This window comes from Cherax quadricarinatus, unplaced genomic scaffold (genome assembly GCF_038502225.1).
Source record: "Cherax quadricarinatus isolate ZL_2023a unplaced genomic scaffold, ASM3850222v1 Contig292, whole genome shotgun sequence".
Lineage (NCBI taxonomy): Eukaryota > Metazoa > Arthropoda > Malacostraca > Decapoda > Parastacidae > Cherax > Cherax quadricarinatus.
The window spans coordinates 1-110,000 of record NW_027195318.1 but is presented as its reverse complement, the minus strand read 5'-3'; the positions used below and the strand labels follow the sequence as shown (position 1 = coordinate 110,000).

The following is a 110,000-nucleotide window of genomic DNA, read 5'->3' as shown; positions in this document are numbered from 1 at the left end:
GACATTACTGTGACTCAACAGTTATTATATTTTTTGTTTCTAATTGTGGCTTCGTGTTTGTTTCCCGCTTCTCGAACAGCCTGTTCCTGCCCATCCTGTCATTTCTTCTCAGTATTTTGTACGTCATTATCATGTCTCCATCTGGTCTGTCTTTTAATGCCATCAGATCCTAGTACTGATCCTTTTGGAACCCTACTTCTTACATTTGCCCCTTCTCATGCCTCTTTTTGGATAATCATCCATTGTCTCCGTGTGTGTATTCACCTCACCTATTTATGGTTGCAGGGGTCGAGTCTAGGCTCCTGGCTCTGCTTTTTAACCTGTCACTTTTTTTTTGAGTCTCGTGAGCCTTACTACCATACTTTTTTTATGCATCAATTTTCCAGTCTAAGAGCTGTTATCCTACCTCAGTTAATTTCGAAGCCCAGCCCTATCTATGGTATACCCCCCCCCTCAGGATGCCACCCACACCAGAGACAACAGGTGTAAGGAAACATGCCCAACGTTTCCATCTGTGTCAGGGATCGAACCATGGACACTTAGTATATGAGCTGAATGCGCTACCTACTGAGCCACGGGCCCTTCTTAATACTATGTATGGAGCCTGCCTCCACTATTTTATCGAGGTCATTCCACTTCTTGACCATGCTGGGACTAAAGAAATACTTCCTGACATCCCTGTTACTCATCTGTGTTGTTCACCTTCCACTGTGCACTCGTGTACTTGTTTCTCGCCTCTAGGTCTACCTTAGCCCACACTATCGCGGCCTCCGAGCATTTTATCTCCCCTAGTTCTTCTGTACGTTAATGCCGTTAGGCTGAGTTTCTTTAGCCTCGCCTCACAACTCATTCCTCTGATCTCTGGCGCAAGTCTCCTTGCATACCTCTATACTTCCACTAGTTTATTAACATGTTTTACTGTGTGTGTGTGTGTGTGTGTGTGTGTGTGTGGGAGGGGGGGGGAAGTTAGGTGTATCCAAAGGAGGACCTTTAAATGGTCGCCTCATTCAATCGGCTTCAAATTTTCAACGCTTGTGCATACAAGGCTAAGATTCTTTTAATATGAAGTAGGTGAGGAAGTTAGACTTAGTAAGGATTAAATGTGTAAGGATGAGCTGACAGGGCGAGCTGAGGGTCCAAGGCAGAGCTATAATGGAACACAAAATTTTGGGGGGATTTTGATAAATATCTTTCCCGTACTCACCTTTAATCTCGAGCTCATCAAAGGATGTTGCAATAACAGCGCTCGAACTATCCTTTGCCACGACAAAAACGAAGTTTACATCTGTTATATCCGTCTCAAACTCTATCTCTGTTTGAGTGTAGGAGTTGGCCTGGCTCTTGTATATTTCCTGTTTCCCTCCACTGTCTTTCAAGACAAGATCCCAGGAACTGAGGGAAGGAAGAGATTCATGTTGATCGAGGATGACCTTAACGTTGTAGTCTTTAGCCAGGGGTTGACCCTCCTTCATGACCTTCCTGAGCTCCAGCAACGTCAGAGACACGGTGCTGGAACTCTCATCTGTAATGTACCACAAACACTACAATAGACGTTACATCCTGTGTTTTGAATGCTGGTGAAGGGTAAATAAGGGATAATCTCCCATTTCTCTGATCAAACCTGATTATCTCCCATTCTACAGGCTCTGTATAATCCAGAGGTCGGCGAACTTTTTTGAATATTACCCCAAAACAAATTTGTGTGCAGCGAAATTACCCACTAGTCTTGAAAATTAATAGAAAACTGCCAAATATTTATATTATATGGGCACTTACAAATATCTATAAATGGAATCATAAATTCTAATAAAAATATGAATATATATTATTAAATAATCAATTTTTGTGCAGTTTTATTTGTTTATTGAGCCGTTATTACCTCCGAGATTTTCATTTTTACCCCATTTAGAGTAATTTACCCCGGTTCCCCGACCACTGAATCCTTACGGGTTTAGCGCTTCCCCATGAATATAAGAATAACAGTGTTGCATTTGGAAAGCTTTGTGGACCATATCTACCTAATGTGTCATCTGAGTCTTATTCAGACTCTAGATATGAGTAGTGTAAGTACTGGTTTAGCAATAGTTGAGGAACGAACTGATGGCAGCCTCAGTGAGGCAAGAACTTCAGCTTATTTTAAATATAGGTTAGATAATTATGTGAATGACTGACTGTGGATTGGTACGAGTTAGACCTGCCTAGCAAGGGCCCGTAGGCCTGCTGTAGTGCACCTTCGTTCTTGTAATCTGTATAGTAACAGTTGATGAACATTAGATAGAGCAATAGTTGTAGTGTTTATATATTATCTATGTATCTATTCATTTGAAAGAGGCGCTAAACCAGTAAGGATTATATAATTCATGCGTTTTGTAAATTTTCAAATCTATTTTTGTTTAAATATAAATATCTTCTGTTCGTTGTAATTACATGTGTATAGCCTAGTAAATGAGTCGCATGAAGAACTAAAGTGTACTCACACAACCGTCGAAGATCAGTTTGACCCCAGACACAGACGAGGCTCAGCGCCCACACCACAACAACCACACCTCTCAACATCTCCACCTGTAAATATACCTAGTGTTAATCTAATGATTAATAATAAAGATGTGGCTGTTGCACTTATTGCGGTTGTTTAATGGTTGTAAATGCCAATGGTAACACTATTCAAATCATGTGTGCTCTCTGCTCTCTGCTCTCTGGTCTCTGCTCTCTGCTCTCTGCTCTCTGGTCTCTGGTCTCTGCTCTCTGCTCTCTGGTCTCTGGGAACGTTCAAGGTAGAAGATAACAGAGCTGGAAAAAAAAATAATGTGTACTGGAACTACTGGGACCATCACCAACTGTGTTCTTTGGAGAGGAAGAGAAATGATAATATATACATGGTAGAAGAGCCTAGTTTTAAGCCTGCATACAAGCATACTCGAGTGAGAAAAGTAGGAGGAAATGTAAAATAGACCTAATGAAAATCAGAGGATGCGTGGATACAATAAGGGAACGCAATATCAACATCCATGGGCATAAATTATTCAACCTGGTAACATCAGACACCAGAAATATTGCCAGGACAAGTGTGGAAGTACTAGACAGTAAATTAAATCACTACCTCCGCGGAGTGCCAGATCAACGAAACTGTTTTAGATACGCTGGGTGGTAGACCGCCAGCAGCAACAAGGACTGGTCCCAGGCCAGGTCGCGACAGCAGGAAAACTCTCGAAATAGGTCATAGGTAAGCCGACAATAGTAGGAAAAACGCATAGCAAAATATCTTTAATTTCTACGTTTGAGTCACTTGGGGTTTACAAGGAACGCAAAATCAGCAGCATAGATGGTCAAAGCCTGATTTGGGGGTCAGGTATCGCCGGGTGAGATCTGAATCTGCAGGTCAGGTCGCTACAATTTGTTTGTTTTCTGCTGCCCCAAGATTTGTGTGCAGTGCACATATGTACATTTGTGTGTAATTGCACATGACCTCAGCGAAGGTAATGTGGAGGTTTGGCTTCACCTGATCTCCAGATTCAGACCTACCCTTAGCTGGGTGTCTTGACCTGGTCCTGGCCCTCCATGCTTCATATACTACCGTGTACCTTGTATCTCGCAAGGTCACAGGTGACTAAATTTTAGTGGAAATTCAAGGCGCTTTGATATCTGTTTTTCTACCACCAATAATAATTATTTCCTAAGATAAACAAGTGTTACTTCTAGAAAAACTAAGATGCACAGTATTTCGGACATAATAGTCACTATTAACATTGCACTTTACTGTCGTAAGAATTTCAAAACAAATTTTGTGAAATTCACTTGACTCACTCTTAATATTGTTTATCTGAAGGTGTACTCGCCTATGTGTGGTTGTCGAGGTCGATTCACAGCTCCTCTGTGTATGTGCGTGTGTATTCACCTATTTGTGGTTGCAGGGGTCGAGACTCAACTCCTGGCCCCGCCTCTTCACTGACCGCTACTGGGTCCTCCCTCTCCCTGCTCCATGAGCTTTATCATATCTCGTCTTAAAACTATGTATAGTAGTACCTGTCTCCACTACATCACTTTCCAGACTATTCCACTTCCTAACAACTCTTGTGGCTGAAGAAATACTTCCTAACATCCCTTTGACTCATCTGAGTCTTCAATTTCCAATTGTGTCCTCTTGTTTCTGTGCCCCCTCTCTGGAGCATCCTGTGTGTGTGTGTGTACGTACTCGCCTATTTGTACTCGCCTATTTGTGGTTGCAGGGGTCGAGTCTTAGCTCCTGGCCCCGCCTTTTCACCGGTTGCTACTGGGCCCTCTCTCTCTCCCTGCTCCATGAGCTTTATCAAACCTCGTCTTAAAACTGTGTATGGTTCCTGCCTCCACTACGTCATTTTCTAGGCTATTCCACTGCCTGACAACTCTATGACTGAAGAAATACTTCCTAATATCTCTCTGATTCATTTGTGTCTTCAACTTCCAATTGTGGCCTCTTGTTTCTGTGTCCCCTCCCTGGAACATCCTGTCTTTGTCCACCTTGTCTATTCCACGCAGTATTTTATATGTCGTTATCATGTCTCCCCTGACCCTCCTGTCCTCCAGTGTCGTCAGGCCGATTTCCCTTAACCTTTCTTCATAGGACATTCCCCTTAGCTCTGGAACTAACCTTGTCCCAAACCTTTGTACTTTCTCTAGTTTCTTGACGTGCTTTATCAAGTGCGGGTTCCAAACAGGTGCTGCATACTCCAGTATGGGCCTGACATACACGGTGTACAGTGTCTTGAACGACTCCTTACTAAGGTATCGGAATGCTGTTCTCAGGTTTGCCAGGCGCCCATATGCTGCAGCACTTATCTGGTTGATGTGTGCTTCCGGAGACATGCTCGGTGTTATACTCACCCCAAGATCTTTCTCCTTGAGTGAGGTTTGCAGTCTTTGGCCACCTAGCCTATACTCTGTCTGTGGTCTTCTGTGCCCTTCCCCTATCTTCATGACTTTGCATTTGGCAGGATTAAATTCGAGAAGCCATTTGCTGGACCAGGTGTCCAGTCTGTCCAGGTCTCTTTGAAGTCCTGCCTGGTCATCATCTGAGTGTGTGTGTGTGTGTGTGTGTGTGTGTGTGTGTGTGTGTGTGTGTGTGTGTGTGTGTGTTTGTTCAGATTCTCGGTAACTTTCTGAAGTCTTCTCGCACTTCTATATGTAAAATGAGCGAACATTTTTCCGAATTTAGGGGATTAAATTAGTGTTAATTCTTGGCCTTAGCGATACAAGCTCAGTCTATACGCATTAAACCTAGCAAACCAAAAACCTGAAGTACGAGTGACGTTCAGTGCTGTCAAACCTTATTCCAGATAACTGATATTCAGACCCTCGTTATTTTCACACAAAATCTTGCCACACTTCGTAATATACAAGCCTTCAGTAATGTCGTACCTTGTTAACGTGTGAGAAAGGTTCAGTTGACTTGTGCAGTTCACACAGTGTCTGACTGATGTTCAGTCCGTAACGTTTAACTGTTCAGTAGGTGGAGTTGCCTTGTGTACCTCGTTCACTGACTGACTGACGTTCACCTCTCGGTATTTTCACGTAAACTTGGCGGCTCCTTCGTGTGAGTAATGTATATTTATAAATCCAACGATCTCACAGCGCGCTGATAACACTCTTTTCTCTGATTAGTTATGAAACACCTGATGAGTACACACTAGGCGTTACTGTAGTGACCGATACTTTATTAACGCTCATCATTACTGTAGTGGAACATGGGAGCTGTAGTACAATAATTTGGCGGTGGTCAAAAAAAAAAAAAAATAGGCACACGATGACTATTTGTCATCAACAAAAACTTCTCTTAAAGATGCAACTCTTGACGGGGATTACCTTCAGTCTAGCGAAGGGGTTCTTAATCCAAGGCACTGGGGCTACACTTCCCCTTCCTCGAATTCAACCTCTTTACCTCCTATGCTGTATGACCCCTAGGGTTTTAGCGCTTCTCCGTGGGTATAATCATTAAAAAGTTCAATTATCAAATTGGCAACCATCGTAGTTTGTTTCCGGAAGTGGAGGATATTTTGGGGGAAGGGGGATGGGGGGGATGGGGGGGGAGGTTGTGTGTTATCACCCGAGTTTTGAGTTGCCAGTTCGTAACTCCATGTTTGTTGTTAGGACAGTGGAGTGGTGCTCGTCGTATGACGTGTTTACAAGTCTTTAATGAACTCGTTAAGGTTTAGAGTCATTGTTGGGTATTCTTCTTGAAGCTCATCTGAGTTATTGGTCTGGATATTTGAATACGGGTGGACCGGGGTTAGTAAGCCAGCTCTGGGGTGGACCGGGGTTAATAAGCCAGCTCTGGGGTAGACCGGGATAAACCGGCTCAGGGTGGACCGGTGGTAAGCTATCTAAGGGGTGGACCCACTCCTGTAGAGGTTGACTGGTGTGTGGACATGGGGTTGGCAAGGATGAAGAGGTAAAGAACATGAGGAGGACTTCAACAGGCCTACTGACTCATCCTAGACAGGTCCAAGTCACCTTCTTGCTTAAGTCAAGTCCGGGTCGCAGCCACTTCGCAGCAATGCCAGCCAGGTCCAATTCACCCGCCCACACCCACCCATGTATCTAACCTATTTTTAAAACCACACATTTTAACTTCAGTGACGCTACTCGGTAGTTTGCTCCACTCATTCGCAACTCTATTACCAAACCGGTGCTTTCCTATATCCTTTCTAAATCTAATTTTTTCGAACTTTAAATCATTGCGGCTAGTCCTGTCTTGGTTAGATTCTTTTAGTGCGGTATTTACATCTTCTTTATTTATTCCTGTTTGCCATTGATACACCTCGATCATATTCCTAATTCTGCTCCTTTTTAAGAGTGCAAATCCAGGGCCTCAGTCTGTCCTCGTAGGAAAGATTTCTGATATATGGGATCAACCCTGTCATTCTTCTTTGTACGCTCTCCAGTGCATTTATATCCCTTCTGTAATCAAAATGAGGTCTAGAGCTGAAAATAACCTGAAGCCAAGAATTCTATTCGCTTTATTACCAACACTTACGCATTGTTGTCTTGGTTTTAGATTACTCCTAACCAGAACTCCTAAATCTTTTTCGCAATCAGTGGTATGAAGATTCACATTATTTAATTTATAAATGTCATGGTTATTTTTCCTTTCTAACGCCTAGAAATTTGCATTTGTCTCTATTAAACTGTATCTGCCACTTCTCTGACCATTGCTTCAGTGTTCAGATCTTCCTGCAGCGCTCTAGTGTCATCGGAGTTAATTCGACGGACTGTTTTGGTGTAGTCGGCAAACTTCCTTATGTCGCTATTCATTCCTTTATCTATGTCGTTTATGTAAATTGTCAACAACAAAGGACCCAACACTGACCAATGCGGAAACCCACTTCGTGACGCGTCCTCACTGATTTCTCCCCGTTTATGCAAACACTCTGTTGTGTATGTCAACCAGGTTTAGGTAGGCTAGAGCAGTGAACAAGGTTGTGGATGAACACTCTCAGGGTGACCTAACCACTGAGTTTAAGTGGATATTTTCTTGACTTTCTAGACAGTTGCTTGTTTCTACCTAAATTCTCTCTCCCTTTCAATGCCTCTAATATTTTGGTCCTAGAAATACTGTATTGTTTTTTGGCTGTTCGAAAAAGACTCGTATATAAATATTGAATGGTTTAACAAGATCTAATATTCATTAATATACGAACGCATACGTAAACAGCATGAATACGAGAATAATTGTCAAGGATCGTGTTAAGAAAAATAAATAGAGTTAAGACAGGAAACAGATGATGTAAAATGCGGTAAATTTTAGTGCAAAAAGTTACTTTGATAAAAGGGTGACGTCGCTGTTGTGAAGCCGTTGTTGGAGGTGCCGGTTAATTTCCTATAAAACTCTTTATCAGTATTCATCACCCTGATAACTGGTACATTGTTTATGGGTGAGTCACTGACAACTTTGCCAGAGCCACCGCCTCAAGAGAGCTTCCTTGACGCTGATGTTTCGCCATGAATGGTTTCTTCATGACTGAACAAACCATTTGTGGCGGAACCTTTCCATCCTGACTCAGGTACCATGAACCTGTCCTCGCACATGAACAAGGCAACAGTTAACTGGGTTACATGTGTCTTAGTTCACAGGTGTCCTTAATTTATACTCTTACTCCACCTTATTACCTCGCATTCCCTAGGCTCTGTATAACCCCTACAAGTTTAGCGCTTCCTCAAAAGTGTGTGTGTCGGCTGGAGGGTCACCACTTTCCTTATTAACATCGCAGCAGGTGTGAGTTTTCTTGCGCATAGGTATTTTTCTTTGAGTAATATTTCCAGCAGGACTGGAGTCTCTGCCGTGACTTCCGGCAGGACTGAAGTCTCTGCCGTGACTTCCGGCAGGACTGAAGTCTCTGCCGTGACTTCCGGCAGGACTGGAGTCTCTGCCGTGACTTCCGGCAGGACTGAGTCTCTGCCGTGACTTCCGGCAGGACTGGGGTCTCTGCCGTGACTTCCGGCAGGACTGGAGTCTCTGCCGTGACTTCCGGCAGGACTGGAGTCTCTGCCGTGACTTCCGGCAGGACTGGAGTCTCTGCCGTGACTTCCGGCAGGACTGGAGTCTCTGCCGTGACTTCCGGCAGGACTGGAGTCTCTGCCGTGACTTCCGGCAGGACTGGAGTCTCTGCCGTGACTTCCGGCAGGACTGGAGTCTCTGCCGTGACTTCCGGCAGGACTGGAGTCTCTGCCGTGACTTCCGGCAGGACTGGAGTCTCTGCCGTGACTTCCGGCAGGACTGGAGTCTCTGCCGTGACTTCCGGCAGGACTGGAGTCTCTGCCGTGACTTCCGGCAGGACTGGAGTCTCTGCCGTGACTTCCGGCAGGACTGGAGTCTCTGCCGTGACTTCCGGCAGGACTGGAGTCTCTGCCGTGACTTCCGGCAGGACTGGAGTCTCTGCCGTGACTTCCGGCAGGACTGGAGTCTCTGCCGTGACTTCCGGCAGGACTGGAGTCTCTGCCGTGACTTCCGGCAGGACTGGAGTCTCTGCCGTGACTTCCGGCAGGACTGGAGTCTCTGCCGTGACTTCCGGCAGGACTGAGTCTCTGCCGTGACTTCCGGCAGGACTGGAGTCTCTGCCGTGACTTCCGGCAGGACTGGAGTCTCTGCCGTGACTTCCGGCAGGACTGGAGTCTCTGCCGTGACTTCCGGCAGGACTGGAGTCTCTGCCGTGACTTCCGGCAGGACTGAGTCTCTGCCGTGACTTCCGGCAGGACTGGAGTCTCTGCCGTGACTTCCGGCAGGACTGGAGTCTCTGCCGTGACTTCCGGCAGGACTGGAGTCTCTGCCGTGACTTCCGGCAGGACTGGAGTCTCTGCCGTGACTTCCGGCAGGACTGGAGTCTCTGCCGTGACTTCCGGCAGGAGTGGAGTCTCTGCCGTGACTTCCGGCAGGAGTGGAGTCTCTGCCGTGACTTCCGGCAGGAGTGGAGTCTCTGCCGTGACTTCCGGCAGGAGTGGAGTCTCTGCCGTGACTTCCGGCAGGAGTGGAGTCTCTGCCGTGACTTCCGGCAGGAGTGGAGTCTCTGCCGTGACTTCCGGCAGGAGTGGAGTCTCTGCCGTGACTTCCGGCAGGAGTGGAGTCTCTGCCGTGACTTCCGGCAGGAGTGGAGTCTCTGCCGTGACTTCCGGCAGGAGTGGAGTCTCTGCCGTGACTTCCGGCAGGAGTGGAGTCTCTGCCGTGACTTCCGGAGGAGTGGAGTCTCTGCCGTGACTTCCGGCAGGAGTGGAGTCTCTGCCGTGACTTCCGGCAGGAGTGGAGTCTCTGCCGTGACTTCCGGCAGGAGTGGAGTCTCTGCCGTGCCTTCCGGCAGGAGTGGAGTCTCTGCCGTGACTTCCGGCAGGAGTGGAGTCTCTGCCGTGACTTCCGGCAGGAGTGGAGTCTCTGCCGTGACTTCCGGCAGGAGTGGAGTCTCTGCCGTGACTTCCGGCAGGAGTGGAGTCTCTGCCGTGACTTCCGGCAGGAGTGGAGTCTCTGCCGAGACTTCCGGCAGGAGTGGAGTCTCTGGCGTGACTTCCGGCAGGAGTGGCGTCTCTGCCGCGACTTCCGGCAGGAGTGGAGTCTCTGCCGTGACTTCCGGCAGGAGTGGAGTCTCTGCCGTGACTTCCGGCAGGAGTGGAGTCTCTGCCGTGACTTCCGGCAGGAGTGGAGTCTCTGCCGTGACTTCCGGCAGGAGTGGAGTCTCTGCCGTGACTTCCGGCAGGAGTGGAGTCTCTGCCGTGACTTCCGGCAGGAGTGGAGTCTCTGCCGTGACTTCCGGCAGGAGTGGAGTCTCTGCCGTGACTTCCGGCAGGAGTGGAGTCTCTGCCGTGACTTCCGGCAGGAGTGGAGTCTCTGCCGTGACTTCCGGCAGGAGTGGAGTCTCTGCCGTGACTTCCGGCAGGAGTGGAGTCTCTGCCGTGACTTCCGGCAGGAGTGGAGTCTCTGCCGTGACTTCCGGCAGGAGTGGAGTCTCTGCCGTGACTTCCGGCAGGAGTGGAGTCTCTGCCGTGACTTCCGGCAGGAGTGGAGTCTCTGCCGTGACTTCCGGCAGGAGTGGAGTCTCTGCCGTGACTTCCGGCAGGAGTGGAGTCTCTGCCGTGACTTCCGGCAGGAGTGGAGTCTCTGCCGTGACTTCCGGCAGGAGTGGAGTCTCTGCCGTGACTTCCGGCAGGAGTGGAGTCTCTGCCGTGACTTCCGGCAGGAGTGGAGTCTCTGCCGTGACTTCCGGCAGGAGTGGAGTCTCTGCCGTGACTTCCGGCAGGAGTGGAGTCTCTGCCGGGACTTCCGGCAGGAGTGGAGTCTCTGCCGGGACTTCCGGCAGGAGTGGAGTCTCTGCCGGGACTTCCGGCAGGAGTGGAGTCTCTGCCGGGACTTCCGGCAGGAGTGGAGTCTCTGCCGTGACTTCCGGCAGGGCTGGAGTCTCTGCCGTGACTTCCGGCAGGGCTGGAGTCTCTGCCGTGACTTCCGGCAGGGCTGGAGTCTCTGCCGTGACTTCCGGCAGGGCTGGAGTCTCTGCCGTGACTTCCGGCAGGGCTGGAGTCTCTGCCGTGACTTCCGGCAGGGCTGGAGTCTCTGCCGTGACTTCCGGCAGGGCTGGAGTCTCTGCCGTGACTTCCGGCAGGGCTGGAGTCTCTGCCGTGACTTCCGGCAGGGCTGGAGTCTCTGCCGTGACTTCCGGCAGGGCTGGAGTCTCTGCCGTGACTTCCGGCAGGGCTGGAGTCTCTGCCGTGACTTCCGGCAGGGCTGGAGTCTCTGCCGTGACTTCCGGCAGGGCTGGAGTCTCTGCCGTGACTTCCGGCAGGGCTGGAGTCTCTGCCGTGACTTCCGGCAGGGCTGGAGTCTCTGCCGTGACTTCCGGCAGGGCTGGAGTCTCTGCCGTGACTTCCGGCAGGGCTGGAGTCTCTGCCGTGACTTCCGGCAGGGCTGGAGTCTCTGCCGTGACTTCCGGCAGGGCTGGAGTCTCTGCCGTGACTTCCGGCAGGGCTGGAGTCTCTGCCGTGACTTCCGGCAGGGCTGGAGTCTCTGCCGTGACTTCCGGCAAGACTGGAATCTCTGCCGTGACATCCGGCAGGTCTGAGTCTCTGCCGTGACTTCCAGCGGGACTGGAGTCTCTGCCGTGACTTCCGGCTGAACTGGAGTCTCTGCCGTGACTTCCGGCAGGAGTGGAGTCTCTGCCGTGACTTCCGGCAGGAGTGGAGTCTCTGCCGTGACTTCCGGCAGGAGTGGAGTCTCTGCCGTGACTTCCGGCAGGAGTGGAGTCTCTGCCGTGACTTCCGGCAGGAGTGGAGTCTCTGCCGTGACTTCCGGCAGGAGTGGAGTCTCTGCCGTGACTTCCGGCAGGAGTGGAGTCTCTGCCGTGACTTCCGGAGGAGTGGAGTCTCTGCCGTGACTTCCGGAGGAGTGGAGTCTCTGCCGTGACTTCCGGCAGGAGTGGAGTCTCTGCCGTGACTTCCGGCAGGAGTGGAGTCTCTGCCGTGACTTCCGGCAGGAGTGGAGTCTCTGCCGTGACTTCCGGCAGGAGTGGAGTCTCTGCCGTGACTTCCGGCAGGAGTGGAGTCTCTGCCGTGACTTCCGGCAGGAGTGGAGTCTCTGCCGTGACTTCCGGCAGGAGTGGAGTCTCTGCCGTGACTTCCGGCAGGAGTGGAGTCTCTGCCGTGACTTCCGGCAGGAGTGGAGTCTCTGCCGTGACTTCCGGCAGGAGTGGAGTCTCTGCCGTGACTTCCGGCAGGAGTGGAGTCTCTGCCGTGACTTCCGGCAGGAGTGGAGTCTCTGCCGTGACTTCCGGCAGGAGTGGAGTCTCTGCCGTGACTTCCGGCAGGAGTGGAGTCTCTGCCGTGACTTCCGGCAGGAGTGGAGTCTCTGCCGTGACTTCCGGCAGGAGTGGAGTCTCTGCCGTGACTTCCGGCAGGAGTGGAGTCTCTGCCGTGACTTCCGGCAGGAGTGGAGTCTCTGCCGTGACTTCCGGCAGGAGTGGAGTCTCTGCCGTGACTTCCGGCAGGGCTGGAGTCTCTGCCGTGACTTCCGGCAGGGCTGGAGTCTCTGCCGTGACTTCCGGCAGGGCTGGAGTCTCTGCCGTGACTTCCGGCAGGGCTGGAGTCTCTGCCGTGACTTCCGGCAGGGCTGGAGTCTCTGCCGTGACTTCCGGCAGGGCTGGAGTCTCTGCCGTGACTTCCGGCAGGGCTGGAGTCTCTGCCGTGACTTCCGGCAGGGCTGGAGTCTCTGCCGTGACTTCCGGCAGGGCTGGAGTCTCTGCCGTGACTTCCGGCAGGGCTGGAGTCTCTGCCGTGACTTCCGGCAGGGCTGGAGTCTCTGCCGTGACTTCCGGCAGGGCTGGAGTCTCTGCCGTGACTTCCGGCAGGGCTGGAGTCTCTGCCGTGACTTCCGGCAAGACTGGAATCTCTGCCGTGACATCCGGCAGGTCTGAGTCTCTGCCGTGACTTCCAGCGGGACTGGAGTCTCTGCCGTGACTTCCGGCTGAACTGGAGTCTCTGCCGTGACTTCCGGCAGGACTGGAGTCTCTGCCGTGACTTCCGGCAAAACTGGAGTCTCTGCCGTGACTTCCGGCAAGACTGGAGTCTCTGCCGTGAGTTCCAGCAGTACTGGAGTCTCTGCCGTGACTTCCGGCAAGACTGGGGTCTCTGCCGTGAGTTCCGGCAGCACTGGGGTCTCTGCCGTGACTTCCAGCGGGACTGGAGTCTCTGCCGTGAGTTCCGGCAGGACTGGAGTCTCTGCCGTGACTTCCGGCAAGACTGGAATCTCTGCCGTGACTTCCAGCGGGACTGGGGTCTCTGCCGTGAGTTCCGGCAGGACTGGAGTCTCTGCCGTGACTTCCAGCGGGACTGGAGTCTCTGCCGTGACTTCCGGCAAGAAACAGCGCAGTGATTAAATGTGACGAACTGAAATTCTCGAGGTTTCCGCACTGAGGAATGTATTAGGTAAGATCCGTCAGGAAAGAGGATAAGTATTTCCTGATGCGGGTCTTAGTTATATGATGACCCACAACTGGAGCTTTTGATTATCTGACGGAGGTCTTTCACTGGCTTACCGGTTCACTCATTTAAAAATTAAGGTTATGATTACAACCATTTTTTTTTTTTTGAGGATTGTGTATGGATTTGAGAATAGTGTATTGGGGTCGGAAATGATGGAGGGGTGAGGCGGGTGGGGAGGGGACTTATAGAGATAGTGATATCATGGTGGTGTTATCAGCCAGGGTGGCAGGAACTGTGTTATCTGAGCGTTGTATTGTTCATAGTGGCTGTTTTGGAGCCATATGGATTCACTTGTTTCATAAATGTCAAATACACATGTTGTAACAAATTAATTAATGTTGATTCTTGAGAAATTAAAACGTATGTCTTAAAATAAGCTGTTGGATTTAACTAGGGTGCAAGCACGCTTTAAAAGTTCTGGATTACACCAGCTATTCCAAGTTCAAAAGATTTTAGTAGTATCACCACGAACCTCTTGAAGGGAGGCTCCTTGTCGTGGTAAAGAGGCTCTTGGTCTGAACAACTGGACCTTTTGATCTTCTTCCTCAGACCTAACCTAATTACCCCCAATCCTCCTTCCCTATCACATCCCCCCTTTTTTCCCTTTCCTCCGCCTTTCCATCCCTCCCTTTTCCCTGCCCCGTTTGCAGCCTCTGGGGTCCTCCCCTCTGACATTACGGTTTCTAGGTAATTGAAGTGTGCCAGGGTTCATCCAGCTCCGTGGGGTTCCTCGGGAGTGGTATAATTTGCCATGGAATCTGGATCATCTGGAGGTGACCTGCTCCCTTTTCGGATTTTCCAGGTGGAGCGAGGTGTCCTGCAGGTGACGGGTGTATCTCCAGAGGCTACCTGTCGGTTCTGGGAGGTGGCAACAGGAGTAGTTATGCTTTGTGGTGGGTAAGGCAACTTTTATTTCCAAACTAGACCTCCTTGAAGGTTACTATCAGGTACCTTTGACAAATAAGGCAGGAAATTTCTGCCTTCGTAATTCTGGATCACTATCAATATACAATGACCCCATTCGGAATGCAGAACTCGCTGGCAACGTTCCAGAAGCTGATCCATCAGGCTATTAAAGAACTTGAAGGCATGACAGCTTATCTAGACAATATAGTAGTAGTTTCCGATACATGCCAGTGTCAGGGGTCACTATATGACAGTCTCAGGACGTCACTATATGCCAGTGTCAGGAGTAACTATATGACAGTGTCGGGAGGTCACTGTATGCCAGTGTCAAGGGTCACTATGTGCCAGTGTCAGGGGTCACAATATGCCAGTGTCAGGGGTCACTACATGACAGTGTCAAAGGGCCACTGTATGTCAGTGTCAGGGGTCACTATATCCCGGATGTCAAGTCACTATATGCCAGCTTCAGGGGTCACTATATGACAATGTCAGGGGGTCACTATGAGTGTCAGGGGTCGCTATATGTCAGTGTCAGGACTCGCTATATGCCAGTGTCAGGGGTCACTATATGCCAGCGTCAGAGGGGTGACTATATGCCAGTGTCAGGAGTCTTTATATATGATATTGTCAGGGGTCATTATATGCCAGTGTCAGGCGTCACTCTTTGACAGTGTCAGGGGATCACTATATGACAGTGTCAGGGGGTCACTATATGCCAGCGTCAGGGAGAACTATATTCCAGTAAATGCCACTGCCAAGGGTCACTATATGCAGATGTCACGGATAACAATATGCCGGTGTCAGGAGGCACTATATGCCCTTGTCAAGGGTCACTATATGCTAGTGTCAGGGGTCACTACGCGAGTGTCAGGGGTCACTGTATGACAGTGTTAAGGGGTCACAATATGCCGGTGTCAAGGGTCACTATATGCCAGTGTCAGGGGTCATTATATGCCAGTGTCAAGGGCCACTATATGACAGTGTCGGGGTCACTATATGCCAATATCAAGGGCCACTATACGCCAGTGTCAGGGGACACTATATTCCAGAAGTCAAGAGTCACTATATGTCAGTATCGGGGGTCATTATATGAGTTTCAGAGGTCACTATATGACAGCCTCAGGACGTCACTATATGACAGTGTCGGGGTCACTGTATTCCAGTGTCATGGGTCACTATATGACAGTGTCAGGGGGTCCACTATGTGCCAGTGTCAGGGATCACTATATTCCATTGTCAGTGGGCACTATATGCCAGTGTCAAGGGTCACTATATGCCAGTGTCAGGAGTCACTATATACCAGTGTCAGGGGCCACTATATACCAGTGTCAGGGATCACTATATTCCATTGTCAGTGGGCACTATATGCCAGTGTCAAGGGTCACTATATGCCAGTGTCAGGAGTCACTATATACCAGTGTCAGGGGCCACTATATACCAGTGTCAGGGGTCACTGTATGACAGTGCCAAGGGGTCACTATATTCCGGATGTCAAGAGTCACTATATGCCAGTGCCAGGGGTCACTATGCAAGTGCCAGGGGTCACTATATTCCAAAAGTCAAGGGTCCCTATATACCAGTATCAGGGGTCACAATATGAGTGTCAGGGTTCACTATATGACAGTGTAAAAGGGGTCACAATATGCCAGTGTCACGGCTCACAGTCTGCCAGTGTCAGGGGTCTCTATATATCAGTGTCAGGGGAGGTCACTGTACGACAATGTCAGGAGTCATTATATGCCAGTGTCAGAGGGACACTATATGCCAGTGTCAAGGGTCACTATATGCCAATGTCAGGGGTCACTGAGTGCCGGGTCACTATATGCACAGTGTCAGGGATCACTATGACAGTGTCAGAGGGTCACTATATGAGTGTCAGGGGTCACTATATGCCAGTGTCAGGGGTCACTATATGCCAGTGTCAGGGGTAACTATATGACAGTGTCAGAGGGTCAGTATACGAGTGTCAAGGGTCACTATATGCCAGTGTCAGGGGTCACTATATGCCAGTGTCAGGGGTCACTATATGAGTGCCGGGTCACTATATGCAGAGTGTCAGGGATCACTATGACAGTGTCAGAGGGTCACTATATGAGTGTCAGGGGTCACTATATGCCAGTGTCAGGGGTCACTATATGCCAGTGTCAGGGGTAACTATACGACAGTGTCAGAGGGTCACTATATGAGTGTCAAGGGCCACTATATGCCAGTGTCAGGGGTCACTATATGCTAGTGTCAGGGGTCACTACATGCTAGTGTCAGGGGTCACTATATGCTAGTGTCAGGGGTCACTATATGAGTGTCAGGGGTCACTACATGCCAGTGTCAGGGGTAACTATATGCCAGTGTCAGGGGTAAACTATATGACAGTGTCAGAGGGTCACTATATGAGTGTCAAGGGTCACTATATGCCAGTGTCTGGGGTCACTATATGCCAGTGTCAGGGGTCACTATATGCCAGTGTCAGAGGTAACTGTATGACAGTGTCAGGGGGTCACTATATGCCAGTATCAGTTTTCACTATATTACAGAAGTCAAGGGTCACTGTATGCCAGTGTCAGGGGTCACTATATTCCAGAAGTCAAGGGTCACTATATGGCATTGTCATGGGTCACTATATGACAGTATCAAGGGGTAACTATATACCAGTATCAGGGGTCACTATATGAGTATCAGGGATCACTATATGACAGTGTCAAAGGTCACTGTATGTCAGTGTCAGGGGTCACTGCATGACAGTGTCAGGGGTCACTATATGCCAGTATCAGGGTTCACTATATTCCAGAAGTCAAGGGTCACTATATGCCATTAGGGGTCATAATATACGAGTGTCAGGGGTCACTATATGATAGTGTTAAGGGGTCAAGATATGCCAGTGTCAAAAGTCATTATATGCCAGTGTCAGGGAGCCACTATATGTCAGTGTCAGGGGTCACTATATGCCACTGTCAGAAGGTCACTATGTGCCAGTGTCAGTGGTCACTATATGCCAGTGTCAGGGGTTGCTATATTCCAGAAGTCAAGGGTCACTGTTTGCCAGTATCAGGGGTCACTATACTCCAGACGTAAAGGGTCACTATATGCCAGTTTCAGGGGTCACTATGCCAGTGTCAGGGGGTCACTATATGCCAGTGTCAGGAGTCACTATATGACAGTGTCAGGGGAGTCACTATATGCCAGTGTCAGGGGTCACTATGTGCCAGTGTCAGTGGACATTATATGCCAGTGTTAGGGGTCACTATATACCAGTGTCAGGGGTCACTATATGCCAGTGTCAGTGGACATTATATGCCAGTGTCCGGGGTCACTCTATGCCAGTGTCCGGGGTCACTCTATGCCAGTGTCCGGGGTCACTCTATGCCAGTGTCCGGGGTCACTCTATGCCAGTGTCCGGGGTCACTCTATGCCAGTGTCCGGGGTCACTCTATGCCAGTGTCCGGGGTCACTCCGGGGTCACTATATGCCAGTGTCCGGGGTCACTATATGCCAGTGTCCGGGGTCACTATATGCCAGTGTCCGGGGTCACTATATGCCAGTGTCCGGGGTCACTATATGCCAGTGTCCGGGGTCACTATATGCCAGTGTCAGGGGTCACTATATGCCAGTGTCAGGGGTCACTATATGCCAGTGTCAGGGGTCACTATATGCCAGTGTCAGGGGTCACTATATGCCAGTGTCAGGGGTCACTATATGCCAGTGTCAGGGGTCACTATATGCCAGTGTCAGGGGTCACTATATACCAGTGTCAGGGGTCACTATATACCAGTGTCAGGGGTCACTATATACCAGTGTCAGGGGTCACTATATACCAGTGTCAGGGGTCACTATATACCAGTGTCAGGGGTCACTATATACCAGTGTCAGGGGTCACTATATACCAGTGTCAGGGGTCACTATATACCAGTGTCAGGGGTCACTATATACCAGTGTCAGGGGTCACTATATACCAGTGTCAGGGGTCACTATATACCAGTGTCAGGGGTCACTATATACCAGTGTCAGGGGTCACTATATACCAGTGTCAGTTTTCAGTCATCTCTTAACAGTGTTGTTTTCTCTTATATGTAAATTCATGTATAAGTCCCCACAAGGACGCTCCTTCATGCTGAAGTGCTCCTCATTCTCTGAATCGCGGCGAACCTCCACTTCCTTGGATCACACCTGATCGCCTCGACTTCCTCATTCCCTTTGATTCCTAAGTGTTTAGTGCATCCCCATAAAAGTAACAATAATAAAAATTAATAATAATTACATTTATCAAATACGTGATTATTTTTGCTAGGTCTTATTTCACTATTTTATTATGTTTTATAATTCAAGTAAAATGCCAGATGCCTTCGCTGTATCTGTTTTTTAACCTGACCTCTGTATTGTAGGTATATATATATATATATATATATATATATATATATATATATATATATATATATATGTATATATATGTATATAATGTATATATATACAGTGGACCCCCGGTTAACGATATTTTTTCACTCCAGAAGTATGTTCAGGTGCCAGTACTGACCGTATTTGTTCCCATAAGAAATATTGTGAAGTAGATTAGTCCATTTCAGACCCCCAAACATACACGTACAAACGCACTTACATAAATACACTTACATAATTGGTCGCATTCGGAGGTGATCGTTAACCGGGGGTCCACTGTATATGTATGTAATCATATTTACAAACAATTAATGATAGTGGGTACAAAAAGAAAAATGCAAAGTTGGCAAAAGTATTTTATTTTATTTATAAATTCTATAGGCATAAAATAAATATATCAATGTACGTTGAAAGTTCGTAAGAGCTGAGTGCACATTATGAGTGCACATTATGAGTGCACATTATGAGTGCACATTATGAGTGCACATTATGAGTGCACATGAGTGCACATTATGAGTGCACATTATGAGTGCACATTATGAGTGCACGACAATAAACAGATGTGTTTACTTCTTGAGGCTATCTCGCTATAGTCTCCCAGTATAAACACTCAGCTATCTCGCTATAGTCTCCCAGTATAAACACTCAGCTATCTCGCTATAGTCTCCCAGTATAAACACTCAGCTATCTCGCTATAGTCTCCCAGTATAAACACTCAGCTATCTCGCTACAGTCTCCCAGTCTAAACTCTCAGCTATCTCGCTACAGTCTCCCAGTATAAACACTCAGCTATCTCGCTACAGTCTCCCAGTCTAAACTCTCAGCTATCTCGCTACAGTCTCCCAGTATAAACACTCAGCTATCTCGCTACAGTCTCCCAGTATAAACACTCAGCTATCTCGCTACAGTCTCCCAGTATAAACTCTCAGCTATCTCGCTACAGTCTCCCAGTATAAACACTCAGCTATCTCGCTACAGTCTCCCAGTATAAACTCTCAGCTATCTCGCTACAGTCTCCCAGTATAAACACTCAGCTATCTCGCTACAGTCTCCCAGTATAAATACTCAGCTATCTCGCTACAGTCTCCCAGTATAAACACTCAGCTATCTCGCTACAGTCTCCAGGTCTAAACTCTCAGCTATCTCGCTACAGTCTCCCAGTATAAACTCTCAGCTATCTCGCTACAGTCTCCCAGTATAAACTCTCAGCTATCTCGCTACAGTCTCCCAGTATAAACACTCGGCTATCTCGCTACAGTCTCCAGGTCTAAACACTCAGCTATCTCGCTACAGTCTCCCAGTATAAACACTCAGCTATCTCGCTACAGTCTCCCAGTCTAAACTCTCATGTATCTCGCTACAGTCTCCCAGTATAAACACTCAGCTATCTCGCTACAGTCTCCCAGTATAAACTCTCAGCTATCTCGCTATAGTCTCCCAGTATAAACACTCAGCTATCTCGCTACAGTCTCCCAGTCTAAACTCTCAGCTATCTCGCTACAGTCTCCCAGTATAAACTCTCAGCTATCTCGCTACAGTCTCCCAGTATAAACACTCAGCTATCTCGCTACAGTCTCCCAGTATAAACACTCAGCTATCTCGCTACAGTCTCCCAGTATAAACTCTCAGCTATCTCGCTACAGTCTCCCAGTATTAACTCTCAGCTATCTCGCTACAGTCTCCCAGTATAAACTCTCAGCTATCTCGCTACAGTCTCCCAGTCTAAACTCTCAGCTATCTCGCTACAGTCTCCCAGTATAAACACTCGGCTATCTCGCTACAGTCTCCCAGTATAAACTCTCAGCTATCTCGCTACAGTCTCCCAGTCTAAACTCTCAGCTATCTCGCTACAGTCTCCCAGTATAAACACTCAGCTATCTCGCTACAGTCTCCCAGTATAAACACTCAGCTATCTCGCTACAGTCTCCCAGTATAAACACTCAGCTATCTCGCTACAGTCTCCCAGTCTAAACTCTCAGCTATCTCGCTACAGTCTCCCAGTCTAAACTCTCAGCTATCTCGCTACAGTCTCCCAGTCTAAACTCTCAGCCATCTCGCTACAGTCTCCCAGTCTAGACTCTCAGCCATCTCGCTACAGTCTCCCAGTCTAAACTCTCAGCTATCTCGCTACAGTCTCCCAGTCTAAACTCAGCTATCTCGCTACAGTCTCCCAGTATAAACAATCAGCTATCTCGCTACAGTCTCCCAGTATAAACACTCAGCTATCTCGCTACAGTCTCCCAGTATAAACTCAGCTATCTCGCTACAGTCTCCCAGTCTAAACTCTCAGCTATCTCGCTACAGTCTCCCAGTCTAAACTCTCAGCTATCTCGCTACAGTCTCCCAGTATAAACTCTCAGCTATCTCGCTACAGTCTCCCAGTCTAAACTCTCAGCTATCTCGCTACAGTCTCCCAGTCTAAACTCTCAGCTATCTCGCTACAGTCTCCCAGTCTAAACTCTCAGCTATCTCGCTACAGTCTCCCAGTCTAAACTCTCAGCTATCTCGCTACAGTCTCCCAGTCTAAACTCTCAGCTATCTCGCTACAGTCTCCCAGTATAAACTCTCAGCTATCTCGCTACAGTCTCCCAGTCTAAACTCTCAGCTATCTCGCTACAGTCTCCCAGTCTAAACTCTCAGCTATCTCGCTACAGTCTCCCAGTCTAAACTCTCAGCTATCTCGCTACAGTCTCCCAGTATAAACACTCAGCTATCTCGCTACAGTCTCCCAGTCTAAACTCTCAGCTATCTCGCTACAGTCTCCCAGTCTAAACTCTCAGCTATCTCGCTATAGTCTCCCAGTATAAACTCTCAGCTATCTCGCTACAGTCTCCCAGTCTAAACTCTCAGCTATCTCGCTACAGTCTCCCAGTCTAAACTCTCAGCTATCTCGCTATAGTCTCCCAGTATAAACTCTCAGCTATCTCGCTACAGTCTCCCAGTATAAACTCTCAGCTATCTCGCTACAGTCTCCCAGTATAAACACTCAGCTATCTCGCTACAGTCTCCCAGTCTAAACTCTCAGCTATCTCGCTACAGTCTCCCAGTATAAACACTCAGCTATCTCGCTATAAGCTCCCAGTATAAACACTCAGCTATCTCGCTATAAGCTCCCAGTATAAACACTCAGCTATCTCGCTATAGTCTCCCAGTATAAACACTCGGCTATCTCGCTACAGTCTCCCAGTATAAACACTCGGCTATCTCGCTACAGGCTCCCAGTATAAACACTCAGCTATCTCGCTACAGTCTCCCAGTATAAACACTCAACTATCTCGCTACAGTCTCCCAGTATAAACACTCAGCTATCTCGCTACAGTCTCCCAGTATAAACACTCGGCTATCTCGCTACAGTCTCCCAGTATAAACACTCAGCTATCTCGCTACAGTCTCCCAGTATAAACACTCAGCTATCTCGCTACAGTCTCCCAGTATAAACACTCAGCTATCTCGCTACAGTCTCCCAGTATAAACACTCAGCTATCTCGCTACAGTCTCCCAGTATAAACACTCGGCTATCTCGCTACAGTCTCCCAGTATAAACACTCAGCTATCTCGCTACAGTCTCCCAGTATAAACACTCTGCCAGCACCATATATACGGAGTGTGTGACGTTTGTTATCTCTGTCTATGAAGAATGAGACACAAACAACATTTGGGAATCAGTCAGATACACAGAATGTATCATAGACAGCAGAAGTGGCGAGGTGAAGATGTAATCAATCCATCCTTGGAAAAAGTTTGAGGTGGTCAGTCCGTCAGCCTGGAGAAAAGGTCTGATGACTGATTACACCATTACCTGGCTACCTACTCCTGCTATCTACAATATGTTCTCCACTGTATCAGACTGATTCCCAAATTTTGCAGAAGTGTCTTCATTCTGTCTGTATACACAGTGGAGCCTTTTTCGGCACGTGGAAACTAGTCTCCAGTAAGTGTTTAGACCGAGTAACTTAATGACCTTCGAGTAGCATATAACCCCTATACCCAGGATTTGTTTTATAAATATTTAAACAGAAGCAACAAGTTTATTGTGAACTACATATATACAGATGATATTCTCCTGAACCAACACAAGAACCGTTGGAAAATATAATCTCAGTACAACTTAGAGTATATAGATACTTCTGGTCTCCAGTCACTAAAAGAGGAGAGGATTTGTGTACATTTGTAACACTTAAACATACTGTATATTATATATATTATATATTACATTATATATTACATTATATATTACATTATATTATATATTACAAGTTAAAGTAATGACTCAAACTTTTGGATATCATTGACATGAATACAACAAAAAAAAAAACTAACAATTTTCAAGTTACTATTTAACCATTCTGAGGAATAACAACTTTTTTTGTGTAATTATTTGTGAAATGATTAACTACATGCGTGCAAGAGGGAATTAATTACCTGAGACGTAGTCACTCTCCTGCCAGTAACGATGTCCTATATAAATTCATGATATATATATATATATATATATATATATATATATATATATATATATATATATATATATATATATATACACACACACACTTGTGTTTGTGTGTGTATATGGAAAAACTCACAATAAACGAGTGATTACAAACATAAAAATACCACAGTGAAAATAGGAAAAACACCTGGGAGAGGCAGAGTACTGGGAGAGGCAGAGTAGTTAGCGAGTACAGCAGTCAAGTGAAACACTTTCCCAGTTTATCAGAAAATTTTACTATGAATAAAAACCAACTTTGGATAGAAATCAATAAATTAAAGCAGCATAGAGAGCAAACAGTTAAAAAAAAAAAAGGGGGGGGAGATGGGGTGGGTGGCGATACTGGAAATAGGGAGATATTTTGACGGGTTGTTGAATATTAGTGATGACGAGGCAGTGATGACAGGGAGGAATAACATCGCTTAGAAGAGACTGAGGTGGATGTAGAGGCAGTAGGTAGAATGGAGGTAAAACAGCTGGGAGTAACATAGATATTAAAAGTATTTGAGAATATCGTAGTACGACTGGTGAGTAAGTTCAGTGTAAACATCAGAGGAAGAAAGATGCTGAAGGATTGGTGGAGAACTTGCATATTTACATTGTATAAGGGAAAATGGGACAAGAGAGAGTGCAAAATTATACAGAAATGACCCTGTTGGGTATATAGGGTAAAATGTACGGTAGAATTATTATTGAAGGGATCAGGGGTAAGAGAAAGTAGATTGCAGAGGACCAGAAAGAATTTAGGAAGAGGATATATAGACCAAGTTTTTACACTGAAACATACGAGTAGTATTTAGATCTGCCATCTTCCACACATCTGCCATGTGGCAGATGTGTGAAAGAGGAGGTAGGTTACTAAAAGCAGTGAAAGGATTTTGTACTGACAGGTTCAGGTTAGAATATGTACGACTGAAGAGGAACTGTCTCGGTGAAATAAGGACCTAGGATTGTATGACGTCTCCGTAGTAATTTAACATGTTTATTGATAGAGTTGGAAGAGAGACGAATGATAGTCTTGGAGAGCTGTGGGAGTAACAGATGTTGGATGTGATACAAAGTGGGAGATATCATAGCTGTTCTTTAATTAATAGTGACAGTTTTTCTGGGGGATTCTGAAGACAAATGCAAAAGTTGGTGGATGAATTTAGGAGGGTATGTAAAAGAAGGAAATTAAAAGTGAACGTAGAAAAGAGGAAGGTGATGATGGATCCAAGAAAGCCGAAGTGACCCACAGAATGAGGAGTAAATTTTAGTTTCTTGTTGAGGCATTTGTGGAAAGAAAACAGTTTAAGAATGGATACAAGAAAAGGAATATACAAAAGTACAGCGGTAACAACCCTTGTATAGGCGTGAGACATGAATTTTGAACGTTATAGTGAGGAAGAGGCTGGAGGCAGTGAAGACCTCATGTTTGACAGCAATGCGTGGTGTAAATATCCTGAAGAGAATTTGAAGTGTAAAAATTAAGACAGCGTGGAGGTCACCAGGAGTGTAGTTCAAAGAGGTGATGCGAGATTAAGGTGGGCATTTAGAAAGGCTGGAAGGTAGGATGGTAGGGGTCATCCTAGGAAGTGTTGGAGGGAGGGATGTAAAGGAAGCTTTAAGTGTCAGGGGCTTAAACACTGAAATGTAGAAGTTAATTTCCTCTTGATAAGTCATCGGAAACACCAGGAAAAGTAAGAACCTCAGAATGGATCTTTGTAGAATGCCAGTAAATAAATTTCATAGAGCTTAAAAAAAAGTGTCTGCAAGGCTAACTACACACATAACATTTAGTTTGATCACGTGTCTGTGTCAAGCTGCCACAAGTACTTGTAACCAAGACTAAGCTTGACTACTACAATATTAGCCAGTTTCTCTATATTGTTTCTTTTGTAAATGAACTTGTACGCTCAGATTATCTTTTCATTCTCTCTTAATGTTATTTTTCATACCTGACACAGATCAAGGGTATAATCGACTGTGTTTAAAGTTGTTGTCTGTATAGTTAAAATCTTCTTGTCGTTTCTAGTCCACAGTTCCAAGTTCTGAAACTCCCCCAATTTGACTATTTTCATCCGTGTTTTCGTCATTTTCGCTTGTATGATCTTTGTAAACAACACTTCACATAGGTGTGAACTTGGCACTTTATCTCTTGTACATCACCAACATTCTTATTTCTCACGAAAATGAAAAAAAAATTCCTTCTGCACATGTATCTTTTATGTAGTGTACTTAGCTGTGTCTGAAAGTTAAACTCTACCTCCTGGGTCTAGCTTTTGCTTTTTTGTTTACTCTTTGCCTACTGGGGCAGGTGGCCACAACACAGGGGCGTGCAGCCACAACACAGGGGCGTGCAGCCACAACACAGGGGCGTGCAGCTATAACAGGGGCGTGCAGCCACAACACAGGGGCGTGCAGCCACAACACAGGGGCGTGCAGCTATAACAGGGGCGTGCAGCTACAACACAGGGGCGTGCAGCCACAACACAGGGGCGTGCAGCCACAATACAGGGGCGTGCAGCTATAACAGGGGCGTGCAGCTACAACACAGGGGCGTGCAGCCACAACACAGGGGCGTGCAGCCACAATACAGGGGCGTGCAGCCACAATACAGGGGCGTGCAGCTATAACAGGGGCGTGCAGCCACAACACAGGGGCGTGCAGCTACAACACAGGGGCGTGCAGCTACAACACAGGGGCGGGTGGCCACAACACAGGGGCGGGAGGCTACAACACAGGGGCGGGAGGCTACAACACAGGGGCGGGAGGCTACAACACAGGGGCGGGAGGCTACAACACAGGGGCGGGAGGCTACAACACAGGGGCGGGAGGCTACAACACAGGGGCGGGTGGCTACAACACAGGGGCGGGAGGCTACAACACAGGGGCGGGAGGCTAAAACACAGGGGCGGGAGGCTACAACACAGGGGCGGGAGGCTACAACACAGGGGCGGGAGGCAACAACACAGGGGCGGGAGGCCACAACACAGGGGCGGGAGGCTACAACACAGGGGCGGGTGGCTACAACACAGGGGCGGGAGGCTACAACACAGGGGCGGGTGGCTACAACACAGGGGCGGGAGGCTACAACACAGGGGCGGGAGGCTACAACACGGGGCGGGAGGCTACAACACAGGGGCGGGTGGCAACAACACAGGGGCGGGAGGCTACAACACAGGGGCGGGAGGCTACAACACAGGGGCGGGAGGCTACAACACAGGGGCGGGACGCTACAACACAGGGGCGGATGGCCACAACACAGGGGCGGGAGGCTACAACACAGGGGCGGGAGGCTACACCACCGGGGCGGGAGGCTACACCACAGGGGCGGGAGGCTACAACACAGGGGCGGGTGGCCACAACACAGGGGCGGGAGGCTACAACACAGGGGCGGGAGGCTACAACACAGGGGCGGGGGGCTACAACACAGGGGCGGGGGGCTACAACACAGGGGCGGGAGGCCACAACACAGGGGCGGGAGGCCACAACACAGGGGCGGGAGGCTACAACACAGGGGCGGGAGGCTACAACACCGGGGCGGGTGGCTACAACACAGGGGCGGGAGGCTACAACACAGGGGCGGGATGGCCACAACACGGGGGCGGGAGGCCACAACACAGGGGGCGGGAGGCCACAACACAGGGGCGGGAGGCGGGGCGGGAGGCTACAACACAGGGGCGGGAGGCTACAACACAGGGGCGGGAGGCTACAACACAGGGGCGGGAGGCAACAACACAGGGGCGGGTGGCCACAACACAGGGGCGGGAGGCTACAACACAGGGGCCAGGCTACAACACAGGGGCGGGAGGCTACAACACAGGGGCGGGGGGCCACAACACCGGGGCGGGTGGCCACAACACAGGGGCGGTAGGCCACAACACAGGGGCGGGAGGCCACAACACAGGGGCGGGAGGCCACAACACAGGGGCGGGAGGCTACAACACAGGGGCGGGAGGCTACAACTCAGGGGCGGGAGGCTACAACACAGGGGCGGGAGGCTACAACTCAGGGGCGGGAGGCTACAACACAGGGGCGGGAGGCTACAACACAGGGGCGGGAGGCTACAACACAGGGGCGGGAGGCTACAACACAGGGGCGGGAGGCTACAACTCAGGGGCGGGAGGCTACAACACAGGGGCGGGAGGCTACAACTCAGGGGCGGGAGGCTACAACACAGGGGCGGGAGGCTACAACTCAGGGGCGGGTGGCTACAACACAGGGGCGGGAGGCTACAACACAGGGGCGGGAGGCTACAACTCAGGGGCGGGAGGCTACAACACAGGGGCGGGAGGCTACAACACAGGGGCGGGAGGCTACAACACAGGGGCGGGTGGCTACAACACAGGGGCGGGAGGCTACAACACCGGGGCGGGAGGCCACAACACAGGGGCGGGAGGCCACAACACAGGGGCGGGAGGCCAACACAGGGGCGGGTGGCCACAACACAGGGGCGGGAGGCTACAACACAGGGGCGGGTGGCCACAACACAGGGGCGGGTGGCCACAACACAGGGGCGGGTGGCCACAACACAGGGGCGGGTGGCCACAAGACAGGGGCGGGTGGCCACAACACAGGGGCGGGTGGCCACAACACAGGGGCGGGAGGCAACAACACAGGGGCGGGTGGCCACAACACAGGGGCGGGTGGCCACAACACAGGGGCGGGTGGCCACAACACAGGGGCGGGAGGCTACAACACAGGGGCGGGTGGCCACAACACAGGGGCGGGTGGCTACAACACAGGGGCGGGAGGCTACAACACAGGGGCGGGAGGCTACAACACAGGGGCGGGAGGCTACAACACAGGGGCGGGAGGCCACAACACAGGGGCGGGAGGCTACAACACAGGGGCGGGTGGCCACAACACAGGGGCGGGAGGCTACAACACAGGGGCGGGTGGCCACAACACAGGGGCGGGTGGCCACAATATCTGTCTAATCCAGAACATTTGTTCACTACCTTCACCGTGAAGAAATTCTCTGTTCTTTTGATGTTTTTAATTTCCAAGTGTGTGTGTGTGTGTGTGTGTGTGTGTGTGTGTGTGTGTGTGTGTGTGTGTGTGTGTGTGTGTTTAAATACTAGAGTATTAGGCTTAATTAATTTTGTGCTAAATTATACTGTCATTTCACTGGGTTAATTAGTATAATCAAAAATGGTGTTAAGTTACAGACTGGTCGGTCTGAGTCCACCTTCCTTGATTGCTTTACAGTCTCTCAAAGTACATAAACTCTTGGCTACATTCTTTTTTAATTATTTACAAGAATTCCTCTATGTACAGATATGTTGAGAGTAGAGTGAGTCACGAGGTGTAACTATGATAATAATCTTCACCGCCACCTCCTGCTGCTACTACCAACGCGTCCTGAAAAAATAAATAATTAATAGTAAAAATAAAATACAAAATATAATATGGAAATAAGAATAAATCATATTGTCATCAAGTTTGAATTTAAAGTCTTAAGTGTAAACGTAACCCGTCTATCATAAGGGAGGCTTAAAGGAACCTTCAAGGTGATCGTTGAACAAAGTCTCGTCGTCCTCCCGGCGACCATCTCTGGTGTATGTAAGTCGTTCTTAATACTGAGCACAGGTTCCATGGAACCTGTGCTCAGTATTATGTAGAACGTTCCTAATATTGGCTTTCAGTGAAGTAAGCTAAGAAAACTTGTTAAACTTGTTAAATTTTTTTTTAAAAAAGGGGTGGACGAGTAAGCCAGTGGAAGGCCTCGGTCAGGTGACCTAAAGCTCCAGCTGCAGGTCATCAAATGACTAAGACCTGCGTCAGGAAACACTTATCCTGTTCCTTGACAAACCTTACTTAACCTAACCTTGTGATCAACTTGTGACGACTGTCAACACTGGCTGGTCTTCCCGGCTGACACTGACAGTAATACTGACACTAACACTGACAGTAATACTGACACTAACACTGACAGTAATACTGACACTAACACTAACACTGACACTGACACTAACACTGACACTGACACTAACACAGTGTTCCTGCACTGTCTACATGACCCAGTTAGTAAAAACTTTATTTCTAGAATAACTTGAACGAGTCTCTTCTAAATTCCTTTAGTCAAAATAATAAAGCAAATAAAATCTATTTTCCAAGAAGATTCATAGTTTTGCAGACACTGTTTTACACTGTTTTACAGACACTGTTTTACACTGTTTTACAGACACTGTTTTACAGACACTGTTTTACAATGAGAGATTTTTTACAATAAAAAATAACTAGTTTAAGTAATGCATTTTTCCAGCGGATTAAAAATAAATTTAAAAATACTTTATACTGGTTAGTAGAAAGTAAATTATGTGAATGTTGAGGTTAACACATTATGTGAATGTTGAGGTTAACACAAGTATGTGAATGTTGAGGTTAACACATGTGAATGTTGAGGTTAACACATGTGAATGTTGAGGTTAACACATGTGAATGTTGAGGTTAACACATGTGAATGTTGAGGTTAACACAAGTATGTGAATGTTGAGGTTAACACATGTGAATGTTGAGGTTAACACAAGTATATGAATGTTGAGGTTAACACATTATGTGAATGTTGAGGTTAACACAAGTATGTGAATGTTGCGGTTAACACATTATGTGAATGTTGCGGTTAACACATGTGAATGTTGAGGTTAACACATGTGAATGTTGAGGTTAACACATGTGAATGTTGAGGTTAACACAAGTATGTGAATGTTGAGGTTAACACAAGTATATGAATGTTGAGGTTAACACATGTGAATGTTGAGGTTAACACAAGTATGTGAATGTTGCGGTTAACACATGTGAATGTTGAGGTTAACACATGTGAATGTGGAGGTTAACACAAGTATGTGAATGTTGAGGCTAACACAAGTATGTGAATGTTGAGGTTAACATATGTGAATGTTGAGGTTAACACAAGTATGTGAATGTTGAGGTTAACACAAGTATGTGAATGTTGAGGTTAACACAAGTATGTGAATGTTGAGTTTAACACAAGTATGTGAATGTTGAGGTTAACAAGTATGTAAATGTTGAGGTTAACACAAGTATGTGAATGCTGAGGTTAACACAAGTATGTGAATGTTGAGGTTAACACAAGTATGTGAATGTTGTTAACACAAGTATGGGAATATTGAGGTTAACACAAGTATGTGAATGCTGAGGTTAACACAAGTATGTGAATGTTGAGGTTAACACAAGTATGTGAATGTTGAGGTTAACCAAAGTATGCGAATGATGAGGTTAACACAAGTATGTGAATACTAAAGTTAACACATGTGAATGTTGAGGTTAACACAAGTATGTGAATACTAAAGTTAACACATGTGAATGTTGAGGTTAACACAAGTATGTGAATGAGGTTATGCTGCAACCCCTGAATGGGTTACAATGTATATGATGTATATTATGTATATGTATATAATGTATATTACCTTTTCATATAATTTTATATTGCTTATATTTGCGATAATAGCTAAATCGTAAATATATTGCTTTATATTATTATTTGACTTAGTTTTGTTAGGTAGGATGTAACACACATTATGTGCTCATAGTTCAAGTCTTCATTGTCTAACTACTGTAATTATCGCTTGTGGCTCGTTACTCTGCCGGCTTCTCGTTGTTGCTGGGCAGCAACTGTCCACGGAGCTATCACGTGATAGAGGGGGGGGGGTGTCCACACCTCGCCTGAAGTATTCAGTCTGGTCTAGACTCTCTTGGTTGGACATATTCCTAAATCTCTCTTATAGGCCCTTGTTGGAAGATCGTCTCTGTCTTATTATTGTTGTAGGTTCTGGAGACTCTGTTGACAGAACACTGTTTCGACTTAGTGATTTTCGACGTTGTACTGAGGTTGTGTGTCGCATAGACACTCTAAGCAACTCAGGTCCTGAGCTGTAGCTTCTGACCTAACTTGTACTGGTTTCTGTGTACTGTCACAGTCGGGGATTTTCTTATGCTGAACTTAGATTCAGTATTATGGGAGTTTTGTGACTTTTGTGGAGGATCTGCAGATGGTCCCTACTTGCTGTCGTTATATTATCTCCTTGTTCCTGATTCTGTGTCGCAGTTGCTTGTTATATTGCTATTGGGCTTAGCATTCTTTTTATTGTTCAAGCAGACTGTTCTGATTGCCAGTCGGTCAAGAACTTAGTTTATGAGAGGACTTTGTCAATCACTTGTTTAAGTCTAGTCGACTCGTGAGACATTGCGAACTACTTAGAGCACTTACACCCATACACACAAACTTACTTGTACATATTTGTAATATCTTATTAAATGTTTATGTACCAGACAGTACTTAAGAATTATAAATGTGGTATGTGCTATCAGCACAATAATACTGTACACGAGAGAAGTGATCATTATTATTTTGATTACTGTGATTAATTAATTTAATTTGATAATATACCTCTAGACTATGATTAATAAATTTATTAAATTTTAATTTCTCTAGTTAGTAGCCTACCAGTTGTAATCCTGAAGCACTAATAATTATTATAGAATTCTAATGGATAATTGGACAAGGATACTGACTACTTGTTACGAAAACCCAGTAACAGGCTGGATGCTAGAAGGGCAGTCCTTTCTAGTATTCACTGGAGAATCTAAGCTTTTAGAATCGCGTTTTTTTGTAACAGGTTAACATAACCACGTGAATGCTGAGGTTAACATAGCCATGTGAATGCTGAGGTTAACATAACCATGTGAATGCTGAGGTTAACATAACCACGTGAATGCTGAGGTTAACATAACCACGTGAATGCTGAGGTTAACATAGCCATGTGAATGCTGAGGTTAACATAACCATGTGAATGCTGAGGTTAACAGCCATGTGAATGTTGAGGTTAACATAACCATGTGAATGCTGAGGTTAACATAACCATGTGAATGCTGAGGTTAACATAACTATGTGAATGCTGAGGTTAACATAACCACGTGAATGCTGAGGTTAACATAACCACGAATGCTGAGGTTAACATAACCATGTGAATGCTGAGGTTAACATATCAATGTGAATGCTGAGGTTAACATAACCACGTGAATGCTGAGGTTAACATAACCACGTGAATGCTGAGGTTAACATAACCACGTGAATGCTGAGGTTAACATAACCACGTGAATGCTGAGGTTAACATAACCACGTGAATGCTGAGGTTAACATAACCACGTGAATGCTGAGGTTAACATAACCACGTGAATGCTGAGGTTAACATAACCACGTGAATGCTGAGGTTAACATAACCATGTGAATGCTGAGGTTAACATAACCATGTGAATGCTGAGGTTAACATAACCATGTGAATGCTGAGGTTAACATAACCACGTGAATGCTGAGGTTAACATAACCACGTGAATGCTGAGGTTAACATAACCACGTGAATGCTGAGGTTAACATAACCACGTGAATGCTGAGGTTAACATAACCACGTGAATGCTGAGGTTAACATAACCACGTGAATGCTGAGGTTAACATAACCACGTGAATGCTGAGGTTAACATAACCACGTGAATGCTGAGGTTAACATAACCATGTGAATGCTGAGGTTAACATAACCATGTGAATGCTGAGGTTAACCATGTGAATACTGTTAACATGGGTTTAATTAAATAAGTATTTTAATGAATAATATCAGGTTGGTTGAATATAGCAACCTTCCCTTCACTGATGGTTCCCTGATGCTTGTAAAGGGCTCTTGATCCCATGAACTGAAGTTACTCTTTTTCTGTGTTCAAATTGGATTTTGGCACTCCCCAGGCACTTGGCACTCCCCAGGCACTGTATTCCTCCAGCTTCAGACCATTCTCAGAGTGATAATTCAGTTTTAAATTATAATACGGGGATACAACCCTTCTACCAGTTATGTAATACACTAAGTGCTAAGACTGCTTGTATATAGTATACTAGTACATAATAATATCCTTATCTACTACAAGTACATGTACACGGTATACAAGCCTAGTTGACATCAATGACATACTACTATATAGAAAGCCGCTTGTCCCAGGATGCGACCCACACCAGTCCACTAACACCCAGGTACCTATTTTACTGATGGGTGAACATAGACAACCGGTGTAAGGAAACACGGTTCCTTACATCCTCATCCGCAAAACAAGGAGCACATCCTCATACATATGCGCATCCGCGCATATCTAAATTTTCACATCCGATACAACACCAGGGTGTCCGGCCACAACACCAGGGTGTGCAGCCACAACACCAGGGTGTCCGGCCACAACACCAGGGTGTGCAGCCACAACACCAGGGTGTGCAGCCACAACACCAGGGTGTGCAGCCACAACACCAGGGTGTGCAGCCACAACACCAGGGTGTGCAGCCACAACACCAGGGTGTGCAGCCACAACACCAGGGTGTGCAGCCACAACACCAGGGTGTGCAGCCACAACACCAGGGTGTGCAGCCACAACACCGGGGTGTGCAGCCACAACACCGGGGTGTGCAGCCACAACACCGGGGTGTGCAGCCACAACACCAGGGTGTGCAGCCACAACACCAGGGTGTGCAGCCACAACACCAGGGTGTGCAGCCACAACACCAGGGTGTGCAGCCACAACACCAGGGTGTGCAGCCACAACACCAACACCAGGGTGTGCAGCCACAACACCAGGGGTGTGCAGCCACAACACAACACAACACCAGGGTGTGCAGTCACAACACCAGGGTGTGCGGCCACAACACCAGGGTGTGCAGCCACAACACCAGGGTGTGCAGCCACAACACCAGGGTGTGCAGCCACAACACCAGGGTGTGCAGCCACAACACCAGGGTGTGCAGCCACAACACCAGGGTGTGCAGCCACAACACCAGGGTGTGCAGCCACAACACCGGGGTGTGCAGCCACAACACCGGGGTGTGCAGCCACAACACCAGGGTGTGCAGCCACAACACCAGGGTGTGCAGCCACAACACCAGGGTGTGCAGCCACAACACCGGGGTGTGCAGCCACAACACCGGGGTGTGCAGCCACAACACCAGGGTGTGCGGCCACAACACCAGGGTGTGCGGCCACAACACCGGGGTGTGCGGCCACAACACCGGGGTGTGCGGCCACAACACCGGGGTGTGCGGCCACAACACCGGGGCGGGCGGCCACAACACCGGGGCGGGCGGCCACAACACAGGGGCGGGTGGCCACAACACTGGGGCGGGCAGCCACAACACCGGGGCGGGCCGCCACAACACCGGGGCGGGGAGCCACAACCCAGGGGTGGGGAGCCACAACATAGGGGCGGGTGGCTACAACACAGATGGGTAGCCACAACACAGGAGCGGGTGGCCACAACACAGGGGCGGGAGGCCACAACACAGGGGCGTGCAGCCACAACACAGGAGCGTGCGGCCACAACACAGGAGTGTGCAGCCACAACACGGGCGTGCAACCACAACACAGGAGCGTGCGGCCACAACACAGGGGCGGGTGGCCACAACACAGGGGCGGGCGGCCACAACACAGAAGCGTGCAGCCACAACACAGGGGCGGGTGGCCACAACACAGGGGCGGGCGGCCACAACACAGGGGCGGGTGGCCACAACACAGGGGCGTGCAACCACAACACAGGAGCGTGCGGCCACAACACAGGGGCAGGTGGCCACAACACAGGAGCGTGCGGCCACAACACAGGAGCGTGCGGCCACAACACAGGAGCGTACGGCCACAACACAGGAGCGTACGGCCACAACACAGGAGCGTGCGGCCACAACACAGGGGCGGGCGGCCACAACACAGGAGCGTGCAGCCACAACACAGGGGCGGGTGGTCACAACACAGGGGCGGGTGGCCACAACACAGGAGCGTGCAGCCACAACACCGGGGTGTGCGGCCACAACACCGGGGTGTGCGGCCACAACACCGGGGTGTGCGGCCACAACACCGGGGTGTGCGGCCACAACACCGGGGTGTGCGGCCACAACACCGGGGTGTGCAGCCACAACACCGGGGTGTGCAGCCACAACACCGGGGTGTGCAGCCACAACACCAGGGTGTGCAGCCACAACACCAGGGTGTGCAGCCACAACACCAGGGTGTGCAGCCACAACACCGGGGTGTGCAGCCACAACACTGGGGCGGGCAGCCACAACACCGGGGTGGGCAGCCACAACACAGGGGCGGGCAGCCACAACACAGGGGTGGGCAGCCACAACACAGAGGGTGGGCAGCCACAACACCGGGGTGTGCAGCCACAACACAGGGGCGGGCAGCCACAACACCGGGGCGGGCAGCCACAACACAGGGGCGGGGAGCCACAACACAGGGGTGGGGAGCCACAACATAGGGGCGGGTGGCTACAACACAGATGGGTAGCCACAACACAGGAGCGGGTGGCCACAACACAGGGGCGGGTGGCCACAACACAGGGGCGTGCAACCACAACACAGGAGCGTGCGGCCACAACACAGGAGTGTGCAGCCACAACACAGGGGCGGGTGGCCACAACACAGGAGCGTGCGGCCACAACACAGGAGCGTGCGGCCACAACACAGGGGCGGGCGGCCACAACACAGGAGCGTGCAGCCACAACACCGGGGCGGGTGGCCACAACACAGGGGCGGGTGGCCACAACACAGGAGCGTGCAGCCACAACACCGGGGCGGGCGGCCACAACACAGGGACGGGAGGCCACAACACAGGGGTGGGCATCCACAGTACAGGGGTGGGCAGCCACAACACTGGGGCAGGCAGCCACAACACTGGGGCGGGCAGCCACAACACAGGGGTGGGCAGCCACAACACTGGGGTGGGCAGCCACAACACTGGGGCAGGCAGCCACAACACAGGGGTGGGCAACACAGGGGTGGGCAGCCAGAACACAGGGGCGGGTGGCCACAACACAGGAGCGTGCAGCCACAACACCGGGGCGGACGGCCACAACACTGGGGTGGGCAGCCACAACACTGGGGCAGGCAGCCACAACACAGGGGTGGGCAGCCACAACACACGGGTGGGCAGCCACAACACTGGGGCGGGCAGCCACAACACTGGGGCGGGCAGCCACAACACTGGGGTGGGCAGCCACAACACTGGGGCGGGCAGCCACAACACAGGGGTGGGCAGCCACAACACAGGGGTGGGCAGCCACAACACTGGGGTGGGCAGCCACAACACTGGGGTGGGCAGCCACAACACTGGGGTGGGCAGCCACAACACTGGGGTGGGCAGCCACAACACAAGGTTACATACCTGGCTACTTAACGTTAACAGTGATCTGGGCCACTGGTGGCTGACCCAGCCGTCTGGCGCCCCATTCGTCGTAGTCAAATATATTCTGCCCAGAGAAGTTAATTATTACACAACATCCTTTAAATGTATACACTTTACATACAACACATGTGAGAATTTAATGCACTAAGTGAAGCACTACATAATACACTAAGAACACTACATAATACACTAACAACACTACATAATACACTAAGTGAAGCACTACATGTTCCGACTTTGATGTCGTAACTTAATTAAAATGTTCCTGGCTCCTAAAGGCTGCTTACACTGCTGTCTAGAGGTTATAAAATTACACTGTAAAAGGCAGCAAACCTTGGTCCAGCATGTACTCATTAAATAATAAAGCATGAGTGCAACTAATTAATATAGTATATGGAAGGACAAACAAACTCACCTATACAAAACTATATATATTAATAATATTAACTTATATATAACTTACAACTACTCCAAAAGAACCACCACACTCCAGTTCACATTAACTCACTAACACACTGCTACTAGTGAGTTAAACAAAATAAGTGAAGCACTACATAATACACTAACAACACTACATAATACACTAAGTGAAGCACTACATAATACACTAAGTGAAGCACTACATAATACACTGAGTGAAGCACTACATAATACACTAAGTGAAGCACTACATAATACACTAAGTGAAGCACTACATAATACACTAACAACACTACATAATACACTGAGTGAAGCACTACATAATACACTAACAACACTACATAATACACTAAGTGAAGCACTACATAATACACTAACAACACTACATAATACACTAAGTGAAGCACTACATAATACACTAACAACACTACATAATACACTAAGTGAAGCACTACATAATACACTAAGTGAAGCACTACATAATACACTAACACTACATAATACACTGAGTGAAGTATCATGTGGGAGTTCGATACGTGGATTAGGGTAGAAATACTCACGTAGGCTGTTATACGTATAATTACTGTTATGTGGAGAATGCCCGCAGCCGTACCTATCTCCTTGGCTACACTCGTAAAACTGCCTAGCCGGCTGGCCAGTACCCTGTAGTGGGTGTTTTGAAATAGTGTCAGCTCAGCACAATATGAACGACCGTGACTCAAGACGGTTGGTCGTCGAGTCAACGGACAGGTTACTGGTAACTGGTTACTGGTACCTGGTTACTACTACTGAGAGCTCGGCGACGCTAACGTATGTCGTCCCGACATACAACTAATACAAACTAGAGATGGCAGGTATACGGCTTGGGCTGATTCTATACAATGTCAAAGTACACAACATGAAACATTATAGATACATAAGTAGAACATTGGAATGAAAGCTTACGTAACTGAAACTGTAATGTAATACAAGGTATACTATAGTACAACTTAAAACTCAACAAATGAACAACGAACTCAACATTGAGATTACAAGTGATAAAAACAAAAATTTTGATCGATCGATCTGTATTCGTGTGATCTACGGATTCTGAGGAAGGAATATATACAAAGAAAGAGTGTTTAACAGAAAGGCAGATTCGGTGCACGCAAATCTAGACTGTTAACTCTCAGAATGCGGAGAGAACATGAACACAAAAAAAAAAAATTCTTGAATACTGATAAGTTGATACTGTAATTATTCATCTATACAGGTTATTTACATTTAACCCCAACTCTGCTAGGGTAAGATTGGCATATGCAGAATGGGTGTCATCTCTGGGAGGATCAAACTCTGTAGCATTGGCTAACTCATGCTGTGTTTGAGGCAAATCTGAATTGGAAGTTACAAATGATACTTGAGGATTTCTCAATACCTGTCGTGTACGTAGGGAATAACGACATTCAGGTTGGTCGTCTGACTGAGTATCAGAGGAAGAGAGTACAGGATCAGGAGGATTGTCAGAGTCTGTTACATTAGTCTGGGTTGGAACATCATTATCATCACATACTAACTTCATATGATCCAAATGCGATTCTTTATACTGACCAGTACTAATCTCTCTAACCTTATACTTATTACCAGTGATATGTTCAACTACGCGATAAGGACCAACAAACTTTTGTTCAAGCTTTGGCATTGCAGACGTTTTGTTAAAATTAGTCAGCATAACTCTCGAACCTACTTTGATTTTGGATGGCTTTACTCGAGTATTTGCGACTCTTGTAAATTCAGCTGTTGATTTATGAAGTGTTTCACGGATTCTTCTAAAAACACTTTGAGCTAAGCTGGTACGAGTTGCTACGAAATCATCAGGGTTGTAATTTGGTTTCGGATTAGAATATAACAACTCATAAGGCAAACGTTTATCTACACCATACAGTGCATAATGTGGAGTGTCACCTATAGAAACATTGTAAGCAGAATTTATAGCACACTGCACATCAGGTATAACTTCATCCCAAGTTTCACTATTGGGATTGATAGTGGCTCTCAAGACATCAAGTACTTTCTTATTGGTTCGTTCCGCTAACCCATTGCTGGCAGGATGATGAGGAACAATGGTGGATTTAGAGATCTTGTACAAGGTACACAAATTTTCAAGAATTTCATTACAGAATTCACCTCCATTATCTGTTACTAGGGACTTAGGGGTGGTATGCCTGCAGATAATGCGTTCTTTAAACGCTTTAGCTACTGTCTCGGCAGTCTTATCTGCAATAGGAACTAACTCACAATATCTGGTGAAATGGTCTACCATAACACACAGATGTTTGTTACCTTGGAGGGAACATCGGAAATTAGTTAACAAATCTAGCGCAACTCTTTCCCAAGGTTCGCTAGTAGTCGGATACACTTGGATTGGATTAGGACCATTAGCATTGCCTTTATGTTGCATGCAGACACTACATTTCTTAACATACTCAGAAATATCAGTTGCCATACGAGGCCAAAAGTATTTCAATCTGGCTTGTTTTACTGAACGATCCATACCAGGGTGTGCAACACCTGGTACATCGTGAACTAGCTGTAAGGCTACATTCACTAGTGACTGTGGAATTACTAACTGGTATACTCTTCTGCTAGGAGTACCCAACTCGGCTGTTCGATACAGTAATTCTTGGTTCATGACAAAGTCACTGATGGGAGCTGGTGGCTTCACAGTCAGAATAAGATCTTCCTGGAGCAGGAATCGAATCACACCAGACCACAAGGGATCGGTTCTTTCTTACTGGAGGAATGAACAAACTCGGTGGAGTGGATGACTCCCCCCGGTTGAAAAATTAACGCTATAACACGCAATATGAGCAAGGGAGAACGAATCTACTATCTCAAACTACAAGCACAGGAGAAAAGAAATGAACATGGTGAACAATGCTGATATTCTGAGTCGCACACAGTGACACGAGGTATCGACTATAAAGAAACTACACTTACAAACTTTAACAACGTGGAAGTTACTTGAGAAATAACTTCTTACAATGCACTGATTACTGTCAACTAGGATGGGACCACAATCTGAAACACAAGGGACAACAACAACACTCAAGTGAGCACACTAGCCACAGAAACGTCTTTCTGCACGGCTTGTGGCATCAGCAAGAGATGGCATAACTCGTTGCAAGTAAAGTTCTTCTCAAAGCGTCCCCTGGGAAGGAACGAATACTTGAACAAGTCGCCATCGCAAGGATAGTAGAGCACTATCGTGCGTGCATGATATTGTGACTGGAGTCCAGACAGGAGTGACAGTATTACTAGTGCCTGACCGCTCGGCTACGTTAATAAGTAATTCACGGATCTATAGGAACTTAATCTGAACTTCACATTTCGCAGCACTTTAACAAATCTCAGATACAAGCTGTGAGAACAAACACATTGCTCGAGGGCTAGGTATTGTCTGTCAGTCAGTAAGGGAATGTAAGGACTGATGACAGGAGCAGCAATAGCCTGAGAGATCTGAGTGTCGACATTCACTAAAGTATCACTTGACGGTATGTGAGACATAATGGCAAAGTAACACGAGAACAAATAAGGCAAAAATAATGAACAATAAAAATGATATAAAATTCTAGAATTGAAATGAAAAGATATACAACTAATTCTGCAGAATAATGTCTAAATACACTGCAAGAAGAAAGAAAACTCAATTTAAAGGACTATTGACAAAAATAAAAAATTTACATTGAAATATACAAGTAAAAATATTACTGGAGACTGAATTAAATTCAAAATGAGCTGTCTTTACTCTTGCTAATAAAGAAATTAATTAATTAAAATTTTAAATCAATGTGAAAGTGTAAAATAAAATTATTAAATTGTAAACTGGGAAATTTTAAATATTTTCTAAGAATGCATAGACAAAATTAAAATATAATTCATAAGATATCAATAAAAGAAAAGAATTCACTGCAGAACAGTTCAACAAAATAATTCACTTCAAGTGCAACAAAATAAGGTGTAGAAACAATCACTGCAGTAATAAAGTGTCACTGGGAAAACTCAGGTAAAATAATGAATTAAAATTATGAAGATCAAAAAAAAAAAAATAAACTGATTGAACACTTTAACTCTTAATTGTAAATTAGACAAAACAATTTACTCAAACAGAGTAAGAAAACACTTTACGTTAAAAGTAATTGAAATTGCATCAAGAGTGAATTTGTTCAAGAATATAAAAATATAAAATAAAACACAGGAACAAAACAGGGAATATGACACTTACAGTGACGGAGCACCCAACAGTATGAATTTATTCTTACAACAAATTCCTGCTGTTACTGATACAACAAAAATCTTGCTGTGACTGATACGACAAAAATTTTGCTGGCAAAAATAATGGTACACAGTCTGCGAAAAATTAGAGGAATGAGACACTGTTGGCATACGAAAAAAATGACACACATAGAAATAAATGGAAAATTTGGTATACTGGGGTGAATATCACTGCATGAAATACAATGACAATACAATAAAAAAAAAATTGGATCACTTCACACAGGGTGACTGACTGGTACACTACACAATAATACTTACGACAGACGAATAGCATAAAGAAAAACACAGGATAAAATAATATAAGTGAAAACACTGAAAAATATTGGAAAAATACTGAGTTAAAGAAATACTGCGTTTACACTGAAAACACAAGGTTTAGAGTACACAAGCAAATTTACTATAAATGTCTCACACACGCAAATGTCTTTAAATGCAAGAAAAATTGTTTCAAGAAAATTATCACTGAAGTCGGGAGTAGAAGACGGACGGTGACTGGTGACGGGGGATGAGTGGTATGGTGTCCCGCGCGGTGAGGGCTGACGTCACCTACACTCACTGTTGTCGTGAAGAAATGTGCGTTCTAGACGAACTCACATAACTGGCTTTATCTCGTTGGCACCAGCTACAATCTCTTGACCAATTATGTGAGCCAAAACAGTACTAGGACCCGGTACAAGGGTGCAAACAACCACAAGTATATGGGTGGATGGCTGGTGGTGGTGGGAGAGTGGTGGTATATGACTCTCGCTGAGGTACTGCCGCGCACCCCGGGAGGTGGGAGAGAGTGGTGGGGGGAGACGCTGGGGGTCTGCCGCGCACCCCACTCACCACGAAGATGGCTAACAACCCACTCTATGCCACAGGAATGGTAAAAACCACTCTTAGCATCCAACAGGAAGCACAAAGCGATATAAACAATACCTCATAGGAGCTTGGCTTACTTCTTACTGCGTGGCTTACTTCTCTCTCTCAGCTGGGTTAGAAGCTGGGTTGGCTGGCTGGCTTACCCCACGAGAATGGATGACTGGAAGACGTGTAACGATCCACAAAGCACGGAGGAGCAGTTGGATGACAGGAGACAGGCTGGATGATAGGCTGACTGGCGTTCACTTCCACAGGCTGGCTTACTGACTGGCTTAATTGCAAAATCCGGGTCAACCCCTCGGAGATTGAAGCAATTAGCACACGAACTAAGCCAGGAAGCTTGAAACGGCTGCAACAGGCTTGCAGGCAGAAGCTGTGAGTGAAGGTATAACGGCTGGCTGGAGGGTATGAGGGGAGGTTGGCTGGCTGGGGATTCACCTTTGACCCTGCCGGCCACTCACAACAGTCTTCTAACGCCTTGAATTACCCTTAAAAACGTAAATCCACGCTCCACACCGCTGTACACCATTTATCATGTGGGAGTTCGATACGTGGATTAGGGTAGAAATACTCACGTAGGCTGTTATACGTATAATTACTGTTATGTGGAGAATGCCCGCCAGCCGTACCTATCTCCTTGGCTACACTCGTAAAACTGCCTAGCCGGCTGGCCAGTACCCTGTAGTGGGTGTTTTGAAATAGTGTCAGCTCAGCACAATATGAACGACCGTGACTCAAGACGGTTGGTCGTTGAGTCAACGGACAGGTTACTGGTAACTGGTTACTGGTACCTGGTTACTACTACTGAGAGAAGCACTACATAATACACTAAGTGAAGCACTACATAATACACTAAGTGAAGCACTACATAATACACTAAGTGAAGCACTACATAATACACTAAGTGAAGCACTACATAATACACTAACACTACATAATACACTAAGTGAAGCACTACATAATACACTAACAACACTACATAATACACTAACAACACTACATAATACACTAAGTGAAGCACTACATAATACACTAACAACACTACATAATACACTAAGTGAAGCACTACATAATACACTAACAACACTACATAATACACTAAGTGAAGCACTACATAATACACTAACACTACATAATACACTAAGTGAAGCACTACATAATACACTAAGTGAAGCACTACATAATACACTAACAACACTACATAATACACTGAGTGAAGCACTACATAATACACTGAGTGAAGCACTACATAATACACTAACACTACATAATACACTAAGTGAAGCACTACATAATACACTAAGTGAAGCACTACATAATACACTTACACTACATAATACACTAAGTGAAGCACTACATAATACACTAAGTGAAGCACTACATAATACACTAACTGAAATAGTGCAAAATTTAGAGGAACAAGTTTATGTCCTTCAAGGTGGGCATCTTTATGCTGGCGAAGGGCTCTTGATCCAAGCAGTTGGGCTTACCCTCCTCTCCCTTGGATCAGACCTCATGAACCTCCCATGCCCAGGGCACAATATAACCCCTACGGACTTAAGCAACGGTGAAGAAGCAGATAACTAGTAGCTCCAATTCCCAGGATCAAGAACCCCTCACTAGCGTCAAGGTACCTCACCTTGGACAAATACTCGAAAATAAGGCTATGGATTTTACTCTTCCTGTAACTAAGAATAGGTAATTACTAATAGGTAATCAAATGCCTAATAAATATTAAATACGTAATGATAATGAAAATAGGCAATGGGAAATAATCTTAAATAGTTCATGACAATAAGTATCTTCAAATAGATAAGCTATAATAGGTAATAACATAACCTTAAATAGGCAAGTTATAATAGGTAATAACATAACCTCAAATAGGTATTGACAAATAGGTAACGACAAATAAGTAATCTTAAATGTCATTTCTCAGTGACGAGTGCAGCTGTGTTAACTGATGAGGAGGAAGAGGAAGGTGGGTGGTGGTGGTGGTTGTTACTCACCTGTCTGGGAGTCATCTCTTCCTCTCGTGGTACACTCTTAATTTCTAGTCTCTCCTTCCTCTTGACAGTTTTGTGTTTCCTGCGGAACAAACACACATTAGTAACTATGCACACTTAAACATCAACAATCTTGTGTGAAACGAACAGTACTCACTCACACACCAAGTAACACACACGTGTGTATGTGTGTGTTACATATGGTATCAAACGGTTTAGGTTGAACATGAACAGAATTACGTGGAACAGACTCATTATAACAAGTAATGCACAAACAAGAAGCAGCACTCAGACTTTATTTAAGATGTTAATGATTAGTGCTTTAATCCTGCATTAGGCTTTTGCCATACCTACTTTACAGTGTACATTTCCTTATTGGCTTGTACCACATTCCTTTTTCTTGTACTATCCCCATATTGAAGAAATTCCTTGACTATGTGTCTATCTCTGAGTATAATGTAAGTTGTGATCATGTCACCTCCTCTCGTTCCCCGGTCTCTAGTGATGAAGATTTAACTTTCTTCTTATTCTATCAGCATTATTCTAGCAGTATTAGTTTTGGGAGCAACCTTGTAACCAGCGTCTGAACTTAGGTTTCTTGGTGTGAGGGGTAAAGTGTTCAACCTGTCGTACACCATTACTGTACAATGTTCAATTAATAATAATAATAATAATAATAATAATAATAATAATAATAATAATAATAAATGTTGAGAAAGGCTAAAACATCATCTGGCAAAGGGGATTTATTATTATTATTGTTATTATTATGTCGAGTTTCCTCCATCTGCTGCTGCAGTCTAGCCTCCTATCTCGTAGCCTCATGCTAGTCCATACTTAGTTGAACTCCTCACGTAGCATGTTGCATGGTTGCACTTCTTTCATAATGAGGAATAAGAGTCATGTGCAACACCGGTGTATCTTTACTGAAGTTATTTTAATTTGTTTTGCGTCACTACCAGCACTGATATGTGGTAATTTAACCTGGTTATTTAGATACCAGGATAGGTGCATAATCCAGAAGTGAACTTCGTAATGTTTTATTGGTAATCAAGAAATGAACTTCATGGTGTTTTATTGGTAACCTCTACACTCGATTGTAATATTTTTCTTCTCTCCATCCTGACCACTCTCACAATAAGTGGGTATTCTCTTGTCCACATTAATAACATCCTAGTCATACCAGTCTCCTGTGAGAGACAATGTCAGGGGTCTTTTGACTGGCTACAAAACACAGCTCCTCCTCCTCTTGTCTGATTTGTATCAACTTGTAATATGATTTAATAAGGTTATAGAGGCAGAATTTACTGCTAAGTTTTTGTTATAAATAGTTGTACGGTTTGTAGGTTGCTAACAGTGCCGGTGTATACTTTAGACTGTGCTAGTATCGAAGTGGCTAGTTTTTTGTGCACCCCATATCCATCCTGTGGACGGTAGCGCAAGAGCATATGGATACACAAAAGGCCTAGGAACTAGGCCCTGAGAGGGCTGACTTTACATATGGATTTATATCTAATTTCACTTATCTGTTATAAGCAAATTTATAAAATTTGTTTAATATATCTGGTATCTTATTCTCATTAATAAGATATCGTGACATGTCACATGGGCTCTTGTTATACTGTTCTGGTATATGGGTATTGGAGAAAGTAGAGGTGTGTGTGCGAGTGTGTTTGTGCACTCACCTAGTTGTGGTTGCAGGGTTAGATTCACAGCTCCTGGCCCCGCCTCTTCGCTATGTATGTGTGTGCACACTACTCATCACACCAAAAGAAGCAAACAATACAATCCACTACCCAAATCAATGATGCATCTTGACAGTGACTTAATATTTAAGTAATTCCCAGAGTACTTAAAGTAACAGTGCTTTTCCTTAAGTAACTTCACAATTACTTAGAAAATTAAGTAGTGGCTTAAATACTGTAATGTCCTGTTATTACATAATGAATAAGTGACATTAGTGTTATTAAAGTACTCTCTTACGTACTGAAGTGATGACGTCTGATGAGTTACTTACATAACGATGAAGATGATGCCGGCCAGGAGGACCGCTCCCAGGACCCCGCCCACCACGCCCGCAACCACGCCCCTGTTTTTATCTGTTGGGGTTATGACAGGTCACTTATTTTATTAGAGTCATGACAGGTCAAGCCAAGTCCTATGCCATGGCGGGTCAGTATGGGTATCAGGTCACGGGTCACGTAAGGACAGGGGGAGACAGGTCAGGTCTTAGATGCGAGTTCAAGAAATGTCGAGGGTGACAAAGAGGCACAGCTAGGTCAGAGGTTACACAGATGGTGAGGGGTGACACCAGGTCAACCATGTCAAGGGTGACCCCCACGTCAACCAGGTCAAGGGTGACCCCCAGGTCAACCTAGGTGAAGGTTGAACCCCAGGTCAACCCAAGTAGAGCATGTCAGGGGTCAAGCAGCAGTCACCAAGAGGTGTCATATAAGGGTCACGATACTAAAGGTCACTCAAGAGGTCGACCAAGGTCACCTTACAAGTCACACAATCTCATATTGAAGCTTTAAACCTGTAGGGGTCATACACCATGGAATGTGGCAAATTGAGTTTGGTCTAAGGAAAGACAGCTCCAATTCCTTGGATGAAGAACTTTCAACAGGATCAAGGCACTATCCCCTACGGGTTTAGCACATACCCATAAGAAAATATAAAATCTTTACACTGACCAGCACCAGTGGCAATGTACTAGCACCAGTGGCAGGGTACTAGCACCAGTGGCAGGGTACTAGCACCAGTGGCAGGGTACTAGCACCTGTGGCAGGGTACTAGCACCAGTGGCAGGGTACTAGCACCTGTGGCAGGGTACTAGCACCAGTTGCAGGGTTCTAGCACCAGTGGCAGGGTACTAGCACCAGTGGCAGGTTACTAGCACCAGTGGCAGGCTACTAGCACCAGTGGCAGGCTACTAGCACCAGTGGCAGGCTACTAGCACTAGTGGCAGGCTACTAGCACTAGTGGCAGGCTACTAGCACCAATGACAAACTAGCACCAGTGGCAGGGTACTAGCACCAGTGGCAAGGTACTAGCACCAGTGGCAGGTTACTAGCACCAGCGGCAAGGTACTAGCACCAGTAGCAGGGTACTAGCACCAGTGGCAGGGTACTAGCACCAGTGGCAGGTTACTAGCACCAGTGGGTTACTAGCACCAGTGGCAAGGTACTAGCACCAGTTGCAGGGCTCTAGCACCAGTGGCAGGGTACTAGCACCAGTGGCAGGCTACTAGCACCAGTGGCAGGCTACTAGCACCAGTGGCAGGCTACTAGCACCAGTGGCAGGCTACTAGCACTAGTGGCAGGCTACTAGCACAAGTGGCAGGCTACTAGCACTAGTGGCAGGCTACTAGCACCAATGACAAACTAGCACCAGTGGCAGGTTACTAGCACCAGTGGGTTACTAGCACCAGTGGCAAGGTACTAGCACCAGTAGCAGGGTACTAGCACCAGTGGCAGGGTACTAGCACCAGTGGCAGGGTACTAGCACCAGTGGCAGGTTACTAGCACCAGTGACTAGGCAGTGTGGGGTTGACGGAGGTTCGAGCCTGCACTACAGCATGCGGAGTATTATCAATACGTTACAGATTCATTACAGTACAACCAAGGCAGTGTGGGTCATCCACTTACCTCCACCTGTATCATGCATTATGGATGTCTGGTAAATGTCACCACAGTGAAGGCTATCCACACAGGCTTGTATGGTCATATAGTTCCCCATCAAGTTGTCCTCCTGTACCGTCACTCTGAGGAGATTCATCTCTTAGACAGAAGTTTGTTCTTTATGTACCACTTGTAGTGTGTACCACTTGTTGTACCTACTCTACCTACCACTTGTAGTGTGTACCACTTGTTGTACCTACTCTACCTACCACTTGTAGTGTGTACCACTTGTTGTACCTACTCTACCTACCACTTGTAGTGTGTACCACTTGTTGTACCTGCTCTACCTACCACTTGTAGTGTGTACTACTTGTTGTATCTGCTCTACCTACCACTTGTAGTGTGTACTACTTGTTGTATCTGCTCTACCTACCACTTGTAGTGTGTACTACTTGTTGTACCTGCTCTACCTACCACTTGTAGTGTGTACTACTTGTTGTACCTACTCTACCTACCACTTGTAGTGTGTACTACTTGTTGTGTCTGCTCTACCTACCACTTGTAGTGTGTACTACTTGTTGTATCTGCTCTACCTACCACTTGTAGTGTGTACTACTTGTTGTGTCTGCTCTACCTACCACTTGTAGTGTGTACTACTTGTTGTATCTGCTCTACCTACAACTTGTAGTGTGTACTACTTGTTGTATCTGCTCTACCTACCACTTGTAGTGTGTACTACTTGTTGTATCTACTCTACCTACCACTTGTAGTGTGTACTACTTGTTGTATCTGCTCTACCTACCACTTGTAGTGTGTACTACTTGTTGTATCTGCTCTACCTACCACTTGTAGTGTGTACTACTTGTTGTGTCTGCTCTACCTACCACTTGTAGTGTGTACTACTTGTTGTATCTGCTCTACCTACCACTTGTAGTGTGTACTACTTGTTGTATCTACTCTACCTACCACTTGTAGTGTGTACTACTTGTTGTGTCTGCTCTACCTACCACTTGTAGTGTGTACTACTTGTTGTATCTGCTCTACCTACCACTTGTAGTGTGTACTACTTGTTGTACCTACTCTACCTACCACTTGTAGTGTGTACTACTTGTTGTACCTGCTCTACCTACCACTTGTAGTGTGTACTACTTGTTGTATCTGCTCTACCTACCACTTGTAGTGTGTACTACTTGTTGTACCTGCTCTACCTACCACTTGTAGTGTGTACTACTTGTTGTATCTGCTCTACCTACCACTTGTAGTGTGTACTACTTGTTGTATCTGCTCTACCTACCACTTGTAGTGTGTACTACTTGTTGTATCTGCTCTACCTACCACTTGTGGTGTGTACTACTTGTTGTACCTGCTCTACCTACCACTTGTAGTGTGTACTACTTGTTGTATCTGCTCTACCTACCACTTGTAGTGTGTACTACTTGTTGTATCTGCTCTACCTACCACTTGTAGTGTGTACTACTTGTTGTATCTGCTCTACCTACCACTTGTAGTGTGCACCACTTGTTGTACCTGCTCTACCTACAACTTGTAGTGTGCACCACTTGTTGCACCTGCTCTACCTACCACTTGTAGTGAGCACCACTTGTTGCACCTGCTCTACCTACCACTTGTAGTGTGCACCACTTGTTGTACCTGCTCTACCTACCACTTGTAGTGTGCACCACTTGTTGTACCTGCTCTACCTACCACTTGTAGTGTGCACCACTTGTTGTACCTGCTCTACCTACCACTTGTAGTGAGCACCACTTGTTGCACCTGCTCTACCTACCACTTGTAGTGTGCACCACTTGTTGTACCTGCTCTACCTACAACTTGTAGTGTGCACCACTTGTAGTGAGCACCACTTGTTGTACCTGCTCTACTTAACACTTGTAGTGTGCACCACTTGTAGTGAGCACCACTTGTTGCACCTGCTCTACCTACCACTTGTGTGCACCACTTGTAGGTGAAGCAGGTACAACCACTTGTGTGCACCACTTGTTGTACCTGCTCTACCTAACACTTGTGCTCACCATTTGTTGTACCTGCTCTACCTACCACTTGTAGTGCGCACCACTTGTTGTATCTGCTCCACCTACTCTACCCACCACCTATATTATATAGTTGGGTAATAAGTGCCAAGTCTCACCTGAGAGGGAGAGTCTGTTGCTTCCTCCACCTCATATTTGAGAGGGAGGCGTCTTGGTAGAGGCTGACTATGTAGTACTTGGCATTGTCGACCTTCTGCCACTCCACCACTACCTCGTTTGCCGACCTCACACTCAGCGCCGGATTCACTTCTGCAGAGGTGAAGCACCTGAGTTACTACCACATGAGGTAAACTAGACACCTGGGTTACTACCACATGAGGTAAACTAGACACCTGGGTTACTACCACATGAGGTAAACTAGACACCTGGGTTACTACCACATGAGGTAAACTAGACACCTGGGTTACTACCACACGAGAGGTTAAGAAGACACCTGGGTTGTGTTGTTACTACCACAAGGGAGGTTAACAAGACACCTGGGTTGTGTTGTTACTACCACAAGGGAGGTTAACAAGACACCTGGGTTGTGTTGTTACTACCACAAGGGAGGTTAACAAGACACCTGGGTTGTGTTGTTACTACCACAAGGGAGGTTAACAAGACACCTGGGTTGTGGTGTTACTACCACAAGGGAGGTTAACAAGACACCTGGGTTGTGTTGTTACTACCACAAGGGAGGTTAACAAGACACCTGGGTTGTGGTGTTACTACCACAAGGGAGGTTAACAAGACACCTGGGTTGTGTTGTTACTACCACAAGGGAGGTTAACAAGACACCTGGGTTGTGTTGTTACTACCACAAGGGAGGTTAACAAGACACCTGGGTTGTGGTGTTACTACCACAAGGGAGGTTAACAAGACACCTGGGTTGTGGTGTTACTACCACAAGGGAGGTTAACAAGACACCTGGGTTGTGGTGTTACTACCACATGGGAAGTTAACAAAATACCTGGGTTATGTTACTACCACTTGGGAAGTTAACAAGACACCTGGGTTGTGTTACTACACATGGGTGGTTAAAACATCTGGGTCATAAAATTACTGCGACATCTAATAACTCTCTTCTGTTTTTAACTGTTAAATCCATTCGTTCCCTAGGCCTCTCAACTTATTAATCTCACTCCAAAACTTTTTCTTATTATCAGCAAAATTTGACAAAACCTTCCCCACTCTCTCATTTGCTCTCCTTTTACACTCCCTCACCACTCTTACTAACATCTTTACTCTCCGTATACTCCTTCCTACTTATATCACTTTTGCTTTGTTAAAACTTCTCGTACGTTGACTTGTTCTCTTTTACCTCTCTCTGTACCTCAAAATTTCACCTATGGCTCCTCTTCCCGCACCCACCATCCTATATCAACAAACTTGTCCTGAACACCAACACTGCAGTCCTAAATCTACCCTATACTTCTTCAACCTCACCACCGATACTCTCACTTGCCCATGTTTATCCTGACACTTGCTTATATTTTATCCTAACTTCTGTCTCTTTAATTTACAAACTTTTACTTCTCTCTTACTGATGACATTCTTCTTGTACCCCATCTACCTAAATAAATAACAAAAAGGCACAATACCGTGACTGGAACGATACACAAATAACCCGCACATAAAAGAGAGAAGCTTACGACGACGTTTCGGTCCGACTTGGACCATTGACAAAGTCACACTGTGTGACTTTGTCAATGGTCCAAGTCGGACCGAAACGTCGTCGTAAGCTTCTCTCTTTTATGTGCGGGTTATTTGTGTACCCCACCTACCTCTTACTGATGACATTCTTCTTGTACCCCACCTACCTCTTACTTTCACTGTAACTACAACTAAATAATCTGATGGACGGTGCACAGAACCGTAATGTTATCACTCGTCACATGAATCACAGTAGATTGCACTAGTAGTGTCATGAGTCACTGCATATGCTCCACAGTATAGTTAATCCGTGAACTACACTTCACTACTGTGAACGTCGCGCAGCGTCTACTGTACCAGGCAATGGTTACATTAGATTTACCACTGTGTACTACAGTTTAGATTTTGATTGAACACGGGAGCTTAGTGAGTGTGTGGAATGAAGATGATCGTGTACCACCTGAGAACTGCTGTGACACCACCATGGTGACACCAGAGCTTCTACCTGCACCACTCTAGACTTCCAGTTTTTAAGACATCCGGTGAAGGTTCACTAACGAGTCACACCCAAGTGTCTCACACACAGCTTATGACGTGGAGCCAAGGGGGGCGGGTTGTGTATTACGGTCGTTACGCAATGTTTTACAGGATGCAGGAGTGAGGGACGTGGAGGGGAGTGGGGCTTGGAGAGTGGATTACACTTTTGTTAGGAGAAATTATTCAGCGAGGTTAGATAGGATTTATATAACGGAGGCAGTTAGGGTAGGAGGAGTAAAAACAGTGGACGTAGGGTTTTCGGATCATAGGGCAGTTTTGGTAGAACTGGATTGGGAGGGAGTGGTAAAGGTATATTCAAGTTTCTGGAAGTTAAATGCGAGGTTGGTGAGGAGTGAGGTGGTGAACGCAGAGTTTAGAGACTGGTGGGGACAATTGTGGAGGGCAAGGGATGGGGTAGGGAGTATTTTGGATTGGTGGGAAAATAGGGCTAAACCTGGTATAGCGGGGTTTTATAAATATAAACGAAGGGAGGAGGCGAGGTGGAGGTACGGTTTACAGAATTATTTGGAACAGCAGCTCAATGAGTGTTACGCAAGAGATGAGGAGAAGTCTTTTGAAGAAATATCAGGGCTAAGAGGGAGACTAAGGGACATACATAATGAAAGATTTGATGAATTAAGGGTAAGGGCAGGTATGGATGCCGTGCTATGGGGAGATAAACCGTCGGGTAGTGTGTTAAGAAGTTTTCGCATTAGACAACAGGAGTCCACTATAATACTTTTAGAGGTTAGTGACGATTTGGAAGGTTATACTAAGGGGCAAATGTTGGTGACAACTGAGGGGATAAGTAATTATGCGGACTATTGGTTTAAAAGGAAATGGGAAAAAGGTAATTTGGAGATAGTTAATAAAGAAAGAGGAGGGGTGAAGGTCTTGGGGAAAGGTGGGGAGGACAGAGGGGGATTGGAGGGAATAATAAGTATGGAAGAAGTGAAAGAGGCGGTGTTCAATTTAAGTAAGGGGAAAGCACCGGGAATTGATGGGCTTTCCAATGATTTTTACAGAGTGCATTGGGAAACCATAAATGTTTGTTTGGTTCAGATATTGAATTGTATGCTGAAGGAAGGGAAATTGGGAACGTCACAGAGGACGGGTGTGGTCGTGCTTGTAAAGAAAAAAAGCGAGGGGAGAACACTGAGCACCTACAGGGCCATATCTTTAATGTGTACGGATTATAAGATTTTTGCGAAGATTTTAGGGAACAGGATGAAGAAGGTAATAGGTGGTATGGTGCACAAGGGTCAGTTGGGAATTCCGGGTCGTAGTATGAGGGATGGACATAGTCGTATTAGGGAATTTTTGCAGGGTTGTAAGGGAGGTGGAATTTTGGGCATTGATTGGGAGAATGCTTATGACGGTGTGAATAGAGAGTACATGGTTGACACTTTAAGGCTTATGGGTTTTGGGGAGGGAATAGTAAAATGGGTGAAGACCTTGTATGCAGAAGCTACGATTCAGGTGCAAATTAATGGTAGGTTGGGTAGCGTGTTGAAAATGGAGAAAGGTTTGAGACAACGGTGTCCTATGTCTCAAATTCTGTTTGCATGTATGCAACACCCGTTTTATGGAATGATTGAGGAAGCAACAACGTTACAGGAGGAGGGGTCGGGGATCACAGAGGTAGTTGGTTATGTAGATGACACAACAATACTGATCTATGATGTCGAAGGTTTGCGAAAGGTGGAGAGAGTAATGAGGTTTTTTGGAGAGGCGTCAGGCATGCGTGTCAACAGGGCTAAATCGAAATTATTAGAGATAGGAGATTGGGTGGGGGGTAGAATGGGGGTGGAGTTTGGATGGGATGTGACTGAACAGCTGAAAATTTGTGGGATTATCTATATGGCAGATGAGCAAGAGGCTAGACGGAGGAATTCAGAATTGGTGGGAGAGAAAGTTGTACAACGGATTAGGAACCTAAGAGCGAAGGATGTTACTCTAATGCAAAGGGCAATAATAGTAAATTCATTGGTTTATAGTAAAGTGTGGAACGTGGCAGTGGTGTATCCTTTACGGGAACAGGAGATAAAGGAGATACAGAGAAGGGTGCTTCGTTATATATGGGGTTTTGGACGAGCATGGCTAAGTAAAGAGGTGGTTATGACGAATGTGCGCCGAGGGGGAGTAGGGCTTTTGATGCTAGGGCCGAGGGTAAAGGCCATGTATGTTAAACAAAAGTACGTAAGGGAGGGGGGGGTAAAAGGGGTGAGGGTTGGGAGGGTGATGAGGGATGTACGACGATGGTGGGGAGGAAAGGACTTGATGGAATGTGAGAATATGCTAAGGGTTATGTTAGTAATAGGTGAGGTAAAAAAGCTCAAGGTGGGAAGGTTAGTAGAGATGAGTAGGAAACCAGAAGTGATGCAAGGGGTGGCGGTATACCCTTTGTATGATTGGGGTACGATTTGGCATGATTTCCAGAAACTTAGATTAATGCCTAGGGTAAGGGAGTTAGTTTATAGGTTTGTAATGGGGATTTTAGCGTCAAAGCAGGCTTTGTGTGTGATGGGTTTGGTAAAGGAAGCGAAATGCGAACATTGTGAGGAATCGGAAACAGCTTTTCATGCCGTATATTTTTGTAGGGAGTTGGGGCAAGTACGGGTGTGGCTGGCTAGAGTCTTCAAGTTAATGGGTGGGGGCAATGTAGAGATCCTGCGTGCCCTAACTTTAGAGGTAAGAGGGGTGTCTGAGGTTGTAAAGAAAGCCATTCTGTACATTGTGACAGATTTCTTGTTTTATTCCTGGGGCTTGAAGGAAAAAGGCGGGGGGATTAGGGTAAGGGCTATTGCGGCAGGAATTTATCGCACGGTATGCAGAAATAAACTCATTTATGGTAACTGGTGGACAACTGCGTTCCCGGAGGCATATAGAAATATAACGGTAAGGGGACTCAGTAATTTGGCTACTTAAGTACTAAGGGACCATTTTCCTTTTCTAGCGCGAATTATGACCATAATGAAGGATATGTAAATGTGGTAGGATTGTCATGAGAGTTGTATGGGAGGGATGACATGTTAGATGTGGTATAATTGTAGAGTTTTCTTGTGTGTGAATGTTTTAGTTTAACCATGTGTTGAAAGACAAGAGCTCATTGATGAACATAGTTTTAATAAGGTAAATGATCTTTGTCAGTGAGACAACTACAAGAAGGAACACTCAAAACATTGTTAACACACTGATAATAATGTGCTATGTAACATGAGTGTGTATCTTTGTTATTTTAATAGTGTGTTTAGTTTCTCTGTGGTAAGGTGTGGAAATGGCTATTTTGTCACCTTTATTATATTGTAATTTTTGAGGTGTTTAGTATTATGTCTTTGTGTATAAAGTTTAATATACAATATTAATGAGTGTGCAACGAATTGGATTATATGAGAATGTCTTTGTATATAAAGTTTCATATATAATGTAAATAAGTGTGACATTCTTAGGATAATATTACCTTTTGTGTTATAAGATACTGGCTGTATTTTATGGATATAATAAACCCACCTGTATGTTCAGGTGTGGGCTGTTTTTAGTTACATGTATGTTGTGTGTGCTGGTTGGCCACTTTGGAGGGGGAATTAAGCATTTACAGTTGAACGTGTTTTTCTTATGTATAAGTTTAGTGCTGGGATAAGGAATGTGAAGTTGTTTGTTTTTATTATTTAATGGATTATGTTTCTTTGTTTATGTAACCTAAATATAGCACAAATGTATGATGTGTATTGTGTTTTTTTTTTTTTTTTTTTTTTTTTTTTTATTTTAATTAAAAAAGTTAGTCCGTGAACTACACTTCACTACTGTGAACGTCGCGCAGCGTCTACTGTACCAGGCAATGGTTACATTAGATTTACCACTGTGTACTACAGTTTAGATTTTGATTGAACACGGGAGCTTAGTGAGTGTGTGGAATGAAGATGATCGTGTACCACCTGAGAACTGCTGTGACACCACCATGGTGACACCAGAGCTTCTACCTGCACCACTCTAGACTTCCAGTTTTTAAGACATCCGGTGAAGGTTCACTAACGAGTCACACCCAAGTGTCTCACACACAGCTTATTCAAGTCTAGGGCTAAAACACCCAATGAATCCCCGAAGTCATGCGAGATGGAGACAGCCTGGCTTTATGTAAGTCTGAGTGAGACCGAGGCACAGGTGTTGACTCCTCCGCTGGCACAGGTGTTGACTCCTCCGCTGGCACAAGGCTATGACACAGGTGGTATTTACTCATAGAATGTATCTTACATACTAAACATGCATTCTCCTTAACTCAGTATGACTAAAAACTAAAACGTTTGCCTAGAAATTAGATTTTACTGTCTATCTTATGAGTTCTCAATGAGCATTTGTCAGCTTGGTGTTACAGCAAGGGGGAAGAACGGTGTCAGCTTGGTGTTACAGCAAGGGGGAAGAACGGTGTCAGCTTGGTGTTACAGCAAGGGGGATGAACGGTGCCTGTTTGGTGTTACAGCAAGGGTGAAGAACGGTGCCTGCTTGGTGTTACAGCAAGGGGGAAGAACGGTGCCTGTTTGGTGTTACAGCAAGGGTGAAGAACGGTGCCTGCTTGGTGTTACAGCAAGGGTGAAGAACGGTGCCTGCTTGGTGTTACAGCAAGGGTGAAGAACGGTGCCTGCTTGGTGTTACAGCAAGGGGGAAGAACGGTGCCTGCTTGGTGTTACAACAAGGGGGAAGAACGGTGCCTGTTTGGTGTTACAGCAAGGGGGAAGAACGGTGCCTGTTTGGTGTTACAGCAAGGGTGAAGAACGGTGCCTGTTTGGTGTTACAACAAGGGGGAAGAACGGTGCCTGCTTGGTGTTACAGCAAGGGGGAAGAACGGTGCCTGTTTGGTGTTACAGCAAGGGGGAAGAACGGTGCCTGCTTGGTGTTACAACAAGGGGGAAGAACGGTGCCTGCTTGGTGTTACAACAAGGGGGAAGAACGGTGCCTGCTTGGTGTTACAGCAAGGGGGAAGAACGGTGCCTGCTTGGTGTTACAGCAAGGGGGAAGAACGGTGCCTGCTTGGTGTTACAGCTAGGGGGAAGAACGGTGTCTGCTTGGTGTTACAGCTAGGGGGAAGAACGGTGCCTGCTTGGTGTTACAGCTAGGGGGAAGAACGGTGCCTGCTTGGTGTTACAGCAAGGGGGAAGAACGGTGCCTGCTTGGTGTTACAGCAAGGGGGAAGAACGGTGCCTGCTTGGTGTTACAGCTAGGGGGAAGAACGGTGCCTGCTTGGTGTTACTGCTAGGGGGAAGAACGGTGCCTGCTTGGTGTTATAGCTAGGGGGAAGAACGGTGCCTGCTTGGTGTTACAGCAAGGGGGAAGAACGGTGCCTGCTTGGTGTTACAGCTAGGGGGAAGAACGGTGCCTGCTTGGTGTTACAGCTAGGGGGAAGAACGGTGCCTGCTTGGTGTTACAGCTAGGGGGAAGAACGGTGCCTGCTTGGTGTTACAGCAAGGGGGAAGAACGGTGCCTGCTTGGTGTTACAGCAAGGGGGAAGAACAGTGCCTGCTTGGTGTTACAGCAAGGGGGAAGAACGGTGCCTGCTTGGTGTTACAACAAGGGGGAAGAACGGTGCCTGTTTGGTGTTACAGCAAGGGGGAAGAACGGTGCCTGTTTGGTGTTACAGCAAGGGGGAAGAACGGTGCCTGCTTGGTGTTACAGCAAGGGGGAAGAACGGTGCCTGCTTGGTGTTACAGCAAGGGGGAAGAACGGTGCCTGCTTGGTGTTACAGCTAGGGGGAAGAACGGTGCCTGCTTGGTGTTACAACAAGGGGGAAGAACGGTACCTGCTTGGTGTTACAGCAAGGGGGAAGAACGGTACCTGCTTGGTATGGGATGCTAATTGACTTCTCTCATCGTAACGTTAAATCTCATGGAGGTTTCCACAGGTATTGCCCTTCCCGCCCCCTTTATCCCTCTAACCATTTCTGGGACGACCCCTCCCTGTCCTAGCTTCCACTCCATTCTATTCCTTTCCATCCTCTCTATATGCTGAAACCCCCTCAACTCTTCTACGTTCTAAATTCTCTGCATGACATTAACACCACACACTGCTCTCATGTATAACATCTTCCATGCCTGTAGCCTCCTCAATGTAACTTTCAAAACCCATCCCTCACACCCATTTAAAAGTGTTGGTATCATTATATTCTACTACATTCTCTCTTTTCTGCCTCCATAAACTTTCTTGCCAGAGATGCCTCACTGTACCAACCATCTTTTCCCATCAGCTTATATTAAGTATAGATTCAATTATAATTTACAGTGGAAAAGAGGACATCGCACAGAGCTAGGTTGAAGCACAGCATGTACTTACCTTCTATTGGTTCCAACTTAAAATATGAAGATCCTAGTAGAGTGCTGCGTTGAATAGAGACGTTGATGTCGGTAACCTTGCTAGTGTCGACGTTGAGGGTAAACAGCAAGGAGCAATCATTCTTTCTGGAGTCTCCTGAACAGACCTTGGTGTACTGGGGTGAGGGCATCTCCCCGTCCTCCAGGGTGACAACGTAAGCTGAATCTGCTTGTGGTGTGGGCACCTCCCACCACACTACTTCCACCACTTTACTGCCACTCTGCTTGGGACTGCTGATCAACCCTGCAAACACACGACCTAGGGTTCACTTCGGTCTACAATACGCTAGCCACTTCGGTGGCAAAATCTAAATCTGATCTAATCTGCCCACGCTGGTTTGTCTCTTCGTACAAACACCCATACGAGTTTATAGTTTTATGTAAATATGGCGAGCTGATTTTGAAGTTAGGGTTACCATAGTGATGAAGTCAAGGTTACAATAGTGATGACGTCAAGGTTACCATGGTGATGACATCAAGGTTGCCATGGTGATGACGTCAAGGTTACCATGGTGATGACGTCAAGGTTACCATGGTGATGACGTCAAGGTTACCATGGTGATGACATCAAGCTTACCATGGTGATGACGTCAAGCTTACCATGGTGATGACATCAAGGTTACCATGGTGATGACGTCAAGGCTACCGTGGTGATGACGTCAAGGTTACCATGGTGGTGATGACGTCAAAGCTACCGTGGTGATGACGTCAAGGTTACCATGGTGATGACGTCAGGGTTACCATGGTGACGACGTCAAGGTTATCATGGTAATGACATCAAGGTTACCATGGTGATGACGTCAAGGCTACCGTGGTGATAACGTCAAGGTTACCATGGTGATGACGTCAAGGCTACCGTGGTGATGACGTCAAGGCTACCGTGGTGATGACGTCAAAGTTACCATGGTGATGACGTCAAGGTTACCATGGTGACGACGTCAAGGTTACCATGGTGATGACGTCAAGGTTACCATGGTGATGACGTCAAGGTTACCATGGTGACGACGTCAAGGTTACCATGGTGATGACGTCAAGGTTACCATGGTGATGACGTCATGGTTACCATGGTGATGACGTAACGGTTACCATGGTGTTGACGTCAAGGTTACCATGGTGATTACGTCACGGTTACCAAAATGACGCCAAGGTTACCATGGTGATGACGTCACGGTTACCATGGTGATAACGTCAAGGCTACCATGGTGATGACATCAAGGTTACCATGGTGATGACATCAAGATTACCATGGTGATGACATCAAGGTTACCATGATGACGTCAAGGTTACCATGATGACGTCAAGGTTACCATGGTGATGACGTCAAGGTCACACCATTAAATCAGGATCCAAATCAAGGTTACAAAACAGTTTAGTGTGTGTGTGTGTGTGTGTGTGTACTCACCTAGTTGAGGTTGCAGGGGTCGAGTCCAAGCTCCTGGCAGCGCCTTTTCACTGGTCGCTACTAGGTCATTCTCCCTGAACTGTGAGCTTTATCACACCTCTGCTTAAAGCTATGTATGGATCCTGCCTCCACTACATCGCTTCCCAAACTATTCCACTTCCTGACTACTCTGTGGCTGAAGAAATACATCCTAACAGCCCTGTGATTCATCTGTGTCTTCAACTTCCAACTGTGTCCCCTTGTTGTTGTGTCCCATCTCTGGAACATCCTGTCTTTGTCCACCTTGTCAATTCCTCTCAGTATTTTGTATGTCGTGTATGTGTGAGTGTACCCACCTAATTGTACTCACCAAATTGTGGCTCCAGGGGTCGATACTCGGCTCATGGCCCCGCCTCTTCACTCTTCAGCTATGTATGGTTCCTGCCTCCACTACGTCACTTGCTAGGCTATTCCACTTCCTGACGACTCTATGACTGAAGAAATACTTCCTAACGTCCCTGTGACTCGTCTGAGTCTTCAGCTTCCAATTGTGACCCCTTGTTTCTGTGTCCCCGCTCTGGAACATCCTGTCTCTGTCCACCTTGTCTATTCCCCGCAGTATCTTGTATGTCATTATCATGTCTTCCCTGACCCTCCTGTCCTCCAGTGTCGTCAGTCCGATTTCCCTCAACCTTTCCTCGTACGACATTCCCCTGAGCTCTGGAACTAGCCTTGTTGCAAACCTTTGTACTTTCTCTAACTTCTTGACGTGCTTGACCAGGTGTGGGTTCCAGACTGGTGCTGCATACTCCAGTATTGGCCTAACATACACAGTGTACAGTGTCTTGAACGATTCCTTATTAAGGTATCGGAACGCTATTCTCAGGTTTGCCAGGCGCCCGTATGCTGCAGCAGTTATTTGGTTGATGTGTGCCTCCGGTGACGTGCTCGGTGTTATGGTCACCCCAAGATCTTTCTCCCTGAGTGAGGTCTGTAGTCTTTGTCCACCTAGCCTATACTCTGTCTGCGGTCTTCTTTGCCCCTCCCCAATCTTCATGACTTTGCATTTGGCAGAGTTGAATTCGAGAAGCCAGTTTCTGGACCACGTGTCCAGCCTGTCCAGGTCTCTCTGCAGTCCTGCCTCATCCTCATCCGATTTAATTCTTCTCATCAGCTTCACATCATCTGCGAATAGGGACACTTCAGAGTCTATTCCTTCCATCATGTTCGAATATATCAAAAATAGCACTGGTCCTAGAACTGACCCCTGTGGGACCCCGCTCGTCAAAGGCGCCCACTGTGATACCTCTTCACGTACCATGACTCGTTGTTGCCTCCCTGTCAGGTATTCCCTGATCCATTGGAGTGCCCTCCCTGTTATATGCGCCTGATCCTCCAGCTTCTGCACTAATCTCTTGTGAGGAACTGTGTCAAAGGCCTTCCTGCAGTCCAGGAAAATGCAATCAACCCACCCCTCTCTCTCGTGTCTTACTTCTGTTACCTTGTCATAAAACTCCAGAAGGTATGTGACACAGGATTTGCCTTCCAAGAACCCATGCTGGCTTTCATTTATAATCTTGTTCCGTTCCAGGTGTCCCACCACTCTCCTGATAATCTTCTCCGTGACTTTGCACACTATACATGTCAGAGACACAGGTCTGTAGTTTAGTGCCTCATTTCTGTTTCCTTTCTTAAATATGGGGTCTACATTTGCTGTCTTCCAATTCTCAGGTAGTTGCCCAGTTTCAAGGGATGTGTTGATGATTGTGGTTAGGGACACACACAGTATCTCTGCTCCTTCTCTAAGGACCCACGGGGAGATGTCCGGTCCCACCGCCTTTGAGGTATCAAGGTTACTTAGCAGCTTCTGCACCTCCTCCTCGGTTGTTCGTATGTCATCCAACACTTGTTGGTATATTCCCTCTTGATGTTCCCTTCTGTGCTGTCTTCCCAGAGCCCTTCCTGTCTCTACTGTAAAAACTTCCTTAAATCTCCTGTTTAGCTCCTCACATACTTCCTGATCATTTCTTGTGAGTTCTTCACCTTCTGTCCTCAGTCTGATCACCTGGTCTTTGACTGTTGTCTTCCTCCTGATGTGGCTATACAATAGTTTCGGGTCAGTCTTGGCTTTCGATGCTATGTTATTTTCATACTGTCGCTGGGCCTCCCTCCTTACCTGTGCATACTCGTTCCTGGCTCTGCGACTTATCTCCCTATTTTCATGTGTTCTCTGCCTTCTGTACTTTTTCCATTCTCTATTGCACTTTGTTTTTGCCTCCTTACACCGTCGGGTAAACCAGGGGCTCGTTCTGGTCTTCCCATTGTTTATGTTGCCCTTGGGAATAAACCTTTCCACTGCCTCCTTGCATTTTGTTAAATATTCCATCATTTCATTTACTGGTTTTCCTGCCAGTTCTCTGTCCCACGGAACTTCCTGCAGGAAGTTCCTCAAACCTATGTAGTCCCCTTTTTTATAGTCTGGCTTTTTCCATTCAACTCCTGTTACTCTCTCCACTTGCAACTCTACTATGTATTCAAAGCACAGAACCATGTGGTCACTAGCTCCTAGGGGACTCTCATATGTGATGTCCTCAATGTCTGAACTGCCCAGGGTGAACACAAGGTCCAATATTGCTAGTTCATCCTCCCCTCTCACTCTGGTAGTGTCCTTAACATGTTGGTGCAAGAGATTTTCCAGCACCGCATCCAACACCTTGGCTCTCCATGTTTCGGGACCCCCCCCATGTGGCTTCAGGTTTTCCCAATCTCCCTGTGGTTGAAATCACCCATAACCAGCAACTTTGCTCTGCTGGAGTGAGCTCTTCTTGCCACCTCAGCAAGTGTGTTCACCATTGCTCTGTTGCTCTTTTCATATTCCTCTCTTGGCCTCCTGCAGTTCTGTGGTGGATTATACATCACTGCAATGACCACCTTGTGCTCCCCAGACTGAAGCGTACCTACTATGTAGTCCCTTTCTCCTGTTTCGTCTATGTCTCCCATTTTCTCGAATTTCCATCGGTTTTTTACGAGCAGAGCAACTCCTCCCCCTCTGCCCCTTCTATCTTTCCTCATGATCTGGTATACTGGTGGGAAGATTGTATCTGTTATTGTCTCCCTCACTTTTGTTTCTGGAACTGCTATGATGTCTGGGGACTTCTCATTGATTCTTGCCACTCCTCATATTTATTCGTTAATCCATCTGCATTTGTGTACCAAACCTTCAACTTCTGTTCTAATACTGTATCTGTGGTCCTGGGGGAATACTGGGGTTGGGAGAGCAGGAGCCCTGGTGGGGGCCTGTGGGGGGTTGCAGTGGAAGTGGAGGAAGAGCTCCCATAGGGGGCTGCTGTAGGGGTAGGGTTCGTGGTGTGGGGGGTGGGAACAGAGGGATCGGTGTGTGATGGGTTTAGATTGTTCAGTTACCTTGAGGGTGTCGTGGCTGGAGTCCTTCTGCATGTGTTTCTGGGGGGTGTGCTTGTCCTTCCACCTGTGCCTGGGTTATTCTGCTCTTTTTCATTTCCTCCCATTCCTCCTTTAGTTTTTGCACTCTCTCTTTCAGTATCATCAGTTCTTCCTGTGTTCTGTCTCGATCGAGGTACACACTCTTAAACTCCTGCTTGCCTCTCAGCCGAGCTTTCTCCTGCAGGATCATGGTTCAAGTTGATTCTGCCTTGAAAATTACTTTGAGAGGCCGTTTCCTTCTCTTTGTGAACCACCCGATTCTCCAAAAATTTGCCACCTGGGTCATGTCTCCCTCGCCTATCACCTTCATGATACCTTCAATCGCTTTTTTCTCCTCCTGTTTTCTTTCATCATAAGTTTCCCCTTCAGCTTCGTCTAGCCCATAGACAAAAACTGATCTCTTCCTTTCCACCTCCCACTGTGATTCCCATTGCATCCTCTGAGGTGTTTTAGTTCCTTCCCGTGGAGTGTTCCTTCCTTCAGTCCCTTCCCTAGCTGTGGCCCCTATGCTCATTGGTTTGTCCTTCCTGCTCACCTGTTCCTGGCCCCCACAAGTGTCTGGTAAGGTCCCTGCACATGTCCTAGTTCCTTCAATGTCTTCCAACATCTCATGCTGTCCTAGTGTGCTCCCTGTCTTTGTTTTGGCCCCGTGTGGGTTTGGCAGGACCTCTGCATGCAGTTTAGCTTCCATGCTCCCTTCAGACCCTTTGTCTGTGTCTGATGTAAACATTGCTGATGCTACTTCTGTGTTATCTTTATCTCTAGGCTGTTTCAGATTTCTCAGCTCCTCTTCTAATCTCTGTATCTTGGCTTCTGCTGCTGTGGCATGTTGCTCCCACATTCTGCACTCTGCTGCTAACTTCTGCTCCATCTTCCTTGCAAGCTCATCTAGCCTCCTTCCCCAGTCTTCCTCCCTTTTTTTGAGCTCTGCCTCCCAGACCTCCCTCCCAGATTCGTCCGTCGGGCCCTTGGCTCTTATCCTAGGTCTAGGTTGCCCCATTGCACCACAGAAGGAAGGGGGAGAGATGGTTATGGGGAGGGGAATAGATCTTTGTATATTTGAATCTGTGTGGCAACAGTGCCTACTACTAGCCCCTAACAGTTTGGCACTTTGAAATATTAATGATTTCATGCTTCCTCTCGACTTTTTTTAACTAATAACTCTGGTTATCACTCGTAGGATTGTTCACTGACGTTGTCACTATCACTGATTACTGCTAGCAGTTACTGCACGCCTTAAAAACACTAAGGTTCTCGGAGCCTTGTTACCGACGTCTGCGTGACTGTGTGTGTGTGTGTGTGTGCGTGCTTACCTAGTTGTGGTTGTAAGGGTCGATTCATAGCTCCTGGTCCCGCCTCTTCACTGGCCGCTACTGGGTCACTCTCCCTGAACCATGAGCTTTATCATACCTGTGTGTGCGTGTGTGTGTGTACTTACCTATTTGTGGTCGCAGGGGTTGAACCACAGCTCCTGGCCCCGCCTCTTCGCTGGTTGCTACTAGGTCTACTCTCTCCATGTTCCAAGAACTTCATCTTATATCTTGCGTGTGTGGGTGAAGATGTTTACTTTCATCACCAGAGATATAATAAAGACAGGCAGTATGTATACTGTATACATGAAGCTGTAAACTAGTTTGGGTCAGACAGCTTCAAGATCCCTGGTGGTAGCGCCTTCGGCTCATGACCAAAGAACCCTGGTTTGATCCTGGGGCTGAGGAAGAAGTTAGTCCCGTTTCCTCACACTTTATGACTGCTGACCCAGGATCCTGGAGTGACCTTTGAAGTGAGCTTAGCAAGAAGAGCTCTTGGAACTGTACACTGAACAGTGGAAAAATAAATACAAATGCAATATAATGCAATCCTTCAGTGACGACGTTTCGCCCACACAGTGGGCTTTATCAAATCACAAACAGATCTACCTGGGTAAGGATTACACGAGTATATATAGTGTGGAGTCAGGTGGAGAATGTTGGGTCAGTAAAGGATCGCATTGTACTGCATTTGTATTTATTTTTTCAATCGTGTCAGCATTTTAAACCTTTTATCTCTACACTGAACAGTGTAAAATAAGTCTTACAAAGCACGTACCTGAGATGTGAGTAGCATTCAACCTGGGGTCGCTGGAACTCTCGCTAGTGACCGTCCTGACGCTGATGTTCCACGTACCAGCGGTCACATTCAAGGTGTAGGTAGTTCCAGTTACCACCTCGTTACCTGCACGACCCTTCTCATTAGGGAACCACTCCACCAGGTAGGTGCTGGTCTCAGTGCCGCTCCACCCCAGTACCTTCTCATTGGCACGCAGATCCTCAGGAGGGTCCAGCTTCTCGAAGCTGCCTGCAGTGTTTCTCAAGCTAATTAATTTCTTACACCTGACGAACGACTCAGTAATTATGAATTCATTTGTTGGCAAAGTATTTTTTTAATTGCAATTTGGAAGTTTGTTTACTAGTATGTGTGGATTTAATACATTAATGGGGAAGGGCTAAAACGGCACCTGAGAAATGTTGGACAGTCGGATTAAAGCCCAGGAAGAAGAGGGTAGCTCCACTTCCTGGGATCAAGAGACCTTCACCGGCATCATTGAAGGGTGTAGATGTGGTGTGTCTTAGCCTTCACCTGATTAGTGTAGTTGTAGGTAGTACCTTTGGTGTCATGTGTATTTTGAGATTCATGTGTGGAGTGAACCTTTGCTATCACGTTGCTTTTTATATATCGAAGAAAAAAGTATTTCTATCACCCATATGTATAACGGGCTTATTTGGTATTCTGGTAGCGGGTGGTTAAATGATATACGTCTTCGGAGGCTTCTTACTTTATTGATAAGTCGTGGTGGGTACACAGGCTTGTGTGTTTGTGCCCATGGCCCGGGCAGGGCCATGCCCGCGAGAGAGAGCTGGGAGTACTTGTGTGTTGATGCCAGGCCGCTGTGTGAGTGAGAGCGAGGCAAGTCTAGGCATACTGAAGTGGCAAGGCCTAGGTGGCAGCACCAGCATAGCGCGAAATATGAACTAAACTGGCAGACAGCATGGGCTGTCTGTGCAGACAGTACAGGCTGTCTACATATGAGTAATGAGGGTGATCACTTTCTATTAATGTCCCTCGTTTTGATGTCTTCCCATAGCAAACATCCTCACTTTCTTCACGCTATTATACCCAGAAATAATATCAGGATTCTTGATTGCTCCAGTAACGTAATCCTCAGCTGTGTCAATCTTCCCTCGTAGCTCAAGTCCCTCAGCTCTACCACTCTTCTAGCAACAATCTTACAAACTTTTTATTTTAACTGTGTGAGTTCCACACTGGTGCTGGTGTCTCGAGGACTGTTCTTAAATATATGGTACATCTGAGGGAAAAGTTCATGCTGTTGTACATATTTTTGTGCGAGTGTATGTATGACTGATGTGGGTCGTTTGGATGCGTGAAGCGATTCTTAGAAAGGAATACAGTCGCCAGCGCCGCCTACCTGTCTCTTGCCACACTACTCTCTCTCTGGAGGGAGTAGGTATTGTGGTACTGGGCATCATCAGGAAGTCATTTAGCTACCCAGCTTTCTGACGATCATAAGTATCAGTGCCTCTGTTATTATTACCGTTTTATTTTTACAGCTATTACCTGTCTTGTTGAGCCATAGTTTTAATGTTTATTTCTCCCACCTGTTTTTTAAAGCCTTCAATTTATCGTGGTAGTGAATCACTCGTCATGCTGGTAACCGCTGTGTGTATTTCTCTTAAGTAGCTACTGTGTTTTGATTGGGTCAGCGGCACTACGAGGGATAACATAAGCTGCAGGTTATGGGGATTTATTCTACCTTACCTTCCCCTTCATCATCTATAGAAGGACTACGACGTATATGTGGACCTGAGTCATTGTGTGTGTGTGTGTGTGTGTGTGTGTGTGTGTGTGTGTGTGTGTGTGTGTGTGTGTGTGTGTGTGTGTGTGTGTGTGTGTGTGTGTGTGTGTGTGCTCAGTCATCACCTCAGAAACAACCCCTCTGTCTAGTTCACTGCTTCATATCACGCTTCACTCCAGCCTGCGTGTTCAACTACTTTACACCGCGTTGATTACCGAGCTACTCTCATTAAGCAGTCTTGTTTAAGGTGCGTCTGGTGGTGACCATCTTCTACGTCTATGAAAAAGTTATTTACGTAATTTTTTCATTACTGTGGATCAGTGTCTGTAGCGTCAACAGTGTGGGTCATACCTACTGCACCTCTTCTTTAATTATCTCTTTTAACTTTGCTTCACATTCGTAATGTATACCATACTACGTATAAACATAGTATATACCATACTATGTATATACATAGTATGCTTATTAGAACTAATATTAGAGGGACTACTTTTTGTTTGATAATAGTCCGAGGTGGACCGAAGAGACTTCGAATTTGCATTTTCAACTTATAGGATATGAGATGTGATTCAATTTTTTTTTACCAAGACGTATATACGTATGTGTGTGTGTGTGTGTGTGTGTGTGTGTGTGTGTGTGTGTGTGTGTGTGTATATGTGTGTGTACTCACCTAGTTGTACTCACCTAGTTGAGGTTGCGGGGGTCGAGTCCGAGCTCCTGGCCCCGCCTCTTCACTGGTCGCTACTAGGTCACTCTCCCTGAGCCGTGAGCTTTATCATACCTCTGCTTAAAGCTATGTATGGATCCTGCCTCCACTACATCGCTTCCCAAACTATTCCACTTCCTGACTACTCTGTGGCTGAAGAAATACTTCCTAACATCCCTTTGATTCATCTGTGTCTTCAGTTTCCAACTGTGTCCCCGTGTTGCTGTGTCCAGTCTCTGGAACATCCTGTCTTTGTCCACCTTGTCAATTCCTCTCAGTATTTTGTATGTCGTTATCATGTCCCCCCTATCTCTCCTGTCCTCCAGTGTCGTCAGGTTGATTTCCCTTAACCTCTCCTCATAGGACATACCTCTTAACTCTGGGACTAGTCTTGTTGCAAACCTTTGCACTTTCTCTAGTTTCTTTACGTGCTTGGCTAGGTGTGGGTTCCAAACTGGTGCCGCATACTCCAATATGGGTCTAACGTACACGGTGTACAGGGTCCTGAACGATTCCTTATTAAGATGTCGGAATGCTGTTCTGAGGTTTGCCAGGCGCCCATATGCTGCAGCAGTTATTTGGTTGATGTGGGCTTCAGGAGATGTGCCTGGTGTTATACTCACCCCAAGATCTTTTTCCTTGAGTGATGTTTGTAGTCTCTGGCCCCCTAGACTGTACTCCGTCTGCGGTCTTCTTTGCCCTTCCCCAATCCTCATGACTTTGCACTTGGTGGGATTGAACTCCAGGAGCCAATTGCTGGACCAGGTCTGCAGCCTGTCCAGATCCCTTTGTAGTTCTGCCTGGTCTTCGATCGAATGAACTCTTCTCATCAACTTCACGTCATCTGCAAACAGGGACACCTAGGAGTTTATTCCTTCCGTCATGTCATTCACAAATACCAGAAACAGCACTGGTCCTAGGACTGACCCCTGTGGGACCCCGCTGGTCACAGGTGCCCACTCTGACACCTCGCCACGTACCATTACTCGCTGCTGTCTTCCTGACAAGTATTCCCTGATCCATTGCAGTGCCTTCCCTGTTATCCCTGCTTGGTCCTCCAGTTTTTGCACTAATCTCTTGTGTGGTACTGTGTCAAACGCCTTCTTGCAGTCCAAGAAAATGCAATCCACCCACCCCTCCCTCTCTTGTCTTACTGCTGTCACCATGTCATAGAACTCCAGTAGGTTTGTGACACAGGATTTCCCGTCTCTGAAACCATGTTGGCTGCTGGTGATGAGATCATTCCTTTCTAGATGTTCAACCATTCTTCTCCTGACAATCTTTTCCATGATTTTGCATGCTATACATGTCAGTGACACTGGACTGTAGTTTAGTGCTTCATGTCTGTCTCCTTTTTTAAAGATTGGGACCACATTTGCTGTCTTCCATGCCTCAGGCAATCTCCCTGTTTCGATAGATGTATTGAATATTGTTGTTAGGGGTACACATAGCGCCTCTGCTCCCTCTCTCAGGACCCATGGAGAGATGTTATCTGGCCCCATTGCCTTTGAGGTATCTAGCTCACTCAGAAGCCTCTTCACTTCCTCGGTTGTGTGTACTGTGTCCAGCACATGGTGGTGTATCCCACCTCTCCGTCCCTCTGGAGCCCCTTCTGTCTCCTCTGTGAACACTTCTTTGAATCTCTTATTGAGTTCCTCACATACTTCATGGTCATTTCTTGTTGTCTCTCCTCCTTCCTTCCTTAGCCTGATTACCTGGTCCTTGACGGTTGTTTTCTTCCTGATGTGGCTGTATAAGAGCTTCGGGTCTGATTTGGCTTTTGCTGCTATGTCATTTTCATATTGACGTTGGGCCTCCCTTCTTATCTGTGCATATTCGTTTCTGGCTCTACGACTGCTCTCCTTATTCTCCTGGGTCCTTTGCCTTCTATATTTCTTCCATTCCCTAGCACACTTGGTTTTTGCCTCCTTGCATCTTTGGGTGAACCATGGGCTCATCCTGGCTTTTTCATTATTCCTGTTACCCTTGGGTACAAACCTCTCCTCAGCCTCCTTGCACATTGTTGCTACATATTCCATCATCTCATTAACTGACTTCCCTGCCAGTTCTCTGTCCCACTGAACCTCATTCAGGAAGTTCCTCATTCCTGTGTAGTCCCCTTTCCTGTAGTTTGGTTTCATTTGTCCTGGCCTTCCTGCTTCCTCCTCCACTTGTAGCTCTACTGTGTATTCGAAGCTCAAAACCACATGATCGCTGGCCCCAAGGGGTCTTTCATATGTGATGTCCTCAATATCTGCACTACTCAAGGTGAATATTAAGTCCAGTCTTGCTGGTTCATCCTTTCCTCTCTCTCTTGTAGTGTCCCTTACGTGTTGGTACATGAAGTTTTCCAGTACCACCTCCATCATCTTAGCCCTCCATGTATCTTGGCCCCCATGTGGCTCCAAGTTCTCCCAGTCGATCTCCTTGTGGTTAAAGTCACCCATGATCAGGAGCTTTGCCCTGCATGCATGAGCTCTTCTGGCCACTGCAGCCAGTGTGTCAACCATCACTCTATTGCTCTCGTCATACTCTTGCCTTGGCCTCCTGCTGTTCTGTGGTGGGTTATACATCACTGCAATTATCACCTTGGGACCACCAGAGTGAAGCATTCCCGCTATGTAATCACTTTCTTCTCCGCTGTCTCCTCTCTCCAGCTCATCAAAATTCCATCGGTGTTTGATCAGCAATGCCACTCCTCCACCCCCCCCTGTTCCTTCTGTCTTTTCTCAGGATCTGGTATCCCGCTGGAAAGATGGCATCTGTTATCATACCTGTAAGCTTGGTTTCTGTGATCGCTATGATGTCTGGTGATGCCTCTTTGACTCTTTCGTGCCACTCCTCCCACTTGTTTGTTATTCCGTCAGCGTTTGTGTACCATACCTTCAGTTTCCTTTCCAACACTGTGGTTTGGGGGGCCTGTGGGGGTGGGGTACCTGGTAGCATACTGTGGGATTCTATGGTTGGGGGTTGGGTGGAAGCTGTGGGTATGGATTGTATTGTGTGTTGGGATGGTGTGATAGGTTGTGGGGTTCTGAGGATAGTTGTGTGTGTGCTTGCCCTTGCTGCTCTGTTCTGCTCTGACTGACCTCTGCTGGTTCCATCCTTGTCTCCTTTCCTAGCTCCTTTCGCTTTTTTGTCCTCTCCCTCAGCTGCTGTCTCTCTGTTCGTGTTCTGTCTCTGTCTAGGAACACCTTCTTGTACTCTTCCGAGCTTTTCAACCGTGGTTTCTCTTGGAGGATCCTGTTCCGCACTGTTTCTGTCCTGAGAATCAGCTTGATCGGTCGGTTTCTCCCCTTCAAGTACCCCCCTATTCTCTGAAAATTTACAATCTCATCCATGTCTTCTCCCCCTATTTCTGTGATGATTTTCTCAATCTCCTTTCTTCCTGCCGTCTTTCAGTGTGTGTCCTTTCCTCTCTCTCCCGAAGCCCATGGATAATCACTGATTTTGCCCTTTCCTCCTCCCATTGCCTCTCCCTCTGTGACTCTGGTTCCTGTCTGTATGTGGTCATTTTCTCCCTTGATTTTTCCATTGGCTCTTGGTAGCATGGTTGTGCCTCAGGATTCAACCTATCTCCCTCTCCATCTGCACCCATCTGCTCTTCCCTTCCACTCCCTGGCCCTTCTTTGCAGGCTGATATGACCTTAGCATAATTCATATCTCCTTCCTTCCTGTTCAGCCTCTCAGCTTTGTATGGTATGTCTTCTCTGGTCACTACCCCTGAGACTTGCTTCAGCCTGTTTACCTCAAATTCTAGGACCTTTACCCTGGCTACTGCAGTTTCGACTTGTGCCTCCCAATTCTTCGTCTCCTTCTCCAACCTCTTTTCCCATTTCACAGAGAGCTCTTTCTCCATTTTTTCAGAAAGCTCTCCTAATTTTCTCTCCCATTCTTGCTCTATCCTTTTCCACTGCTCCTCCATCCATTCCTCCCTACCAGTACCATTGTCATCTGATCCCTGAGAGTCCCAACCAATTTTTTTTTTTTTTTTTTTTTTTTTTTTTTTTTAGTGAAAGAGAGAAAGAAAAAAAAAGAAAAAGGGGGAGAGGGAGAGAGAGAGAGAAGGGGAGCCTAGAAGGAGGGGAAAAGAAGGGAAAAGGGGGAGAAAGTGAGAGAGAGGGGGGAGTGACAAGGGAAGAGAGAGAGAGAGAGAGAAAAGAAGAGGAAGAGAGAGAGGGAGAGGGAGAGAGAGGAAGAGAGAAAGTGAGAGGAAGAGAGAAAGGGAGAGAGAGAGAGAGAGAGAGAGAGAGAGAGAGAGAGAGAGAGAGAGAGAGAGAGAGAGAGAGAGAGATGGGGGGGGAAAGGAAGGGTTATAGCATCACTTCACAGGAAGGTGTGAAATCCTGTATATATGTGTGTTTGTATGTGTGTTTGTGTGTGTGTGTGTGTGTGTGTGTGTGACTAACAGCGAGGTGTTCTCTGTTGTGTTTAAGGAAACAAGTGTACTGCAGCTTCCCTGGTGTTAGATAAAGACAAGTCAGAACAGCAAGTGGTGAGAGGGAAAGAAAATGAGCTGCTGGTGTTGGATCCATCACGTCCCAGGTAAGAACGGTGTTACTGGTAACAAGAGATACATGTAATATACTGGAAGCCACTACTACCTAATTATTGTTTGGAAGATAAGACATTTCATAAGGTACAAACACACTATGTGAAGAGCATATCTTTGTAGGCTGGTTCACTCTAACACAACGTTATCAAGATTATCTCTTTAGAGAGCTACACTTAAGAATATAATTAAAGACTTGCTCGGCAAGTGGTATCTGCCCTATGATCATTCGTGTTATGGAGATAATTATCTTTTGAACGATTATCTATAACTTAAACAAGACTGTTTACCAAGATCTGAAACGCTGCATTTCGAGTCCTGATCCACGACGTCGTTCTTGATGGAGGAGACACAGAAAGTGTACTTCGCGCCCTGTTGCAGGTCCGTCACCTCCAAGCTGGTGTAAAAGGCTGGCACGATGGTGAAGCCTGAACCCATCCCTGTCACCCCCGGCACCGCACCTTGCAGTCCCGTGTAACGCCTGGTGAGTGACTGCGGTGGCAGACGGGGAGAGCCTAGGCTTCTCCTCGCTGGAGTAGACTGGTTCGTCCAGGTCACATAAAAGGCAGATACATCTTCACTGACAGGACGTTGCCATGTCACCAGCACTGAAGTCTCCGCTGTCGACTTGGGTTCAACTTCCTCGACATGAGGGACGTCCGCGACTGCCAGAAGCCACAGCGGTAATAAAACAAGACATGACTTTTAATTATGAAGAACAATAATGTGAGTAAAAGATACATAAGTAGTGTGGAAACCTTTATTAGCAGAAGATAAAGCTTACACACCAAGCGTGAGGAAGTAATGAAGCTTGGTGTCCGAGTGAGGCTTCAATACTAAGAGAGTCCCACACCAGCTGTGTATCTTACAGTGTTTCAGTATTGTACATCAGCTGTGTCCAACACGGTTATAATGTATGAAATAAGTCAGTACAAAAATCAACAGTAACAAAATTCTTACGTGCATAGCAAAACAAAAATTGAATACTGCTAAAAAAATATTTATATTTTATTAGCAGTAAAGTTTTCCCCTGCAAATAACTAAGGCAGCTTTGTGCACTTGTTTACAACGGCGTCTACCTCTGTTAACTAATGTTAAATCGGTGGTAAATTACCGTTACGGGAAGTTACGTTAGTGAGGTTGTTGGTGGTTGGTGACGGAAAAGTTACGTTAGTGAGGTTGTTGGTGGTTGATGACGGAAAAGTTACGTTAGTGAGGTTGTTGGTGGTTGATGACGGAAAAGTTACGTTAGTGAGGTTGTTGGTGGTTGATGACGGAAAAGTTACGTTAGTGAGGTTGTTGGTGGTTGATGACGGAAAAGGTCTCCAGATAAATGAATAGAGCATGACAGTTGAGAGGGGAACAAATGACGGGTTCTGGGTGGTTAGTGTGGGTCAGAAGATGTCAGGAGAGGCGCCGTCAGGGAAGATGTCAGGAGAGGCGCCGTCAGGGAAGATGTCAGGAGAGGCGCCGTCAGGGAAGATGTCAGGAGAGGCGCCGTCAGGGAAGATGTCAGGAGAGGCGCCGTCAGGGAAGATGTCAGGAGAGGCGCCGTCAGGGAAGATGTCAGGAGAGGCGCCGTCAGGGAAGATGTCAGGAGAGGCGCCGTCAGGGAAGATATCAAGTGAGAATGCAAATGAAGTGCACAACTTCCACTTATTAAGACACGCCCAACACTGGTAAACTTTATAACCGAAACGTTTCGCCCGCACAACAGACGGATATAGGAGAATACAACACTGAAAACAGTGTGGAAAGACACTTATGTACAGTTTAGGAGATTTATTAAAGGAAACGTTACGCCACGAGTGGCTTCTTCAGTCCTAATACAGAGATAACTAAGAAAACGAGTATATATAGTGGCAGGAGTCAGGTGAAATGTTGCGTAGGTAGCCCTCGTAGTAGTAGTAGTAGTTTTACCGGTCAGCAATGTTGCGGGTAACGTTTCAGGAGTTTTTGACAGAAAACTAGCTAAAATACCCAACAGCTCTTCAACTATTAGAAACCTTATACAGAAACCCAAGAATGACTCTGGCACGAGTGCAGGAGTATACACTATGCCATGTGGGGTGTGTGACAAAGTATATGTGGGGGGAACAGCCAGATCCCTGGATGTTAGGATCAACGAACAGAAAAACGCTTCCAGCAATGACAGTAAAAACTCTTGTGTTCAACATAGGGACGGTGTTGGACACCTCATGAAATTCAGTGAAGCTAGAATACTGATTAAGGAATACGGTTTAAGACAGTGAAAGTACATAGAAGCTGCCCTAACTGAAGTCAGTAACACTATCCATCAAAATTCCGGCAGTTACACTATCTCCAAATTGCTAATCAATAGGATATTACCCATTCTGGGGACTGCTGTAACATAATGTATGTTGTAAGTTAAGACACTTGTGCAACATCTGGGTATCTTTATTGCAGACGTTTTGCCATCCAGTGGCTTTATCAATACAGATTCTTGGACATAATTAGAAAACAAAAGAACTAATACAAAAGATGAGGTAATCAGTTCCTCAGCCTTGGAGGTGGTGTTCGGAGCACCGAGGTTGTAGAGATTCTGAAGCACAGGCGAACGAACGAACAAGTTCAGGTAAGATCCCAAATGGGATGAGCGGGGAAGACGGGACAGACGAAGAATAGCTCTGGAGAGGAATGTTCTTAGTCAGAGAAATAGAGCCAGGGCTTAACCCAGCAGTTAAGGCGATCGTGGGGCAGACTTGAGAACAGGAATAGCAGGGACTGTTGCATCGAACTTGTAGTTGAAGTCTTGTGCAAGAATGGTATACAATACCGACAAGATGAAATTAAGACACATTTGCAACATCTGGGTATCTTTACTGTAGACGTTTCGCCATCCAGTGGCTTTATCAATACAAATTCCAGGACATAACTTGATGACAGTAGAACTATGTACAGAAGATGAGGTAATCAGTCCCTCAACCTTGGAGTAGGTGCGAAGAACACCGTAGTCGTGTAGAATCTGAAGCAGAAGCAAGGCGTCTGACGCTTACATACTAACGTCAGGTGGAAATGGGACGTGTAGCAGACGAGGGCACAGTCACTGGTAGGCGAGATTCCCCAGTGGAAGTAGGTCCTTCCCAAAGAGATGGGTTAGTAGATACTGGACCTTCGTCTTCACCTTCAGGATTGGTGCGTCGGTGGCTGCCTACTCAAGGGCAGGAAGCCTCCCTCTGCACTCCTGTTGCTGTCTGAAGTCTCCACGCCTCAGACTGTACGTGTAGTCTTCACGCTATACAGCCAGTGTTGCCTCTCCTCGCCGTTGTGTGAAGTCTCCACGCCTCAGCCTGTATGTGAAGTCTGCACGCCATACAGCTAGTGTTGGCTCTCCTCACCACTCACAGCCAGTGTTGCCTCTCTTCACCGAGTGGTAGTTACTGGACCTTTATCTTCATCAGGATTGGTGCGTCGGTGGCTGCCTACCCAAGGGCAGGAAGCCTCCCTCTGCACTTCTGTTGCTGTCTGAAGTTTCCACGCCATACAGCCAGTGTTGCCTCTACTCGCCGCTCACAGCCAGTGTTGCCTCTACTCGCCGTTCAGGACATAGTGCTCCATCAAGCTACAACTCACTTCCTCAGTGTCTTGTGCCTCCAGCGACGGACTCCACAAGAAAACTTTAAAGTTATAGCCAGGCAAGTACCTGTGTCTACTTCACACGTACTTGTCTAGCCGAGTATTCTCAGATTTGGCCGCCACAACTGATTTACGATGCCTTCATTGCCTTCCACTTCCTTTCCCCTTACCACTCCTCCTCTACTGCCAAAACCTGCCTCTACTCCGTCTACTCCTGCCTCTAAGGCCCACCCTGCCTCTACCTCTTCCAAACCCAATTCTTTCTCGCTTAACCTCAAATGCTCTAATTCTGATCATGCCACTATCTGTCCTGGAAATTTATTGTACCAGATCACTGGCGCACCTCAGCTGAAAGTCTTTAAAACCAACTCAGGCTTCAAACTCCTTCTTGACAGACATTCTTACGAAACGTACACCTCAACCGAGACCTGACAAAAACTTCTCAACGTAGGCTTTACTATTATTTGGACTCCTGAGCACCGCGCCAAATGCACAGTGATCGCAAAACACGTAGACTACTCTCTCCTGACTGCCTATGACACACAAAGAAGACTTAATCAAAGACATTAGTATTAAGGACAAAGTCTCTGTTGACGATATTTACAGACCTGAAAACTCTACCATCCTCAAAATACGCCGTTCAACTCTTTCTGACGCCTCTACACTCTTCAATCAGGGAATCCTTGCCAAGACCATCCGCATTCCTCCAAACAATCTCTTCACTCCGAACTTTCACCTCATCACACAATTTCTGAAATGCTACAAATTCGGCCACGACAAAAACTCATGCACATCCACACAAATCTGCTCCAGATGTTCAGCAACTGGCCACTTCTGGAATACTTGCAACCTCCCTTCTTTATTTTTCGTTCGATTTCTTTCATTTTTTTGTACGTAAAGAAGTCCCTTTCCATTTTAATGTGACCAAGTTTCAATAAGATAGCTCAAAAAACAACCGAGAAAAAAATTATTTACTAATAATCATACATATTGCACTGTAATTGCAAGGTACTGTCGAAGTGAGACTTAGAGAAGCTGTTTTGGCATTATCTACGCATAAAACAATGCTAAACTGTGTTTATCATGATTAACTTTACTGTAATTTATCCTGTCTTCATTCTTAAAACAATAAAGTTTGTATGGTTTTGACATTCAGCCAAATATCTGACTTTTGCCCTCACACAAATCAAAAACAAATTATGATATCTCAAAATGTTCACCAGCTTGTAAAATAATCTTTCCTTTATGTTTGTGAATTTCATTGCATTCCTAAACGATCGATACCATGCCTAACCCTTCTAGGGTAGGGTAGGTGCCTGAGCCCGAGCCTTTAGCTCATAAGACTGTCATTCCCATTAGCCCCTTGGGGCGGGGATGGCAGACCAGAGAGGCCTAGCTTGTGGCTAGGCCTGGGGACAGTTGGTCCCAAAGATGAGGAGGTACTTGTGCCTCCTCCCATGGGAGACTTAGGTCTCATACTCCCTAAAGAGGGAGCCAAGGCCGGGCCACCACTTGGAAAAGGCCCGGGCCGGGAGAATACCGGCGAATCTTTAATAATAATAATAATTGCATTCCTATTATTAATAACGACAGAAAGTCAATATATATGTGAATAACTTACATCCGAGATAATGCCCGAAACAACCGGACCACCGATTTTTTTTTTTTTCGAGAAAATAGCATTTTTCTGTGTTATACTGAATGTATATAACGAGTGTATATCATAGTTACCCATATCCGTTTTCTTTAATATATGGACCTTGGAGGTGATAGGAGAGAATGGAAGCCCATCCATAACTATAGGAATATTATATTCCAGAGGGAGCGCTCGAAGAATCTGCCATATATTATTCATTCTGGAGTATTTACCATATTTCTTTGTTATTTATATTGATTATTATGTCATATTAGATCAATTGTGATAGATAAATAAGCCGTAGAAGCGATAATAGCGTTATATTGAAGCATATTCCCCGGCTATCCCGAGACTGGAATTCCTGCTGACGCCATCAAGATGTTCCTAGAAGGTTCCTGATTGGCTGTAAGTCTACGTATAAGTCCCGCCCACTCTTATGATGCCAAATCGTCAATTATTATATTAGAAAGAATAATGCAAAAAATACACGAAAAAAAAATCGGAAAAAAAAAGAAACATGAAAACTGAGGACAGGTGAGCAGACCTGCCGCGAGTGGTGACGTCACCCTAGGTGTTTTAAATGATTAATTCCTTGTAGGAATGTCGTAGAACAATGATTCTTGTACCAGTGTAATGCCAGAGTTAAGCTATTTTTCTATATGATTAACTCAATTTGTGATTTTTTTCGATTTTTTTTTCGTTCGCGCTGGGCGAGCGCGGACTTTCCCCTCAAAGCCCCTCAACGTATCCGCCATTATGATTATACTGCACTAGTCTCCCTATGATCCCCACGATGGGGTTGCCATTCTTGTCAAATCCAACATAAAACACGAATTTCTCCCAATCCTTTGTAAACACCAACACTGTCTTGCGGTCAGAATACACACCCACCTTGGCCCCTTTATCTTTTTCACCACCTATGCTCGCCCAAACACTATTCTCAACATACACGATCTTTCCTTAGTCTTCAACTACACCAACACACCAACATACCTACTAGCCGACATGAATGCCAAACACACCGCCTTTCATCACACCAGTAACAACCAACTTGGTCACCAATTACTCAACTTCACAAACCATAAACACCTAATTCATCTCAACCAGACATTCTGGCAAACCGAGCCAGCTCACTATTTCAACACTACATATCACCTGGCCCTATTACAGGCTCTGATCACATCCCAGTCATCTTACACATCTCCAACCCTATCCTCATCCCGGCCACACCTTCCTTCCCCTAAAAGAACGCTGACTGGGATGCTTTCAAACAGCACATAGACAATACTAACCTCACCTATGATTACAACAACAAACCTATCTCTGACATCGACACTCAACTTGCTCTCATCCAGGACACCATTACACAAGCAGCCAACATCGCAATACCAAAGAAAACTCACACCACTCATTATTCCTTTGTGGCATGCAAAGAGTACGTAACCTTTATTTGGCGCATGTACACACCCTCATTTACAGGCTATCTCCCCCAACCAGCGAACCAGGTTACTAAGAGTTGATGATGGGGCCCCGTCGTTCAACTAGTGACCAGGTTCCAGCCAATAAGAAGATGGTTTTGGCAATCGCAGAGGTTATGTGGGTACCACTCTCCTGTCTGCCCTTGTCATTCCCATTCTAGAGCTGGTTGAAGCACGGTCTGCTATCTTGTGGCTTCTATTTCTGCATTGCTTACTATGGAGTGCACTAATAGCTACCACTGTATATAGTGTACATATTGCTGTTCTAAATTGGTGAAGGATAATATAAATCAAAACTTTTCTGCTGCGTTTATTTTGCTCCCTTTACACCCAGGATAACAGGCCATTTGGACTCCTGGGCTGTAATATGGGTAGCCTGTCCGAGAGTTGGAGCTGGACTTAGAGAAAGGGTTGAGCCTAGGGTGAAGCTGGTAGCAGGAACATTTTTTTTTTTTTTTTTTTTTTTTTTATATTTTATTTAAAACAGTGCGATACAAATAGCAGAAATATATTAAAAAGATACACGACAAAAGCTTACTGCACTAGAATTTTACTTAACCCGAAACCTAATATTGATACCATACTGCACAGTGGTAATACACACACACACACACAACACACTGTATATTACAGTGAATATACACACTCACACTCAACACTATACATTACAGTGATATTGTTTTATTTGTTAAAGAACATCTCTAACAAAGTTACTTATACAAAACATCAAACACTGGAAATTATAAAGATTGTACAATAAAACAAGAGATATAAAAAAAAAACTAAACACGCACAATGACACACATACACAAGCACACATAGGTGAGGTTTCTGCCTGTCAACACACACGTATGCCAGACTAAATCTAAGATCTCAGGTGCTTAACAGAGCACCACGATACTCAAACATTAATTTAGGCGATTATCACAAGATCTTAACATACATAGGTATTTAGGATACAAAGAAGGAAACGGGATAATACTAAAAGTCACAATAAAACATCCAATATAACAAAACAAAACTACGATGTGAAATTTTACATCTCAGCGGAACTAAGAAAAAAATGATGCAAGTAGTTACATGTAATATAATATTACTGAAAAGCACACTGTAACACAGAATAAAATATAACATAAAATAAGAACCAGTAGCTTATGCTAGGAAAAACAATTTTTTTTTTTTTTTTTTTTTTAACAATTACAATTGAATCAAAATCATTAAAGACACCTATAACATATTTGAGTCATTGAAAATTTTCATCATAAAGTCCTTGAAATGATTTATGCATGATAAATGATAATATGCAATCGTAGTGCAATACATTTCTAAATGATAACTTTTTAGTTCCTGAAACCCTCGGGGCAATAACCATATTGCCCATAGATATCAAAACTCAATTATACATCCTTATAAACAGCACTCCATGCTCACACCCATGTCTAGGAAAATAGCCCGTCGTATCCCCTTACCCACTTTGCAAATCCCATAAATAACTTAATGTGAAATTTCGATAACCCTCACTAAAATCTCTCTCCCATCTCCCTCCATACACCCCTTTATTCCTACACTGTGTCCTATAAAAAGTTGCTGCCAACGCATTAATTCTTGCACGCACGTCCGCCTCCCTCATAGCCCACATCATATATATATAATCCGTAATCATATACCCAATCGCATTCTCAACCCTTTTATTCACCCCAGTTATATCTAAACTTAAAACCCTCAAGACCTGCAAACCCCCTCCCCCCACTAACCTTAAAACCTTACCCATCCAAACCCTTATAAGTTCAATACAATCGCAAAAATACACCGTATGATAAATAGTCGCCAATCCTCCACAATCCTTGCATTCCCCATCCTCTCGTATTCTCTTATAGAATAAAACCATTCCTGACGGCAATATTCCATGTAAAAATCTATACATAACTTCTCTGACTTTAGGTTTTAAACGCAATTTGTTTAAACGCCCCCAAATATTACGCCAATCATACATCGGATAAACTCCTTCTACCGCCGCTACCAAAGCCTTACCATCTGCCCTATCAAGATTTCTCAATTTAATATGTAAAGGATCCCTCACGTTTATGAAGACCCGTAACATTGCCTCACCTATCATGAACTCCCGACCCCCCCACCACTGTCGCATATCCTGATGTATTCTATGAAGACCGTCTCCTTTCACCCCCCCCTCCCGCTTATAACTATGTTTTAAATACATACTTATTATCCTCTTTTCGACATCTATAAGACCCAGCCCTCCACGGCCAACCGGGAGTGTGACAACCGCTCTACTTAACCATTCGCTCCCTGTTCCCCAAATGAATCTAAAAACACTTTTTTGTAGCCTTTTTAACTCACAACGAAGTATCGGAAATATTACCGTAACATGCCATAGTTTACTATATAATAACACATTCGTTGTAATCACCCTTTGTTGCAAACTTAAATTAGCAGCTCTTAAACCACTGAGGCGCTTCAGAACACTATCAACGATACGCACGGAATTTATTTGCTGTGCTAACTTGATATCATTTACATAAACGATCCCACATATCTTTATTTGGTCCACCCTTTTCCACCTTTCAGCAACCATTCCGTCCTCACGTGACCCTTTTCCAAGATTCATATACTTTGTTTTCCCCATGTTGATCGTCATGCCAGTAGCCTTTTCAAAAACTTTCACTAACGTTTCTACCCGAATCAAATCCATGTTTTCTCTCACCAAAATCGTCGTATCGTCGACATATCCAACAATGCCCGCTCCCCCATCCCTTACATTACCCATCCCCTTTGCTTCCAATAAAACCCTTATCCCTCTATAAAAGGGATCTTGAAAACAAGCAAAAAAAATTTGTGAAAGGGGACAACCTTGACGCAAACCCCTTCCCATCTGAATTCTATCTCCCAACCTCCCATTCACCTGCACACGCAAGGTTGCCTCCTGATACATTAATTTGGCCCATGATATAATTTCCGCCCCAAACCCCTGCCATCTCATGATCTTCCATAACGTCTCCCGTTCCACACTATCATATGCCGCCTCCCAATCTATAGCCAATACCCCCCCCCCCTTCCTAATCTTACTCTTTCTTCAATAAAACTTCTAATCATACCGTGACCTTCATACATAGACCTGCCCGGCACCCCATATTGTCCCTTGTCAATCACTCTGCCCAGGACTTTTTTTATTCTGTTAGCCAAGATCCTTCCAAAAATTTTATAGTCACCACATAATAACGAGATTGCACGATAATCTTTAACCGTTAATGGCTCGCCTTTAGGAACTAGGACGACCACAGCCAACCTTTGTTGTTCCCCTAAAACCCCATCCCGCTTCATTATATTGAATAAACGTACCAAAAACCCCTTTAAAACGTTCCAATTTTGAAGATAAAAGTCGCTGGGCAACCCATCAATTCCTGGCGCCTTACCCAATTGCGCCCCAGATAAAGCCTCCCAAGTCTCACACTCCGTTATCGGTCCTCCCAACATCAAACGATCATGCTCCGTCATCTCACAACACACAAACCTACCGATTGACTGCAATGCAATTTCACTTATTCCAACACTTTGCGTTTTCAATTTAACCCAAGCATCTATATACCCACTCATACCCTCCGTCGTCGTCAACTCCTGATTCACTCTATACCCCTGCATACCTACCTGAACATTCAATCCCATTAACTCCATTGCTTTGCGACGTCTGTGTTGATTCCTCAACACACACGCCGATGGCCGATCTCCCCACAAAACCTCTTCAATTCCACCCTTAAGCCTTTCCCCATCAAACCTTTCGTTTTGTAAATTTCGTAGTTGCTCCTTAATTCTTTCAATTTCTATAACAGGATAATTAGCATTCGCTTGTACATAGCAGTCGCGCAACTGCCCCTCTAAATATCGTTGGAAACCATATTGTAACTGACTATATCTCACTCCTTGATTAATATAATATTCCTTAATTCGCTTTTTGGCTATCGTTTCCCACCAATTAACCAAATCCACATCTCCAGGTGCTTCAACCACAAGGCGTTCCCACATATGCCCAAAAGACAAAAGACTTTCCTCCCTCTTCAATAACTTTACATTTAATTTCCAAAAAGATGGACCCCTTCTAGGCACACCGGCAATATCAACATCCATTACAACTCCTCTATGATCCGAAAAAACCACATTTATCACATTCACTCTCCGCACTGTAACCGCACTAGACACGTACATTCTATCCAATCTCGCCGCATAATCTCGTCTAATAAAAGTATGCTCCACCATGCCACCCCCCCCACACACATCCATTAAACCCACACTCGTCAATAAATCTCCCAGGAATCCCAAGCAACAACCCGCTCCTCGAGGCTCCACATCTTTTCGTCGTATTACACAATTCCAGTCGCCCCCTATTATCGCTACATTTGGTAAACTACGTAGATAATATACTAATACATCTTGTACAAAATGAGTTTTAAGTCTGTACATCTCCCTCGGCCGGCCCATATACACCTACAAAACTTATGTGTGCTCTACCCCATAAACCATCCACCCTAATCACTCTCCCCTCCCCCCTTTCACTATGGCGTACTACAAACGGGCTATTTTCCTTTACCAGAATGGCGACGCCTCCTTTTAACCTCGTCGCATATTCCATATACACATCATAACCATCCATTTCTAACTCATATCCAATTCTGTAATTGTGTTCTTGGATAAATACCACATCCACATCTAGACGCACCAAAAATTCATTAAACCACTTTCGCTTCCGCTCAGATCTCAAACCGTTAATATTTATTGTCAAAACCTTAAAGTCAATTAATGGGGTTTTCCTTTCGTTCTAGGTATAGACTTTTCACTTATACATTTTACACCACCTCTATCCCTCCCCCCTTTTTTGGGAACCACCTTGATAAACCCTTGTTTCGTGGATTCACTATTCCCTGTCCTCTGTACATCCGCCCAAGACTTTTTTCCTGGCCTTTGGGCAGGAGTAAGCACGTCGTCTGAGTCTGATGGGGTCGCAGTTCGCTTTCGAGTCCTACCCTCCACCTGCATTGGGATTTCTTTAGTACTATCGTGATGCACCTCCACTTCTGCTACATTTACCGTCATACCATGCGACACACTAGACTCAATGCTTCCATCCGGCGCCTCACCATGATGTTCAACCGATCCCAAAATTGCACCTGGATCCTCCACACGGTTGACGATCGACTCGTCTAACAAAACATCCAGTGCCTTCACTAAAGACGCCGCTACATCCTCTTCCCCCATAGTGGGCAGAGTCTCTTCAAATACTTTATTTATGTCCAGTGACGGTGATTCTTCTCGTTGTTTTGCATCCTCCAAAGCATTCTCCTGCGCTTTTTCTACCTCTTCACTCCAAGATGACCGTTGTAGAGACGGATGAGCATAAGACTGTTCTCGTCCCTCAACTTCCTCGACCTCTTCCGATTGTTGCTGTTGTGATATTTGGAGATTCCCACGACGCTTACCACACTGTGCCGCTATGTGGTCATACGACCCACACAGCCGACACGTACGACGTTGCCCCGCATATGTTACATATACTTGAGTTCGAAATGCTTGCAACATAATATAGGACGGTATGGGATGACGTAAGGTCATTTTGACTGAATATGTTCCCTCCAAACTTCCAGCATAAGGTCCAGCGGCCCACCGACCTGCAGAGGCCATATGAACCGTACCATAATTACGTAGTTCATCTTTTATAACAAAATCAGTCGCTTCAAAAGGCACATTCTTGATTTTTACCCATGTGTAGTATCGTGATACATCATGAAGACGTACTGATACAGCTGAATTGACGGCTATAATGGTCTCTTGATACTTATCCACCACTGCTTCGTAGACATTTGCTGACGTCATTTTAACGAAAATCCGTGTCGTCCCATTAAGTGCTACACCACATATCTCTTCATTTGCGATACCGTAGGTATCACGGATAATCGCCGGTAGTAACAAATCCATCGTGGCTCCCGTGACAGCCCCACGGGTCAACTCAACGCAAACAGTGTTGATGCGCCTGTTGCTATGCAGCGCCATGTTGGAAAATGAGCAGCACACGTCCTCACTACTCAATGGCTGTTGACGAACTGATGTAGCTCGCCTGAAACAGCAGAGGGGTGCAGAGCACAACCGCACTCTACCGTGGTCAGGCAGCGAATGATAGCAGGAACATTGTGCAGCTTGCTGTCTGGCATTGCATTAACTTTGCCAACGCTTTACAAATTTTGCATGTCAGTTGCTTTGTTATGGTCAGCCTTGCTATTGTGTAATCGTTCAACAGCTCGCTACTAGCTTGTTCGGTGTGCTCGCTTCGCTACAGTCAATCTTATAAAACAGTGTTTAGCTTGCTGTCTGGCATTGCTTTACAAATTTTGCATCAGTTGCAGTCAACTTTGCTATTGCGTGTCCACCTTGTATGCGTATTCTGCAATCGTACTGTGCATAGCTAAGCGTGTTCTGCAAATTAACGTGTTACATTGGGGTATTCTGCAATCGTACTGTGCATAGCGAATAACTTATGCCACCTAGACGAGTCAGACGTCTGGTGTCGGCATATACTTTGCATAACCTACCTAAATTGTCCCTACAGCGTTGTTGGCAAATTGCTTGTTCCATTGGCATTAAATATAAACGCACACTCACAGCTGCGCAACTGCGTTCACTGATTGCTGACAAACTTCGAGAAGAAGAGATGGCACATGAGACTCCTCCCTCTATGGGAGCTAGGGCAAAAACTATGTTCTCGCAGGAGGAAGATGATACACCAACGGAGCAAAATGGCAAGTCTAGTGCAGCAGGGTTGTCTCGAGGTGAATCAGCGGCGTTGGCACTTGAGCTGGCAAAAATCAATCTTGAGCAGACTAGGGAACAGAGAGCATTCGCAAGGGAAGAATTTGATAGGGAAAGAGAAAGGAGGCAGTTTTTGCATTCTGTAAATGATTTTAGTTTACAGAAAGCAGTACAGTTTGTTCCCCGCTTCAGTGAGGCCGAACCAGAACAATTTTTCGAAAGCTTCGAAAATCAGGCTCGAGCCTTGATGTGGCCGGAACAGCATTGGGCATCGTTGGTTCATACAGCATTGTTTGGTAAGGCACAGGAATTTACGTCAGTATTAAATGACGCTGAATTTTCTGATTATCAAGTAGTGAAGACCAGTGTTGGGAGCATATACATGTATCCCAGCCAAATATAAAAGAATATTCAAACTAAGCAGGCGGCAGCTTGGTCAATCCCTGGTGGATTATGTGAGACAGCAAACCAAAGCTTTTACCAGCTGGTATAAAGCAAGTGGTGTCTCTACCTTTGAGGAGCTGGTGCAGCTTATTCTGATTGATAATCTGCTGGAGTCTGTGGGACCAGAGGTTCGAGTCTTTCTGCAGGATCGTGACTTAACCACTGCATTGGAGGCAGCCAGGTTGGCTGATACCTTCGAAACTAACCGCTCCTTGTCCGAGCGGTCCCGTCTCTTTTCAACAGCCTGGCATGAGCAGAGATCGTCAACCTTGGAGAATGAAGTGCCAGCCAGAGGGAGAACGTCTACGTCAGCCAACTAAGTCACCTGGTGAGCCGCGCTTCTCAACTTATGGTCCACCTACTGAGAGACAAACTACTCATGGTGCATCTCGACAACAGTATCCAGAGAGACACCAGCCAGAGCGACACCAGTTGCAACGTCAGCAGGGAGTAAAGGGCAAGCCTGTCGTCTGCTTCCTCTGTTATAAAGTAGGTCACATCCGTCCCAACTGCCCCCATAAACCCCAACCCATTGGGAAAATCTCTAATATCCCTAGTAACATGTCCCCGAGAGAAGTAGAAAAAGGTATGGCCCCTTATTACTGCAAGAGTCTTATTTCCCTTCAGGAAAACTCGGAAACAACTGAAGTCAAAACCTTTAGAGATACTGGAGCATATTGCTCACTTATAAGAGAAAGGAATATTACCCCTTTCAAACAACACTTCCTTGAATTCCTCTGTTTTATTGGAAGCATTTGGAGGAGCTATATATTGTCCCTTTGCATAAAATTTATGTACAGTGCAAATATTACACTGGGTACTTGACTGTGGATGTTTCCAAGGGATTCCCCATGAAAGCTGCTATGTTATTACTGGGTAATAACATTACTACTACTAGTGCGTGTCCTGAACCTATAATTAATTCTCCGGTGTTGGCCATAACTCGGGCAACATCCCAAGGGTTGTCTGGCGAGAATGTTGACCTATCCTTGGACGACTCCGATCTCGGAATAGCCACTTTGTTTTACGAGGAAAACTGGCCAGAGCCTCGTAGATCAAGTGAACAGACCCCGATCAAGCCTTCCTATTCCCAGGTTGCAGGACTGCCAGATATCTCTGTTTCCATGCCCGAGGGACTGTCCTTCCGGGAGGAGCAACGAAAGGACCCTTCTTTAAAATTCGCTTTTCAGGCAGCCATGGGTAAATCCTCTTTGGATCATCCTGTCAAGTATGAACTTAAAAACGATTATTTGATCTGCACTGAGACTGGTAAGGAGATAGAGGGCCGGCAATTGTCTGACAGGTTAGTGGTTCCAACAAAGTATAGACCTCAAATATTAAATATAGCTCATAATACTTCATTAGGAGGTCACTTAGGAATTACAAAAACCTTGTATAGAATCACAAAAGAATTTTATTGGCCAAAATTAAAGCAGGATGTGAAGCATCATATTAGGTGTTGCCGAGAATGTCAGCAAGTAGGGAAACCTGGACATTTTATTAAACCTGCACCTCTCCAACCTATACCTGCTGATGGAGAACCTTTTGCAGATTTAGTTATAGATTGTGTAGGTCCACTACCTAGGTCAAAATCTGGAAATCAGTATTTATTTACGATTATGGATAGAGTAACCAGATATCCTGAAGCAATTCCCATGCGTAGTATTAATACTAAAGCTATTCTCAAGGCTTTAACCAAATTTATTTCTTGTTTTGGCATTCCTAAAACTATTCAAAGTGATAAAGGTACTAACTTCACTGCCAAAGCATTTAGGGAAGCATTAACTAGGCTAGGGATAATCCACAACTTATCCACTGCCTATCATCCTCAGTCCCAAGGCACCTTGGAAAGATTCCATCAGACGTTAAAAACCATGATAACTTTTTGCATGTACTTTCCTACAGACTGGGATGAATCACTACCTTTGTTGCTGTTCTCAGTACGAGAGACGGTGCAAGAGTCTACAGGCTATAGTCCGTTTGAGCTGATCTTTGGGCACAATGTACGAGGTCCTCTTCGGGTGCTCAAAGAAGGATGGATGGAAGACGACGTTAGCTCAGCACTCTACAACCCATCTTCAAGGTTGCAGGTGGCACGTCAGTTAGCCAAGGCTAACCTAAAGACAGCTCAAAGTAAGATGAAACAGAGTTATGACAAGTGCACAATTCCGCTCCTTCCATCCAGGAGACAAGGTGTTGGTGCAGGAACCTATACCTGGCCACACCTTGAAAGCTAGATTTACGGGACCTATGCATATTGTAAGTAGATTATCTGATGTAAATTATGTGGTAGCTCCCATTGATAAGACCTCAAAAACTAAAACTTACCACATTAATCAATTAAAATCTTTTCATACACCAGATAAAGTCCCAGTAATGACTCTGACTTCTACCTCTGAGGAAAACTCTGATTCTTTGCACTCTATCTCTGAAATTAATGATAAACTTTCAAATTCTGTCCTCAAGGATCCTAGTTCTTTAATGGAGGGATTATCTGAAACGCAAGCAGCAAGTTTAACTGACCTTCTACAGTCATATCCTAATATTTTTTTCTGATGTGCCGAAAAAATGTACGTTAGGTTATCATGATGTAGATGTGGGAAACTCTAACCCTATTAAACTCTCCCCCTACAGAGCTAATCCTGAAAAGCAGAGGCTACTTCAGCAGGAAGTAGAATTTTTGTTAAAGCATGGTTTAGTGGAGGAGTCATCTAGTCCATGGGCTTCACCGTGCATCCTTGTTAAGAAGGCTGATGGAGGGTTTCGTATGTGTACAGACCAGCGTAAGGTGAATGAGGTCACAATTACAGATGCTTACCCTCTTCCTCGTCTGGATGACGTAATTGACTTTGTGGGTAAGGCTACTTTTGTGTCCAAGTTAGATCTCCTTAAAACTTACTATCAGGTACCTTTGACGGATAAGGCGAAGGAAATCTCTGCCTTCGTAATTCCAGGAGGTCATTATCAATACATAGTTACCCCCTTCGGAATGAAAAATTCCCCCTCTTCATTCCAGAAACTTATCCATCAGGCTATTAAAGGACTTGAAGGCATGGCAGCGTACCTAGATGATAATGTGGTGTCTGATACTTGGGATCAACACCTACTTAGACTTAAGGCTCTTTTTGAGACTTTTCAGAGTTCCCATTTAAGTTAATTTATCTAAATCTTCCTTTGGCCAGGCCACTGTCACTTTTCTAGGCCATGAAGTCGGTAGTGGTAATGTTGCTCCTAAACTTGGTAAAGTTCTTGCTATTAAAGATTATCCAGTTCCTCATGATAGGAAATCTCTTCAACGTTTCCTAGGCATGATAGGATTTTACAGAAGATTCTGTAAGAATTTCTCAGATATTGTAGCCCCTCTTACCTCTCTTACCAGTCACAAAGTTCCCTTTAATTGGACCCCACATTGTAACAATGCTTTTGACAAAGCAAAAAGATTATTGTGTACTTCACCCATTCTGTTGTCTCCAAACCTTTTTCATTACAGGTTGATGCTTGTGAGTCTGGTGTTGGGGCAGTACTATTGCAAAACGGGAACGAGGAGTTGCAGCCTGTAGCCTTCTTCTCTGCCAAGTTCCAGCCGCATCAGAGGGCTTACTCTACCATTGAAAAAGAAGCCCTCTCGCTGGTACTGGCTTTGGAGCATTTCGATGTTTATGTGGGCCAGACATCGCAGGTGGTCACCATCTACACTCTACAGTGATCACAATCCTCTAGTATATCTCCAAACCATGAAGAACCACAACACAAGGCTCATGTGCTGGACATTAAGGCTGCAGCCCTATAATATTACTATTGTACATATTGCCAGCAAAGAAAATATGCTGGCAAACTCATTATCTAGTGTCTAATTATTCTATTTACTTAGGTTAGGATGTTAGGTTACTTGTGGTAACCCCTTCCATGCTCTTTTTTTTATCCCCTACTGTGGTTTTTTTTTTTTTTAGTGAGGGGATGCGGGCTACCATCTGCCTGTATCTTGGACCTATGCTAGCCCGACTGACTGCTGTCTCACTCTGAGTTTAGGGTTTGGTTTTTTGTCACGAGAAAAGCTGAGCTCTAAGATTTGGATGGTGGAGAGGAAAGGTGGTCCCATTATTTTGTGCCATGGCGACACGGTTACCACTGGGAGGTGGCAGCCTGATCCTGAGCCTTCTCAGGGTGGGGGTGTGGCATGCAAAGAGTACGTAACCTTTATTCGGCGCATGTACACACCCTCATTTACAGGCTATCTCCCCCAACCAGCGAACCAGGTTACTGAGAGATGATCGGGCCCCGTCGTTCAACTAGTGACCAGGTTCCAGCCAATAAGAAGATGGTTTTGGCAATTGCAGAGGTTATGTGGGTACCACTCTCCTGTCTGCCCTTGTCATTCCCATTCTAGAGCTGGTTGAAGCACGGTCTTCTATCTTGTGGCTTCTATTTCTGCCTTGCTTACCGTGGAGTGCACTAATAGCTATCACTGTATATAGTGTACATATTGCTGTTCTAAATTGGTGAAGGATAATATAAATCAAAACTTTTCTGCTGTTTGTTTTGCTCCCTTTACACCTAGGATAACAGGCCATTTGGACTCCTGGGTTGTAATATCCTTCAAACCCTGAATCAGAACAAGAAGACTAATTATCTGCTACCACAACCGCTTCCTCTACAACACACACAGATTTAATCATGTCCGATTAGATCTCGCCTACCTTAGGAAGGCCGTAAGAGTAACATCTCGACCCCTTTATTTTTCAACCGATTACGTTCATTTTTGTACTATTAGAAGCTTATATCGAGTATACTGTGCTGAAGTTTCAAAGATATCGGCCAAAAAGGAAATGAAATGTGCAAAATTTAGGAAAAATTACATTTGGCAGTGGGGTCTGACTCAGTGGTACTTGGAAAAGTGGTTTTGACACTTGCTGCTGATAGAACACTTCTGATTCCATTACATGCTGTGTACCTTTTCTAAAATGAACCTCATCTTCATGCCAAAAAAAAATAGTTTAACTTTTTTTTACATTTTGGAAGATGTCAGTCTTGTTGCCCACACAAATCTAAAAATATTTGGGATACACAGAAACTTGTAAAGCAATCATTCTTTTATGTTTGTTGTAAAAATCAAGTCAATTCATTCATAAATAAGGATGGAGCTGCCCTAAATAGGTAAATAACTTACCCCAGGTGGCCGGGGAATTTTTTTTTTCCCGAAAAATTCGCTTTCTTTTACAATTTTTCCGTGACCTACATGTGTTTATTACAGTTAACCATTGTAAATCTCCGTTTTCTCTCATCAGTGACGAGAGAATGGGTCTTTTCACCTTCAGGGGATATATCCCTAGAACTTTTTTTCCCCTGGGGCGTCATATTATGCTATATATTATTTTTTCTGGTGTACTTTTTATGTTTCTATGCTATTATTATATTGTACTATGTCATATTAGATCAATTGTGATAGCTAAATAAGCCTTATAATTGATATTAGCGTGGGTATGGAATATTTTGTTGGCTGGAGGTGTCGGCCATTTTGGGCATTATTCCTGATTGGTTCCTTGATCATATTAGCTCCGCCCACTCTGGCATGATCCCAGATGGTGAATTTGTATTATATTCAAATTCCAAGTTTATTCTCTATAAGGATTACAATGCTGAGTTTACAGAATTTGGTTATTGTGTGGTTTACATGTATTAAAATAATAATTACAGAGTGTACCACTAGAACACCTAGCATGGCTAGGCATTTCGGGCAGACTTATATTAAATCTTAAGTTTAAAATATTACAAAATTATGAGGTAAGTTGGTATTATGGCTAAGTGACTAAATACTAGTTGTGAGTTTAGCAATGTGAATGCTTTTGTTTTGGCACTATACATAGTTTCAGTATTGGAGTATGTGGAAAATTTTTTAATTTTCCGAAACTATAGTGCCTAATAGGTGTTTAATGTGTCTATATGGGTCAAAAATGTATTTGAAAATAAGAGTAGAACCAAGAGTTCCCTTTGCGCATGCGCGGATGTGCGGGAGGGAGGAGCGCGTATTGTTTGAATGGTGGTGAGGAAGCTGAGAAAACATGGAACCACGAAATTGACGTTCACGGTGGCCTAAGGATTAATATAGGCCTCATTTCATAATAAGAAGTGTCGTAACTGTTCCTGGTGGAGAGTGAGGGAACGTGATTTACGGGACCACGGTGGTAGAGTGGTAAAATGGGTGATAAGAGGAGGAGCGGGTGGCAGGTGCACGGCCAGGGTGAGTGTCCAGGGGACATACCCGTGTGTTAATCCTCGCTCATCGGCCTCAGATCTCAATGGAGTGACCTCTAATTTGTGTAATAGTTATGAGACGTTAAATCGTCTTGTGAATTGTAATGTAATTAATGATAATAACGCTAAGTTAAGCGAATATGTGAAGTGAAATAAGTCGTTTGCTCCGAGTGAACACGCTAGACCTCGTTGTTAACGAGACGAGGAAAGGGAAACTCCTTGAGTCACGATGTCTAAAGCAGGACAAACCAGCGGATACCTCGTCCTGCGGGAATGAGAATCGTGTCGGTGTAACAGGACATCGAAAATGAGATGGTGAATCAAGAAATGAGGAATATCCATCACCCACAGTTAAGTAACCCTTCTAGTTATAGCAACCTTAGACTGGCCAGTAGTGGTATGTTATGATTAGATAGGTTACGAGTGATCCAGCTACATCAAGTGACCACCAGAGAACATCTGGTAAGTATTGGGATTATGTACAAATGTTTTCCTTGACGGATGTATCCATGTGTGTCCTACCCCCCCCCCTTCATTCAGTTGAACTAATATAATCTATACAGTCCACAATTAATTAGTAGCCCCGTACTTGTGGGTGCTATCCAATCCATACTGGTCTCGGATAGATATGGATAAGATTGTGAGGCCGAAGGAATCACTTGCCGCGACCAGGGGTGATTAAGTTTTCTCACATGTCTACCCGGGGTGACTACGGTAAACATACAGTTAAGCACCCTAGGAAATTTTCCATATCTGCCCGTTGGTCCTTCGAACCGGATGCAATCAGTGAAAAAATTAATTGAATTAATTACTTAATAATTAAGTGACTGATTGAAGGAAGTGGGTGTAGGGTGCACAAGTTTAATCGATCGTGTGATGGATGACATTATTATTATAATCAAAAAGAAGCGCTAAGCCACAAGGGCTATACAGCGCTGCAGGGTAGGGAAGGAAGCAAGGGAATTGGATGGCAGAAGGGAGGGGGGATGATCAGCAGGGTACAGAAAACAGCGGGGCAGGGGATAGTACGGGGGTAGAGGGTAGCAAGAGATACAAGTAGAAAGGGCTGAAAGTATCAAAATTTGTGGAGTAAGTCAGTCGTTGTCAAAAAGTCAATGAGAGAGTCCGGATGAAAGGTGGGTCCATCAGCGAGAAGGGAAGGTAAAGAGAGAGCAGCGGGGCGAAGACGACGACAGAGGTAAATTCTGCGTGCTCGTTGATAAAGTGGGCAGTCCAACAGAATGTGGCTGACTGATAATGGAGCTTGGCAATTCTCACAGAGAGGAGCAAGACGCCTCTCCATGAGATATCCATGAGTAAGACGAGTATGGCCAATGCGAAGACGGGAGAGAGTAGTCTCCCAACCTCGACACTGGTGATAAGAAGACGGCCAGTAACCTATACTCGGTTTAATAGACTGAAGTTTGTTGCCGAGCATAGTAGACCAACGTTGTTGCCAACGGGTGTGAAGGTGGGAAGATATTACAGCAAAATAGTCCGTACATGGAATACCTCTATAAGAAACTGGTAGGTCATGTACTGCTGACCGCGCAGCAGTGTCTGCCTGTTCATTGCCCTGTACGTCAACATGACCAGGGACCCAACAAAAAACAATATCTTTATGCTTAGTAAAGATGCGGCGTAGCCAAAGTTGGATACGGAGGACTAAGGGGTGAGGTGTATCAAATTTTTGTATAGCCTGTAAAGCACTAAGGGAGTCTGAGACAACCACAAATGATGACACAGGCATAGATGCAATACGGATAAGTGCTGTAAGGATGGCATATAATTCAGCAGTAAAAATACTAGCTGAAGATAGTAAATGCCCTTGTACGACGCTGTCCGGAAACACTGCTGCGAATCCTACGCCGTCAGAAGACTTAGAGCCATCTGTGTACACAGCAATGGCATGAGAATGAGAGTGAAAGTGGTCAAGAAAAAGAGAGCGGGAAGCGACCGTAGACAGTTGGGCTTTCGAGCAAGGGAGGGAGAAAGAACAGACTCGAACAGCTGGAACTTCCCAGGGGGGTAGGGAAAAGTGTGATGCTACATGTACATAGAAAGGTGGTAGTTGAAGAGAAGACAAGAGCGAATGAAGGCGAAGAGAGAAGGGACGGAGTAAGCAGGGGCGGCGAACAAATAAAGAATGTCTACTAATATCAGTGACCATTCTATAAATGGAAGGATTGCGGAGATCATGAGAGCGTACATAGTAGCGCAGGCAATGGGCATCACGGCGATCGGATAAGGATGGAACGTTCGCTTCTGCATAGAGGCTTTCGACAGGGGAAGAGCGAAAAGCACCAAGGCATAAACGTAATCCTTGGTGATGAATGGGGTTAAGGCTAGAGAGAGTAGCAGGAGATGCCGCTGAATAGATCTGGTCACCATAATCAAGTTTCGATAAAATAAGGGTGGAATGTAGGTGAAGGAGGGTTCGACGATCAGCTCCCCACGAAAGATGAGCAAGGGTTTTAAGAAGGTTCAGCCGGCTGTGACAAGTTGCCTTCAGAGAGGTAATGTGAGGTTTCCAGGATAACCTACGATCAAAGAGGAGGCCCAGAAACTTGACTGTATCACGTTCAGGGATACGTGAGCCATAGAGGTACAAAGGATGATCAGAGATGACAGAGCGTCTAGTGAAAGTGATTTGGTGGGTTTTAGTGCTGGAAAATTTAAACCCATGTGTGGTGGCCCAATTGGAAACACGGTCGACTGCATGCTGGAGAGAAACTGTAAGGAGGTGACAGTCAGCGCCTGCACAGGCAATAGCGAAGTCATCAACATAGAGTGATGACCAAATATTTGATGGAAGACTAGAGGCCAAATCATTAATAGCAAGGAGAAAAAGTGTTGTGCTCAGAACACATCCCTGGGGGACACCTTCAGCTTGGATAAAGTCCGGGGAGAGCACATTATTAACCCGAACACGGAAATGCCTGTCAGTTAAAAAGTTCTTAAGGAAGGATGGTAGATTGCCTCGAAGGCCTAAGGAGTGGGCTTGGGCTAAAATATTATACCTCCAAGTTGTGTCATATGCCTTCTCAAGATCAAAAAATATGGCAATAACTGAGTGGTTATTCGCAAAGGCATTACGAACATACGTATCCAAGCGCAGTAAGGGGTCTATGGTAGAACGTCCCTTACGAAAGCCATATTGACGAGTGGAGAGACTGTTGTGTGTCTCTAAATACCACACTAAACGTCTATTTACTAGACGTTCCATTACTTTGCAAACTGCACTGGTAAGAGCAATGGGACGATAGTGGGAGGTTTCATGTCCCGTAGTGCCTGGTTTGCGGAAAGGGAGAACAATGGCGGATTTCCACAGCTGTGGAAGAACTCCTTGTGACCAAATAAGATTGTAAAGGCGTAATAGGACTGCAAGGGCTGACTGATGTAAATGTTGTAGCATACGAATATGAATGTCGTCGGGCCCAGCTGCCGATGATCGACAAGCTGAGAGTGTTGCCTCCAGTTCTTGAAGTGTAAAAGGCACATTATACTGTTCTTCTCTGAGAGAAGAAAAGTCCAAGGGTGCTAACTCTCTGGCAGACTTTGAGGAAAGAAATGAGGGGCATAGATGGAGTCCCTGAGAAATACGGACCAGATGATTGCCAATTTCATTGGCAACATCTAGTGGGTTTGCTATATCAACACCGGCAACCCGCAGAACAGGAGCCGGGTCAGGAGAATATTTACCACTCAGTTTTCGTACTTTTTTCCAGACTGCACTCATAGAGGAAGCAGAGGTGATGGTGGAGACATAATCTCGCCAGCAAGTGCGTTTAGCGTCACGGATGACACGGCGAGCGATCGCACGCTTCTGTTTAAAATCAAGGAGTCGCTCTGTGGTTCTATTGTACCGGTACCTGCCCCATGCAGCGCGTTTCAAACGTACTGCACGAGCACAAGCAGGAGACCACCAAGGCACGCATTTCTGAGAATGCCTGCTCGAAGTTTGGGGTATAGAATGAGAAGCTGCGGTGAAAACGGAGGATGAGAATAGGTGTAAAAGCTCATCGATGGAGGACGAAGAAGGAACCTCTTTAAAAACAGTCAGGTGTGAGTAAAGGTTCCAATTTGCCCGATTAAATTGCCAGCGTGGGGTGCGAAGAGGTGGCGAATATGAAGGGGAAGTAAGAATGATTGGGAAATGATCACTGTCATGTAAGTCCGGGAGAACAGACCAAGTAAAGTCTAATGCGGCGGAGGAAGAGCAAACTGAGAGATCGATGCAAGAGAGAGTATGAGTCCGAGGATCAAAATGGGTGTGAGTACCTGTATTTAAAACATGGAGGGGGTGGGTGGCAAGAAAAGCCTCTAACTGAATTCCACGGGAATCACAGTGAGACCCTCCCCAGAGGAAATGGTGGGCATTAAAATCACCAAGTAACAGAATCGGTGGCGGTAATGACGAAACAAGGAAGGCAAAATCCGGAATAGATAATGCCCGAGAAGGAGAGAGATATAAAGAACAGAGCGTATACCACCTATGTAAGTGGATACGGGCTGCTGTGTAATGCAGCGAAGTATGAACAAATAGCTGATGGTACGGAATATCAGTGCGGAGAAGAAGGGCACTTTCATTAAAGGTCCCATCAGGAAAAGGATCTGAAGAATACAATAAATTATAGCCTGAGATGTGAGAAATAACAGCAGAGTGTAATTTTGGTTCCTGTAAGCAAACACCAACAGGGGCAAACTGGGAGAGTAACATCTGAAGCTCACCCCGATTACCCCTGAGGCCGCGTATATTCCACTGTAAAAAGGCCATGATTGGCAATGATAAAGATACTTGAAATCCGCAGGTAAGGGTTCCTACGGACTAGAAGGGTTAGAAAAGTCCACATGCGGAGGCAGTGGAAAATGTTCAAGCAGCGAAGGAACGGTGCGCTGTGAAGAAAGGAGTTGCGCAGATGGAGCAGAGGAGAGAGGAAGAGCGGAAGGTGGATCAGTGTCCATTGATGGTTTGGTCTCTGCAATATATTCAGAGATTGCTTCAAGTGTTTCGGAATTCAGAGATGTCGTATGGGAGACAATATTGGGAATGGTAGGGGGAGGATGAGTAAAGATTGGAACTGTATTGGACTGTACCAAGGTAGGGGGGGGCGAAAGGGTGGAGGGAACTGGAGAAGCGTGGCAGGGGACAGAAGAGACAGGAACCTGGGAGGTGGCAGAAGAGGAAGAAACTTGGGAGGGAACAGGGGAGGAAGGTACATTACGAGGAGGAGGGTGAACCTCTGCACTTGTAACTGAGCCAGTGAGAGGGGAAGAACTAGGGACAGAGACAGGGAGGGTAAAATGAGGAGGTGGAAGATGGGTAGGAGGTGTTACCGGACCTTTTTTTGACTTTTGAGAAGTAGAGGGACGATTGGGAAGAGGTGTCGTACGAGGTCTCGTCGATACTGAGGCTTGTAAGAGAGAACTCGAAGAAGCGAGATTAGACTGAGGCGTTGAAGTAGGGACGTCTGAGCCGAGGACAGCAAAAGGATTAGATACAGGAGTGATTATGGGAGAGGTAACCACAGAGGTGGGTGTAGAAGATGGGATACCAGAAGTGGGGGGACGTTTTGAAACACGGGAATAAGAAACACGTGGGAGTCTCCCTTGGAGGCGGAGATGAGAAACTGCCATGGCATAAGGGAGACCTTCTGTCTCTTTGAGGTGACGGATTTCCCGCTCGTTTAAATAGACCTGACAACGGCGAGAGTACGAAGGGTGAGCCTCATGACAGTTAAGGCAAGAGGGAGATCGATTGCAAGACGTATTAGAATGGTCATCGGCACCACAGACTGGGCATTCGGCGATAGATCTGCAATATTTCGCTGGATGGCCAAATCGCCAGCAATTTCTACACTGTTGTGGTGTAGGGATCACCTTTCGAACTTGTAACCGATGTCCTGCTATATAAACTGAGGATGGGAGTTCTCGGCTGTCAAAAGTTAAACGAGCCACATTGCTAGGGTATCGTCTCCGCCCACGGGCAGGAAGAACGTAAGTGTCTACCTTGAGGATTGGGAGATCTTGGAGTTCCAGCTGTTCTAGAATGTCGGTGCCACATGTCTGGAAATTTTGTTGAACTATGGTATGGGGCAGAATAACGGTACCACTACAAGAATTGAGGGAATGATGTTTTTCAAGGGTGACAGGAACAGTATCTATATGGGAAAGACGAGAGAGCTCACGAGCCTGGGTAGCATTCTGTACGGTAATGATGCGCGTACCGCTCTTAAGAGCATGAAAAGAAATATCTTTACCAACATGGCGTAGGAGTGCCTTGCCAATACTATGGTCAGAAAGATAGGCAGTAGAGGAAGTTGGTCGTAAAGTGAAGAATTTAGTCCACTGTTCAGTCTGAAACTGAGCGTGGAAAGGTAGTGAAGGACGTGTCGATCTTTTCTGAGAAGAACGAGAAGGTGAAGGTGGAGAAGTATCATCAGCAGGTAATTGTCGTTGACGTTTAGGCGTGGGACCAGAGTTGGTCCGACGTGGAACGGGTCGGCGATTTGAAAATTGCCGCACCGTAGAGGGAGAGGCCGGAAGCATAGTCAGAGGAGAGCGAAGGTCTGATAAATCGAAGGAGTCAGTCGAGGCCTCAGTACCTGAAGCAGGTGAGGAAACAGCACCGGCAATAGGTACAGAGGCATGAGGAATGTCTGAAGAGTGGTCCAAAGACGAGGCGGGGTCAGAACGGGGTGCGGTATCAAGAAGGGGCCCGGGGGTAAAAGGTTCATGGACTAGGGCTGCCATGGTTAGGTTACTTCTTTCTTTTTGTTTTTAAGAAAAAAAAAGAAAGAAGAAAAGAAAATAAAAATAAAAAAAAGAAAAAAAAAGGGGGGACCGGGGAGGGATAGTTCCTAGGAGGAATGAAAGGGCCAGAAATCTCCCTCCGCGCCCAAGAGGACTCGACACCGCTAGTAGCGCAGATGCAGCATGGAACCCGTGCCATACCCTACCCTTCATGCCAGTAAACCAGCAATCTGGGATAGCAACCTCACATCTGCCGAGCTACCTCGGTGGACAAAAGAGAGGGCGGCCGGATATCCGCCACAAAGCATACCTCCTTCAGCCACCACCCCCGGAATCCGAAAGGTGGCTTCCAGAGATACACCCGTCGCCCAAAAGACACCCAAAGCTACTCCGGGATACCGGAGAGGGATCGGGACATCCCTAGGCAATCCAGATTCCACGGCAAACTACGCCACCGCCAAGAAACCTCAACGGAATGGGATCGACCCCGGTGTCCTTTCCTCTACCTAGGAACTAGCGTGCCTGTGGGAGAAATCCCAAAGGACAAAAAGAGGAAGGGCAAAAGGGAGGAGTGGGGAGGAGGAGGAGGAAAGGAAAAAGGGGAGGATGGGGAGGATGGGATAGGGGAGGGGAGATTGGGGGGTAATTAGGTTCGGTCTGAGGAAGAAGACCGATAGGTCTAATTCCTCAGACCAAGAGCCTCTTCACCACGCCAAGGAGCCCCCCTTGAAGAGGTGATGGATGACAATTAGCCCAATTAATTGCTAGCACATGTGTGGCTAGGATTTATACAAGAGTAAAGTGCAAGAATTACTCTTATAAGGCGCCTACTTAAGTTGTATAATCAGTGATTAATAATTCTCTAGCCATGACTGGATCTAATGGAGTTAATGTGGCTGACAAGTCCGTGAATTTTAGAGTAATGAAAGCATCATTACAGGCTATTAAAAGCCATGTGACGAAGGCATTTGATTTAGTGAATCAAAGAACCGTGAACCTTAATGAATTAAAGTTATATTTAGATGTTTTAGAGAGTAGATTTGATTGGTACAAATTGTGGTTTAAAGACTGTGAAAGAGATCTGCTGGAGAATTGTGCAGATGGAATGGAAATGAATGTTTTAATTAATCAACATTACGAATTGGAAGAAAAACTGCCTTGTAAAAGTAAGGCTTTGAATAAATTAAAGGGTGTAAGCCAGGCAGTTGATCAACCTATTAATGCCAAGGGTGGGTTTGCCAAAACCTCCATAGTACGGTCTGGAGGAAATCAGACTAGGTCGGCAGGAATTAATTGTTCAATTGCAGACCAGCCAGCCAAACAGTTCTAAGGATATAACACATAATGACGCTGAAGTATCTGTCAAGTCTCAAAAGGGAAAATTAATCCCAGTGGTAATAATCATAGTTAAGAGTTAAATAGGCACATATCAAGTCAGGAATCAGTAATAGTGGTTCCTCACATCAAGGTAAGAGGAATAAGTACCTCGGTAAGTGTAATCCGGTTAATAAGAGGTCAGGCAAGGAAAAGAGAGACTGCCTCTTCTGCCAGGGTACTCATTTCACTAAAAATTGTAATGCCTGTAATTCATGGGACATTAAAGTGGAAAGAATGAAAGAACTTGACAGATTTATCAGATGTCTAGACAATCATAATGTAAAGGATTGTCATACCAAATTGAACAGTTGCTATCAATGCAACAAGGGAAAGCACCATACAGTTATGTGCAGGGTTGTATGTGATTCTTATAATAATGGTGACAATAATGATAATGTTAATAACCCTGACACTACAGTGACTGATGTAAAGGTTGCAGCTAATGGCAATAATGATGGCCTAGCTGAGGTAGCCTTGCCGGTGTTGGATGTAAAAATTCAGGATAAAGGGCATAAACCCAAAACCATACGGTGTTACTCTCCTCAACACTGGTACGGGCCATGTAATATATGGCAGACTACCGCCTAGTAATAATGACTAGAGGAAGTAGTGAATACGGTCACGGTGTCTTACTCATGAAAGGTCAACCCAGTACAAGTATTCTTCTATCGAGAATGATGTTGAACCAGTCTAATTTGTGGGAGCTGGACAGCATAGGGATTAATGTAAATGAGGAAAGTCCAAATGATTCCTTTACTCAGGAACAATACCTGAAGGATGTTAAATGTGAATCTGGACATTACTGGGTGCGACTTCCGTGGAAGCTTGACCGTCCAGAATTACCTACTAATTATAGGATGGCGTATGGACAGTTAAAGGGCCCAGCTCTGCGAACTGAGCAAGACACCAAAATTGTTGACTGCTTATAATGATATAATTAATAAGCAGTTAAATAATAAATTGTTCTTACTTCAGGCGACGATAAATGCACACCTTAAATGCACAGGCGGTCCACTGAGCGAAGTAATTGGGTAAATAATCTTATGTGGACAATTTCCGGGTGTGACGTCAACTGAAGAGGAACTAATGAGGATATGTGAAGGGGTTAATGAAATAATGAAGAAATGTGCTGGGACTGACTTGGGATACTGAGAGACTTGTTATTGTTAAAGTCTCAAAATTCCAGTATGCCCAATAAATTAATCCAGGGAGCATAGGCTTATGCCCCTGAGAGAATGGAACACTAATTAGTCCATTTTGAGGGATCAATAAATATAGATGGCCATGGAGTTGGTGCCTATATGCAGTAATGTGCTGGGGCTGACTTGGGATACTGAGAGACTTGTTATTGTTAAAGTCTCAAAATTCCAGTATGCCCAATAAATTAATCCAGGGAGCATAGGCTTATGCCCCTGAGAGAATGGAACACTAATTAGTCCATTTTGAGGGTTCAATAAATATGGATGGCCATGACTTGGGATACTGAGAGACTTGTTATTGGTAAAGTCTCAAAATTCCAATATGCCCAATAACTTAATCCAGGGAGCATAGGCTTATGCCCCTGAGAGAATGGAACACCAATTAGTCCATTTTGAGAGTTCAATAAATATGGGTGGCCAGTGAAGATGGAAAAAATTGTACTCCACATTATGTAAGTCGTCTAGCAACGACCTCCGCCCGGCCGCAGTGTGGAAAATTTTTTAATTTTCCGAAACTATAGTGCCTAATAGGTGTTTAATGTGTCTATATGGGTCAAAAATGTATTTGAAAATAAGAGTAGAACCAAGAGTTCCCTTTGCGCATGCGCGGATGTGCGGGAGGGAGGAGCGCGTATTGTTTGAATGGTGGTGAGGAAGCTGAGAAAACATGGAACCACGAAATTGACGTTCACGGTGGCCTAAGGATTAATATAGGCCTCATTTCATAATAAGAAGTGTCGTAACTGTTCCTGGTGGAGAGTGAGGGAACGTGATTTACGGGACCACGGTGGTAGAGTGGTAAAATGGGTGATAAGAGGAGGAGCGGGTGGCAGGTGCACGGCCAGGGTGAGTGTCCAGGGGACATACCCGTGTGTTAATCCTCGCTCATCGGCCTCAGATCTCAATGGAGTGACCTCTAATTTGTGTAATAGTTATGAGACGTTAAATCGTCTTGTGAATTGTAATGTAATTAATGATAATAACGCTAAGTTAAGCGAATATGTGAAGTGAAATAAGTCGTTTGCTCCGAGTGAACACGCTAGACCTCGTTGTTAACGAGACGAGGAAAGGGAAACTCCTTGAGTCACGATGTCTAAAGCAGGACAAACCAGCGGATACCTCGTCCTGCGGGAATGAGAATCGTGTCGGTGTAACAGGACATCGAAAATGAGATGGTGAATCAAGAAATGAGGAATATCCATCACCCACAGTTAAGTAACCCTTCTAGTTATAGCAACCTTAGACTGGCCAGTAGTGGTATGTTATGATTAGATAGGTTACGAGTGATCCAGCTACATCAAGTGACCACCAGAGAACATCTGGTAAGTATTGGGATTATGTACAAATGTTTTCCTTGACGGATGTATCCATGTGTGTCCTACCCCCCCCCCTTCATTCAGTTGAACTAATATAATCTATACAGTCCACAATTAATTAGTAGCCCCGTACTTGTGGGTGCTATCCAATCCATACTGGTCTCGGATAGATATGGATAAGATTGTGAGGCCGAAGGAATCACTTGCCGCGACCAGGGGTGATTAAGTTTTCTCACATGTCTACCCGGGGTGACTACGGTAAACATACAGTTAAGCACCCTAGGAAATTTTCCATAGAGTATCACAGGCCAACTTATGACTAGTTAAGATTCATTATTTTGAGATTGAGATTGATATTTCTGTTTATGGTCAAATGGGTGAGTGAGTGTAAGTGTGAACCACCAGGTGGTATTCGTATTATTAGTTGACAGGGTGTATCAGGGAGATAAGATGTTTTCTGATGGTAGTTTTGAAGGTGATGAATGTGTCTACAGTTTTAGAATTTTCAGGTAGGGTGTTCCAGATTTTAGGGCCTTTGACATACATTGAATTTTTGTAAAGGTTTAGTCGGACATGGGGAATGTCATAGAGATGTTTGTGTCTGGTTTTGTGCCTGTGGGTTCTGTCACAACTATCAAGAAAGCGTTTTAGGTCAAGGTTAATATTGGAATTTAAGGTCCTGTAGATGTAGATTGCACAGTAGTAAGTGTGGATGTACTGAACAGGGAGTAAGTTTAGATCTATGAAGAGTGGGGGGGGGGTGTTGCCAGGGATGGGATTTAGTGATTATTCTTACTGCGGCTTTTTGTTGGGTTATTATTGGCTTTAGGTGTGTTGCTGCAGTTGAACCCCAAGCACAGATAGCATAGGTGAGGTATGGATATATAAGTGAATGGTATAGTGTGAGAAGGGCAGTTTGCGGCACGTAGTATTGTATCTTGGAGAGGATCCCAACCGTTTTGGATACTTTTTTGGTTATGTGTTGGATATGGGTGCTGAAGTTCAGGTTGTTGTTGAGGTATAGGCCTAGGAATTTGCCCTCATTATGCCTGGCAATTAGTGTTGTCGATCTTAATGTTAATTTGCGCATCTCCTGCTCTGCTACCAAACATAATGTAGTAGGTTTTGTCAACGTTAAGCGTAAGTTAATTGGCTGTCATCCAAGTCGATATTTTGATCAGCTCCTCATTAACAATGGTGTTGAGGGTGGCAAGATTAGGGTGAGAGATGACATAAGTCGTGTCGTCAGCAAAGAGAATGGGGTTCAGGTGTCGAGATACGTTTGGAAGATCATTGATGTATATGAGGAAGAGCAGGGAACCAAGGACACTTCCCTGCGGAACTCCAGTATCAAGTGGCTGTGTTGTTGATGCTGTGTCTTTAATGGTGACATACTGATACCTATTAGTAAGGTAAGATTTGAAATATGCAAGCGCATGGCCTCTTATACCATAATGGTCAAGTTTGTGGAGTAGGATGCCGTGGTCTACTGTGTCAAAAGCTTTTCTTAGGTCAATAAAAATTCCTAGTGGATATTCCTTATTTTCCAATGCTGTGTAAAGCAGATCTAGCATTTTTATGATTGCATCGTTAGTGCTTTTATTTTTCCTGAATCCAAATTGGCAGGGGTTGAGTATGTTTTGTGACGTTATAAATGAATACAGTCTCCTGTGCACGAGTTTCTCAAAGATTTTGGATAGCAATGGTAAGTTTGATATTGGCCTATAGTTGTTTAAATCTGTAGGGTCACCACCTTTATGTATTGGTGTAACCCTTGCCGTCTTGAGTAATTTCGGGAAGGTGCTAGTTTCTAGTGACTTGTTAAAAAGTAATGAGATAATATGCGAGAGGACATGGGCCACTCTCTTGTACAATAATGGTGGGACATGAGACAGATTCCCTGAGTTATTTTTAAGTGACTTTATAATCTCGGTGACTTCCGTGGGCTCAGTTGGAGCAAGATAGAAGGAATTTGGGAAATTCCCATCTAGGTAGTCCCCGGCATGGGCATTGGTACGTGGGATTTTATTGGCGAGATTAGAACCTATGGTTGAGAAGTTGTTTATCTTGTTAGCTGTGTCAGTGGGTTGCAGTGGTGTTTCATTAGGTTTAGTTAGGACAATATTCTTGTTTTTTTTCAGTTTGTGGGTCCCTAGAGTCTGAGAGAGTGTTTTCCAGGTCTTTTTTATATCTCTTGTGTCAGTGAATCTACTGGAGTAGTATAGTTGTTTGGCTTTCTTTATTACTTTGGTGAGGACTGATGAATAGTGTTTAATAATATCTTTGTGTATTAAGCCCTGCTTATATTGCTTTTCATATTGGTGTTTCTTGTCAATGGATTTCAGAATGGTGCTGGTTAGCCATGGACAACCAAGCCGTTTGTTTGTGATCTGTTTCGTTTTATAGGACAATGTTTGTTGTATAGTCTAAGTAGTTTAAGAAAAATGTCTGTCCAGTCATCAATACCATTGGCCTTGGAGAATTCTGTAGGCCAGTCAACAGTCTCTAGGTCAGCTGTGAACTTCCTTATTGAGGCCTCATCATGGAGTCTAAATGAGACTTTGTTGTATTCAAGTGGTGGTTTACTAATGTTTGTCAAGAGGAAGGTAGGGTAGTGGTCTGTAGTGCTATCTGTGATTATCCCTGATTTAAGGGGGGCTAGTATATTGGTCCATATGTGGTCTATTATAATTGCACTTGTTTCAGTGAGCCTGGTTGGTTTAGTTATTGTTGGTATGAGAAGTGTGTTGTTCATATTGTTGATGAAATCAGTTACAGGCTGATCATCTAGTAGCCCAAGGTTGATGTTGAAGTCAAAAGCTAAGAGAAGGTGGTGCTTATTCATTTGTCTGTTTGTTATTAGTGCCTTTAATTTCTCACTGAAGTTTGGGATGTTTGTGTGAGGTATCCGGTAAATGGCACCGATTGTTAAAGGCATCTTAAGGTTTTTTACAGTAAAATTAGCAAAAATGTATTCTCCATATTCATCACTAAAGCAATTGGTGCTAATACAAGATAACTGGTTAGAGTAATAGATTGCAATACCACCCCCAACTTGGTTTGGTCTGCAGTTGTGGATTGCTGTGTATCCTGGTAGAGGGTAGATATCTATTGTGTCCTGTTTAAGCCAGGTCTCAGTAAGAATAATGCAGGAGAAGGGTGTCTTTAGTGATTCAAGGAGTGCTAGGAGGTCATCATAGTGTTTGCTTAAGGACCTGATGTTGTAGTTAAGTACTGATAGACTTTTATCATTGTTTAGGATAGTGCTGGCTTGTGATGCTGTGTAGTAAAGGCAGTTACTTTCCAATAGGTTTTGATTGTGTGTCAGATTATGGAGGTTTAGATCAGGGTCAACGTGATCAATCATCTTCTAGGTTTAAATTATGGTTATTTATATCCTGAGTTGTGTGTTGAGTTTTAGTACTGATATCTGTAGTGGTGGGAAGTTTGGACAAGTATATAGCTAGAGTATTTTGGTCATGTAGAGTATAGTCACTAATACACATAATGAAGTTGGTGTTGTCTATGTGTTGTGCTGGAATGAGCTAAAGTACAACTAGGTATAAACTAATAATATAAAAATACAAATTAAGAATAGCACAAGACTCTCACTTGTAATTGCACTAAGGTCTAATGTAATGACTTTGGTATAGTCTATGTATTGAGCTAGAATGAGCTATAGTACAACTAGGTTTAATCTAATAATATAAAAATACAAATTAAAAATAGCACCAGTCTCTCACTAGTAATTACACTATGGTCTAATATAATGACTTTGGTACTGACTATGTATTGAGATATATTAGTCATAAAGATATAAGAAAACGATAGAAACACGGGGGGGGGGGGGGGAATGCCGCGTCAGCGCTTGGTACACAAGGCGCTGTCACCATGCCTGTTATAAATGACTATAATTCCTTTTAGAAACATCGTACAAGGATAATGATTATACCAGAGTGTAGCCAGAAAGTTCAGCTATATTTTTAGGTAACAATAACTCAATTTTGGTATTTTTTCGAGTTTTCTTTTTTTTTTTTTACTCCGCGCGGAGAAGTGTCCGGAACCCCTTAGAAACAACATTCTACACAGCCTAGACCAAGACCACAACAATCACTGGTCACAGCTCATACTACAAGCAGACAAACAACATATTAAAAACACTAAAGCCTTCTGGAACAACTCCCACCAACAAATTCAAACACATCACCCACAACAACACACACATTTCAGACCCGCAGGCTGCTACCAACATCTTCAAACACATCTGGGAGAATATCTTCCACGCTCACCCACCTCGCCCTAACGTTATTCAACACATTCAGAACATAGAACACTGGAACACTGCACACACACAAGAAACAACACCAGACAGCCACATCCATCTGGACTCTCTTACCTCCTCCCAAGAACTCGACACTCCTTTCACCAACACAGACATTAAAACTCTCCTCAGACACCTTCCTCCCAAGGCCCCTGGTGCCTCTGGCCTAACCATATTATCCTAAAACACCTTCCTGACTATCATTACTGTCTATACAAACCTCCTTAATGCCTCCCTTGCCTCTGGATACTTCCCTTCCCTCTTCAGAGCTGCTACTGCTATCCTCCTTCCTAAACCCAATAAAGACCACTCTGACCCTAGAAACTATCGCCCTATCAGCCTCCTCGAAACTTTAGGAAAACTCTTTGAAAAACTCATCAGCCATCGCCTTCGCAGATACCTGGAACACAACTCTCTACTTTCTGATGGCCAGTTTGGCTTCAGAACACACAGATCCACACAGGATTCCATTAACATCATTCTCAACTACATCCACATAACACAAAACAAAGAAACAGGACAGTCCTGGTTGCAAAAGACGTTGTCTGGCACGAAGGGCTCAAGTACAAACTCTGCACTAACTTTAACGTGCCTCTCATTACTCGTAAACTCCTACAATTTCCTAGACGGCCGTACCATGAGAATCAAATTCCAAGGCTGTTACTCTGACTACTTCACACTAAATGCTGGAGTACCCCAGGGATCTGTCCTCTCCCCTACCCTCTACATTTTATTCACTAACGACATTCCAACACCTGCATACCACAACTCCATCACACTAGCCTATGCAGACGACATTACACAACTCATCAATCACGCCAATATAGATACACTCACACACAAAACACAAAATGAGGTCGACAGGACAGCCATCTACTACCAGGGCTACCCACGCAACATTTCACTTGACTCCTGCCACTATATATGCTCGTTTTCTTAGTTATCTCTGTATTAGGACTGAAAAAGCCACTCGTGGCGAAACGTTTCCTTTAATAAATCTCCTAAACTGTACACAAGTGTCTTTTTCCACAACTTGTCGGTATCACCATACCATTTCTCATCAAAACAGTACTAGTAATACTATTTTTAACGTGATTAGTTCCCTTCTACTGTTGTTTCCAGTATTCTGTTCTGCTGTATCTTACCGAAGAGACCTGTTGCGAGTAGTACCTGAAACAAATTCTTAGGTAGATTTGGGGGAAGGTTGGAGAAATCGTGGGTGGTTTTGAAAAGGATTTGCCTTGTATGGGTCAGTAGGCCTGCTGTAATGTTCCTCCATGTTCTTATAAATATACCGAAGTGGTGCGCTTGTGTCTTGTTCAATTTGTAGGTACAACATAGCATAAATGTGGTGTACGAATGGTATATAATACCGACAAGATGAGATTAAGACACATGTGCAACATCTGGGTATCTTTATTGTAGACGTTTCGCCATCCAATGGCTTTATCAATACAAATTCTAGGACATAACTTGAAGACAGTAGAACTATGTACAGAAGATGAGGTAATCAGTCCCTCAACCTAGGAGTAGGTGCGAAGAGCACCATAGTCTATGGTGCTGTTCGCACCTACTCCTAGGTTGAGGGACTGATTACCTCATCTTCTGTACATAGTTCTACTGTCTTCAAGTTATGTCCTAGAATTTGTATTGATAAAGCCATTGGATGGCGAAACGTCTACAATAAAGATACCCAGATGTTGCACATGTGTCTTAATCTCATAGCATAAATGTACTTACTGGTGTCAGAGACGACCAAGATGTCGCTACACACTTCTTCGCTCTGCACAGATTCTGTCTTGGACAGCTGCTTCATGGCATTCACGCACACCGCGTACGTCCCTGGCGCTACTGAGTTTAGCACGTACGTTGACATCTCGCTCGACACTGTGACGGTACTTTCGCTATCGACAGAGCGTAGGATGACGTTGAAGTTGTCGATGGTCGAGACATCGTCGATCAAATGCCAGGTGGCGATGATGTTGGAGTCCTTAATGGCTGCCTGGACTCTATATCCTGAGCTCAGGACTACATATTAACAGTATATTAATATTATTAGTAGCAGTAATTATTATTATACCATTATTGATGTTAGTATTATTACAGTCATGAGGAAGGAGCACTAGACACTGAGGAAAGGGACTCGGTGGGATTCGATCGAAAGAAACGGTTCGCTTCATTTGTTAAGACCAAGAAAGGAACCTGGATGTATGTGTATATAACAACGGTACTCACAGATGGCGCTCCAGGTGTGCTCCCCTGAGGCTATGATATTGCCATCGAAGTCATAGGCGGTGACTAGCATCCACAAGTCAATGTAAGCCCCCACGTCAATGGTTTCAGTGCTGAGTACACAGGTCTCAACTGCGTCTTGGGTGTCGATCGGTGCTTGGGAGGTGGTCTCTAGGTGCTGGACACCCTTCTGTAGTCCCAGTTCGTAGCTTGCGGCTCCTGCAGGCTGGCTAAAGCACACCCGCAGGTGGTCGTCCCACCGAATACTCCAGTCGAGTATAGGGAACTCTGGTGTGAGGGCAGAGAGGAAGGTCAGTGAGTGTGGCGGTGGTGAAAAGTTAATTAATCTGTGTATGCGTG

The 110,000-nt window shown here is 45.5% G+C and overlaps 2 protein-coding genes across 3 annotated transcripts in view; both read right to left on the bottom strand.

Moving 5' to 3' along the window:
• Positions 1–5,569, bottom strand: part of LOC128695106 (uncharacterized) — a 36,702-nt gene extending 31,133 nt beyond the window's left edge. Inside the window, exons 1-3 of one of the 2 annotated variants that reach the window (XM_053785520.2) lie at positions 5,395–5,569; positions 2,478–2,562; positions 1,205–1,522 (exon numbers count right to left, since the gene is read on the bottom strand). In XM_053785520.2, the coding sequence (XP_053641495.2) occupies positions 1,205–1,522; positions 2,478–2,556 (397 nt within the window). In that variant the 5' untranslated portion in view covers positions 2,557–2,562; positions 5,395–5,569. The remainder of the gene's footprint in view (positions 1–1,204; positions 1,523–2,477; positions 2,563–5,394) is intronic. The other variant, XM_070080300.1, reaches the window with a different exon arrangement.
• A 22,688-nt stretch (positions 5,570–28,257) lies between these two features.
• LOC128706450 (uncharacterized) lies at positions 28,258–109,928 on the bottom strand (the record flags this gene model as incomplete). Its single annotated transcript, XM_070080299.1, is given in 11 exon segments — positions 28,258–28,612; positions 36,454–36,538; positions 44,079–44,157; positions 46,093–46,174; positions 47,723–47,838; positions 49,842–49,992; positions 58,234–58,515; positions 65,203–65,451; positions 72,516–72,890; positions 109,149–109,436; positions 109,644–109,928. Coding segments are annotated over 10 exon segments (1,988 nt in total), but the record flags the coding sequence as incomplete, so codon positions are not given.
• Between the last annotated feature and the right edge of the window lie 72 nt (positions 109,929–110,000).